This window comes from Oncorhynchus masou, chromosome 12, assembly GCF_036934945.1.
Source record: "Oncorhynchus masou masou isolate Uvic2021 chromosome 12, UVic_Omas_1.1, whole genome shotgun sequence".
Taxonomy (NCBI): domain Eukaryota; kingdom Metazoa; phylum Chordata; class Actinopteri; order Salmoniformes; family Salmonidae; genus Oncorhynchus; species Oncorhynchus masou.
Window position 1 is genome coordinate 47,338,720 of NC_088223.1, and position 144,179 is coordinate 47,482,898.

At 42.4% G+C, this 144,179-nt stretch overlaps 4 protein-coding genes and 1 long non-coding RNA gene across 9 annotated transcripts; 2 read left to right on the plus strand and 3 right to left on the minus strand.

The window, feature by feature from the left end:
* Nucleotides 1-6,396: 6,396 nt before the first annotated feature.
* On the minus strand, nt 6,397-98,408 carry LOC135550206 (forkhead box protein O1-A-like). The gene is made up of 4 exons (XM_064980804.1): nt 97,486-98,408; nt 20,195-20,386; nt 12,035-13,455; nt 6,397-11,877 (listed from the first exon to the last, which is right to left on the minus strand). Exons 1-3 carry the CDS (start codon nt 98,074-98,076, stop codon nt 12,055-12,057), a joined length of 2,184 nt encoding a protein of 727 aa, XP_064836876.1. The 5' UTR covers nt 98,077-98,408; the 3' UTR covers nt 6,397-11,877; nt 12,035-12,054.
* On the plus strand, nt 92,977-103,084 carry LOC135550207 (uncharacterized). 2 transcript variants are annotated; one of them, XR_010457090.1, is made up of 3 exons: nt 92,977-93,153; nt 93,372-93,543; nt 102,816-103,084. It is a non-coding gene; the product is annotated as an uncharacterized LOC135550207 (long non-coding RNA). The 2 variants fall into 2 exon arrangements; XR_010457089.1 differs by having other exon boundaries at nt 93,372-93,533.
* A 4,832-nt stretch (nt 103,085-107,916) lies between these two features.
* Nucleotides 107,917-114,440, minus strand: mrps31 (mitochondrial ribosomal protein S31). The gene is made up of 6 exons (XM_064980805.1): nt 114,258-114,440; nt 111,587-112,525; nt 111,281-111,433; nt 110,861-111,010; nt 110,274-110,488; nt 107,917-109,936 (listed from the first exon to the last, which is right to left on the minus strand). The coding sequence occupies exons 1-6, from the start codon at nt 114,374-114,376 to the stop codon at nt 109,701-109,703; spliced, it is 1,812 nt and encodes a 603-aa protein (XP_064836877.1). The 5' UTR covers nt 114,377-114,440; the 3' UTR covers nt 107,917-109,700.
* A 4,132-nt stretch (nt 114,441-118,572) lies between these two features.
* Nucleotides 118,573-133,673, plus strand: slc25a15b (solute carrier family 25 member 15b). Of its 2 annotated transcripts, XM_064980808.1 has the most exons (9): nt 118,573-118,682; nt 119,506-119,634; nt 121,158-121,269; nt 124,460-124,606; nt 124,720-124,857; nt 129,044-129,219; nt 129,511-129,669; nt 129,836-129,925; nt 130,271-133,673. In XM_064980808.1, exons 2-9 carry the CDS (start codon nt 119,580-119,582, stop codon nt 130,282-130,284), a joined length of 891 nt encoding a protein of 296 aa, XP_064836880.1. In that variant the 5' UTR covers nt 118,573-118,682; nt 119,506-119,579; the 3' UTR covers nt 130,285-133,673. The 2 variants fall into 2 exon arrangements, with proteins under 2 accessions (XP_064836880.1, XP_064836879.1); XM_064980807.1 differs by having other exon boundaries at nt 129,836-133,673.
* A 2,745-nt stretch (nt 133,674-136,418) lies between these two features.
* tm4sf21a (transmembrane 4 L six family member 21a) lies at nt 136,419-139,223 on the minus strand. 3 transcript variants are annotated; one of them, XM_064980810.1, is made up of 6 exons: nt 139,139-139,223; nt 138,769-139,021; nt 138,075-138,140; nt 137,514-137,647; nt 137,183-137,369; nt 136,419-136,923 (listed from the first exon to the last, which is right to left on the minus strand). In XM_064980810.1, exons 2-6 carry the CDS (start codon nt 138,943-138,945, stop codon nt 136,912-136,914), a joined length of 576 nt encoding a protein of 191 aa, XP_064836882.1. In that variant the 5' UTR covers nt 138,946-139,021; nt 139,139-139,223; the 3' UTR covers nt 136,419-136,911. The 3 variants fall into 3 exon arrangements, with proteins under 3 accessions (XP_064836882.1, XP_064836883.1, XP_064836881.1); XM_064980811.1 differs by lacking the exon at nt 139,139-139,223 and having other exon boundaries at nt 136,419-136,920; nt 138,769-139,132; XM_064980809.1 differs by lacking the exon at nt 139,139-139,223 and having other exon boundaries at nt 138,769-139,132.
* Nucleotides 139,224-144,179: the final 4,956 nt, after the last annotated feature.

The window sequence follows — 144,179 nt, forward strand, 5'->3', positions numbered from 1 at the left end:
TGCACCCTCCAATTCTTTCTATTATCAATATTTATTTACAGACACTAGTAAACTACAGTCTAATCATATTTAAGTTAACTTAAATAAGAAATTAACTGCCATGTGTTTATCCGCCCATGTAGGCAGCCTACTCTGTTTCAATGAGACCACACATACTAGGTGCACTTGAACTCTCACGACCAACTAGACGAGGTAGGCTACTGAATTTGAAGCAGCGAATTCTGAGTGTGTGAATAATGCGAAAAGGAATATGTGCTTTTAATACAATAGGTAGACTAACACATACAGAGCAGAAAGAGGACCGTTTCCAAATAATCTGTGGAACAACAAAAATATTTTCATCAATATTTTCAGGTCATCTGTCTCACCACTCGCTCCGCTCCTGCCCGCTGAATGAAAATGCAGCAGGGAATGCAACCCTCTTGTGCAGTCAGTACACAGCACTATGCTCATCATTTCTTAGCAGGATCAGATGGTGACAGGGGTCCCAGCGGGGTCAGACCGCCAGGGAAGGCCGGTCTACGGAGCTCAGGTGAATTTGACAGTATATTAACAATATCAGTGAATGATACAAGGTTCCATCTTGAATTGATGGGTAGACCTACAGTAGCTACAGGACAGCAGCTTAAGCTTAAAATTAGAGTCTAGGATCTGGGAATAATGGTCATTTCAATTATTGAACCATTGATTCTATTCTTGGTTAATATCATGTATACAGTGCCTTGCAAAAGTATTCGGCCCCCTTGAACTTTGCGACGTTTTGACACATTTCAGGCTTCAAACATAAAGATATAAAACTGTATATTTTTGTGAAGAATCAACAACAAGTGGGACACAATCATGAAGTGGAACGACATTTTTCAAACTTTTTTAACAAATCAAAAACTGAAAAAATTGGGCGTGCAAAATTATTCAGCCCACTGAGGTTAATTTATTTTTGTAGCGCCACCTTTTGCTGCGATTACAGCTGTAAGTCGCTTGGGGTATGTCTCTATCAGTTTTGCACATCGAGAGACTGAAATTTCTTCCCATTCCTCCTTGCAAAACAGCTCGAGCTCAGTGAGGTTGGATGGAGAGCATTTGTGAACAGCAGTTTTCAGTTCTTTCCACAGATTCTCGATTGGATTCAGGTCTGGACTTTGACATGGCCATTCTAACACCTGGATATGTTTATTTTTGAACCATTCCATTGTAGATTTTGCTTTATGTTTTGGATCATTGTATTGTTGGAAGACAAATCTCCGTCCCAGTCTCAGGTCTTTTGCAGACTCCATCATTCTTCCAGAATGGTCCTGTATTTGGCTCCATCCATCTTCCCATCAATTTTAACCATCTTCCCTGTCCCTGCTGAAGAAAAGCAGGCCCAAACCATGATGCTGCCACCACCATGTTTGACAGTGGGTATGGTGTGTTCAGCGTGATGAGCTGTGTTGCTTTTACGCTAAACATAACGTTTTGCATTGTTGCCAAAAAGTTCAATTTTGGTTTCATCTGACCAGAGCACCTTCTTCCACATGTTTGGTGTGTCTCCCAGGTGGCTTGTGGCAAACTTTAAACAACACTTTTTATGGATATCTTTAAGAAATGGCTTTCTTCTTGCCACTCTTCCATAAAGGCCAGATTTGTGCAATATACGACTGATTGTTGTCCTATGGACAGAGTCTCCCACCTCAGCTGTAGATCTCTGCAGTTCATCCAGAGTGATCATGGGCCTCTTGGCTGCATCTCTGATCAGTCTTCTCCTTGTATAAGCTGAAAGTTTAGAGGGACGGCCAGGTCTTGGTAGATTTGCAGTGGTCTGATACTCCTTCCATTTCAATATTATCGCTTGCACAGTGCTCCTTGGGATGTTTAAAGCTTGGGAAATCTTTTTGTATCCAAATCCGGCTTTAAACTTCTTCACAACAGTATCTCGGACCTGTCTGGTGTGTTCCTTGTTCTTCATGATGCTCTCTGCGCTTTTAACGGACCTCTGAGACTATCACAGTGCAGGTGCATTTATACGGAGACTTGATTACACACAGGTGGATTGTATTTATCATCATTAGTCATTTAGGTCAACATTGGATCATTCAGAGATCCTCACTGAACTTCTGGAGAGAGTTTGCTGCACTGAAAGTAAAGGGGCTGAATAATTTTGCACGCCCAATTTTTCAGTTTTTGATTTGTTAAAAAAGTTTGAAATATCCAATAAATGTGGTTCCACGTCATGATTGTGTCCCACTTGTTGTTGATTCTTCACATAAAATACAGTTTTATATCTTTATGTTTGAAGCCTGAAATGTGGCAAAAGGTCGCAAAGTTCAAGGGGGCCGAATACTTTCGCAAGGCACTGTACTTTTATCTCAGCATGTCTACAGATTATCCCTTCTCCCTGTTTTTGTTTGCTTGGAAATGTTGATACTGGAGACAGTTATCTGAAGAAACTGTGTAACCAATCATTTCTAGTGGCTAAGAAATGCATTTCCCTTAATTGGAAGGTTGGTTATCCTCCCACAATGTCAAGTTATGTATCACTAGATTTGATTTATTACAAGATTAAGGGTATACTGGGCAACTTTCATAAGGTCTGGATGCCTTATAAAGGAACACAGTACGACTAAAGGTGTCTGTATTGAAAACCTTCCCAAGTCAGGGGAAATAACCTTTTAGGCATTCCCTCGCTGCTGGGTTACTCTGCCCTGGCCCCGGGGGTCTGACGTACTGTGGGTTGTCACTCTGGCCTTGGCCTAACACACCTGAAACTATTAATGAATGTTTCACTAAGATTCTAAAGCTCAGTGTGGTGTGTTGGGTTGGGGCACTGCAGGGTGGTGGACCCCTAAGAACAGGACGACCCAGCTATATTGTGTGCAAGTAAAAATAGCTCTACAGTACTCTTAGGCCAATGTGTCACACCCTGATCTGTTTCACCTGTCTTTGTGCTTGTCTCCACCCCCTCCAGTTGTCACCCATCTTCCTCATTATTCCCAGTGTATTTATACCTGTGTTCTCTGTCTGTTGCCAGTTTGTCTTGTCTTGTCAGGTCTTACCAGTGTGTTCCCATCTCCCTGCTTGCTCAAGTTTTGTTCCCTAGTTTCCCCTGTTCTGACCATTCTGCCTGCCCTGACCCCGAGCCTGCCTGACATTCTGTACCTACCTGACTCTGACACGTTTACGAACCTCCCCACTGGGCAGCGGGTCACCCCCGTAATCTCCCAGCCTACCCCAGTGTACTCATCGACTCTAGGGCAGATGAGAGTTTTTTTGGACGCTACCCTGGCATCCGAGCTGGGTATCGCCACTCAGCCCATTTCCATTCCCTTGGACGTTAGAGTCCTGGACGGGCGCTCTATAGGCCGGGTCACTCACAATACCACTCCCATTGAATACGTGATATAGAGGATGTCTATAATAAAGGATGTCTTAATAAAGATAATCAAAAGACTGTGTATTTTTTCAAGTTGTTCAAGTTGTTAGACTATTGGTTAAAGCTGCAACACATTTATTATTGAATTACCTTTGTTCTAGTTCAGTCTTATTAATCACTTAAACATATTTAATATTGATCTCTCACCTAACTTGATGACCCTGACAGGCATTTTTGCTTACATTGTGTTCTAAATAGAGACGGCATGTTGGATTGTGTGAAAATGCAGGAAATTCTCTTTAGATGCCCAAGAAATTCATGCATTTAGCTGGCAAGAACTGATCAATTCAAATACAGCATTCTATTAGAACAACAGTACCGTTGGTTCTTTATTGTGATAATTCCATAAATTCAACACACAATGCAGGTCTGGAATGTGTAAACTGAAACACTTTCCCCGTAACAGCCCTAACCCAATCCCTCAAAAGGAACTTGAAGAAAGGCAAAGAAAAAAAGGTATAGAGAAAAGGAGGGGTGGTGGGGTTGTTCTCCAGATACACTGCCCCAGCTAGTGAACCCAGCTTGTGCTGTGTCCTCGAGTGCGCTCTGGAGATAGCTCTCTGGCCCTGTCCTCTTCTCTCCCGCTGGGGAGAACATATGGGCGGCATGTGTGCTTGGTAGTGATGCGTGTCTATCCTGCACGAGCAGGTCACATTCCTCTAGAGCCCCTGTCAATTTGTCTGTCTGAGACTGGGGGGGCAGGGGCCTGAGAGCCCTCCATATATAGTGCCGGAGCGGATGTCTGCCGTTTTACAGGCTCATAACCAACTGTGCTATTATGTTTGTTTTTTCGCATTGTTTGTACCTCATTTTGTACATAATGTTGCTGCTACTGTCTCTTATGGCCCAGTACATCACTTCCTGACATCCAGGACCTATATACTAGGCGGTGTCAGAAGGCCGAGTGCCAAGTCTAGGACCAAAAGTCTCCTTAACAACTTCTACCTCCAAGCAATAAGACTGCTGAACAACTAAAATAATCAAATGGCCACCTGGACTATTTACATTGACCCCCCCCCCCCCCCCTTGTATTTACACTGCTGCTACTCTGTTTATTATCTATGCATAGTCACTTTACAAATGACCTGGACTATCCTATACCCCCGCACATTCACTCGGTACCGGTACCCCCTTGTATATAGCCGCGTTATTGTTATGTAAATGTATTGTCACTTTTTGATTCATTAGATTTTTTTACTTTAGTTTATTTAGTAAATATTTTAGTAACTCTTTCTTGAGCTGCATTTTTGGTTAAGTGCTTTTAAGTAAGCATTTCACATTAAGGTCTACTACACCTGTTGTATTCAGCCTATGTGACAAATAAAATTTTATTTGAGAAACAGACGCATCACAAGTCCTCAACTGGCAGCTTCATTAAATAGTACCCGCAAAACACCAGTCTCAACATCAACAGTGAATAGGCGACTCCGAGATGCTGGCCTTCTAGGCAGAGTTTTAAAAAAGAGCCATATCTCAGACTGGCCAATAAAAAGAAAAGATTAAGATGGGCAAAAGAACACAGACACTGGAAAGAGTAACTTCACTGTTGACGTTGAGACTGGTGTTTTACGGGTACTATTTAATGAAGCTGCCAGTTGAGGACTTGTGAGGCTTCTGTTTCTCAAAGTAGACACTCTAATGTACTTGTCCTCTTGCTCAGTTGTGCACCGGGGCCTCCCACTCCCCTTTCTATTCTGGTTCGAGCCCGTTTGCGCTGTTCTGTGATGGAGTACACAGCATTGTACGAGATCTTCAGTTTCTTGGCAATTTCTTGAATGGAATAGCCTTCATTTCTTAGAATAAGAAGAGACTGACGAGTTTCAGAAGAAAGTTCTTTGCTTCTGGCCATTTTGAGCCTGATGCTCCAGATACTCAACAAGTCTAAAGAAGGCCCGTTTTTATTGCTTCTTTAATCAGGACAACAGTTTTCAGCTATGCTAACATAATTGTAAATGGGTTTTCTAATGATCAATTAACCTGATGGTGGCTGATAATGGGCCTCTGTTCGTCTATGTAGATATTCCATTTAAAAAATCTGCCATTTCCAGCTACAATAGTCATTTACAACATTAGCAATGTCTACACTGTATTTCGGATCAATTTGATGTTATTTTACTGGACAAAAAAATGTGCTTTTCTTTCAAAAACAAGTACATTTCTAAGTGACCCCAAACTTTTGAACAGTAGTGTATATGACATATTATAAGACATTATAAAGGCTCATATGTTTACAACAAATGATAGAGCATTATACTTGCAGGCTCTTCCTACTGAGTGAATGGCACTAGGAGGACCCCACACAAGTGTTTCCTGTAATATTAAAGATATATTAAATAGTTTTATAAAGGTTGAAGACGGTCCGAGATTGATATGGGCTGATCAACGTTTCATATAATCCAATTTGGGGTGTTACTTTGGCTTTGGGTTTGAGTTTGGCTGAGGAATTAAATATCTTCTCTCCACATCCTGATCTGATGATTAACCCAAGACTGAAGAGAGTCATGAGAAGGTCACTGCAGTGCAGACCTGGTTTCAAATACTTGGAAATCATTTCAAATACTTTAGCTGTGTTTGATTGAGCTTGCCTGACAAAATGGAATCAATAGAATTATAGTGTCCCAAAAGTGTAAAACAATCTTTAGTCTGCATTCCAGGCAGGCTAAAGCAAACGCTCAAAGTATTTGAAAGATCGAAACATTTCAAATCGTATTTGAACCCAGGTCTGAGAACACATTCTGCATGGATTTCCAACAAGAGCCTGTAGAATCTAAATTAAGCTTGCACCATTATAACTACATTATGTGTGTATAACATTGTGCCAATAACTGGAGAAGAATGTAGTGTACTCTAGATTAGGGATGTGAAGGGGTTGGGTGTCTGGTGAAAAGGTGCAAAGTACAGTGAGTAGGAAAAAGCAGCTTGCTATAGGGGTTACAAAGAGAGAGTGTCCACCAATTAATTATACAATGAATAGACAGCCACAAATATTTTCAGTGAGATCATTTATATATACATACGGCTTCAACCAACATCTGCAAAAAGATTTTTTTCACAAAATCTTACTTGTTGCATTTTTTTTGTAAATATGGCGCAGATAGAATAGTGTCAGGCACTTGCTCCTCGAGGTTCCAAGAAAGCACCATGGTGTAGCTGGCTGGTCTGAGTTGTCACTTCTCCCCTTTAAGATATGACTACTTATTAAAGGGGAGGGTGGTTGGATGTTTTTTTAACACCAAGGCAAAAGAATAGCAGGCAACATTTACATACATGTCAGGATAAACATTAACCAATAACAATTTAAATGTAATGAACACTCACCAGATACAACTACAGTCAACACTAACTCATCAACATTGATTTTAAGATCAGCATCAACATTACACAATAACCATTGACTTTAAGATTTGCCTGTGTCAAAATACAGTGCTTTCAGAAAGTATTCAGACCCCTAAACCTTTTCTACATTTTGTTACGTTACAGCCTTATTCTAAAATGGATTAAATAGTTCTTTCCCCCCTCATCAATCTATACACAATACCCCATAACTACAAAGCAAAAACAGTTTTATATGGAAATATCATATTTACATAAGTATTCAGACCCTTTACTCAGAATTTGGTTGAAGCACATTTGGCAGCAATTACAGTCTTCTTGGGTATGACGCTACAAGCTTTGCTCCGTTCATCTTTCCCTCGATCCTGACTAGTCTCCCAGTCCCTGCCGATGAAAAACATCCCCACAGCATGATGCTGCCACCACCATGCTTCACCTTAGGGATGGTGCTAGGTTTCCTCCAGACATGACACTTGGCATTCAGGCCAAAGAGTTCAATCCAGGTTTCTTCAGACCAGATCATTTTGTTTTAAATGGTCTGAGAGTTCTTTAGGTGCCTTTTAACAAACTCCAAGTGGGCTGTCATGTGCCTTTTACTGAGAAGTGGCTTCCGTCTGGCCATGCTACCATGAAGGCCTGATTGGTGGAGTGCTGCAGAGATGGTTGTCCTTCTGGAAGGCTCTCCCATCTCCACAGAGTAACTCTGGAGCTCTGTCAGAGTGACCATCGGGATCTTGGTCACCTCCCTGACCAAGGCCCTCCTCCCCTGATTGCGGTTTGGGCGGGCGGCCAGCTCTAGGAAGAGTTGGTGGTTCCAAACTTCTTCCATTTAAGAATGATGGAGGCCACTGTGTTCTTGGGGTCCTTCAATGCTGCAGAAATGTTTTGGTACCCTTCCCCAGATCTGTGCCTCGACACAATGCTGTCTTGGAGCCCTACGGACAATTCCTTCGACATCATGGCTTGGTTTTTGCTGTGACATGCACTGTCAACTGTGGGACCTTATATAGACAGGTGTGTGCCTTTCCAAATCATGTCCAATCAATTTAATTTACCACAGGTGGACACCAATTAAGTTGTAGAAACATCTCAAAGATGGCCAATGGAAACAGGATGCACCTGAGCTCAATTTCGAGTTTCATAGCAAAGGGTCTGAATACAGGTGTAAATAAGGTATTTTTGTTTTTTATTTGTAATACAATTTCTAAAAACCGTTTTCGCTTTGTCATTATGGTGTGTAGATTGATGAAGAAAAAAAGTAATTTAATCAATTTTAGAATAAGGCTGTAACGTAACAAAATGTGGAAAAATTCAAGTGAATACTTTCCGAATGCACTGTATAATCATATAAGCAGTTAACAATTATAGATATAGTTTCCAATCAGAACTCAGAGGTCAAGTCTCTATACTTCAAACAAACAAGAGCTATTTTACAATATATATTCTGGGGTCCGGAATTATTGGATCCCTTGATAAAGATGCACAAAAAAGACTGAATAAAATAAATAGTACAAATACTGAGCTATAGTGTATAATAAAAAATGTTATGTAAAAGAAAGGGGTCAAAATGATTGGATCTCATGCTTTCAATACTCCAGCACCCTCCCCTTGCAAGTATAATGAAACTGAGCCTTTAAAAAAAATAGACATATAATGAGATTGGTGAACACATTGGGAAGGACATTCCGCCATACAAAATCTTTCCAGATCCTTGATATCCTTTGTCTGCGCTTATGGACTGCCCTCCTCAATTCAAACTACAGGTTTTCAATTGGGTTCTCAAGTCCAGAGACTGAGATGGCCATTGCAAAAATATAAATTTTGTGTCCAATTAACCATTTCTTTGTGGATTTTGATGTGTGCTTGGTGTCCTGGTACTTTGGTACATTTCTGATGCCGTTGACCTTAACAAGGGCCGCTGGACCAGTGGAAGGAAAATAGTCTGATAACGTCAAAGATCCATCACTATATTTTACAGTAGAGTCAAGGTATTTTCTGCATTTGCACTGTTCTTTCGAAGGCCAAACCCACCATTGGTGTGTGTGGCCAAAGAGCTCTATTCTCATGTCATCTGACCATAGCACCGCCTGGAGTTTGCTAAACGTCATTGGTACTTGGATTGGAATCGGAGCTATGGTCATCAGGCATGAAAATAGAGCTCTTTGGCCACCCACACGAGCATTGTGTTTGGCCTTCGAAAGAACAATGCATATGCAGAAAATACCTCATCCATAAAAACAAAATTGGAGCATACTTTATTGAGCATACTTTATTCAAAGAAACGTATCTTTATTAAGAGATCCAATAATTCCGGACCCCACTGTAGATCATTTGTAATTCATAAACAAATCTCATTGTACTTTTATGGCAAATCTCAGAAAAATGTCAAAATACATTTGACTTTCCGTACATAAATTAAGAAATGTAACAGGCCCAAACACTTGTTTATGTTTGAGGATAAGCAGTTTTCTGTCAAATCTTTACAGTCAAAACTAATTATACAAAACACTTGAGCAACAACAAAACTTTAGAAGTGCAACATTGTAAACGTAAATTGGTCCGACTTTTATTCACGTTATCTTTTGTGTATATGTTGTTTACGAAGTCAATTTAAAAATGTCTACTTTCAGTTATTTGTTATTTTTTATAAAAACAGCAGCTAAGTAACAATGTCAGTTTCCAAAAACAAAAAGAGCACTTAAATCATTGCATAATCTATTAGCTGAATACTTCATTTTTTGTTGAGTATCTAAATCAAATAAAATAGTAACAAAAAGTTAAGATAATAATAATAATAAGAAGAAGATTTTATACGATATAATTTTCTCAAGAATGATGATCTGAAAACTGGAACTAACATAGTGTGTCGGTCCCAAATGGCACCATATTCCCTATGTAGTTGTACTACTTTTGAACAGAACCCCATGTGCACTATAAAGGGAATACAGTACCATTTGGGATGCAGACAGTCTCTCACAATAGGGTCTCTGTAGGTACTGCATACCCTATCTTAAATGTTTCATTAATTTCAAATAATCTACATATTCATTTATTATTATTTACAGTGAGGTCACATGCTGAAAGTAGGTAAGGGATATTGTTTTGAGAGGAAAAAATGGAATCAACAAAAAGTGAAAGAAGAAATATATTATATCACTCAGTACACATATAGCTGGTAAGGTTTGTGAATGGTCCATTGTAACATCAATAACATGTCCATCCATACTGTATATCAAGAAAAAGTTATGGATCATATTTTACAATCCCCATGTACTGTGACAGAACGGTGAGAGGTAAAATAAGTTGAGGTATGAGTGTGTGAGTGTGTGAGTGTGCGTTAACCCGTTAACTCACTTAAATTGCATTAATTAAACATGTTTAGTAAATAGCCAAGTGGGGGAGAGGCTGGTAAAGAGGGGAATCCATTTAGACCTCAAACTCAAATTAGATATTAATCTGGGGAACACAAGAACGCATCTTGTGGGGCTGATATACAGTAGATCCCGTGCCTGGAGTTTGAGACAGCTGATTTAGGTTAAGTCCCAAATGGCAACCTATAGGTACAGACTCAACCAGGTTACTCCAGCACTACACAGATTCTCACAGGTCACTCATGGAATTATTATGAACTACAATGCAAAGTCTAGTAACAAATAAAGCCTTGACTTTCCAAAACGTACTTACATAAGTCTGAGACTATAAAAGGTGCGGTGAATCAGCACACTGACTCTAAAACATCAGGTTATTTAGGTTACACGTTTTGGTGTGTGACAAAGAAAAAGGAGGAAGAGAGGGAGGGTTGCTAAGGAGGAAAAAAGCTCAAATCCTGTGTTCTGCTGTTGAACACTGTTATGTGAGATAAACTAGAGTCCATTATCAGCCTCTCAAATTATCGCTGCCCTCCTAATGCATACAGCGCCCTCACACCCACAGACAGAGAAGGAGAGGAAGAGGGGGCGAGAGCGAGAGAGATGAAGAGAGGAATTGAGAGTAATAAGGCACAAAGAGAGGCGAGTTAGAAAAGAGTAGGAGAGTGGGAGGGAAACAGTGGGAGTGAGAAAAAGGAGTCAGGGATGCGAGCTGAATGAAGGCCAGGGAGAGTGTGATCATCACAATCAGATAGATGATGATTAGAGAAAAGTAGATGGAATTAGGAATCGTAACTCGAAAGAGACGTGAAGGGCAAGAGAAGGGAAGAGTGATGAACAGCTGAGGAAAGAATAGCCTGAGATGTTAGATAAGTAACCACTTGCTGCACTTCTCTGATTTGTCCTGTCACTAAAATACATATATCTATTATCACTGAACTAGTCTGATTTGTCCTATCACTGTGGCTTTGGCTATCCCTATGCTGGCCTGGTTCCTGGGTAGATGGTTCAACATAGCATATTGGTCATTTGAAAGGTAATGAGAGGCAATGAAAAGGGAATTTTAAATGCACACAGAGAAAGGTGTAAGAATAATAAAAATGTAAGAATATTCCTTTTCACAAATATACACACAGTATACATTACATATGTTTGAAGTATTGTAGCATATTTTACATCCCTAATATTTTATTCATACATAATATGCCAAATGCTTTTTGACAACCTTGTTGAAAAGCACCCTGAAGGGTGGGACTGACCCCACTTGAATGTAGAGTAGAACAGACTCCATTCCAGTTGTTTTTGAAGAGCTAAAACCTAGCCCTGATCTTGTGTGATTTTGACACTGAACATAAAAAAGAAATACACTTGCAAAAACATCATGTGAGAGCCCAAAAACGATAATAACACAATAAAAACAAAATATATTTCACAACAAAACATAGCTTTTTGTAAATTAGGCTCCAGCTTCTTCCAGGTTCTGTTGAAGTGAATGACATTGTGCCGAGTCGGGCGCTGCTGTATTTACAAAGCCAACTTCAGACGAGACGTTCCCTCTAAACAAGCACAGTCTCAGCCAGCCCCGATTCACTCTCTAAGCCCTTACCCTTCGATCTTCGCAAAATGCATTATTTCTTCCACCTTACAGATCTGCAATGGATAGTGAGAGAATTGGGACGGGCTGATGATAGTGCTGTGGAGAGGGGCAATGGTTTCCTTAGACCTTTCCATTCTCTTAACGAAGGTCAGTGTCGAAGGGTGAAAAATCTGAAAAACCACGCATGTAAAACCATTAATAACTGCATTATCCATGGGTTTCAGGATTTCAAAACATTTACCACACATGGTTTGAGACACTCACTCACCCACAGAATACTATATTATATTTACACTGTCAAATTATACTGTATCTCTATACACTCACCTGTCTGAGAGGTGTGTGTCCTAGCCAGACACCCAGCTGTGTGTGGTGGTCTTCACCCCAACCCCCTGACTGAACCCCTGAGAGGTTACCATGGGGTCAAAGTTGAAGTCCAGCGAGTCTCCGTCCATCAGCGTGTCATGAAGAACAGACTCCATGTCGCACTCGAACCTCTCTATGGACATGTCGTCTAGATCACTAGGCAGCCTCTCCTGATGATGGTTGTGATATTGGTGGTGATGGTGAGCCTGGGGATGACCAGAGCTGTGGCCGTGGCCTGGACCTGGCCTCACATAACCATTAGCACTGCTGCCGTAGCTGGGTGGAGGAGCTCCGCTGTGGTGGGGACTGTGGTTTTGGTGGCCTGAGGCTGGGTGACCACCACCACGTGGCTGCTGCTGTAGCTGGTGGATGTGTGTCCTGAGGCTAGCAAGACGGGCTGGGCCCCCGGCGTGGTTCAGGCTGGTCAGGGGAATCAGGCCACAGCTGTTCATGGAGGGCCCAGAGGGGGGAGGGCCCTGGCTGTGGAGGGGCCGCGGGTGAGGGTGAGGATGTGACTGAGGGTGCTGTGGGTGTTGCTGAGGTGGGGGACTCATTATCTTCACCCCCCCGTGCCCCCCTACCTGCACCTGGCTGCTGTAGTTGGGAAGCATCCGCCCTCCTCTTCCTCTCCCAGACTGGGACACTACAGTCTCCATGGAGGGCATGGCCTCCCCACCACAACAAGGATCGGCTACGTCAGAGGTCAACAGCTCCTTGAGTAGCCCAGCAGGGCAGTTGTAATGGCTCAGGAAGGGTGCGAAGGACCCTGGCGACTTGCTCTCTTGCAGCGTCTGCATGGGGATGGGAGAGAGATGTGGGCTATTCATCCCTGGCCCGGCCTGGCCGTAGTGGCACTTCCTATAGTCCTGCTGTGGGGGCTGGGGGTGAGGGGTCATGGAGGGGGAGCTATAAGGGCTGTTCTGAAGCTTGGAGGAGGGAGAGGACCGGGAGGAGTCAGGCCCAGACCCAGGACCACTGCCTACCCCCAGCTGGGTTTGATTCTTGGGGGACAGCAGGTTGAGGTTGTCAAGGAGGCTATCCATCACGTTCTCTGTTCCGTGGTGACCGTGATGATGACCACCCATGGAGTCACCCAGGCCCACCTCTGATAGGCTAGGCAGGGTGGCCATGGAGGTCATCTTAGGCCCTACCCCTCCGGGGAAGCCCATGTGGATGTCGGCCTCTGATAGGTCGACCTCCTGTTCCAAGAAGGGAGAACGACGGCCAGAGAGGGTGGAGGCGTCGGAGCTGGTGCGTGTCCGGAAGGTGGTCCAGGCCTCGAAGTCGTCGTTGCTGTGGCTATGGGAGTTGGGGCTGCCGAGCCACTTGGAGTACTGGAAGCCTCCCGGGCTGTCTGCACCCCCATCCACCTGGAGAGCCACCTGGCGAGAGGAGAAGCACAGAGGTGAGCTCAGGTAGACAAAGGTACACGGGTGGACAGGCCCCGGACACAAGGCTAAAAGAAAAACTCAGCACATTAGGTAGAGAATGCTTTAGTTCCAGCACCCTCAGATTCAGCAGCATACCACCCTGAATCCCACTGCTGGCTTGCTTCTGAAGCTAAGCATGGTTGGTCCTGGATGGGAGACCAGATGCTGCTGGAAGTAGTGTTGGAGGGCCAGTAGGAGGCACTCTTTCCTCTCGTCTAAAAAATATTCCAATACCCCAGGGCAGTGATTGGGGACACTGCTCTGTGTAGGGTGCCGTCTTTCGGATGGGACGTTAAATGGGAGTCCTGACTCTCTGAGGTCATTAAAGATCCCACGGCACTTATCGTAAGAGTAGGGGTGTTAACCCCGGTGTCCTGGCTAAATTCTCAATCTGGCCCTCAAACCATCATGGCCACCTTATCATCCCCAGTTTACAATTGGCTCATTCATCCCCCTCCTCTCCCCTGTAACTATTCTCCAGGTCGTTGCTGTAAATGAGAATGTGTTCTCAGTCAACTTACCTGGTAAAATAAAAAAAAATTCAACAGATTAACCTACACTGAGTATACCAAACATTAGGAACACCTTCCTAATATTGAGTTGCAACCTCCCCCTCCATCTATGTCTCAAGGCTTAAAAATCCTTCTTTAACCTGTGTCCTTCCCTTCATCTACACTGATTGAAATTGATTTAACATGTGACATCAATAAGGGATCATAGCTTTCACCTGGATTCACCTGGTCAGTCTGTCATGGAACCCATGTTGTGTTGTTGAGATGACCAAAACATGGGTTCATTTAACCATCAATTGGGTTATATTCACTTTGATGCTGGGTTGATCCAGAAGATGGGTATTTTGTAATGTAATCCATTGGTTATTTTCAGGAGGTGTGTCTTATTAGGGTAGTGGGTTTCAGATAGTTATTTTCGCCACCTAAGTTAATGTAATTTGTGTTCATCATTTTAAGTTGGGACACTGCAAATTTTATTTTCATGAAATATGTTTGCACATGGCATATTCTAATATAATATTAATAGCATAAGTATTTACATATTGTAAATCTAAGGGTGCTGGTGTCGCTATATATATAAAAGACAAGCTTTCGGGGAACATGCTTAAGGCCTACCTCCAGGATTTCAGGTCAAGCCACAACACTGTCATATAAACATTGAAGGTTTTGAATGATGTTCACTGTGTCATGGATAGGAAGCAGCATTGTGTATCTGTATTCATAGACCTGTTAAAGACCTTTGAAACATTTGAAACTGTGGACCATACTGTCCTGGTGCAGAAATGGAAGTGTATTGGGATTACTGTGTCATGCTCTGGAGTGGTTTGTGAACTACCTGTCAAATCGAACCCAAATCTAATTTTAGTAGGCAAGTCAGTTAAGAACAAATTCTTATTTTCAATGACGGCCTAGGAATAGTGGGTTAACTGCCAGGGGCAGAACGACAGATTTGTACCTTGTCAGCTCGGGGATTCGAACTTGCAACCTTTCGATTACTAGTCCAATGCTCTAACCACTAGGCTACCCTGTAAGTCAGACACCATAGAGTTGTGATCGGATGTGCCTCAAGGATCACCTTTAGATACCCTGTTGTTTATAATATAGATCAACAACATCGGGAGACATATTGAGACAGCTGATGACACTGTGCTCTATTCAATTGACAGCAGCTTGACTTTTGAAAAAGCTCAAACAGCTTTTACAGAATACAGAATCTGTACGATTTGAAGCTAGTTCTGAATTCCTCTAAAGTAAAATGCATGTCCCAAGTGGCGCAGGGGTTCAGGCACTGCATTGCTGCGCTTGAGTCGTCACTACAGCCTCGAGAGACCCATGAGGCGGCACACAATTGGCTCAATGTTGCCCGGGTTATTGGTGGGTTTGGCTGGCCGTAATATCCTTGTCCCATCGCGCTCTCGCGACTCGTTGTGGAGGGCTGGGTCCTCGAAAGCTGACTTTGGTTGCCAGCAGGACGGTGTTTCCTCCGCACATTGGTGCTGCCGGATTCCGGGTTATGCGAGCAGTGTATCAAGAAGCAGCGCGGGTTGGCAGCGTCCTGTTTTGGAGGATGCATGGCTCTCGACCTTCGCCTCTCCAGAGTCCGTAGGGGAGTTGCAGCGATGGGACAAGATTATAACTACCAATTGGTGAGTAAAAGCGGTAAGTACAAAAAATATATATAAAACAATAATAGTTGTTATATAAAATATATACAGTACCAGTCAAAAGTTTGGACACTCTTATTTATTCAAGCTTCCCCTGGAATGCTTTTCCAACAGTCTTGAAGGAGTTCCCACATATGCTGAGCACTTGTTGGCTACTTTTCCTTCACTCTGCAGTCCAACTCATCCCAAACCATCTCAACTGGGTTGAGGTCAGGTGATTGTGGAGGCCAGGTCATCTGATGCAGCCCTCATTCACTCTCCTTCTTGGTCAAATTGCCCTTACACAGCCTGGAGGTGTGTTGGGTCATTGTCCTGTAGAAAAACAAATGATAGTCCCACTAAGTGCAAACCAGATGGGATGGCGTATCGCTTCAGAATGCTGTGATGTCCATGCTGGTTAAGTGTGCCTTGAATTCTAAATAAATCACAGACAGTGTCACCGGCAAAGCTCCCCCACACTATCACACCTCTTCCTCCATGCTTCACATGGGAACCACACATGCCGAGATCATCCGTTCACCTACTCTGCGTCTCACAAAGACACAGCGGTTGGAAACAAAAATCTGAAATTTAAGACTAAAAGACAGATTTCCACCAGTCTAATGTCCATTGCTTGTGTTTCTTGGACCAAGCAAGTCTCTTCTTATTATTGGTTTCCTTTAGTTGGGGTTTCTTTGCAGCAATTTGACCATCAAGGCCTGATTCACGGAGTCTCCTCTGAACAGTTCATGTTGAGATGTGTCTGTTAACTTTAACTCAGTGAATCACTTATTTGGGCTGCAATTTCTGATGCTGGTAACTCTAATTAATTTATCCTCTGCAGAAGAAGTAACTCTGGGTCTTCCTTTCCTTTGGCGGTCCTCATGAGACAGTTTTGTCATAGCGCTTGATAGTTTTTACGACTGCACTTGAAGAAAGTTTGAAAGTTCTTGAAATTTTGCAAAATTATTGACCTCCATGTCTTAAAGTAATGACTGTCGTTTCTCTATGCTTATTTTAGCTGTTCTTGCCATAATATGGGACTTGGTCTTTCACCAAATAAGGCCATCTTCTGTATACCACCACTACCTTGTCACAACACAACTGATTGGCTCAAACGCATTAAGACGGAAATAAATTCCACAAATTAACTTTTAACAAGGCACGCCTGTTAATTGAAATGCATTCCAGGTGACTACCTCATGAAGCTGGTTGAGAGAACTCCAAGATTGTGCAAAGTTGTCATCAATGCAAAGGGTGGCTACTTTGAAGAATCTCAAATATAAAATAAATGTTGATTTGTTTAACACTTTTTTGGTTACTACATGATTCCATATGTGTTATTTCATAGTTCCGATGTCTTCACTATTATTCTACAATGTAGAACGTAGTAAAAATAAAGAAAACCCCTTGAATGAGTAGCTGTGTCCAAACTTTTGACTGGTGCTGTGTATATAAAATACATGGTATTTAGTCAGCCACCAATTGTGCAAATTCTCCCACTTGAAAAGATGAGAGAGGCCTGTAATTTTCATCATAGGTACACTTCAACTATGACAACAAAATTAGGGAAAAAATCCAGAAAATCACATTGTAGGATTTTTAATGAATTTATTTGCAAATTATGGTGGAAAATAAGTATTTGGTTAATAACAATAGTATATCTCAATACTTTGTTATATACCCTTTGTTGGCAATGACAGAGGTCAAACATTTTCTGTAAGTCTTCACAAGGTTTTCACACACTGTTGCTGGTATTTCGGCCCATTCCTCCATGCAGATCTCCTCTAGAGCAGTGATGTTTTGGGACTGTTGCTGGGCAACACGGACTTTCAACTCCCTCCAAAGATTTTCTATGGGGTTGAGATCTGGAGACTGGCTAGGCCACTCCAGGACCTTGAAATGCTTCTTACGAAGCCACTCCTTCGTTGCCCGGGCGGTGTGTTTGGGATCATTGTCATGCTGAAAGACCCAGCCATGTTTCATCTTCAATGTCCTTGCTGATGGAAGGAGGTTTTCACTCAAAATCTCACGATACATGGCCCCATTCATTCTTTCCTTTACACAGATCAGTCGTCCTGGTCCATTTGCAGAAAAACAGCCCCAAAGCATGATGTTTTCACCCCCATGCTTCACAGTAGGTATGGTGTTCTTTGGATGCAACTCAGCATTCTTTGTCCTCCAAACACGACGAGTTCAATTTTTACCAAAAAGTTATATTTTGGTTTCATCTGACCATATGACATTCTCCCAATCTTCTTCTGGATCATCCAAATGCTCTCTAGCAAACTTCAGATGGGCCTGGACATGTACTGGCAGGGGGACACGTCTGGCACTGCAGGATTTGAGTCCCTGGCAGTGTAGTGTGTTACTGATGGTAGGCTTTGTTACTTTGGTCCCAGCTCTCTGCAGGTCATTCACGAGGTCACCCGTGTGGTTCTGGGATTTTTGCTCACCGTTCTTGTGATCATTTTGACCCCACGGGGTGAGATCTTGCGTGGAGCCCCAGATCGAGGGAGATTATCAGCAGTCTTGTATGTCTTCCATTCCCTAATAATTGCTCCCACTGTTGTTATCTTCAAACCAAGCTGCTTACCTATTGCAGATTCAGTCTTCCCAGCCTGGTGCAGGTCTACAATTTTGTTTCTGGTGTCCTGTGACAGCTCTTTGATCTTGACCATAGTGGAGTTTGGAGTGTGACTGTTTGAGGTTGTGGACAGGTGTCTTTTATACTGATAACAAGTTCAAACAGGTGCCATTAATACAGGTAACGAGTGGAGGACAGAGGAGCCTCTTAAAGAAGAAGTCACAGGTCTGTGAGAGCCAGAAATCTTGCTTGTTTGTAGGTGACCAAATACTCATTTTCCACCATAATTTGCAAATAAATTTGTTAAAAATCTTACAATGTGATTTTCTGGATTTTTTCTCTCTCATTTTGTCTGTCATAGTTGAATTGTACCTATGATGAAAATTACAGGCCTCTCTCATCTTTTTAAGTGGTAGAACTTGCACAATTGGTGGCTGACTAAATACTTTTTTGCCCCACTGTAATTACTACCTTGGAAGGACATTCTATATTGCAAGTCTAAACTCACAAATATCTGTGAGTTTGGGTGGATGAGAAGTTGAGCTTCACCACCCATGTAGAGAACCTTGTTAGGAAACCCAAGCTGTGTTGGTTTTTATTTTATTTTCCACTAGAAAATGGTTGATTCGTTGCACTTCTCTACCTGTGTGTTGGACTATGGTGATACTATTTATGTGCAAGCCTCACGCTCTACACTGAAGGCTCTTGACTCTGTTTATCATGCAGTACTTTGTTTTGTCATCAGTCAGAGGTGTCTTACTCACCATTGTGATCGCTACAGTGCTGTCAGGTGGACATCACTAGCAACATGCAGGCTCAAACTCTGGTACATTCTTATTTACAAGGCCATTTTAGGAAAACTGCCATTTTATCTACAGATATCCTCTCTTCTAGCTCAAAATGAAAACACATACAACCTCAGCTCTCAACCTTGTTTCATGCTAAGAGTCCCGAAAATTTAGAGCCGAGCATGGAATAAGGTCCTTTCATTACTCAGCCCTCAGTCTTTGAATTCCATCCAAGCCAGCCTAAAACTCCAGGACCTAGTGTCGTGGGAGGACTTCAAAGGATAAATAGATTAACAGGTTGTTGAGAAATTTTGTTTTTCCTAGTTGCCACCTGATGTCAGTTGTTTGCATTGCCTTACGTAAAGAAGCATGTTGTTTTACTTCACACACACCACACACATGCCTGCATGCGTACGCACACACACACGCACGCACACACACACACACACACACTGTTTGTTTACTGCTGTATTTGTGCTGTTGCCAGTGTCTTTTTTCTGTGTTGTCCGTTTTGTCTTATATTGTTTGTTCTTTTTTTTTTTTTTGTCCCAGCCCACATCCCCACAGGAGACCTTTTGTCTCTTGCCAGGCCATCACTGTAAATAACAATTTATTCTTGATTTGCCTGGTTGACTTGACTTGCCTGGTTAAATAAAGTTGAATGAAATCAATAAAAATAAAGGTTCAATTAAATAAAAGTTCTAAATATCTCAACATTTGAATATGCATAGGCTTCAAGGAACTCATACAGTTCGCCTCATACGCCTCATTAAAGCTACAAAACCGTCAGTGTTCAAGCTTAACATGTGATAACAATAAAAGAGTAGAGATGAACCGGAATGACGTTAACTCTCACATGTAGCCAAAATAACTATCTGAAAGCCACACCCTTACTAAGCCACGCCTCCAATCTACTGATCTGACCCGCTGGGTCATATCTCAATAACCCAGCATCAATAACCCAACCTTGCTCTTTTTAAAGAAAACGACCCATCTAAGTGACCCAATGCCTGCAACTCAGCAGTTGGGTTATCCATACAACCCAGCATTTTGTTTTTGGTGTGGTCTATGTTATTCACTCTTCCATATTGACAAACAAACACTGTAGAGGTTCTAAAAATGAAGCTAATAATAGACCATCTCCATTCTACTCCTTCCTACCTTCTTCTTTGCAGCCCGTCCTCTGCTCTTGGTGAACTTGCTGTTGTTGTCCATGGAGGCAGCTCTACGTCGGGGGGACTTCCCGCTCTTCCCTCCCTCGGGGTTCAGCATCCACCAGGAGCTCTTCCCTGTCCCCTCGTTCTGCACACGAACAAAACGACTGTGGAGGGACAGGTTGTGGCGGATGGAGTTCTGGAGGAGAGAGTTTTGATTTAACATCCTAATAGACATCTGCAAATAACACCATTCAGGCTTTCTGTGTCTTTAAACATTTTAGGATATACTGTAAATTGCTTAAAGGAGTTGCTCAAATAATGTATGACCTCTGATTCCCCAATGATGGTGCAAATTTGTTTTCCTCAACAGTGTTCTTCCATTACAGAATCCATATCTACCTGACCTAATCTCCCCCCTAAGACAGTTGACAGTGTGATGTGTCAGTGTGTGTTTGAGGGGGCACTTCAACCAGAAACACCACAGTCCCAGCTGCTCAATAGGAGTTACAAAGAGGAGACATTACATGTATTACCTATTGGGCTTGAAGGGGAAAACTCATCTGTGAGTTTTGTCATACGAGGAGGAGGAGGAGGTGCAGAGTGAAATCAAAATAAACAGACCAGACAGATAGACGAACAGTACCATGCTCTGCGCTGTATGCACACACACACACACACACACACACACACACACACACACACACACACCCTCCCTAATGATATTTTGACTAGCCAGCTTTTTCCACTCACTCCCAGACAAGACCGCTGTTGGCAGGGCCCCCTCTCAGGTGGGGGAGGGAAGGAGAGAGGGGGAGAGAGGGGCATGTGGGCAGAAGGATCAGGATGTGGTGATATCATTCAAACATATCTGTAAATATTTGGCCTCCTGCACACAAACATACTGTTAACACAACAAATTCTCCAGTGTTAAATTTGTTAAAATAATAATTAACACTGAGTGTTAAATCAAAACTGAAAGTGTTGGGTCTGTGAACTAGAGGTCGACCAATTATGATTTTTCAACGCCGATACCGATTATTAGAGGACCAAAAAAAGCAGATACCGATTTTTTTAAACAATTTTATTTGTAATAATGACAATTACTACAATACTGAATGAACACTTATTTTAACTTAATATAATACATCAATAAAATAAAATAAATAATGAAACATGTTCGATTTGGTTTAAATAATGCAAAAACAAAGTGTTTGAGGAGAAAGTAAAAGTGCAATATGTGCCATGTAAGAAAGCTAAAGTTTAAGTTCCTTGCTTAGAACATGAGAACATATGAAAGCTGGTGGTTCCTTTTAACATGAGTCTTCAATATTCCCAGGTAAGAAGTTTTAGGTTGTAGTTATTATAGGAATTATAGGACTATTTCTCTCTATACGATTTGTATTTCATATACCTTTGACTATTGGATGTTCTTATAGGCACTTTAGTATTGCCAGTGTAACAGTATAGCTTCCATCCCTCTCCTCGCCGCTACCTGGGCTCGAACCAGGAACACATCGACAACAGCCACCCTCGAAGCAGCGTTACCCATGCAGAGCAAGGGGAACAACTACTCCAAGTATTAGAGCGAGTGACGTTTGAAACGCTATTAGCGCGCAACCTGCAAACTAGCTAGCCATTTCACATCGGTTACACCAGCCTAATCTCGGGAGTTGATAGGCTTGATGTTATAAACAGCGCAATGCTTAAAGCATTGCGAAGAGCTGCTGGCAACGAAAGTGCTGTTTGAGTGAATGCTTACGAGCCAGCTGGTGCCTTCCACTGCTCAGTCAGACTGATCTATCAAATCATAGACTTAATTATAACATAATAACACACAGAAATACGAGCCTTAGTTTCCGGATTCGACCATATTAATGACCTATCTCGAAAACAAGACGTTTATTCTTTCAGTGAAATACGGAACCGTTCCATATTTTATCTAACGGGTGGCATCCATCAGTCTAAATATTCCTGTTACATTGCACAACCTTCAATGTTATGTCATAATTACGTAAAATTCTGGCAAATTAGTTTGCAATGAGGCAGGCTGCCCAAACTGTTGCAAATACCCTGACTATGCGTGTAATGAACACAAGAGAAGCGACACAATTTCACCTGGTTAATATTGCCTGCTAACCTGGATTTCTTTTAGCTAAATATGCAGGTTTAAAAATATATACTTCTGTGAATTGATTTTAAGAAAGGCATTGATGTTTACGGTTAGGTACACGTTGGAGCAACGACAGTCCTTTTTCACGAAGCGCACCGCATCGATTATTACGCAGGACACGCTAGATAAACTAGTAATATCATCAACCATGTGTAGTTATAACTAGTGATTATGATTGATCATTTGAAAAAATAAATAAATAAAATGTAATCAAAATATATGCAAATTCTACCGAACTGTTTCGGCTGGGAAGCACGTGGACGCATTTAGGATATCCAACAGCTGGAATTTTTATTCATCTGTAATTTAGGGTTAGGAATGTTGTGCGGAGACTACCTAAGACATTTAAACAGGAACAAACATTTCAGTAACAGCTACAAAAAACTGATAGGATTAGTTTAGATTTTTTTTGTGTATTATAAGATTAATCTATCAATCAATGCACAAACATAGATATTGAAACAAACAATTCAAAAAAATCTACCTGCAATAGAGCATGCTGGGAAATATGATAATGATGGGCTGAAGTAATGTGTATGAGTTTCAGGTACCTGTATTAGGGTAAAACTTGGCCCTCAAAATAAGTCCTAATGAAATACGGATAGTATTGTGTTAAATAACATTTTTTTAATGATAATATATTTGCTTAGGATCTTACTTGGTGAATTCCATAGGACCAAAAACGGATGAATGCCACAACCAAAAGGCAAGGCACTCTGGGAAATATTTGAATTAGTCTTTACACTAAGCAGTGTGTTAAATTAACACTGCTCTGGTGTCTATGTGGGTCCACAGACTCAACACTTTCAGTGTTAATTTAACAATCTGTGTTAATTCAGTTGTTGTTTTTTTACCCTGGAGAATTTGCTGTGTATATATTGAGTCTTCCTGTGTTAAAGAGCACTGATTTGTCTTTCTCAGTATAGTTTCTATTCTATAACTACTACATCACCTTCAGATGTGGTAGAAGGTAATATAAGAAGCAGCTCTTTCTGTCTATGAAGGGATGGCTAGTTGAGGTGACTTGAGGACATATGGATAGTATGGAGATTCAGGGTCTAACAAGTCAAATACCATGCCTTAAACATTCCATTACACCCAAACACAAAAAAGCACAGATCATAATTTCCGAGACGTATGTATTTGTCACTAAAGCTCCACTTAGCTTTACTGTACTGTATGAATGCCCAGCACCATTACTCCTAGTATTCAGGATCTACTACAGCGTTTCCCAAACTTGGTCCTCGGGACTCCTGTGGGGGGGGGACGTTTCGTTTTTCCCCTAACACTACACAGCTGATTCAAATAATCAACTAATCATCAATCTTTAATCATTTGAATCAGCTGTTTTAGTGTTAGGGGAAGAAATGAAACGTGCCCCCCCCCACAGGGGTCCCGAGGACCAAGATTGGGAAACAGCTGATTCAAATGATCAAAGATTGATGATTAGTTGATTTATTTGAATCAGCTGTGTAGTGCTAGGGCAAAAACCAAAACATGCACCCCTTGGGGTCCCGATGGCCGAGTTTGGGAAACCCTGGTCTACCATGTCAAATACCAAGCCTTAAACCTTAAAACATATGTCCCTCTAGCTCTGGGGTTACAGGACAGGGCTCTGCGCAGTGGGCCTTTAATACACTTTAAGTATGGTTTGGGACCTGAGATGTTTTGTTACCATAATCAGTAAATGATCCCTGTAGCCCTCCACCCTGACTATAACCTTGTTTACAATCTATAAAGATGTGCAGGTCGTTGAGGTGTGCACTCTGAGCCAGAGATTAAGGTGCTAGTTGCTAGCGTTGCAGTGTGATTTAAAAACAAACAAAATCGAGAGGAGTATTTTCTTCAACATTTCAGTCACAACACACAAACAACCAATGGTTGTAATCCTCTTCACAATAGCTCTTAATAACACGTTTCCTGTAGGGCTCCACCCTGTTTCACCTGTACAATCCTTTACTCCCCCTCACACACACGGGTGCACACACACACACACACACACACACACACACACACACACACAAACACACACACACCTACAAACACACACACCCTAACCACATTCACCATCAAACAGAGAGAAAATATAAGCGAGCGATAAAGTAAAAAGGTAGGGTATTCTTTCGTTTCTAAAGGAGGGCCGGGCTGTGTTACAAGAGACTCCCAGAGAAATAGTTTCAAGAGATCAGTAAATTGAAATAGTTCCCCACCCAAACCATTCCTCTTTCAAGAAAATTTACTGCGGCTCTTTAATGATTTGTTATTCTTATCTCCTACTTTTTCTTTTTTTTCTCATTGGTATTTTCTTAACTGCATTGTTGGTTAATTAAGGTCTTGTAAGAAAGCATTTCGCTGTAAGGTCTACAAATGTTGTATTTGGCGCATGTGACAAACACAATTTGATTTGATTATTTGACAGTCGGATAATTTATAATTCACAACCACATAGCAATATGTACAGTATAATCTCACCACCCAGAACCAAATTTTGCTGTGCATGTTTTCCAGTCACAAGAGACCCAACTTGGCTAGACCAGTGGGTTCTGTGAGGCAAGATCTGATTAGCCTGGATCTACTCGAAGGGGGTTTGAGTAACACTTTCTCTTCATGACTCACTTCCACTCTGTGTGTGTGTGTGGGTGAAATCAAAGTTCATTAGTCGCATACATAGATTTGCAGATGTTATTGCTATAATGCTTATATGTCTAGCTCCAATAGTGCAGTAATATCTAGCAATAGAAAATAAAAACAAGCAATACACACATAATCTGCCCCACAGAAAAATATATATAGGATGAGCCATTACTATAATACAGTATATACATACAGTGTAAGTGGGTGAAACAGTATGTAAACACTATTAAAGTGGCCAGTGTTCAATGACTATGTACATAGGGCAACAGTCTCTAAGTGCAGGGTTGAGTACCCGGTGGTAGCCCGCTAGTAACAGTGGCTAAAGTTCAGGGCAGGGTACTGGGTGGAGGCCAGTTAGCTGTTTAACTGTCTGATGGCCTGGCGGTGATACAGCCTGACAGGATGCTCTAAATGGTGCATCTGTTGCCGTTTGTGAGGGTCTTAGGGGCAAAGCCACATTTCTTCAGCCTCCTGAGGTTGAATAGGTGCTGTTGCGCCTTCTTCACCTTGCTGTTTGTGTGAAGGGAACATTTCACCTTGTCAGTGCTGTGCGCGCCGAAGAGTTTCTGACCATCTCCACTGCGACCCCATCGATGTGGATAGGGCTGTGATCTCTCTGCTTTCTCCTGTAGTCCACAATCATCTGCTTCGTTTTGTTAATGTTGAGGGAGAGGTTATCTTCCTGGCACCACTCCGCCAGGGTTTTCACCTCCTCCCTGTAGGCTGTCTCGTCATTGTCGGTAATCAGGCCTACGACTGTTGTGTCATCAGCAAACTTGATGATTGAGTTGGAGACGTGCATGGCCAAGCAGTCATGGGTGAACAGGGAGTACAGGAGGGGGCTGAGCACGCACACCTGTGGGGCCCCCGTATTGAGGATCAGCATGGCGGAGGTGTTGTTGCCTACCTTCACCACTTGGGGGTCGGCCCGTAAGGACGTCCAGGACCCAGTTGCACAGGGAGGAGTTCATTGGCAGCTCAATGTTGTTTTCCTCGAAGCAGGCAAGGAAGATGTTTAGCTCGTCCAGGAGTGAGACGTCGGTGTCCGCAACGTGGCTGGTTTTTCCTTTGTAATCTGTGATTTTCCCTGCCACATATGTGTCTGGGCCATTGAATTGTGACTCCACTTTGTCCCTGTAGTGTTGTGTGTGTACTTGTTCTTATATCCTTGTAGGTACTTGAAATCCCCAAATGTCCCCACAAGGATAGAAAACAAGTAAAATTCTCCCTATTGAGTACAAAGGCTATTTTAAGCTCAGGGGTTAGGTTTTGTGTGTGTGTGTGTGTGTGTGTGTGTGTGTGTGTGTGTGTGTGTGTGTGTGTGTGTGTGTGTGTGTGTGTGTGTGTGTGTGTGTGTGTGTGTGCGTGTGAATGGATTGAGTTGAAGAAAGTAAGTATTGGAATAAGAGCTTAATTAAAGAGGTTCATCAATACAGTGGTTGTAGAGAATGGGAACCATGGTAACTAAGCCATGAAGACTGAAGAATCTCACCTGTTTAAACCTGTGTGTCTTATGGGGGGAGGTGTTTACCAGGAGGCTTAAATGAACACACACACACACACGTTTGTTTTACTTTCCTTGTGGGGACCAAACAATTGATTCCCATTCAAAATCTTTAAAAAACAACAACCTAACCTTAACCCCAAATCACTGACCCTAACTCCTAACCCTAACTGTAACCTTAATTGTAACCCTAAACCTAACCCCTAAGCCTAAAATAGTATTTTTTTCTTGTGGGGACCGGTAAAATGTCCCCACTTGTTTGAATATTCCTTATTCAAAAAACAAATACACACTATGTGACCACCTTACTTTTTGTTTTGTTTTAGTTAACAGCAGAAAAAAATGCTGGCTTAAAATCAATGCAATTTGCCTTATTTAGTAAACCAGCACTGGCTAAATATTAGACAGAACACATGCTGGGTTATTTTGACCCAGCAGCTGGGTCTTTTTTTATGGAATCAATAGGTTATTTTTTCCCCACCTGTGAGAGTAAATGTCATTCTTGTTCATCATGCTAATTTGGTACACTGCCAATGTCATTAAAAAAATTTTTTTACATGACATTCTAAAATAATATTAATAACATTAATATTTACATATTGTATAAAAGTGGTAACTATCCCAACTTTGGGATTTTCATAGGCTTTAAGAAACTCCTACAGTTGTGTAAGCCTCATTAAAGCTACAAAAACGGTGTAACGGTGTAACGGCGTTCTTCGTTTGTCGCAAGAAAGTCGGACCGAAATGCAGCGTGTTGGTTACTCATGTCTTTAATGAAACAAATGACGATACATGAAATAACTTATAAATACAAAAACAACAAACGGAACGTGAAAAACCTATACAGCCTGTCTGGTGAACACTAACACAGAGACAGGAACAATCACCCACGAAATACAAAGTGAAACCCAGGCTACCTAAATATGGTTCCCAATCAGAGACAACGAGAATCACCTGACTCTGATTGAGAACCGCCTCAGGCAGCCAAACCTATGCAACACCCCTACTCAGCCGCAATCCCAATAACTAAAAAAAACCCACTACGAAATACAACAACATAAACCCATGTCACACCCTGGCCTGACCAACTAATTAACGAAAAAACACAAAATACTAAGACCAAGGCGTGACAGAACCCCCCTCCCTAAGGTGCGGACTCCCGGACGCACCTCAAAACCATAGGGAGGGTCCGGGTGGGCGTCTGTCCATGGTGGCGGTTCCGGCTCGGGACGTGGACCCCACTCCATAAATGTCATAGTTCCTCCCCTTTGCGTCCTGGGATGATCCACCCTCGCCGCCAACCATGGCCTAATAGTCCTCACCCAGAATCCCACTGAACTGAGGAGCAGCTCGTGACTGAGGGGCAGCTCGGGACTGAGGCAGCTCGGGACTGAGGGGAAGCTCGGGACTGAGGGGCAGCTCGGGACTGAGAGGCAGCTCGGGACTGAGGAGCAGCTCGGGACTGAGGGGAAGCTCGGGACTGAGGGGCAGCTCGGGACTGAGGGGCAGCCCAGTACTGAGAGAAAGCCCAGCACTGAGAGGAAGCCCAGTACTGAGAGGAAGCCCAGTACTGAGATGAAGAAGCCAGTACAGTGAAGCCCAGATCCTGGCTGACTGAATCTGGAAGTGTTCTGGCTGACTGGCGGATCTGGAAGAGTCTGGTTGACTAGCAGATCTGGAAGAGTCTGGTTGACTAGCAGATCTGGAAGAGTCTGATTGACTAGCAGATCTGGAAGAGTCTGGCTGACTGGCAGATCTGGAAGAGTCTGGCTGACTGGCAGATCTGGAAGAGTCTGGCTGACTGGCAGATCTGGAAGAGTCTGGCAGACTGGCAGATCTGGAAGAGTCTGGCTGACCTGCAGATCTGGAAGAGTCTGGCTGACTGGCGGATCTGGAAGAGTCTGGTTGACTGGCAGATCTGGAAGAGTCTGGCTGACTGGCGGATCCTGGCAGACTGATGGCTCTGGCTGCTTCATGCTGACTGACAGCTCTGGCTGCTCCATGCTGACTGGCGGCTCTGGCTGCTCCATGCAGATTGACAGCTCTGGCGGCGTCTTGCAGACTGACAGCTCTGACTGTTCCATGCAGACTAACAGCTTTGGCAGCTCCTTGCCGACTGGCAGCTCCTTGCCGACTTGCAGCTTCTTGCAGACTGGCAGCTCCTTGCAGACTGGCAGCTCCATGCAGACTGGCAGCTCCATGCAGACTGGCAGCTCCTTGCAGACTGGCAGCTCCTTGCAGACTGGCAGCTCTGGCTGCTCCAAGCAGACTGACAGCTCTGGCTGCTCCATGCAGACTGGCGGCTCTAGCTGCTCCATGCAGACTGGCAGCTCTGGCTGCTCCATGCAGACTGGCAGCTCCTTGCAGGCTGGCAGCTCCTTGCAGACTGGCAGCCCCATGCAGACTGGCAGCTCCTTGCAGACTGGCAGCTCCTTGCAGACTGGCAGCTCTAGCTGCTCCATGTAGACTAGCAGCTCTAGCTGCTCCATGCAGATTGGCAGCTCAGGCTGCTCCGAACAGGCAGGAGGCTCCGGCAGCGCTGGAGAGGCGAGGCGCACTGTAGGCCTGATGCTTGGTGCTGGCACTGGTGGTATTGGGCCGAAGACACGCACAGGAAGCCTGGTGCGGGGAGCTGCTACCGGAGGGCTGGGGTGTGGAGGTGGTACTGGATAGACCGGACCGTGCAGGCGCACTGGAGCTCTTGAGCACCGAGCCTGCCCAACCTTACCTGGTTGAATACTCTCGGTTGCCCTGCCAGTGCGGCGAGGTGGAATAGCCCGCACTGGGCTATGTAGGCGAACCGGAGACACCGAGCGCAAGGCTGGTGCCATGTAAGCCGGCCCAAGGAGACGCACTGGGGACCAGATGCGTAGAGCTGGCTTCATGGCATTTGGCTCGACGCTCAATCTAGCCCGGCCGATACGCGGAGCTGAAATATACTGCACCGGGCTATGCACCCGCACAGGGGACACCGTGCGCACCACTGCATAACACGGTGCCTGCCCGGTCTCCTGCCCCCCGGTAAGCACAGGGAGTTTGCGCAGGTCTCCTACCTGGCGTAGCCATACTCCCTGATAGCCCCCCTCCCAAGAAAAGAAATTTTTGGGGCTGATTCCCAGGCTTCCATCCACGTCGCCGTGCTGCCTCCTCATACCAGCGCCTCTCCGCTTTAGCCGCTTCTAGTTCCTCCTTGGGGCGGCGATATTCACCAGGCTGAGCCCAGGGTCCTTTTCCGTCCAGTTCTTCCTCCCATGTCCAATTCTCCAAGTGGTGTAGCCTCTCCCACTGAAGCTGCTTCTGTTGCCTCTCCTGTGGCTCCTGCCTGTTAACACGCTGCTCGGTCCGTGTGTGGTGGGTGATTCTGTAACGGCGTTCTTCGTTTGTCGCAAGAAAGTCGGACCGAAATGCAGCGTGTTGGTTACTCATGTCTTTAATGAAACAAATGACGATACATGAAATAACTTATAAATACAAAAACAACAAACGGAACGTGAAAAACCTATACAGCCTGTCTGGTGAACACTAACACAGAGACAGGAACAATCACCCACGAAATGAAGTGAAACCCAGGCTACCTAAATACGGTTCCCAATCTGACTCTGATTGAGAACCGCCTCAGGCACCGCCTCAGGCAGCCAAACCTATGCAACACCCCTACTCAGCCGCAATCCCAATAACTAAAAAAAACCCACTACGAAATACAACAACATAAACCCATGTCACACCCTGGCCTGACCAACTAATTAACGAAAACACAAAATACAAAGACCAAGGCGTGACAAACGGGCAGTTTTCAACCTTAACTTGTGATAACCATACAACAGAACAGATGAACCGGAATGACTTTACTCTCATGGACGTCCAAAAATAACTATCTCAAAGCCACGCCCCTACTAAGCCACGCCTCCAATATACTGCTCTGTCCTGCTGGGTCATATCTCAATAACCCAGCGTCAATAACCAAGCATCAACAACCGAACCTTGTTCTTTTTAAAGAAAATAACCCAACTCAGTGAAGTAATGCTTACAATCCAGCAGTTCAGTCATCAAACAACATAGTTTTTTGGGGGGTAAGGGGCAACAACAGCACAAATTAGGAAGAAAGACTTGAGGGGGAAGAATAAAAGAAAGCTATAATTCACTACCTATTATCATTTATGTAATGGAGAAAAATAGAAAGTCTTTAGGAAATGAACATGATTCTCCTAGCTACCCACAGGAGAGAGGAGGCTACCATGGGGCAGCAGGTAGCCTAGTGGTTAGAGCGTTGGGCCAGTAACCAAAACAGTTCCTGGATCAAATCCCCGAGCAGACAAGGTCAAAATCTGTTGTTCTACCCCTGAACAAGGCAGTTCCCCGGTAGGCCGTTATTGTGAACTGATGTGCCTATTTAAATAAAGGTTAAAAAAAACAGACAACATAGAGAGACATATGGGTATAAAGACAGAGGAAAGAAGCTTTCATAAGCAAAATGAAAAGAAAGTCCCTGATGAATTAGCTCTATTTTGGCAACCCACTGGACACAAATGTTTAATTTTGATTTGCATTTGATTGAGTTGTCAACTAACGTGTAATCAATAAAAATGAATTGGATTTAGTTTAAAAGTTGGTTGAAAAAAATACAAACATTCCCAAAATTTCTTTACGTTGATTACTTTTTTGTTGTTGAAATGACATGGAAACAACGTTGATTCAAGGAGTTTGTGCCCAGTGGGAAAGACATGGGAAGATTGACACAACCCTTCGCTTTGTAGCCTGGATCCAGTTCTGTTTGTGCTTGTCTTGTCTTGTCGACTCCCATAGGAACCAGGCTACTCTTTCTGTCCCTCTGTAGTCAATCTGTCCCTCTCCTACCTAAACACACAGCCTGTACCATTACAGAAGACAACAAGGTCAAATTACAAGGACTGACAGACCAATTAGACACACACACACACACACACACACACACAGAGACTGTCTAGCCAAAATCTTCCCAGCACGCTATAGTATCAACTTACTGTTGTGATGCAGCAGGACACAGGGAACAGAGAGAAAGACCAAAACAAGACAGGCGACAGAAAACAAAACACCCATCCACCAACCACCCAGGGAATTTCCCAAAACAACCATGTGGACTGAGGCTGAGCTAGGCTGAGACACCCCTCTGTACATCAACCCAGATGTACCAGACCACAGGATTCTGCATGGATACAAACACACACACACCCATGCACGCATGCACACAGATACTGACTCTTGGAATGAACAACAATAGAATGATTATCCAAATGAGGCACAAGAATATCCATTTTGGTTTACGATTGACAACAGTGAAATTCTTCCATGTTTACTCACTCACAACATGATTCATAATACAACAATGAACTTGGTGTCTCCTGAATTGCTCACATTCAGTTCAATCTGTACTACACAACCTTTTTTCTCCATTCTCCCCCTTCTTATTGCAACTTTCCATGGATATATGGAACTACGACTCAAATCCCAGTGCCAGGCACAGATTTTTTTGTTTTAAACCTTAAACAAAACCTTAAAGGGTAAGTTCACCAAAATTAACATTTGGGTAGTTATAATGTATTTATTGAGGTCCTAAAAATGTATTGTCTCATTTTATAATTTCATGTCTGTTGAATGATGAGCAAAACCTGAAATTCCTACCGTGTTTTGTTTTTTCTTTATGGACAGTCATTTTCAGCGACCTACAGTACCTTCGGAAAGTATTCAGAACCCTTGACATTTTCCACATTTTGTTACGTTACAGCCTTATTCGAATATTGATTATACCCCATAATCACAAAGCAAAAACAGGTATTTTGAATTTTTTTATCATTTATTACAAATAAAAAAACTGAAATATCACATTTAAATAGGTATTCAGACCCTTTACTCAGTACTTTGATAAAGCACTAATGGCAGTGATTACAGCATCGAGTCTTCTTGGGTATGATGCTACAAGCTTGCACACCTGTATTTGGGGAGTTTCTACCATTCTTCTCTGCAGATCCTCTCAAGCTCTCAGGTTGGATGGGGAGAGTTGCTGCACAGCTATTTTCAGGTCTCTCCAGAGATGTTTGATCGGGTTCAAGTCCGGGCTCTGGCTGGGCCACTCAAGGACATTCAGAGTCCCGAAGCCTATCCTGCGTTGTCTTGGCTGTGTGCTTAGGGTCGTTGTCCTGTTGGAAGGTGAACCTTCGCCCCGGTCTGAGGTCCTGAGCGCTATGGGGCAGGTTTTCATCAAGGATTTCTCTGTACTTTTCTCCGTTCATCTTTGCCTTGATCCTGACTAGTCTCCCAGTCCCTGCCGATAAAAAAACATCCCCACAGAATGATGCTGCCACCACCATGCTTCACCATAGGGATGGTGCCAGGTGTGATGTGACGCCAAAGACTTCAATCGTGGTTTCATCAGACCAGAGAATCTTGTGGTCTGAGAGTCTTTAGGTGCCTTTTGGCAACATCCAAGTGGGCTGTCATGTGCCTTTTACCGAGGAGTGGCTTCTGTCTGGCCACTCTAGCATGAAGGCCTGATTGGTGGATTGTTGCAGAGATGGTTGTCCTTATAGAAGGTTCTCCCATCTCCACAGAGGAATTCTGGAGTTCTGTCAGAGTGACCATCAGGTTCTTAGTCACCATCTTGACCAAGGCCCTTCTGCCCCGATTGCTCAGTTTGGCCGAGCGGCCAGCTCTAGGAAGAGCCTTGGTGGTTCCAAACATCTTCCATTAAAGAATTATTGAGGCCACTGAGTTCTTGAGGACCTTCAATGCTGCATACATTTTTTGGTACCCTTCCGCAGATCTGTGCCTCAACCCAATCCTGTCTTGGAGCTCTACGGACAATTCCTTCAACCTCATGGCTTGGATTTTGCTCTGACATGCAATGTGAACTGTGGGACCTTATTTTTTATTTATCCTTTATTTAACTAGGCAAGTCAGCTAAGAACAAATTCATATTTACAATGACGGCCTGCCCAGGCCAAACCCTAGCCTGGACAAAGCGGGTCCAATTGTGCACCTCCCTATGGGACTTCCAATCACAGCTGGTTGTGATACAGCCTGGAATCGAATCAGGGTCTGTAGTGACGCCTCTAGCACTTAGATGCAGTTCCTTAGACCACTGCACTACTCGGGAGCCCCCTTATATAGACAGGTGTGTGCCTTTCCAAATCATTCCAATCAATTGGATTTACCACAGGTGGACTCCAATCAAGTTGTAGAAACATCTCAAGGATGATCAATGGAAACAGGATGAACCTGAGTTCAATTTCGAGTCTCATAGCAAAGGGGCTGAATACTTATGTAAATTAGGTATTTCATTTTATTTATTTTTTTACAAAAATGTCTAAAAAACTTTTTTTGCTTTGTCATTATGGGGTATTGTGTGTAGATTGATGAGGGGGTAAATGATTTAATCAATTTTAGAATAAGGCTGTAACGTAACAAAATGTGGAACATGTCAAGGGGTCTGAATACTTTCCGAATTGAATGTATATCCATCGTTTTTTGTCAAGATTGCTCAGACTCTAGATTTGGTTGGGGATCATTGATGGACAATGATATTTAAATCTTGTTTCAGATTTTGTAAGCAGATTTAAGGCAAGACTGGGACTAGACCCCTCAGGAACACTCAACACCTCAACGTGCGTACTGGACAACAACATCTTTCTGGGGAAGGCGACAGTCGAAAAGAAATGGGCTCCAAGGTGCGACAACGAGAAGTCGGCCAAGGATGGGGTGAGGTACATTAAACTGAAAAACCTTGGGGCAGATTGTGAGCATGAACAGTGGTTGGTAGAGCGCAGCCAAGACACAATCACTTTAGGGATGCCAAGGGTAGTAGGAAAGAAAAAGACTGATGAATATTACATCTCCACTCTTCTCAGCGGCTAGTAGCTGCTGTGAAAGGATCTTAAGCACAATAGACACATCGCAGGATAAGTTAAAGGCTTAGAGACTGGGCGTAAGCGATGTGCCTCCCCTAGAAGTGACATATTCGTTTGGGATAAACTGTATTACTGTCGGGGCCTTGGCAGGCCCGAGAAAGAGGCTAGAGGACCTGACAACATTTTCAGGAGCATAGCACCCTGGAAAACAGAGGAACGATCTGTTTAGTCATACCACTTTCTCAAGAAAACGCATCAACTGTAAAACAGAGAGCATGACTCATGGGGCTGGCACTAATATTCCCTCAAAAACATTTGGGCATAGCAAATTTCATGTCAGCTGAGTGCTAATTTGAACATTATGAAACTTCCGGCGCGCGTTTACTATGAAAACTGAGACTACTGTGGCTATGTGATTATAATGTAGGCCTACCAGATTGGCCTAACATCAAAAACAATCTAGAAAAATGCATCCCATGACATTTTAACATGGAAGTAACTGTTCTATCTTCGGCCTACAGTAGCAGCAAATGTGTGGTGTTCAATGTAGGTCTACATTCCAAGCTGTGTTGCTACAGATGCTGGTTCAATACCCGTAGACTGGGACACCCATGAGATGACTGTAGGTTTTTGGTATCGCTCCCTCTAAAAACAGAAATAAATCATTCTAAATAACAAAATGGTTTTATTTAGAAATTAGTAACAATGTCTCACCCCATGTTCAAGAATGGCCTTTTTGTCACTAATTTTACGTTATTTGGAAAAAAAATCAGCTCCAAAATATTGTTATTTTTTAAACAAAGAGATGATTATTATTATTATTAATTTAGAATAAAAGCCCCTTGGATATTCTCACAGATATATTATTAACCCTGTTATTAGCAGGACAATATATATTGGTCATGGCTCCCGAGTGACGCACAATGGGATTGCCTTGCAGTTCTCCAGCTGAATCCACTGAAACAGAGGTGGGCGCGTGAGGTTCAAGGAACGAGGGCAGGGGGCACGGGATGGGCCGCAGAGCCACGCACAGAAGACGGACCTAGCCCATGCGGAACAGATCAACACTTTAAGGGGCATTGCACTAATAATGGAGCTGACTAGGGGAAATGTTCCCTCTGTTCTTAGTGCCAGTCTGCACGTTCAAACTAAAACAATGTAATTAATAATGGCGTGAAAAATGCCCCGTAGATATGATTAAATATTAAACAATTAGATCTCTCACTAAAGGCGTCACTAAAAAGTTATACTTAAATCAGAACTGGATTTAACGAAAAATGACATGAAAAGCACACATTTGTAAATCCCAAACTCTAAAGTAATTGGAAAGGTGAGCAAATTTATTTTTAGCACTAGTTAGTGCTAGTTTGACCACCAGAGGACATCTTTGAGAAGCATTTGATAGCCTTCAATAGTGGCTGTACTAGAGAATTTAATTTTTGTTGTTGAAAAACAAGATGTGTTTTTATTTAAAGTAGTGATGGACAGCTGGTGGCATTCTGAAAACAGGTTTTCAAACACTTGTAGCAGATTAGCATGACAATAGACTCTTTACAGACCGGCTATTATAGGTGTGAACATCCCCCTACCTGCAAAAAAAGACATTTCGACCAAAGAGAACATACCAAATGGAGATTGTTTTCATCAAGCCAGCTTCTTTCTATGATTCTACCCATTCCAAGAGTAGGACCGTAACCATGAGAGGACTTGAAAATGAGCCGGAGCTGAGAGAATCACCAAAACTAAAGGTAGTTATATTTATATATATATAACCTATCAATGTGTAGTAGGCATACTGTGTAATAAAATCGATAATTAAATAAAAGTTAAATAAATAAAATAAATGTAAATGATTGTGTAATAAAAACGTGAATGTTGTTTTGCAGAGCATACAAACATGCCGACAACCCTCCGTGGAGATCAGTGGACAAAGGGCTGGACAATGGGTCGCACCGAAAAAACACATTGTTACCAAGAAAGTGTTTCGTTTTGCTAGATTCTTAAAATGTGTACACAGCATTTGTGTGTTGAAGTCACTTTTAATTCTTAATTGATCTACCGTTTCTATCATAGGCCACTGTAATCGATGGGGGCTCAGGGCGGTACCATTCTGTTCATCTGATGAAGGTGCACATGGATCAGATTCAAACTTTGAAGACCGAGATCGAATCATTGAAGGCAGACCAGCAGAAAAATAAACATTATCGCGGGGCAGAGATACGGGCGACAGCTGATGCATTGGTCCAGGCGGCATTGGCAGAAAGACAGGCGGAGAATGACGCGTTGAAGAGGGTAAGGAACGAGATGGAGTCACAATCCACCTCCGACAGGCAGAGTCAATATACCTGGTGGGTTCATCAGGTCGTCAGTTCACTCTGACATTTCCATTCCTCTTCTGACAACAGAACTTGACCAACTGCTCATCAGGCACAGCAAGGGCCGTCCGGACCGTTATTCTGTTCTGCTGTAGCCTAATAAACAAATGCAGGTGGCTTATACCTTCAAAATGCTTAAAATGCATTATTATCCAAATGTAAAAGCATATAATGTACAGTACTCTATTTCTTCATCAGCATCTTTATGCTTTCGTTAATAAAATAATGATAAAAATACTTTTTCATAATGCCGATGTTTATTTAGTTATGGCTCCAGAACAAATCACTATGGGAATAAATGACAAAAATATTGGAGCAAAACTGTCTAATGAAGGTAAACAAATGGTTGCTTACTGGAAAATGCTCTTTCAAACACACACGGTCACATTGTACAGCACCATTATGGCTATTAAGCAGGGTATATTTTGGCCTTTATGGGCGGCACACAATTGGCCAAGCGTTTCTCTCCCTCTAAAAACAGAAATAAGGCTCAATGGGCAGGCAAGAGGCAGGTCGAGGACAGGCAGAAGTTCATTAACCAGGTCAGAGTCTAAAAGGTACAGGGCGGCAGGCAGGCTCGAGGTCAGGGCAGGCAGAATGGCGAGGCAGGTGGGCTCAGTGTCAGGGCAGGCAAAAAGTCAGAACTGGGAGGACTAGAAAAACAGAGACTAGGAAAAAGCAGCACGGAACAACACGCTGGTTGACTTGACAAGGCAAGATGAACTGGCACAGACAAACAGAGAACACAGGTACAGTATAAATACACGGGGGATAATGGGCTGTCATTAGTAAAGATTTTTAAAAGTAAAAGGCCTAGACAGCTGCCCTGGGTAATTCCTGATTCTACCTGGATTATGTTGGAGAGGCTTCCATTAAAGAACACCCTCTGTGTTCTGTCAGACAAGTAAGTACCTCTTTATCAACAATATAGCAGGGGGTGTAAAGCCATAACACATAAGTCTTTCCAGCAGCAGATCATGATCAATAATGTCAAAATCTGCACAGCAGTGTAACAAATCAGCCCCCACAATCTTTTTATCATCCATTTCTCACAGCCAATCATCAGTCATTTGTGTAAGTGCTGTGCTTGTTGAATTTCCTTCCCTATAAGCGTGCTGAAAGTCTGTTGTCAATTTGTTTACTGTAAAATAGCATTGTATCTGGTCAAACACCATTTTTCCCAAAACTTTACTTAGGATTGGTGACAGGTTGATTGGTTGGGAATTTGAGCCAGTAAAGGGAGCTTTACTATACTTAGGAAGCGGAATGACTTTTGCTTCCCACCAGGGCTGAGGGCACAAATGTTCTAGTAGGTTTAAATTGAAAACATGGCAAATAGGAGTGGCAATATCGTCTACTATTAAGATGTCCGACCCCAGTGGCTTGTCAATGTTGATAGACGACAATAATTTTTCACCTCTTCCACATTCACTTTATGGAATTCAAAATTACAACGCTTGTCTTTCATAATTTGGTCCGATATACTTGGATGTGTAGTGTCAGCGTTTGTTGTTGGCATGTCATGCCTAAGTTTGCTAAACTTGCCAATTAAAAAATAATTAAAGTAGTTGGCAATATCAGTCGGTTTAGTGATGAATGAGACATCTGATTCAATGAATGGAGCTGAATTTACCTTTTTCCCAAAATGTCATTGAAGGTGCTCCAAAGCTTTTTACTATCATTCTTTATGTCATTTACTTTTGTTTCATAGTGTAGTTTATTCTTCTTTTTATTCAGTTTAGTCAAATGATTTCTCAATTTGCAGTACGTTTGCCAATCGGTTGTGCAGCCAGACTTATTTGCCATTCCTTTTGCCTCATCTCCCTGAATCATAAAATATTTCAATTCGTCATCAATCCACAGGGATTTAACATTTTTAACAGTCATTTTCTTGATGGTTGCATGCTTATTAGTAACTGGGATGAGCAATTTCATAAATGTGTCAAGTGCAGTGTCTGTTTGCTCCTCGACCCTGGTAGATTGACTGATTACCTGAACCTGAAGCTGTTTTTTGAGTTGGCAGCTTGATGAAAGCCAGTCAATATTTAAGTCACCCTGAAAATATACCTCTCTGTTGATATCACATACATTATCAAGCATTTCACATGTTATCCAGATACTGACTGTTAGCACTTGGTGGTCTATAGCAGCAGATAGTCAAAATATGAAAGTCATCTGTTACTAGCAAGTTATTCAATTCATGAACCTTGTCTTAAGCTACATGTTAACATGGGGTATTTTGAGCACTTTTCTGTGATGATTTCTTGTTTTCAATGCTTTACTTGGAAGCTTAGCAGAAGTAGACATTCTCATGTTATTTATGTTAGTGCAGGGTGAGCTGCAAGCAGGGGAATTCCTACTAGGACCCACCGCCTCAGTGCGAACAACATAAATCTGGTCAATAGACACATAACTGCTGCATACAATAGTTGTACGATCAGCAGAGGCATTCATGGCAGTTACAGAGGGACATAAATTAGGTTACTTACATTGTGTCTACCAACGCTCCTGGTATAATGTACATTTGTTAAAGCATTATGACAACTCAGCGACACAATGGTAGGATTTTAATGAGCTGGACTTGGGCCATTGAGTCATTGCCTCAATGCAGCCTTATAATGTTGTGTAAGGATCCAGGAACACAAATGATATGGGTGGATCCCATCCTCCTTATAAAATGGGTTTTGTTTCCAAAAGGTATTGAAATTGTCAACAAAAGCTACACCCATTCATTCATAATTCATAATGTCATGAAAACCCACATGTCCTGAGGTAGTACATTCAGGAGCAGCTTAGTAATGTCATTTACTCGAGCTACAGGATAGGACATTGTTTTTGCACCAGGAACAGTCACATTTCTTACCATGGAGCTGCCCAAAATCATGGTTGGCGAGAAGGATGAGGAAATCTGCCCACTCACAGGCTTCACAGGATTCAGAGAACCCTTTAAGGACGGGCGAGAGGCAGGATAACATGAGCCCGCAGCTCCCGGAGTAGGCACAGCGGCCGTAGATACAGGTACCCTCTGCAACGAAGGTGCAGAAATATCAGGCTGCAGGGTGGTGAAACTATTCGTTGTTTGTATCCTCTCCGGGCCTCTCATTGGGAGTGTAGACAGCTTTGCTGGAGGCTGCTGTCTTCGGCTTCCACGGCTCATGACATGTGACCATCGTTGATTGCCATGCTACTCTTGTTGTACTCCTTCAACTCTTCCATCAGATGGGGGAGGAGAGGTAGGAGATGGCTCCCCTGGCAAACAAACTCCGGGCAACACCCAGTTAGATGGATAACAACAAACAACAAGGCGGAGATGCTTCCAACAAGCGTGAACGCCTTCCAGCCACCAGTGTAGAAAAGGTAAATATTCCACACTGTGTTTTCGCCAGTTTCTTACGTCTGTTTCCAGTTCCGGGTTGGAGCGAGCGGTCGCATCTACACTTCGGTCCGCAGGTAGTATAACTTTTCATTACATTTCATTATAGTACAACGGTTTGATTTGTCTAATCTTAGCAATTTCCTTAGCTAGCTACATAGCCATCTTTGTATCAAAGATAATTGCGTAATTATCGTATTTCGACGTCCTAACGTAGTCTACACTGCTTTCTGCCCAGCAGCTAGCTAACGTCCACTAGCACAGCAGCTAGCTAACGTCCACTAGCACTGTAGAAACTATTACACTCAACGACTTAGTGTAGTGTTAGCTAGCTACATAGTTGTCTTTGCTGTCTTCGTATCCAAGGTAATTGTGTAGTTTAGAGTGTGTAGACTTAGAGTGATTATCTTAATTTACCGAGGTTAGCTAGCCAACTATTTGTCGTCCTTAACGTAGCACTGCTAGCTAGCTAGCCAACAGCTAGCCAACGTTTCCGAATTGAACTTCAACAACCCGGTCAACATTCCGCCTCGCTCCACAGGTAGTATCACATTTTCATTTCACTTCATTACAGTCCAACGGTTTGATTTGTTTGATCGTAGCTAGCTAGCTACATAGCCTGTTCTAAGACAATTGTGTAGTCTGGAGCCTAGGTTAGCTAGCCAGCTATTGTCGTTCTTTTAACGTAACACGTAATCAACACTGCTCCAGCTAGCCTCCGAATAGCAGCACTGTAGAAACTATTACACTCGACGGAACGACTTGATTAGTGTAGTGTCAACAACGTAGCCACTGCCAGCTAGCCTACTCCAGCAGTACTGTATCATTTCAATCATTTTAGTCAATAAGATTCTTGCTACGTAAGCAACGTTCTGAACATTCGATAAGTGTAGTCCACTTGTCATTCCAATCTCCTTTGCATTAGCGTAGCCTCTTCTGTAGCCTGTCAACTATGTGTCTATCTATCCCTGTTCTCTCCTCTCTGCACAGTTCCACACCGCGTGGCCGCGGCCACCCTAATCTGGTGGTCCCAGCGCGCACGACCCACGTGGAGTTCCAGGTCTCCGGTAGCCTCTGGAACTGCCGATCTGCGGCCAACAAGGCAGAGTTCATCTCAGCCTATGCCTCCCTCCAGTCCCTCGACTTCTTGGCACTGACTGGATTAACACTGCTACTCCTACTGCTCTCTTCGTCCGCCCACGTGTTCTCGCACACCCCGAATCAGCGGGGTGGTGGCACCGGGATCCCATCTCTCCCAAGTGGTCATTCTCTCTCTCTCCCCTTACCCATCTGTCTATCGCCTCCTTTGAATTCCATGCTGTCACAGTTACCAGCCCTTTCAAGCTTAACATCCTTATCATTTATCGCCCTCCAGGTTCCCTCGGAGAGTTCATCAATGAGCTTGATGCCTTGATAAGCTCCTTTCCTGAGGACGGCTCACCTTCACAGTCCTGGGCGAAACCTCCCCACGTCTACCTTTGACTCATTCCTCTCTGCCTCCTTCTTTCCACTCCTCTCCTCTTTTGACCTCACCCTCTCACCTTCCCCCTACTCACAAGGCAGGCAATACGCTCTGAACTAGATGCTGTTCTTCCACTAACCTCATTGCAACTCCCCTCCAAGTCTCCGACCACTACCTTGTATCCTTTTCCCTCTCGCGCCAACACTTCCCACACTGCCCCTACTCGGATGGTATCGCGCCGTCCCAACCTTCGCTCTCGCTACTCTCTCCTCTTCCATCCTATCATCTCTTCCCTCTGCTCATACCTTCTCCAACCTATCTCCTGATTCTGCCTCCTCAACCCTCCTCTCTTCCCTTTCTGCATCCTTTGACTCTCTATGTCCCCTATCCTCCAGGCCGCATCCCGCTCCGTGGCTCGACTCATTGCGAGCTCACAGAACAGTGTCCGGGCAGCCGAACGGAAATGGAGGAAAACTCTCCCTCCTCTCTACATTTTCCTCCTCTGTCTCTGCTGCTAAAGCCACTTTCTTCCACTCTAAATTCCAAGCATCTGCCTCTAACCCTAGGAAGCTCTTTGCCACCTTCTCCTCCCTTCTGAATCCTCCTCCCCCCTCCCCCCTCCTCCCTCTCTGCAGATGACCCGTCAACCATTTTGAAAAGAAGGTCGACGACATCCGATCCTCGATTGCTAAGTCAAACGACACCGCTGGTTCTGCTCACACTGCCCTACCCTGTGCTCTGACCTCTTTCTCCCCTCTCTCTCCAGATGAAATCTCGCTTCTTGTGACGGCCGGCCGCCCAACAACCTGCCCGCTTGACCCTATCCCCTCCTCTCTTCTCCAGACCATTTCCGGAGACCTTCTCCCTTACCTCACCTCGCTCATCAACTCATCCCTGACCGCTGGCTACGTCCCTTCCGTCTTCAAGAGAGCGAGAGTTGCACCCCTTCTGAAAAACCTACACTCGATCCCTCCGATGTCAACAACTACAGACCAGTATCCCTTCTTTCTTTTCTCTCCAAAACTCTTGAACGTGCTCCTTGGCCAGCTCTCCCGGAATGACCTTCTTGATCCAAATCAGTCAGGTTTCAAGACTAGTCATTCAACTGAGACTGCTCTTCTCTGTATCACGGAGGCGCTCCGCACTGCTAAAGCTGAATCTCCTCTGCTCTCATCCTTCTAGACCTATCGGCTGCCTTCGACACTGTGAACCATCAGATCCTCCTCTCCACCCTCTCCGAGTTGGGCATCTCCGGTGCGGCCCACGCTTGGATTGCGTCCTACCTGACAGGTCGCTCCTACCAGGTGGCGTGGCGAGAATCTGTCTCCTCGCCACGCGCTCTCACCACTGGTGTCCCCCAGGGCTCTGTTCTAGGCCCTCTCCTATTCTCGCTATACACCAAGTCACTTGGCTCTGTCATAACCTCACATGGTCTCTCCTATCATTGCTATGCAGACGACACACAATTAATATTCTCCTTTCCCCCTTCTGATGACCAGGTGGCGAATCGCATCTCTGCATGTCTGGCAGACATATCAGTGTGGATGAATCACCACCTCAAGCTGAACCTCGGCAAGACGGAGCTGCTCTTCCTCCCGGGGAAGGACTGCCCGTTCCATGATCTCGCCATCACGGTTGACAACTCCATTGTTTCCTCCTCCCAGAGCGCTAAGAACCTTGGCGTGATCCTGGACAACACCCTGTCGTTCTCAACTAACATCAAGGCGGTGGCCCGTTCCTGTAGGTTCATGCTCTACAACATCCGCAGAGTACGCCCCTGCCTCACACAGGAAGCGGCGCAGGTCCTAATCCAGGCACTTGTCATCTCCCGTCTGGATTACTGCAACTCGCTGTTGGCTGGGCTCCCTTCCTGTGCCATTAAACCCCTACAACTCATCCAGAACGCCACAGCCCGTCTGGTGTTCAACCTTCCCAAGTTCTCTCACGTCACCCCGCTCCTCCGCTCTCTCCACTGGCTTCCAGTTGAAGCTCGCATCCGCTACAAGACCATGGTGCTTGCCTACGGAGCTGTGAGGGGAACGGCACCGCAGTACCTCCAGGCTCTGATCAGGCCCTACACCCAAACAAGGGCACTGCGTTCATCCACCTCTGGCCTGCTCGCCTCCCTACCACTGAGGAAGTACAGTTCCCGCTCAGCCCAGTCAAAACTGTTTGCTGCTCTGGCCCCCCAATGGTGGAACAAACTCCCTCACGACGCCAGGACTGCGGAGTCAATCACCACCTTCCGGAGACACCTGAAACCCCACCTCTTCAAGGAATACCTAGGATAGGATAAAGCAATCCTTCTCACCCCCCCTTAAATGATTTAGATGCACTATTGTAAAGTGGCTGTTCCACTGATGTCAGAAGGTGAATTCACCAATTTGTAAGTTGCTCTGGATAAGAGCGTCTGCTAAATTGTAAATGTAAATGTAGGCTGGCGGTCAAGATAATCCTCGGCAAGCAAACAATTGCCGCATTGGAACTCGGAGTGATTCAGTTTGTCCCGAAATCAAAGCGGAGTAGATACAGCTCTTACAGCGCTTGAGCTGTTCATTTACTTCTCCAGACAAAGAGGGCTCCATTGTAAAACCTATCTTGGACAAACTTTGTTAGCTTGATGGTTAGCAGCTTAGCTAGGTTAGCGGCCCTGTCAAGCAGACTTCAACCTGTCAGTTCAGCGGGATTCCGGGAAAAGAAATAGCGTTCCTAGCTGTTAAAAGCTAACCGCGTCACGGAATCCATGCAAAAACAGGTTCAGTAGTTATATTTAACGAAGATGTTTCAGTCAACAATAACAAACCAAGTGAGAAGCACTGAATTGAAGAGGGCAGTCTGTAAGCGCAGACAAAGGATATCAAGGACACAGATCTCCTCCCAAGCATCTGGATCTAGGGTGTCCGAGTCTAAAAGCTTCCCCACCACCTCCATTAGCTCAGCCCGATAAGCCATCAATAAAGAGGTCACATTGAGAGCTCCGATTGCTTGGGGCGAGGATTTGTAAGTCTTCTGAAAAATTGAGGCAGTAAAGTCTTTCTAGGGGGTTAGGTGCTGGTGTTGTTAGTAACACGGTGCGAGGGGCTGAGGTGGTAGGCCAATGAAAGGATTCCTCCATATACTGAAGGTCATGTCTAAGCTCGGGGTGCCCCTAGCAAGAATCTTGATAGTGAGAGGTTTGTCTCACATGCTCTTAGCATCCCTGAGGCAAGCATGTACTGCAGGGAGCAGTTGTTTTACCGGGGCAGTATGAGACGGGAGTCTTCCCTTCGTACTGGTCCCTTAACCTAGGGGTTCTTAAACTCGGTCTTGGGCCCCCTTGGCTGAACTTTTTTTTGTTGCCCTAGAACTACACTACACAGCTGATTTAAAATAATCTAAGCTTGATGATGAGTTGGATATTTTAATCAACTGTGTAGTACTATGGCAAAAAACAAAATGTGCACCCAAGGGGTCCCCAGGATCGAATTTGGGAAACCCTGCCTTAAAGGGCCTTTAGCACTGACAAGAGATGGCCAGTCGCCTGCCGACATGGAGGAGCCTAAAACTGCTCTCGGGGCCATCAGATCTGCAAGCCTGAGAGGGCGGGAGAATGGGTTCATCAGCCCCCATCGCCTGAGCTATCTCGAGGATATCGGTGAGATTTACCCCATCATCGTCCTCATCATCCCCTAGCTCGCCTTCTCCTGACACTACATCATCAGAAAGTGAGGGGAGGGAGTCGAGGCTCAGGGTAGCGGAGCCTCGTTTTCGCTGTTGGCTCGGAGGTGAGAGGGACTATCGAGATGATTGCTCATTTAATCTTCCTCTTAAGACCCGATCCAGTCAGCGATTTGCAGTGCTCATAGGACTAAGGCTTGTTGAGCGCCTCTTGAGCATGTTCCTTTCACAAGTAATTGATGCATTGAGGGTGGAAATCCTTACCCGCAATCATGGATCCGCAAGCGCAAGAATGTGGTGGTTCGAGTGCTGGGCTCATCCTGGGATGCAATAGCAGTGGTCACTGTGAGGAACAAGGCTTGCTAGGAGGACAAAACAACGCCTGTTATAAGAACAATGTGTAGATGGCATAGGCTAGCTCGATAGAAGCCTTGCGGCTGATGGCTAGCGAAATGAAATGTAGCTCATGTAAACAGCGTTATAAGCTAGCTGGTTAGGAGCCTTGCGGCTGGTGGCTAGCCTAAAGTAGCTTGTGTAAACAGTGTTATAAGCTAGCTAGTTAGTAGCCTTGAGTCTAATAGCTACCAACAATGATCTCAGTAGAACGCTATAGCCACGAGGCTAGTGGGGTGTTGGCTAGCTAGCAACTACCTCATGGTGAAGGTGTGCTGTGGCTAGCTTAGTGCTGGCTGAAGGAAACCGTGTGGTGGCAGAGTTAGCCTTCAGGTAGTGAAGGAGCTGTGAGGCTGAGACGGTCGGTTCAAACGAAAGGGTGAATGTTTTTTTATATTTTTTATTTCACCTTTATTTAACCAGGTAGGCTAGTTGAGAATAAGTTCTCATTTACAACTGCGATCTGGCCAAGATAAAGCATAGCCGTGTGAACAGATAACAACACAGAGTTACACATGGAGTAAACGATAAACAAGTCAATAATACAGTAGAAAAAAAGAGAGTCTATATACATTGTGTGCAAAAGGCATGAGGAGGTAGGCAAATTATTACAATTTAGCAGATTAACACTGGAGTGATAAATGATCAGATGGTCATGTGCAGGTAGAGATACTGGTGTGCAGAAGAGCAGAAAAGTGAATAAATAAAAACAGTATGGGGATGAGGTAGGTGAATTGGGTGGGCTATTACCGATGGACTATGTACAGCTGCAGCGATCGGTTAGCTGCTCAGAAAGCAGATGTTTAAAGTTGGTGAGGGAGATAAAAGTCTTCAACTTCAGCAATTTTTGCAATTCGTTCCAGTCATAGGCAGCAGAGAACTGGACAGAAAGGCGGCCAAATGAGGTGTTGGCTTTAGGGATAATCAGTGAGATACACCTGCTGGAGCGCGTGCTACGGGTGGGTGTTGCCATCGTGACCAGTGAACTGAGATAAGGCGGAGCTTTACCTAGCATGGACTTGTAGATGACCTGGAGCCAGTGGGTCTGGCGACGAATATGTAGCGAGGGCCAGCCAACTAGAGCATACAGGTCACAGTAGTGGGTGGTATGAGGTGCTTTAGTGACAAAACGGATGGCACTGTAATAAACTGCATCCAGTTTGCTGAGTAGAGTATTGGAAGCTATTTTGTAGATGATATCGCCGAAGTTGAGGATCGGTAGGATAGTCAGTTTTACTAGGGTAAGTTTGGCGGTGTGAGTGAAGGAGGCTTTGTTGCGAAATAGAAAGCCGATTCTAGATTTGATTTTAGATTGGAGATGTTTGATATGAGTCTGGAAGGAGAGTTTACAGTCTAGCCAGACACCTAGGTACTTATAGATGTCCACGTATTCTAGGTCGGAACCATCCAGGGTGGTGATGCTAGTCGGGCATGCGGGTGCAGGCAGCGAACGGTTGAAAAGCATGCATTTGGTTTTACTAGCGTTTAAGAGCAGTTGGAGGCCACGGAAGGAGTGTTGTATGGCATTGAAGCTCGTTTGGAGGTTAGATAGCACAGTGTCCAAGGAAGGGCCAGAAGTATACAGAATGGTGTCGTCTACGTAGAGGTGGATCAGGGAATCGCCTGCAGCAAGAGCAACATCATTGATATATACAGAGAAAAGAGTCGGCCCGAGAATTGAACCCTGTGGCACCCCCATAGAAACTGCCAGAGGACCGGACAACATGCCCTCCGATTTGACACACGGAACTCTGTCTGCAAAGTAGTTGGTGAACCAGGCAAGGCAGCCATTAGAAAAACCGAGGCTACTGAGTCTGCCGATAAGAATATGATGATTGACAGAGTCGAAAGGCTTGGCCAGGTCGATGAAGACGGCTGCACAGAACTGTCTTTTATCGATGGCGGTTATGATATCGTTTAGTACCTTGAGCGTGGCTGAGGTGCACCCGTGACCGGCTCGGAAACCAGATTGCACAGCGGAGAAGGTACGGTGGGATTCAAGATGGTCAGTGATCTGTTTGTTGACTTGGCTTTCGAAGACCTTAGAGAGGCAGGGCAAGATGGATATAGGTTTGTAACAGTTTGGGTCCAGGGTGTCTCACCTTTGAAGAGGGGAATGACCGCGACAGCTTTCCAATCCTTGGGGATCTCAGACGATATGAAAGGGAGGTTGGACAGGCTGGTAATAGGGATTGCGACAGTGGCGGCGAATAGTTTCAGAAATAGAGGGTCCAGATTGTCAAGCCCAGCTGATTTGTATGGGTCCACGTTTTGCAGCTCTTTCAGAACAATGTAGATTAAGCTAGACGAGAGGTGAGCTAGCAATGCAGTGTTGTAGGTAGAGTCTAAAATAGCTACCAACTGAGACTGAGAAGTAGAAAAGCAATTTCTACACTAAGCAAAAACCTTGCGGTATTTACTCACTTCTAACAGGGTCTGAAGACCTACGCTCTGCATTGATGTCCTTCACAGTTCACTTGTGAGCAGTTAAGCAGGAAATCAGGGATCCTGTCGCTCTTCAAGAAGAAGAAAGGTGAGAATAACAATAGGGAGGGAGAGTGGCTCCTTCGTAGGAGCATCGATAAATCTCAGAGCTATTTCCCAAAACCATTGTTAGTAAAGCTGCACCTGAAAATGCTCATGATTTACCGACTGACTCAGACTACTCGTAGAAAATTAATGACGTATGTCGCACAGCAAAAGTTGAGTGGGGATGAACGGATTGGTTTCAGTCCGTTCAGTCAGTCATCCTAATGAGCCGTCAGCCCTCCCCATCTAGCTTATGCTTATGGCTAGAAATATCAGCGACAATTTGAAACTTGTTTGCCAAAGTTGGGACTTGGGAGTTTTCAGAATCATTCGGTTTTAATCAGACTACAAAACAATAAATGTGCTTTAGCTGTCACCCTGGCCTGATATTAGCTACACTATTCTAGCTACGTCCCTTTAAGTTACTGCAGGACAGCAGTGCTGGGAAATCAGGACTCGGGAGCGAAGAATTCACCCCGTGTTGTTGTGTTGCCGGGTTGCAGCGCAAACTCTCCCCATTGAGCAGTAAACTGTATCACGTGACATCCAGATGGTTACTACCAATATTACAAGTTATTTCTCGTGTAGGCTGCTATTCTACTCTAAATATAATCAAGTGGGATGGAATAAATGCACGTTAGCTACCACCAGCAACATATGATCCAGCTGCCCGGTGAAGCAAGTGCAACTGCTACCCAGTGGGAAGCAACTTCATATATACAGTCATTGGAAGCAACAATGGAAGCACATAGAATTAGGAATCAAAATACTAGAATGGACATGAACCTTCCTATGATGGGATGAAGGTCAGCCATTTTGGTCAGGGAGTTGGTCAACCATGGTTTGCCAGTGCTGTGATAAGATATTGTTGCCAGTGCTGTGAAAATACAAATAATGAATATGAAGAATTGACCTGCACTGTATGTTTGTTAGATAGCTAGCCAGACAGTTTTAGAGGAATGATTCCATTAATTTTCAAATTAACTGGCAATATGCCAACACGATGATGATAGGACTCAGACAAGTTATAAATGCAACAAGTACTGATCTTGTATCATATAATAGTACTCACAGCTTTCCAAAAAAGCAGAAATGCAGACATTTATGGTCTGTTTACATCAGTTTAGGCTATTTATACAGAACATTTGTATAAAACCCATATAATTAAATGACAATATTTTAGGTTGACAATAATTCTATTACCTAATTTATAAAATATCCCATGCTTTTTTATTTTCCTGCATAAGTAATAATCTGGATTATGGCTCTAATACCATTCATTCCAACTAGACAATATGGCTGCCATTTTCACCCCATTCTGGAACGTTGCTGGTTTATGACATAGACCCTCTAGTAATTTAAAAGTGTCTCAATGGGGAAGCACTTTGATCCAACACCATTGCACTGGTCATTTACACCGGCTTGTCATTACGTTAGCTAATTGGTATGTCAAGGTGAAATCCAGATTCCAGTAGGTGACCAATACTACAAGTAATTTTTCCCTTCGCCTCTAGAAATAAACATCACTTCTATTACAAATTGTATCTAGCGCCATGCTGCTGATGTTGCTAGCTGGGAACTAAATATCATTGAAACATATCCATTCGTCCCCACTCAATTCTCAGCTGCGTGACATACGTCATCAATCTGGAGAAGGGTGCAATTTGGCGCATTCCTGCATGTGGGCATTCCTGCATCTTCATGAACCCCTCTTTATACTTATATTCGTACATTTTTAAGCTAGGACAGGTAGGAGGTGGGGAACTCCAGTACATTAGGTGCCATTAATGGAAAATAAATTTGGATGCCAGCCGCTAATAACCCCCACAGAAGAAGGGGCGGGGGTAACAACGGTAGCTAGCTAGCTAGCTAGCCATGCACCGGTACACAGTGTCCTTCACCCCCGCCTGTCGGGCACTGTTTTCTCGCAGTTCTATTAAAGGTGTTCAGGACACTGTCTACCAGCGAAAAAACTAAGATAATACTTTTGTTTGCCTTTTGACCCATGTTCAATAGTGCCACACGCATGAATATGTGCTCAAGAGTGGGGGAGTTGACTACAAATACGAATGATCTAGAATGCCATTGAATGCTTTAGCGTTAAGATTTCCCTCCACTGGAACTAAGGGGCCTAGCCCAAACCATGAAAAACAGCCCCTGACCATTATTCCTCCTCCACAAAACTTTACAGTACACTATGCACTGGGGTAGGAAGCGTTCTCCTGGCATCTGCCAAACCCAAATTCGTCCGTCGGACTGCCAGATGGTGAAGCGTGATCACTCCAAAGAACGCATTTCCACTGCTCCAGAGTCCAATGGCGGTACACCACTCCAGCTGACTCTTGGCATCATGCATGGTGATCTTAGGCTTGTGTGCGGCTGCTTGGCCATGGAAACCGATTTCATGAAGCTCCCGAAGAACACTTCTTGTGCTGATGTTGCTTCCAGATGCAGTTTGGAACTTGGTAGTGAGTGTTGCAACCAAAGACAGACATTTGTTAAGCACTGCACTTCAGAACTCGGCAGTCCCGTTTTGTGCGCTTGTGTGGCCTACCACTTTGCGGCTGAGCCGTTGTTGCTCCTAGACATTTCCACTTATGGCCCTTATATAGTTGATCGGGGCAGACATTTTACGAACTGACTTGTTGGAAAGGTGTAATCCTATGACGGTGCCACGTTGAAAGTCACTGAGCACTTCAGTAAGGCCATTCCACTGCCAATATTTGTCTATGGAGATTACATGTCTGTGTGCTCGATTCAGCAACAGGTGTGGCTGAAATATCCAAATCCACTAATTTGAAGGGGTGTCCACTGTCCACATACGTTTGCATATAGAGTGTATGTTTATATTTGGAGCTACATCCATGGTAACAAGTATTAAATGACAATGGCGGTCATGTCAACTAGTTAAAAAACATGTGGCAAGCTACAGACAAGCATATGAGATCTAATCTTAAATGGCATTCATACTCTCCAATATGGCGTAATAAAGAATTCTCAGCGTGTAAGAAAAAGCGTTTATATCAGATTCTTAGTCTAAGAAGTGTATCTATACTTTCAAAGACATGTTCTATGTGAATGGACTCCTCAGTTTCCAGGAAATCTGCCACTATTTAAATGTCCCAGGTTCATCATTTTGTGTTTACCTTCAACTCCGCCTATCCATGCGAGTGTTTGGAGTCCCCTGGGGAGCAGAATTAGCAATACACCCATTGGTCAAACTTCGAACGGACAGACACCCCTCAAAAGGAGTTGTACTGTACCTATAGATAAAAATAATGTCATTAGATCCAATAGTGAGGTGGCTTTGTGATGACTCTGATTTGCACTTGTCAGAGCGCCAACAGAGAGTGTGGTTGGCATGAACCACAGCTGCTAAGAAAAAGATTGTGTAAAGGTGGATTCCACCTCATCAGTTACCATTGCAATAATGCCAATAATGGCTGCTCACATTTAACTCTCCACAGCCAGGATACACAGGGCCAAGGTGTCCACTCTGGACACATGGAAAAAAGCAGCAGCGCACATTTCTGAACTCTTAACCAACGGGCCTTTACATCCATGAATGTGTATTAACTAATTCTGAGGCTATATGATGTATTGTTCAGTAGATTTACTATGTAATATTAATTTATTTGCTTTTATTATATTTTCTTATATCTATAAATCTATTGTATAAAAAATATATATATAACAATAAAAAATGAATGCATAAACTTAACATAACTTGTTTGCAAGCTTTATATTCTCAAAACATCTTTGCAACAACATCATTGCCCGCCGTGCTTGAAAATGAAGTCACAGCATCTGAACTACATCTAATATTAGCAACAATCAAGTTGAACAAAGAAGAGATATTACTCCCTCACCAAGCAAAGAAGCTCCTCTGTGATTGTCCCTGTAACATCCCATCCAGTCAGACAGGAAGTTAGCCCCTAACTTTCATGTGTGCTACTTCAGGCAGAAAGACTTGTCAAAGGGTTGAGGGTGGAAGAGGGGAAAGCAAAGGGATAAGGGAGGAGAAAGGGAAAGAAGAGGAACAAGCTAGCAGGGTCAGCATCCGACCACTTAATCCAGCAGGGTCATGACTGTCAGTCCTCCTGTAAAGACTGCTGCCCCCTAAGACACATTCACACAGCAAAGGAGGTATTCACACAGCTAAATCAATAGTGTATATTTAACTCTGAAAGTAATATGTACACTATTGTCTGTGAACATGTGAGTCCCACTGTACTGGTGTTAAAATAACACTTTCGAAATTGTTCAATATTTAATTCTGTTGCAGTGTCCCCCATTGTAATCTGATGCGGTAGCACAAAAAGGGGCTCTGAGGACACCTCCTTCGCTGGATCAGCACACACTGTCACCACCGGCTCCGCCTCTTGAGTGGGGGCCGGATAGCTGGCCCAAGGATATGCCTTGCATTCGGGCACCGCCCCCAGAAGGGGGAGAGAGCGGGCCATCGACGGAATGAGGAAGAGCTAGACTAGCAGTAGAATTTGAATGGGTTAAACTGATGCAAGAGTTGGGGATAGAGGATGCATCTGTCATTAGTAATGGTTCACAGTAACATGTCAAACTAACCCTTTACAGAAATAGCTCGCCACAAGGTTAGAATGTGATTCAGCGCTAAAGCTGACCTGGTCCCGAAAAGAGTATATAAGGAGAGTGCCTTCATTAAGAGGGCATGATAGTGCTACTTGACTTATCACCGACAGACAGCTCGTAATACTTCAACTATCATCAACCTAAAAGGTAATATCTGACTTTCATACTCTAGAACAATTGTATCTCTTGACTTCTGATTTCTGAACGAGACATACTGAGACAAATACCCTCCACACTCCTCGTGCTGAATAAATCAACCTCCTAACCGAGGTGGATGAATAGCAACAGTGGTGTTATAAGTTTTTTTGGTCTCGAACCGTTCTCTTCACTAATCAGTAAATCATAGTACAAACTTCTAGTAGGAGACACAGATACTAAGTGATTAGATAAGCCTCTGGAGAAATTGTGAGTGGAAGAACATACTCTTTGGGGACCAACCAGGTCAACCTGCGCTAAGGTAATTAACCGCTTGTTGTAATACATATATAAGGCATTAATAGTAGTAAGTGTTTTGATGATTGTTGATGTTATAAATTAAGGACAAAGAAGAAACTGTAATAACATGTACAACTGTGTGACTTGCAAACATTAAATAAAAAGTAGAAACTAGACCCACAACCCTAGGGGAGAGAACGCCTCTGACACTCCCGTTCTAGGGGAACAAGTCTAGTTTCTACACTAAAGACAATATGATGGTTTGGACAGAATAATCATTTTATTGTAACAGGTATCCTCTATATTAATACTCAAGTAGTATTAGTTGACGGGCATAGACTATAAATCGTAACTAAGGTACAGCTTGCGTGAGTCTAGATATAAGAGCATACCAAATGGAAAGCGAAAGCAAAGCAAGAGGTACTCTAAGTCTGATTGATATTATCTAAGATCCCGAAACCAACGTAACTGCACCACATAAGGCTAATCTCTGAATAAAAGGGCAGGATACATGACCAGGCCAGTCCGGCGGGCCTGTGAGTCACCTGTTAGCCGGGTGACATAAGAACTTGAGTGAGACGACTTGTATCACTCTCGACGGGGGTACCTTTAACGGTCCTATAGCAAAATCCCCTACCGCAACCAATCTTAAAGTGTTCAAAGAAACTCGATTGTGGTGTTTGCAAAGCTCTACTGTAAAGTAATATGCAACACCTACAGTGTAAAACATAACACTTGATTTAGAGTAAACTTGACTCAATTTGCTTAGTACGGACTCTGTTACACTTTTCAGTGTAATAAATTAAAAACTGTAGTTTTAAAGTAAATCATTTTTGGGTGTTGTTTGGTGTAAAGTTTAACTTGCATATTTCTCGGTGATCCTTTTCTTTTTGAGTAAATTGTCGAGTTAACACCCATGATTGTATTCGTTAGTGACAAAAACATGGTTGTTGAATTCTTTCCTGTAAAGCTTTAATATGCAACTTTTCAGACAACCAAACCAAATGCACATAGAAATAAATGTAAGTTACCTATCTGTAATTCTCAATGAAAGCAAGTCTAAAAAACTGGGGATATGTTCTTTTTGAGCTATATCTATGTTTCCCGATCTTAAGTTGTTGCGTCTTTTACTTAAGGTTTTGTACACCAGCTTCAAACAGCTGAAAAAACTATATTTGTGTTTACGAAAAATATATTTCACAGCGGTTTACGTTGGTACAATAATTGTCCACACTATTCACTGAATGGACAAATCATTAGGAACACCTTCCTAATATTGAGTTGCACCCCCCCAGGAGCATCTAAATTATTTTGATAAACCTTGAGATGCCACTACATGTTGATTGCAGTCCATCTATGGCCAATTGTTCGGGCATGATTTAGAAAGAAACACACCTGTCTATATACAGTGCCTTGCGAAAGTATTCGGCCCCCTTGAACTTTGCGACCTTTTGCCACATTTCAGGCTTCAAACATAAAGATATAAAACTGTATTTTTTTGTGAAGAATCAACAAGTGGGACACAATCATGAAGTGGAACGACATTTATTGGATATTTCAAACTTTTTTAACAAATCAAAAACTGAAAAATTGGGCGTGCAAAATTATTCAGCCCCCTTAAGTTAATACTTTGTAGCGCCACCTTTTGCTGCGATTACAGCTGTAAGTCGCTTGGGGTATGTCTATCAGTTTTGCACATCGAGAGACTGAAATTTTTTCCCATTCCTCCTTGCAAAACAGCTCGAGCTCAGTGAGGTTGGATGGAGAGCATTTGTGAACAGCAGTTTTCAGTTCTTTCCACAGATTCTCGATTGGATTCAGGTCTGGACTTTGACTTGGCCATTCTAACACCTGGATATGTTTATTTTTGAACCATTCCATTGTAGATTTTGCTTTATGTTTTGGATCATTGTCTTGTTGGAAGACAAATCTCTGTCCCAGTCTCAGGTCTTTTGCAGACTCCATCAGGTTTTCTTCCAGAATGGTCCTGTATTTGGCTCCATCCATCTTCCCATCAATTTTAACCATCTTCACTGTCCGTGCTGAAGAAAAGCAGGCCCAAACCATGATGCTGCCACCACCATGTTTGACAGTGGGTATGGTATGTTCAGGGTGATGAGCTGTTGCTTTTACGCCAAACATAACGTTTTGCATTGTTGCCAAAAAGTTCAATTTTGGTTTCATCTGACCAGAGCACCTTCTTCCACATGTTTGGTGTGTCTCCCAGGTGGCTTGTGGCAAACTTTAAACGACACTTTTTATGGATATCTTTAAGAAATGGCTTTGCCACTCTTCCAAAAAGGCCAGATTTGTGCAATATACGACTGATTGTTGTCGTATGGACAGAGTCTCCCACCTTAGCTGTAGATCTCTGCAGTTCATCCAGAGTGATCATGGGCCTCTTGGCTGCATCTCTGATCAGTCTTCTCCTTGTATGAGCTGAAAGTTTAGAGGGACGGCCAGGTCTTGGTAGATTTACAGTGGTCTGATACTCCTTCCATTTCAATATTATCGCTTGCACAGTGCTCCTTGGGATATTTAAAGCTTGGGAAATCTTTTTGTATCCAAATCCGGCTTTAAACTTCTTCACAACAGTATCTCGGACCTGCCTGGTGTGTTCCTTGTTCTTCATGATGCTCTTCATGATGAGACTATCACAGTGCAGGTGCATTTATACGGAGACTTGATTACACACAGGTGGATTGTATTTATCATCATTTAGGTCAACATTGGATCATTCAGAGATCCTCACTGAACTTCTGGAGAGAGTTTGCTGCACTGAAAGTAAAGGGGCTGAATAATTTTGCACGCCCAATTTTTCAGTTTTTGATTTGTTAAAAAAGTTTGAAATATCCAATAAATGTCGTTCCACTTCATGATTGTGTCCCACTTGTTGTTGATTCTTCACAAAAAAATACAGTTTTATATCTTTATGTTTGAAGCCTGAAATGTGGCAAAAGGTCGCAAAGTTCAAGGGGGCCGAATACTTTCGCAAGGCACTGTATATAGTTGAAGTCAGAAGTTTACATACACCTTAGCCAAATACATTTCAACTCAGTTTCACACTTCCTGACATTTAATCCAAGTAAAAATTCCCTTAGGTCAGTTAGGATCACCATTTTATTTTAAGAATATGAAATGTCAGAATAATAGTAGAAAGAATGATTCATTTCAGCTTTTATATCTTTCATCACATTCCCAGTCGGTCAGAAGTTTACATACACTCAATTAGTATTTGGTAGCATTGCCTTTAAATTGTTTAACTTGGGTCAAACGTTCCGGGTAGTCTTCCACAAGCAGTTGGGTGAATTTTGGCCCATTCCTCCTGACAGAGTTGGTGTAACTGAGTCAGGTTTGTAGGCCTCCTTGCTCGCACATGCTTTTTCAGTTTTGCCCACAAATTTGATAGGATTGAGGTCAGGGCTTTGTGATGGCCACTCCAATACCTTGACTTTGTTGTCCTTAAACCATTTTGCCACAGCTTTGGAAGTATACTTGGGGTCATTGTCCATTTGGAAGACCCATTTGCGACCAAGCTTTAACTTCCTGACTGATGTCTGGAGATGTTGCTTCAATACATCCACATAATTTTCCTACCACGTGAAGCCATCTATTTTGTGAAGTGCACCACCCCCAAAACATGATGCTGCTAAACCCGTGCTTCACGGTTGGGATGGTGTTCTTCGGCTTGCAAGCCTCCCCCTTTTTCCTCCAAAGGTGACGATGGTCATTATGCTAAACAGTTCAATTTTTGTTTCATCAGACAAGAGAACATTTCTACAAAAAGTACGATCTTTGTCCCCATGTGCAGTTGCAAACCATAGTCTGGCTTTTTTATGGCGGTTTTGGAGCAGTGGCTTCTACCTGCTGAGCGGCCTATCAGGTTACTGTGGATATAAATACTTTTGTACCTGTTTCCTCCAGCATCTCCACAAGGTCCTTTGCTGTTGTTCTGGGATTGATTTGCACATTCGCACCAAAGTACGTTCATCTCTAGAGACAGAACTCGCCTCCTTCCTGAGCGGTATGACAGCTGCGTGGTCCCATTGTGTTTATACTTGCATACTATTGTTTGTACAGATGAACATGGTACCTTCAGGCATTTGGAAATTGCTCCCAAGGATGAACCAGACTTGTGGAGGTCTACAAAGAGGCACTGATTTTGAAGGTAGGCCTTGAAATACATCCACAGGTACACCTCCAATTGCCTCAAATGATGTCAATTAGCCTATCAGAAGCGTCTAAATCCATGACATAATTTTCTGGAATTTCCAAGCTGTTTAAAGGCAGTCATTTTAGTGTATGTAAACTTCTGACCCACTGGAATTGACTGGCTGATTTATTTTGATTTCCCCATGATGTCAAGCAAAGAGGAACTGAGTTTGAAGGTAGGCCTTGAAATACATCCACAGGTACACCTTCAATTGACTCAAATGATGTCAACTAGCCTATCAGAAGCTTCTAAAGCCATGACATAATTTTCTGGAATTGTCCAAGCTGTTTAAAGGCACAGTATATGTAAACTTCTGACCCACTGGAATTGTGATACAGTGAATTGTAAGTGAAATAATCTGTCTGTAAACAATTGTTGGAAAAATTCCTTCTGTCATGCACAAAGTAGATGTCCTAACCAACTTGCCAAAACTATAGTTTGTTAACAAGAAATTTGTGGAGTGGTTGAAAAACGAGTTTCAATGACTCCAACCTAAGTGTATGTAAACTTCCGACTTCAACTGTATATATTTTATATTTAACTGGGCAAGTCAGATAAGAACAAATTCTTATTCACAATGAAGGCCTAGGAACAGTGGGTTAAATGCCTTGTTCAGGGACAGGACAACAGATTTTTACCTTGTCTGCTCGGGGATTCAATCTAGAAACTTCTCAGTTACTGGTCCAACGCGCTAACCACTAGGCTACCTGCCGCCCCTACGAGCGGGAGATGAGGTCCAACAGTTGACAGTGCATGTCAGAGCAGAAACTATACCATGACGCCCAAGGAACTGTCAATAGGTCTCTGAGATAGCATTGTGATGAGGCATATACTGTATCTGGGGGAAAGGTATAAAACAATTTCTAGAGTGTTGAAAGTTTCCAAGAGCACAGTGGTCTCCATCATTTGGAAATGGAAAAAACTACCTAGAGCTCTCCGTCCGACCAAACATAGGAACCAGACTAAAAGGACCTTGGTCAGGGAGGTGACCAAGAATTGAATGACCACTTTGACAGAACTACAGTGTTCCTTGGCTGAGATGGGAGAACCTGCCAGAAGGATAACAGTCTTTACAGCATTTCACCAATCTGGGCTTTATGGGAGAGTGGCCAGATGGAAGCCACTCTTGAGAAAAAGACACATGACAGCACCCCTGGGATTTGCAAAAAGGCATGTGAAAGACTTTGAGTGCATAAGACAAATGTTTCTGTGGTCTGATGAGGCAAAAATGTAACTCTTTGGCCTGAATGCAAAGAAAACCAGGTACAGCTCATCACCCATATAACACCATCCCTATCGTGAAGCATGGTGGTGGCAGCATCATGCTATGGGGATGCTTTTCAGCAGCAGGGACTTGGGAGACTGGTAAGGATAGAGGGAACAATGAATGGAGCCAAATACAGACATGAGAACCTGCTTCAGAGTACAAATTACCTTAGACTGGGGCGAAGATTTACAGTCCAACAGGACAATGACCCAAACATAGACAAAGCAACGCTGGAATGGCATCAGAACAAGACTGTGAAAGTCCTTGAGTAGCCCAGCCAAAGCCCAAAATAGAATCCCATTGAAAATCTTCGGAAAGACTTGAATATTGCTGTTCATTGCCGCTCCCCATCTAACTTAACAAAGTTTGAGAAATATGAAAGGAGTAATGGAAGAACATCCCCCCAAATCCAGATGTGAAATAGTTTACAGTGCCTTGCGAAAGTATTCGGCCCCCTTGAACTTTGCAACCTTTTGCCACATTTCAGGCTTCAAACATAAAGATATAAAACTGTATTTTTTGTGAAGAATCAACAACAAGTGGGACACAATCATGAAGTGGAACGACATTTATTGGATATTTCAAACTTTTTTAACAAATCAAAAACTGAAAAATTGGGCGTGCAAAATTATTCAGCCCCTTTACTTTCAGTGCAGCAAACTCTCTCCAGAAGTTCAGTGAGGATCTCTGAATGATCCAATGTTGACCTAAATGATGATAAATACAATCCACCTGTGTGTAATCAAGTCTCCGTATAAATGCACCTGCACTGTGATAGACTCAGAGGTCCGTTAAAAGCGCAGAGAGCATCATGAAGAACAAGGAACACACCAGGCAGGTCCGAGATACTGTTGTGAAGAAGTTTAAAGCCGGATTTGGATACAAAAAGATTTCCCAAGCTTTAAACATCCCAAGGAGCACTGTGCAAGCGATAATATTGAAATGGAAGGAGTATCAGACCACTGCAAATCTACAAAGACCTGGCCGTCCCTCTAAACTTTCAGCTCATACAAGGAGAAGACTGATCAGAGATGCAGCCAAGAGGCCCATGATCACTCTGGATGAACTGCAGAGATCTACAGCTGAGGTGGGAGACTCTGTCCATAGGATAACAATCAGTCGTATATTGCACAAATCTGGCCTTTATGGAAGAGTGGCAAGGAGAAAGCCATTTCTTAAAGATATCCATAAAAGGTGTTGTTTAAAGTTTGCCACAAGCCACCTGGGAGACACACCAAACATGTGGAAGAAGGTGTTCTGGTCAGATGAAACCAAAATTGAACTTTTTGGCAACAATGCAAAACGTTATGTTTGGCGTAAAAGCAACACAGCTCATCACCCTGAACACACCATACCCACTGTCAAACATGGTGGTGGCAGCATCATGGTTTGGGCCTGCTTTTCTTCAGCAGGGACATGGAAGATGGTTAAAATTGATGGGAAGATGGATGGAGCCAAATACAGGACCATTCTGGAAGAAAACCTGATGGAGTCTGCAAAAGACCTGAGACTGGGACGGAGATTTGTCTTCCAACAAGACAATGATCCAAAACATAAAGCAAAATCTACAATGGAATGGTTCAAAAATAAACATATCCAGGTGTTAGAATGGCCAAGTCAAAGTCCAGACCTGAATCCAATCGAGAATATGTGGAAAGAACTGAAAACTGCTGTTCACAAATGCTCTCCATCCAACCTCACTGAGCTCGAGCTGTTTTGCAAGTTGGAATGGGAAAAACTTTCAGTCTCTCGATGTGCAAAACTGATAGAGACATACCCCAAGCGACTTACAGCTGTAATCGCAGCAAAAGGTGGCGCTACAAAGTATTAACTTAAGGGGGCTGAATAATTTTGCACGCCCAATTTTTCAGTTTTTGATTTGTTAAAAAAGTTTGAAATATCCAATAAATGTCGTTCCACTTCATGATTGTGTCCCACTTGTTGATTCTTCACAAAAAAATACAGTTTTATATCTTTATGTTTGAAGCCTGAAATGTGGCAAATGGTCGCAAAGTTCAAGGGGGCCGAATACTTTCGCAAGGCACTGTATGTGTTGGAGGGCTAGGGTCAGTCTGTTATATCTGCTGTATTTCTCCTGTCTTATCCGCTGTCCTGTGTGAATTCAAGTATGCTTCCTCTAATTCTCTCTCTCCCTCCCCTACCCTCCCGGAGGACCTGAGCCCTGGAACCTTGCCTCAGGACTACCTGGCCTGATGACTCCTTGCTGTCCCCAGTCCACCTGGTCGTGCTGCTGCTCCAGTTCCAACTGTTCTGCCTGCGGCTGTTGGAACCCTAACATGTTCACTGTACGCGCTACCTTATCCCGGATCTGCTGTTTTCAACTCTCTCTCTCTCTACCGCACCGCTGTCTCTACCTCTGAATGCTCGGCTATGAAAACTGACATTTACTCCTGAGCTGCTGACCTGTTGCACCCTCTACAACCACTGGGATTATTATTATTATTTGACCCTGCTTGTCATCTATGAACGTTTGAACATCTTGGCCATGTACGGTCTGTCATCTTAATCCGGCACAGCCAGAAGAGGACTGGCCACCCCTCAGAGCCCGGTTCCGATCTGGGTTTCTTCCTAGGTTCCTTCCTTTTGAGTTAGTTTTTCCTAGCCACCGTGCTTGTACATCTGCATTGCTTGCTGTTTGGGGTTTTAGTCTGGGTTTCTATATAGCACTTTGTGACATCAGGTGATATAAAAAAGGGCTTTATAAATACATTTGATTGATTGATTCATACAGACATACCCATACTCAAAGCTGTAATCGCCCCCAAAGGTGCTTATACAAAGTATTTACTCAGGGGTATGAATACCTAAGTAATTTAGATATTTCTGTATTTCATTTTTAATAAATTTGCAAAAATACCTACTAAAATGTTTTCACTTCGTCATTATGAGGTGTTGTGTGTAGATGGGTGAGAAAAACAATTGAATTGATTTTGAATTCAGGTTGTCACAACAACATTTGGAATAATTCAAGGGGTATGAATACTTAAGAGAGGCACTGTAGGTAGAAAAGCCCAGATCTAGTGTGAAGACAGGGGGCTGGGGGCATGTGTGTGTGTTAGAGAGAGAATGTGTAAGGGAGAAGGAGAGGGAGGTTGCAGGGTTCGAGGCACGGACAGGGAGGGAGAGAGGCAGAGGGAGGAACGGAGGGAGGGCGAGGGGAATGGTTTGCCGGTGAGAGGGCCGGGGTCCATGAGTTCAGAGTGAGCTGAGAACAGAGCAGAGCAGAGCTCCTCGGCGGGCGCTGACAGACAACAAACAGGCTTGAACAGGAGAAGGAGGAGAGGGGGGATGGGAGGAGCGGTGAGGGGAGGCCTCAGACGTGACTTGCTAGTTCGACTGGCTCGGGCCGTCTGGCATCTGCGTGACTCACTGAAACACTAAAATTGAACCCCCTTTCTGAGCCTGACTCCTACTTGCGTGTGTGTGTGTTCGTGGGCTGGGGCTCCATTAAGAAAAGACTCCCAGAGCTGAAGCACGTCCGGGCAGGCCTACTGTAGTGCTGGGCAGCCTGCCCGGCCCAGTCAGCACCACAACACGAGAGAAAAAGAGAGAGTGAGTGAGAGAGAGGGGGGGGGGGTAAGATAAGAGAAAGAATGAGAGAGGACCACAGGAGTAGGGTTTGTAGTAAACAAACAGGATGAAACTGCACAACAAGAAACACTATGACTAGTGTAATACTAGTGTATTATTGTTACTACATTATACTGTATAGATGAGGGTCTTGTCACACCGACTGTGTCTGTGTTTACTTGTGCTAGAACTTCCTTCAACACCCTGGCCTGGTGCCTACCAAGTGAGTACTGTATCTTTTCCACTCTCTCTTCCTTCCTCTCTCTCTCTCTTTTTCTCTCTCTCCATCTCTCTCTTTCTCTCCCTTTTTTACTCATACACACAGTAAAACATGAAACACAGGACGTGAGTCATTTGAAAAGGCCTGAGAATTGAGAGAGAGAGTTGGCAGTTTTATCTTCTAATCATCCAAATCACAGAGAAAAACCCAAACACAATGTTATCTGGTCTTTGCCTGCGTGCATGAATGCATGTGTGTTATATTGTGCAGGTGCGTGCGTGCGTGCATGTGTTACTTAATGTGTGTGTGTGTGTGTGTGTGTGTGTGTGTGTGTGTGTGTGTGTGTGTGTGTGTGTGTGTGTGTGTGTGTGTGTGTGTGTGTGTGTGTGTGTGTGTGTGTGTGTGTGTGTGTGTGTGTGTGTGTGTGTGCGTGTGTGTGTATGACTACTGACTACGTATAGGTCCATAGTGAATGTGGCAGCCGTTGGGGATCCAAGGAGTGATCGCCATTCCTCTTAGGGGATAATCCCTAAACTGAGACAGGTCTCGCCTCACTCCACAGGACACAGCAGAGGAGGCCTTCACAACATCATTGACTCTGGGCTGGGGTTGTCCCGTCCTCTTCAGACACAGTGCCCTGAAATGTCAACCTTCTGCCAAAAAATACCCTGTGAGTCATTTGAGGCAACCCATGTTCAAAACAAAACTAGAGCCAACGTCACAGGCTGATAGGTAGATATGGGAGATTAGATCAATGATAGTGTGAACTCCAATCCTTTAGATCTGTTTTCACCTACGGACAGAACCTTCTGGTCTTTCTGAGTGTGAGAGGATCTGTTCTTCTGTATCTACAGTGCCTTCAACAAGTATTCACACTCTTTACTTTATCCACATTTTGTTGTGTTAGAGCATGAATTTAAAATGGATTCAATTTAGATATTTTTGTCACTGGCCTACACACAATACCCCATAATGTCAAAGTGGAATTATGCTTTTCAAAGTGTTTTCTTGAGTTAATAAGTATTCAACCCCTTTGTTATGGCAAGCCTAAATAAGTTCAGGAGTCGAACAGTGAATTTCAAACACAGATTCAACCACAAAGACCAGGGACGTTGTCCAATGCCTCGCTATTGGTAGATGAGTAAAAACAAAAAAGCAGACATTGAATATCCCCTTTGAGCATGGTGAAGCTAATAATAACACTTTTGAAGGTGTATCAATACACCTAGTAACTAGAACGATACAGGCGTAAAAATATTACAGAACATGCATCCTGTTTCCAACAAGGCACTACAGTGATTCTGCAAAAATGTGGCAAAGCAATGTACTTTTTGTCCGGAATACAAAAGTATTATGTTTGGGGCAAATCCAATACAACACATTACTGAGTACCAATATCCATATGTTCAAGCATAGCGGTGGCTGTATCATGTTATGGGTATGCTTGTCATTGGACTGGGGAAGTGGGAAGTAAAGCACAGGCAAAATCAGGCAAAATCCTAGTTCAGTCTGCTTTCCACCAGACAGTGGGGAGATGAATTCACCTTTCAGCAGGAAAATAACCTAAAAGACAAGGCCAAATCTACACTGGAGTTGCTTACCATGAAGACAGTGAATGTTCCTGAGAGGCCGAGTTACCATTGTATTTAAATATGCTTCAAAATCTATGTCAAGACTTGAAAATGGTTGTCTAGCAATGATCAACAACCAATTTGACAGACCTTGAAGAACTTGAAAAGAATAATGGGCAAATGTTGCACAATCCAGATGGGGAAAGCTCTTCAGAAAGACTCACAGCTGTAATCACTGACAAGGGCATATTGATTCAGGGGGTTGAATACTTATCTAATCAAGAGACATTAGCATAGACAAAAAAAGACAATTAAATCCATTTTAGTCGTACTTTGTAACATTTCAACAGGTGTGAACACATTCTGAAGGCACTGTATCTGTATCTATGCACTCTTAGAAAAACGGGTTCCAAAAGGGTTCTTTGTGTTCTTCAAATAACCATGGTCTTAGTGACAACAGACCTAGATATGGGGGGAGGTTTTAGTGGGTGGAATATATAGAACAATTGGAGGTTTACAAAGTTGCAGCTACTGTAAGCGTAACAGTGCAAATTATTATGGTACAGCTGTATGGTCACTTAATCATCATGGTGCTTTTTATGGTAAGTTGACAAACATTGGTTGTGGTAAGTATAATTAAAACCTGGGTATCATTATGGTAAGTGGGGAAATGAGTATAGCAAGTTATAATGGTAATGGCTTAGCAGATCATAAAAACAAAGATACATTTGTACATGACTAAAAGAAAAATAATATCATATCTATTGTTTACAGGAAACTCATTCTACATATATAGATGAGGTTGGGTGGGAAAAGGACTGGGAGGGAGAAATATATTTTTGTCATGGGCAAAGAAACTCAAAAGGGGTGATTCTACTAATTCATAAAAATGTTGATCCGATTGTGCAAACAGATTCGCAACGAAGTTGGATTATTTTAAATATGCTATTGGACCAAAAACATATCTGGATAATTAATCTATATGGGCCAAAGAATGATGAACCACACTTTTTCGAAAATATATATAATAATCTATTGAGCTCACAAGCAACAAATAATATATAATATAATATATTATTATGGTGGGAGATTATAATACCGTTTTAGTACCTCAATGGATCGTAAAGGAAATAATTCTACAAACTATCACCCTCAAGCACTTAGGGAGATCACACAGATCATGGATACATTAGAACTAGTGGATATATGGAGGTTGAAAACCCCTGACCTAGTGAGATATACATGGAGGAGGCTTAATCAAGCTAGCCGTCTTGATTACTTCCTGGTCTCATTCTTGCTGGCATCAAAAGTTTAAAAAGATATTAACAGGACTACCATCTAATTGGCCTCCATATAACTCTTACAGAATTTCCACGTGGACGGGGATATTGGGAATGTAATCAAAGTCTATTGGACGACAATTTGTTCTTAACTAACTAAAAAATTAATAACATACTACTGGTCAAAAGTTTTAAAACAACTACTTATTCAAGGGTTTTTCTTTACTTTTACTATTTTCTACATTGTAGAATGATAGTGAAGACATCAAAACTACGAAAGAACACATATGGAATCATGAAGTCACTGAAAAAGTGTTAAACAGTTTCTTCAAATAGCCACCCTTTGCTTTGATGACAGCTTTGCACACTCTTTGCAATCTCTCAACCAGCTTCATGAGGTAGTCACCTGGAATGCGTTTCAATTAACAGGTATGCATTGTTTAAATTAATTTTGGGAATTTCTTTCCTTCTTAATGCATTTGAGCCAATCAGTTGTGTTGTGACAAGGTAGGGGGTATACAGAAGATAGCCCTATTTGGTAAGAAAGTCAGTCAATACGGAAAATGTCAAGAACTTTGAAAGTTTATTCAAGTGCAGTTGCAAAAACCATCAAGCGCTATGATGAAACTGGCTTTCATGTGGACCACCACAGGAATGGAAGGCCCATTTACCTCTGATGCAGAGCATAAGTTCATTAGAGTTACCAGCCTTAGAAATTGCAGCCCACGTGAATGCTCACAGAGTTCAAGTAAAAGACACATCTCAACATCAACTGTTCAGAGGAGATTGTGTGAATCAGGCCTTCATGGTCAAATTGCTGCAAAGAAACCACTACTAAAAGGACACCAATAAGAAGAAGAGACTTGCTTGGGCCAAGAAACATGGGAAATGGACATTAGACCGGTGGAAATGTATCCTTTGGCAGGAGTCCAAACTGGAGATTTTGGTTCCAACCGCCGTGTCTATGTGAGACAGTGTGGGTGAAGGGATGATCTCCACATGTGTGATTCCCACCGTAAAGCATGAAGGAGGTAGTGTTATGGTGTGGGGGTGCTTTGCTGGTGACACTGTCTGTGATTTATTTAGAATTCAAGGCACTCTTAACCAGCATAGCTACCACAGCATTCTGCAGCGATACGCCATCTCACCTGGTTTGGGCTTAGTGGGAATATCATTTGTTTTTCAACAGGACAATGACCCAACCCACCTTCAGGCTGTGTAAGGGCTATTTTACCAAGAAGGAGAGTGATGAAATACTGCATCAGATGACCTGGCCTCCACAATCCCCATATCCAGGCATTTATATATAAATTCTAGTCGTACTTTATCAAAAGCCTTTTCAAAATCTGCTATAAAGACCATGCCTTGTATCTTTGATTTTTCATAATAATCAATTGTTTCAAGTAATTGTCATATATTATCTCCAATATATCGTCCATGTAAAAGAAAACTGTCTGATCAGGATGAACAATATCTGGTAAAACCTTTTATTCTATGTTCTATGCATTTTGACAGGATTTTCACATCTTAACATTGAAATGTTAGAGGCCTCGAGTTTTTTAAATGGACTGGTTCTTTATACATACAACATGGGTCCTGTTTTAGTAGTAATGAAATCAGACCTTGTTGAGAACCTGAAAGTCTACTATTTGTATAACAGTAATTAAAACATGCTATTAATGGATCTTTGAGTATATAAAACAAAAGGTATGATATACAGTGGGGCAAAAAAGTATTTAGTCAGCCACCATTTGTGCAAGTTCTCCCACTTAAAGAGATGAGAGAGGCCTGTATGTAATTTTCATCATAGGTACACTTCAACTATGACAGACAAAATGAGGAAAAAAATCCAGAAAATCACATTGTAGGATTTTTTATGAATTTATTTGCAAATTATGGTTGAAATTGTAAAGTTGCAGGTTAGCCAACCATTCTCCAGGAGAGGTACTGGGTGTGCAGACCTTTGCTTCAGCCCTGCTCAAACACACCACATTGTAAAAAATCAGCTGTTAAACAGGACCCTGACTCTGATGTGTTTGAGCAGGGTTGGACCAAAAGCCTGCACACCCAGAAGCTCTCCAGATAGATGGTTGACGGACATGTGTTTTATGCAGTAGCCTATCAGTGCAGTATTTTACTTTGTAGGGGGTTAATTGCCTTGCTCAAGGCCACAGCAGGAGGAGATATAATACATGGGATCAGAGACCAGCAGCCTTCCATTGTCAATACCAGTGATAATAAAAAATGTTGTTTTGTGAGGTGGTTCCTTGCATCATACAACATACATTTCAGTCACCTTTTAGGCCCATGGTGTTACAGGTCTTTTTTTTATTTTGGGACAAAAAAAATCATGCTCCAAAGGTGGTCCAACAAATTGAAGTCTTCATGAACTGAACTGTTCTCCAACAAAAACAACAGCAGCATCATATCTATGAGCACAAGATATTGAAAGTACGTCTTCCTGGTTGCAAAGACGTTAAAAAGATGTTGAAAGGTCGGCTTTTGCTCACTGGGGATATCTTACAAAACTGAACAACAAGTTGATGGTCGCAGCTGTTTGGCTGCAGTAAGATTAGTGAGGCGTGAGGAGGATCACAGTAACGGTCACAGGTCAAGTCAACAAACAACAAGACCCAGAGACTGCCAGGTGCACCCTGGGTGAGAGAACAACCAATCCACAGAGACTGAATTGACTGACAGCCAATCCATGGAGAGAATACTAACTGAAAGACGCATCACAACCACACTAACTGCAGCTGCCAAAGCATCCCCAGGAGATTCAATCATTCAAGGAGACAAACCAACACATCAACAAACATCACATTGTATTGTCACATTGACTATAAGATTTAGCATGGCCAAACAACCATAAGAGTGTAGGAAAAACAGAACAAATAAATCTGGGAACATTTCTGCTATTTAACCCTTTCCAGCAGGAGCATTCCAATTTCAAATAATAGTTATGATGGTTTAAAGCCTTAATAACTCTGCCGTCCAATCACCAATTTCATTTCAGGAAATCGCTATTTACAAATGACAACATGAGCTAAAAATACAGTACCAGTCAAAAAGGTTTGGACACACCTACTCATTCAAGGGTTTTTCGTATTTGTACTATTTTCTACATTAAAGAATAAAAGTGAAGACATCAAAACTATGAAATAACACATATGGAATCATGTAGTAAAAAAAGTATTAAACATATCAAACTATATTTCAAATTTGAGATTCTTCAAAGCAGCCACCCTTTGCCTTGATGACAGCTTTGCACACCCTTGGCATTCTCTCAACCAGCTTCACCTGGAATGCTTTTCCAACAGTCTTGAAGGAGTTCCCACATATGCTGAGCACTTGTTGGCTGCTTTTCCTCAACTCTGCGGTTCAACTCATCCCAAACCACCTCAATTGGGCTCCAGAGTGGTGCAGCGGTCTAAGGCACTGCATCTCAGTGAAAGAGGTGTCACTACAATCCCTGGTTTGAATCCAGGCTGCATCACATCTGGCTGTGATTGGGAGTCCATTAGGTTTGGCCAGGGGTAGGCCGTCATTGTAAATAAGAATTTGTTCTTAACTGACTTGCCTACTTAAACAAAGGTTAAATAAATAAATTAAAAATAATTGGGTTGAGGTCGGGTGATTGTGGAGGCCAGGTCATCAGATGTAGCACTCCATCACTCTCCTTCTTGGTCAAATAGCCCTTACACAGTCAGGAGGTCCAGTTAACTCTAATGAATGTATCCTCTTCAGCAGAGAACTCTGGGTCTTCTTTTCCTGTGACGGTTCTCATGAGAGCCAGTTTCATCATAGCGTTTGATGGTTTTTGGGACTGCACTTGAAGAAACTTTTAAAGTTCTTTACATTTTTCAGATTGACTGACCTTCATGTCTTAAAGTAAGATTGGACTGTCATTTCTCTTTGATTATTTGAGCTGTTCTTGCCATAATATGGACTTGGTCTTTTACCAAATAAGGCCATCTTCTGTATACAATCAATCAATCAATCAATCAAATGTATTTATAAACCCCTTTTTACATCAGCTGATGTCACAAAGTGCTATACAGAAACCCAGCCTAAAACCCCAAACAACAAGCATATATACCACCCTACCTTGTCACAACAGATCCCTTAATTCCAGCCAACCTGAACCCCAACGTATAAAGCAAGAACAAACTATAAACGTGGCGTGAGTTACAGCCAACCCACACGTATAAAGCAAGAAATAAGATTGTCTCATACACTAAGGCCGATACTGCAGGTCCGAAAAAAATGTTCACTATTATACAGTATTGCGCAGTGTTTACTATAGACATAGTATGTTTCATTGTTGGCTTAATTTCTTTCCACAAGGAAAAGCTACATACAGCCTTACACATCCCTCCTTCAGATAGTGTATGACACAAAGGCTAATACTGTAGGTCCGTAGTAATCTTTATCATACAGTATTGTGCAGTGTATACTATACACTGTAGGCTTCATTTTCCAGTATTAGGCTGGGTATATGCTAGCCCCACCATAGTGAAATTACACTTTTTCACACAGTGGGTAGCTGGGTTGTGATAGTTTTCTGTTATACTCCTTTACAGTACAGACACTAACTATCCTAGTTTCCCTTAGAAACTCCCATAACAGCTTGATTATACTGCTGGTCTTACACAGTGTGTAGCTGGAGTTTGCTATTTTTTTCTGTTACACTGCAGAATATACACCACCCTTCTCTTCTTTCCACAGAAAGAAACTACCATATCCAGTGTTGTTTCGCCTTGAGAAATGCATGGTGTCCCTGCCCACAGGCAGCGGACTGCGTTTGAAGAAGGGTCGCAGCAGTCATCCTGATTTGCTTGGCGCTGGCATTTGCAGCTTCTCACATGCCCAAAAGGCCAAACTCGGAGAGGCAAGTGTGGTCCCCATGGGTACTAAATACAGTGATGGAAGGTTTCGAACTCCAATTCTGATGCCGGCCATCACTATAGTTCTGGCTCCTCTAATGTCTCAGGGTCTTCTACTGTCCTGGTTGACTGAATGTTTCCTAATGAGTTCAGATGAAAGGAGTGTTGTACTCCATCCAAACCCGTCATTCTGGCCAAGGGTTCGGTCTGACAGAAATGTTAACCAGCCATTACAGTCCAGGCTTCCCCCAGTGTGTTGTGCCTAGCTAGGGCAATGGACACTTACTTTTCACAGACACAGGCAATAAGAAAGCTTTATCCGTTTTTAATTTACTATGGTGAGAGAGTTCTGGACCAGGACCTATCCGAACAGACTCTCACATTGCAAGGTGGACACAAACTGCAGCATTTCGGCTGGACTGCTCTCTCAGGCTCGGGTGGACACTATGTCATCCAGACCCGCACCGCCTCCAGCTTTGGGCTTGGCCTCTGAGAGGTGTTAGTGGACCAGTCTAGGCCTTCAAGACAATGTGGTGAACACGTTGCGGCGTGCCAGGGCTTCCTTCACCAACGCGTAATAGCAAATACGGTAGGGCATATTCTGACAATCATATTTGGAAACAGACGGTTTTCACAGTCACTGCTCGATGCGGGCCGAGCGGCATCCACATTGAGAGTGTATCTAGCTGCTATCTCTGCATGCAATGAGGAAGGCCAGGAAGGACCCATGGGTGGCTACCCATTGCTCTACAAGTTTATGAAGGCAATGGGCCGATCAGTGCCAAGCTGGAACCTTGACGTAGTGCTGTCAGCACTTGAAAAGCCACCCTCGAGACCGTAGAGTTGGCTATTACTGTACCTCCACTAAGAAGGTGAGTGAACTTCACGTTTTTTTCAGTGAGCAGTGAATGTTTCCGAATGGGTCTAGACAAGAGGAGTGTCACCCTCTGTGTTAAACCATCATTCTTGCCGACGGTCCTGTTTGACAGACATGTGAACCGGCACTTACATTTGCCCTCATGCGCCCCTCCCACGGCTGCCGGTGAACTGGTTGTTTTTCTCCAAGTGTGCTGTGACCAGTCAGAGCCTTGGACACATGTTACGCAGACACAGGCAATACATCCGTCTGATTGGATATTCGTTTGCTATGGTGAGAGAGTTCTGGGCCAGAGCCTATCGATACAATGACTCTCACATTGGATTGTGGACACTATTACTACAGCAAATCAGCTGGCCAGACGGCCTCTGCCATCTGCTGTAATAGCGCATTCTACTAGAGGAGTAGCTAAATCGTGGGGGAGTTCCCCTCAATTACATTTGCGCCTCGGCCAATTGAGCATGATCTAGGTACTATCGAGTCAATGTTGACCCCCCAATGAAGTCGGTATAGCTTTGCTAGGTGTTGCCTCCACTTCCCTGAGTGGGGACGGAGGGACACAGCAACTGTGACGGCCCTAAATTGTTTTAGGTTGTGGCAGTCCTGGTAGTGTGAACCATTGCAGACATAGCCACCAGTAAAGGTAACTATGAAATATGTCTACACTGACAACCGTCTAGGGAATAGGGTACTATTTGGAAAGCAGCATTAAAAGATTATAAAATATTGTTCCTCCTGTGAAGGATGAAGGCGTTGGCCTACACTGAGCTGACAGAGGAGCTGGGTTGTGTGAGAGGTCTGGCTGTCAGACAGAGATCCCAAGGAAGTCATCCCACAAGCAGATGGGTCAGTATGTCCAAACATGATGCAAATATTAAAGATTATACTCCACATTAATGTTGAATAGAATAGACTTGTGAAACCAGATTGACCACTGTGCTCAAACTGGTATCACTTCACTTCACTTGCAGTGAAACAGTTTGTGAGCTTGCAAGATCAGGCTGGTTTAGGGAGATTATAGAAACAGCATGCTTGATGCCATGCCAACTGATTCCTCCCCCAATGGGACTTTCCTGATTAAATAAAGGTTCAATAAATACAAGTAAAAAACGCTTAAATGTGATAAATCACTAATTGACTTCTGAAAATGGGGTTTGCAAAGATGGGTGTACGAGAGGTCGACCGATTAATCGGAATGTCCGATTAATTAGGGCCGGTTTCCAGTTTTCATAACAATCGGAAATCAGTATTTTTGGGCGCCGATTTGCCGAATTTAAAAATATATATATATATTTTTTTATACCTTTTATTTAACTAGGCAAGTTGGTTAAGAACACATTCTTATTTTCAATGACGGCCTAGGAACGGTGGATTAACCGCCTTGTTCAGGGGCAGAACGACAGATTTTCACCTTGTCAGCTCGGGGGATCCAATCTTGCAACCGTACAGTCCAACTAGTCCAACGCAATAACGACCTGCCTCTCTCTCGTTGCACTCCACAAGGAGACTGCCTGTTACGCGAATGCAGTAAACCAAGGTAAGTTGCTAGCTAGCATTAAACTTATCAATCATAATCACTAGTTAACTACACATGGTTGATGATATTATCTAGCGTGTCCTGCATTGCATATAATCTGACTGAGCATACAAGTATCTGACTGAGCGGTGGTAGGCAGAAGCAGGCACCTAAACATTAATTCAAACAGCACTTTCGTGCGTTTTGCCAGCAGCTCTTCGTTGTGCGTCAAGCATTGCGCTGTTTATGACTTCAAGCCTATCAACTCCCGAGATTAGGCTGGTGTAACCGAAGTGAAATGGCTAGCTAGTTAGCGAGTACTAATAGCGTTTCAAACGTCACTCGCTCTGAGCCTTCTAGTAGTTGTTCCCCTTGCTCTGCATGGGTAACGCTGCTTCGATGGTGGCTGTTGTCGTTGTGTTGCTGGTTCGAGCCCATGGAGGAGCGAGGAGAGGGACAGAAGCTATACTGTTACACTGGCAATACTGAAGTGCCTATAAGAACATCCAATAGTCAAAGGTTAATGAAATACAAATGGTATAGAGGGAAATAGTCCTATATTTCCTATAATGACTACAACCTAAAACTTCTTACCTGGGAATACTGAAGACTCATGTTAAAAGGAACCACCAGCTTTCATATGTTCTCATGTTCTGAGCAAGGAACTAAAAAGTTAGCTTTCTTACATTACACTTTTACTTTCTTCTCCAACACTTCGTTTTTGCATTATTTAAACCAAATTGAACATGTTTCATTATTTACTTGAGGGTAAATTGATTTTATTGATGTATTATATTAAGTTAAAATAAGTGTTAATTCAGTATTGTTGTAATCGTCATTATTACAAATAAATAAATAAAAATCGTCCGATTAATCGGTATCGGCTTTTTGGTCCTCCAATAATCGGTATCGGCTTTGAAAAATCATAATCGGTCAACCTCTAGTGTGTACTGTAGGCTTTGTGGAAACAACAGGTTCAGATAGGGATGCAGTCTAATGGTGGACTCTAGTTTCATTAGAAAACAAACATAAGGGTTTATTATCTGTCTCCACAATCTTTGCTGAAATTTCTGAGGCCCTGATGATATCCCTCTCTACCCGGGGGAATGGAATGGGGTTCACATGGCTGAGATTTGGTAAAGAGGTTAGAGGACTGGAGTCTTGTGGAGATAAGAGAACAAATAGAGAGAGAGAATGAGAGGACACAGTCACAGCTTACATAGATACGTTCACAATGTCAGGCTGAATGGGCTAACCACATCCTGATGTGCTATTCCTGTACGTAGTACCTCTTTTTTCTCGCTTTGTATTGCTCTCTGTTTTTCCCCCCTCTTTTTTTCTCTCTATGCACACATTAGATAACCCAGGAGCAAACTGAAAATGACTGAAACAGAGAGTTGAGCAGAAAAGCAAAGAGAAACAGAGAAAGAGAGGGCAGGCTTGGTTTGTGTTAAGGGACTGTAAAGAGGCCAGCAGTGAGGCATGTGCACGGTGGGTGCTGATGAAAAGCACTCTTCTTGCACAATCTGGAGAGAGAAAGAGCTGAATGTTACCTCCAATAGTCCCAAATGGCACCCTATTCCCTATATAGTGCACTACTTTTAACCAGAGCCCTGCCGGCCCTGGTCAAAAGTAGTGCACTACAAAGTGAATAGGGTGCCATTTGGGATCCAGATTCAATGGTCCTAGTATAATGCAGCCTGCTCCTCTCCTCTGTGAACACTAAGCAACATGATGCTCCTATCCCAAATGGCACCGTATTCCCTATACAGTGCACAACAAGTGCACTAAGTAGTGAATAGGGTCAGTGCCATTTGGGATGCCTCCTCTCCTCAGTGAACACTAAGCAACATGATGAGTGACCTATTTCTGCAAGGCCTGCAAATTGGCTTGGTGAAAACAGCCAGGGAGGAGAATCATAATCTCACAGAGAAAGCGCATAGTCAGGTTGAAAACAGCAAGGCTTTATCGGGCACCATTAGTATGGTCACTTCCCATAATGAACCAAAAGTCTTGTTTTACTAGCCTAGAGAGTCTAAAGGCTGATATAAGCTTTAGTCCGTTGATCTATTCACGGGCATGAACATGGGGTGGAGTCCGTTTTTTTTTTTTGAGCAGCACACACCTTTAAGTAACATGATACCCTCACCGATCCGTGTTTCATAGACTCCCATTCACAAGGGGGCGATACAAGAGTTAAAAATAAATAAAAATTAGTGGTGAAAGCAAGGAAGAGTCAGCTTCCCTTACTAGTAGTAGCTAGCTGGCTTTAGCCTGGCTAAAAGCATAGCAAGCTAGCTATACTTTTAGCTTCCCACATATCCATGTGAAATAATCCAATTTATAGTTAAATATAATATGCCCTGGCTAATATTCTTATACTTTCCATTGTAACCTACATTATCCCAATTTAATTTGCTGCTTCAACGTAATTCGCTCCCATATCAGCTAAAAATAGAATATCCTAATTTTTGTCACAGATTTTTTTTAAACATGGTTACAGCTGTTTTCACATTGTAAAGTAGCCTAGAATCACATAGTAATCACTTCTAAACAAAATACATTTTGGGGGATTCTAATAAGGCTACAATTAGGGCCCAAATAAAATCTGTTCGATTTTTGGACCAGATTACGTTTAGTTTTTTCCCCTCCAAATTCAGTTTTCTCCATTTAGTTTTTCCAAGTCTGTTTTTCCCCATTCTTTTGTTTTTTTGCTCTCAAAAGCACACTTTTTAAACAGAAAAACTACTAAATTGGATGGTCTAAGTCCACGACAATTCTTAAACCACATCAGGTGACCACTTTTGACGTCTGGGCAAAAATTTAAGGAATCTGGATTTTTGGGTGTAGTTACCTTTTAATGCAAGTCAATTGTTTGGTTAAAGCTGTTTCTGTGGCGCTCATGTGATTTCAGAGTTTGCAAAACAAATGGACACTGAAATTATGCAAATAAGCCTTCATCTCTAACAGAAGAAGGTTATCATTAGCATCATTGTTAACGGCTACACAAAGTGTAGACTAGAGATTAACATGGATAACCAGGATTCCGGGACTTCTTCACATTTCCCGAAAAATTCATTGACAAGACCCGGGAAATGTCAATACATTTCTGAATTTTGTTGAATTCCATTTTAATGTCTGGTTTCCGTGATTCGGTCCCCGTCTCCACAACACAGATTTTATAGGACCCTGTTTGAACAGTTGCTGAAATTATATTTGGTTATCAATGCAAAATAGGCTACTTTGATGCATAGCCTACATAGATCAGATCAAGGAACCAAGCGAGTTGGTAGTGAAATACAGCTTCATTGCCTACACAACACTGCCCCCATGGCTGCGCAAGGGATGATACATGCGAATGCCAATTTTTATGTGGCATAGGAGTACGTCAAATGTTGGAGCGTAGTACAAGATACGACATTGCAACACTGCACTACGCTCCAAATCTCCCAATCTCCAAGTCTCCTTAGGGTATAAATACCCCTTAAGAGTAAATGCTGCTGCTCAAATAGATACTGAACAAAAATATAAAACGCAACACGCAACAATTTCAAATATTTTACTGATTTACAGATCATATAAGGCAATCAGTCCTTTGAAATAAATAAATTTGGCCCAAATCTATGGATTTCACATGGCCGGGCAGGGGCACAGCCATGGGTGGGCCTGGGGGGGCATAGGCCCACCCAGTGGGGAGCCAGGCCCATCCAATCAGAATTAGTTTTCCCCCACAAAAGTTCTTTATTACAGACAGAAATAATCCTCAACAACCCCCCGTAGTGGGTTACATTTCCGGGACCACCCGTACGTGAAATGTATGCACGCATGACTGTAAGTCACGTTGGATAAAAGCGACTGCTAAATGGCATATCTTATTATATTATTATTAGGTCTATTTGCACAATAATAAGGCTTCAGCCTTAGTTCCACAAGCTAAAGCTAATGCCTAGACAGAGATAGTCAGACTTGTAAAAGTTCTAGTCTGAAGCTAAGGCATAAATCCTAGGCAGAGATATTCCGATCTATAATCTCTGACTGGGACTAATTTAGAAAATTAATGACTCACATTTGTGTGTCTACTTCCAGAGTAAAAAGGCCAAATAGTTTTAAAGTTTTAACAGGATTGAGCTTTAATCTCAGTCACTTTTGATTATTTGTTTTTTTCTTCACACCACGTCATACTCTTTGTCACCTTTCCCTGCCTCTCTCATTTTCTTTCTCTCTGTCTCTCTCTTTTTCTGTCTATGTTCTCCCTCCCTTTTTCTCTCTCCCTCTTTCTCTGTGATTTATATAATAGACGTTAAAAGACCAGATTTTGTGTGTGTGTGTGTGTGTGTGTGTTGGACATGGGTACATGACTAAGTGTGTGTGTGCTGTGATAGCCTGCAATACTCTGTGTGCCAGAGCAGTGTTATGCCAGACAAAGAAAGAAAGAAAGAAAGAGAGCCAAAGAGAGAGAGAAAAAGAGAGCAAGAGACTTTAGCTTCCCATTGGGCTTGTTTGTGGGCAGGTCAGTCAGTGCACTCCACTCCCTTCTCCATCATATCCGCTCAGGAAGTGCTGGTAGGTGCTGATATGGCCCTTCTGACTGCCAAACACAGGAGACAGTGGCCTCCTAAAGGGCACAATGGACAGACTGGGCGGCGCACGTGTGTGTGTGTGTGTGTGTGTGTGTGTGTGTGTGTGTGTGTGTGTGTGTGTGTGTGTGTGTGTGTGTGTGTGTGTGTGTGTGTGTGTGTGTGTGTGTGTGTGTGTGTGTGTGTGTGTGTGTGTGTGTGTGTGCGTTGCGTGTACCAGTGAAGTTGGAGGGAAATGTCTAAAAGTCTGAGTCAGGAAGAAGGGACCTCTACTGCCCTTTGAAGATGGCAGCCATATTTAATGGTCTTAGAGAATGCCTGGTTCTACGTCCAACACAGGCTCTTAAAACCAAACCTCTCCAGAGAGAAACGTGCAAGTGGCCATCTCAACATCTGCAGATGTCTATATGATGTCCAACATCTTATTATTATGACACATCTCAGTTGGCAGTGCTGATGCCCACTTCAAGTTTGAAGAGTTGTGGGAATTTGAACTGAGAACAGTGAAGAATGTGTGAGGAGGGTTGGGAGAGGTAGGAAGCAGGAAAACTCAGAACTTCCCTGCATTTTTATTTCCGCTTGCCTTCGTTTCACCTCAAATGCACCCGGGCAGACAGGCACACTGACTGAGTTCAATGTGAGTTTCTATAGTGTGTTTTTGCCTTGTCTAAAACAATGACTAACTTCAACATATTGCTACCAACACATGCAGTACCAGTCAAAAGTTTGGACACACCTACTCATTCAAGGGTTTTTCTTAATTTGAACTATTTTCTACATTGTAGAATAATAGTGAAAACATCAAAACTATGAAATAACACATTTGGAATCATGTAGTCACCAAAAAAGTGTTAAATCCAAATGTATTTTGTATTTGAGTATCTTCAAAGTGGCTACCCTTAGTTTTGACGACAGCTTTGCCTTGTTAATTTGTGGAATTTCTTTCCTTCTTAATGTGTTTGAGCCAATCAGTTGTGCTGTGACAAGGAAGGGGTGGTATACAGAAGATAGCCATATTTGGTAAAAGAACAAGTCAATATTATGGCAAGAACAGATCAACTAAGATAAGAGAAACCACAGTCCATCATTACTTTAAGACATGAAGGTCAGTCAATGAAAGTTTCTTCAAGTTAAGTCGCAAAAACCATTAAGCACTATGATAAAACTGGCTCTCATGAGGATCACCACAGGAAAGGAAGACCCAGGGTTACCTCTTCTGCAGAGGATAAGTTCATTAGAGTTACCAGCCTCAGAAATTACAGCATAAATAAATGCTTCACAGAGTTCAAGTAACAGACACATCTCAACATCAACTGTACAGAGGAGTCTGTGTGAATCAGGCTTTCATGGTCGAATTGCTGCAAAGAAACCACTACTAAAGGGCACCAATAATGAGAAGAGACTTGCTTGGACCAAGAAACATGAGCAATGGACATTAGACCGGTGGAAATCTGTCCTTTGGTCTGATGTGTCCCGATATGATATTTTTGGTTCCAACTGCTGTGTTTTTGTGAGACGCAGAGTAGCTGAACGGACGATCTACGCATGTGTGTTACCCATCGTGAAGCATGGAGGTGTGATGGTGTGGGGGTGCTTTGCTGAATTCAAGCCACACTTAACCAGCATGGATTCCACAGCATTTTGTAACACCATTGCGCTTCGTGAGACTATCATTTGTTTTCAACAGCACAAGCGGAAATAAAAATGCAGGGAAGTTCTCAGTTTTCCTGCTTCCAACCTCTCCCTCCGGGTGAGGAGGATTGGCAATCTTCAATGTTCTCAGTTCAAATTCCCACAACTCTTTAAACTTGTGACTGTTACTGTATGTGCGTGTTATGTGTGTTTTGGAGTGTCCGTGTGTATGTGTACAACTCTGATTGTGCATACAGACAGTGCAAAAATAAAAGTAAATACAAGGGTCAACTCAGATGGTCTGTGTTGCCATTTTGTTAGTTATTTAGCAGTCTTGTTTATTGGGGATATAAGCCGTTCAGGAGCCTGTTGGTGCCAGCATTTTTGTTTTATATATTTTTTTTAACCTCTTTTTCTCCCCAATTTTGTGATATCCAAGTGGTAGTTAGTTTTGTCCCATCTCTGCAACTCCCATACGGACTCGGGAGATGTGACGGTCAAGAGCCTCCCCCGAAACACGACCCCGCCAAACCTGCATGCATGCGCCGGGCCTGCCACAAAAAGAGAGAGCGCAATGGGACAGGGACATCCCGGCCGGCCAAACCCTCCCCTAACCCAAACGACACTGGGCCAATTGTTGCTTCGCCTCATGGGTCTCCCGGTCGCTGCCGGATACGACACAGCCTGGGATCGAACCCGGGTCTGTAGTGACATCTCTAGCAAGCCGATGCAGTGGTTGGTGTCAGACTTGATGCACCGGGACCGCTTACTATGCGGAAGCAGAGAGAATAGTCTATGGCTTGGGTGGCTGGAGTCTTTAAAGATTTTCTGGCCCTTTTTTCCTTTCACATCGCCTGATATAGAGGTCCTGGATCGCAGGTAGCTCGGCCCCAGTGATATACTATGCTGTCCGCGCCACCCTTTGCAGCGCCATGTGATCAAAGGTGTTGCGGTTGCCATACGAAGCAGTGATGCCGCCAGTCAGGAAGCTCTCAATAGTGCAGCTGTAGAACTTTTTGAAGATTTGAGTGCCCATGCCAAAATTTTCAACCTCCTGAGGGGGAAGAGTCACTGTTGCGCCTTCTTTATAAGTGTGTGTGTGTACCATTTTTCGTCCTTAATGATTTGGAACTTGAGGAACTTAAAGCTCTCGACCTGCTCCACTGCAGCCCTGTTTTTCTGGGCATGGTCTAATTGATTCAACAAATGAAAAAAAAAAAATATCAAAGTTTAGCTATTTTTAATGAACCAGAAAATCTCTAGTTTATTTCTGGTTGCTTATTAAAATTAGCTAGCTAAATCATTGATCCTGCTTTGTAGTATAGTCCTCTGTATATTCCACTCACACAACTTCAGACCAAAACACCATTCAACATGCACTTTAAGTATAAAAATATATACACTCGTGAAGTAGTAATTTTTTTATTTGTAATTTATTTTATCTGCACCTGCGCACGATGATATTAATCAAAACTAATGAATACACGGTCACATTTCTATTTGTTTTACACTGTAAACATTTTAATTTAATTGGTTTGTTGAGCACATGAACCCAAACGTGTTTCCTTCTAGACTAGAGCAACAAATAGGGATGTTTTAGTCTCCTGGAAACCCCGAGAATAGGGTCCAGAAAATATAGTACAGAGATAATAATGACCTTGTGTACTAGGGGTTTCTATCTAGGACTGTTGTGGTCAACTGTGTTGACATCTATATATAGCATTGAGCTGTGATAAACTGGGTAAATCAAGATGTAGCCTACATTGATTCACGCGACAGGTGAATGAGGGAGGCGAGGGAGATGAAGTGAAATAAAGTTTTTGGTGACAATCAGCTTTGAAATCAGCATATTATGTTGTTGTATGCTAGGTTAGTGAATTGATGTTGCTTCAGCTGTAAGCGAGACATTGTTTTGCGAACAGTAATGATCAGTTAAAAAATATCTACATGCCGTGTTCCATTATTCAAGTGCGTTAATTTCAGTGCAGCCTGAAAGATCAATGCAGCCCAGAAAGATCTAGCAATGAATGAGGAAGTGCAGCAGCATTTTGCTCTTCGCAGTACAAAGGGGCTGCGCTGATAGACAGACTTGATCCTCTCAATCATGAGACACATTTGACAGAAGTACCGAACATAACGAAAATTCTAGTACTGAAACGTAATATAGTTTGTATCGAAAAAGCACAGACGTTTTGGTATACCGTGCAACACTACTTTCTATATGGACAGCAGTGATGTAGTGGAGGGTAAAGGCATGTAAACACCTTTGAGTGAGTGAGTGAGTGAGTGAGTGAGTGAGTGAGTGAGTGAGTGAGTGAGTGAGTGAGTGAGTGAGTGAGTGAGTGAGTGAGTGAGTGAGTGAGTGAGTGAGTGAGTGAGTGAGTGAGTGAGTGTGTGAGTGTGTGTGTGTGTGTGAGTTAGTCTGCCTGCTTGCATTCCTGCCTGTATCTATGTGTGTCAGGCTGATGTCTGAAAGAGTCTGTACAGCAGTAATACAGTGCAGGGTCTATGGTCTATGAGGCAGGCTGTGTGAGGCTGTGGAATGTGTGGCACGCGGGGCCGTTGCATTGTCCTCCAGTTCCAGCCAGCAAGCGACAGGATAATCACCTCCCTATCAACTCCATATATTCGGGGCCCTGGGGGGCCTCTAGGCCACCACTAACAATACAACACACATTGCAGCACTGCAAGTAATTATGAGGAACAGGGATTCATCGGGCTGGCTGGAGGCCCACAGCTCAGTTCATTAATCTGGCTGGGGTTTCAGTGGGCTGTGAGAGGGCAGACAGACTGGAGCAACATGGGGTGGTTTCTATAGCAGACATTATGATGGTGGTCTTGACTGAGTAGTAGGACGGATGCACTAGTTGGATGCAACTATTGTTTTTGTTGTTTCTCTATAACTACAGTACCAGTCAAAAGCTTGGTCACACCTACCCATTCCAGGGATTTTATTTTTTTTATTTAAAAAAAACTATTTTCTACATTGCAGAATAATAGTGAAGACATCAAAACTATGAAATAACACATATGGAATCATGTAGTAACCAAAAAAGTGTTTAACGAATCAAAATGTATTTTATATTTGAGTATCTTCAAAGTAGCCACCCTCTGCCTTGATGACAGCTTTGCATTCTCTCAACCAGCTTCACCTGAAGCAGTTCCCATATATGCTGAGCACTCGTTGGCTGATTTTCCTTCACTCTGCGGTCCAACTCATACCAAACCATCTCAATTGGGTTGAGGTCAGGTGATTGTGGAGGCCAGGTCATCTGATGCAGCCCTAAATCACTCTCCTTCTTGGTCAAATAGCCCTTACACAGCCTGGAGGTGTGTTGGGTCATTGTCCTTTTGAAAAACAAACGATAGTCCCACTAAGCACAAACCAGATGAGATGGTGTATCGCTGCAGAATGCTGTGGTAGCCATGCTGGTTAAGTGTGCCTTGAATTCTAAATAAATCACTGACAGTGTCACCAGCAAAGCATCATCACACCTCCTCCATGCTTCACGGTGGGAACCACACATGCCGAGATTGTCCGTTTACCTACTCTGACTTTCACAAAAACACGGCGGTTGGAACCAACAATCTCAAATTTGGACTCCACAGACCACAGATTTCCACCGGTCTAATGTCCATTGCTAATGTTTCTTGGCCGAAGCAAGTATCTTCTTATTATTGGCCTTTAGTAGTGGTTTCTAGTAGTGGTTTTCTCCAATTCAACTTAAAGGCCTGATTCACAGTCTCCTCTGAACAGTTGATGTTGAGATGTGTCTGTTACTTGAACTCTCTGAGGTGCAATTTGAGGTGCAGTTAAGTGCCGATTTCTGAGGCTGGTAACTCTAATGAACTTACCCTTTGCAGCAGCGGTAACTCTGGGTCTTCCATTCCTGTGGCGGTCCTCATGAGAGCCAGTTTCATCATAGCGCATGATGGTTTTTGCAACTGCACTTGAAGAAACTTTCAAAGTTCTTGACATTTTCCGTATTGACTGACCTTCATGCCTTAATAAAGTAATGATGGACTGTGGTTTTTCTTTGCTTATTTGATCTGTTCTTGCCATAATATGGACTTGTTTTTTTTACCAAATAGGGCTATCTTCTGTAAACCACCCCTACCTTGTCACAACAACTGATTTGGCTCAAACGCATTAAGAAGGAAAGAAATTCCACAAATTAACTTTTAACAAGGCACACCTGTTAATTCAAATGTATTCCAGTTGAATACCTCATGAAGCTGGTTGAGAATGCCAAGAGTGTGCAAAGCTGTCATCAAGGCAAAGGGTGGCTACTTTGAAGAATCTCAAATATGAAATATAGTTTGATATGTTTAATACTTTTTTTACTACATGATTCCATATGTGTTATTTCATAGTGTTGATGTCTTCACTATTATTCTACAATGTAGAAATAGGGTATGAATATTTATGTAAATGTAATATTTCAGTTATTTCTAAAAACCTGTTTTTGCTTTGTCATCATGTGGTATTGTGTGTATATTGATAAGGGAACATAGCCTAACAAAATGTGGAAAGAGTTAAGGGGTCTGAATAGTTTCCAGAGGCACTGACTCTACGCACATGCACACACACACACTCACATACAGTACAATTTTAATTGATGCTGTTTATCATACATCCTGATAGCTATTCACCTTACCCCTATACCGCAATCCCTCCTATATCCCTGCACATTGTAAATATGGTATTGGAACTGACCCTATATTAGGGTTGGGTGGTATCCAGATTTTCATATCATACCATCCTTCTCTCACCCCATGATTTATGTTAATACTGGTTTAGTACACAAGTGGGTGCCAAAAAAAAAAAAAGCCCATTGGGCATTTATTACCAGAATGATAACAAAATGTGCACAAGTAATAGCGAATTTGCATGTAGGCTGCTAGCTAAATATGCTAACGAGCACAAATGAAAATAAACAAATTGCAAAGACAGGCAATCCAGCTCATAAAGTTATACATACCTAGGTAGGAGCTACCGAATGTCATTTTTGATTAGTTTGGACATTTACAAGCAAATGTGAATGAGATACGTGCAAATGAACAAAGTTTTGACGCATGCAGTACTGTCTCTCCAGCAGCATGTCTACATCCTGTGTCTGTGTGGAGTCTGTAGTCGCTAGGGCAAAAGGCCTGCCTGCTCTGCTCAGAGAAGAGGGGGGGGGAGCCCTAACCCTAACGGAGAGGAGAACAAACGCAAGGAAATCAAGATAACAGTGGCAGCTGTACAAATAACTCATCCAAAGGGCTTTGCCTTCTCAAACACGGCAGTAAGCTAACACAACATGATGCCCTGTCACCTTATTAATTCAGCCACTTACTTAGATAACATGACCCCTAGAATAACTTGCTAACACAATATGCATGTTTTTTACACAAGAAAAAAAGATGAACGCTTTGTGTTTTGTAAACAGAGACCTAAAATGCTTCTTATTGTAATTTCTGCTCGGCATCAGACACATGTTGTGCTTCAGTTGCACTTCTAAACTCTGATGAGAATTCCCGGATGGGCATTCTATCAGCAGACAGCGCTCCGACTGATATGTAGCTTCTTTTCTCAGATACTTTCTTGGTTTACCGATTTTTCTCAGGTAAAATGCAAGATTAACTTTAAGCAAAACATTAGGAAATATAGCTGGCTACATTATTTCTATGGCAGGCCTAACCATTATACATATGATGGCCATGCATCGTGTTTGCACAAAATACCTTGCTTTTTTTATTGTAATCTCATTCACTTCTGTGGCTACCCCTGTCAATACACAGCTGGGACCACCTTACAAACAAACACATGACTGGCCACATTGTTCTGGGGAACTAAGTAAGCTTCATAATGTAAAATAATGTGACAGGTGAAATAAGAACGCGATCTGCTTTATCTCCTAATGCACTGGTTCTCAATCCTGGTCCTGGGGACCCAAAGGGGTGCACATTTTTGTTTGCCCTAGCACTACACACCTGATCAAAATGGCTTTGATGATTTGAGTCAGGTGTGTAGTGCTAGGGCAAAAACAAAAACGTGCACCCCTTTGGGTCCACAGGACCAGGATTGAGAACCACTGTCCTAACGCATTGCACCAGTTGACTGCAGGTGTTTACTTAAAAAATAGCCACAAATATAAAAATGTATTGGAAAACTTCAAAGAAATAGTTAACAGTATTGAATACCGTATATACGGTATACCACCCAAGCCAACCCTGTATATAGCTTCTTACTTTCTCATGCTCTTATTTTATTGTTTTTATTCTACCTTACATTATTTTTAGTACTACATTGGTATTGTTTACTACATTGTTGGGTTTAGAGCTTGCAATTATGGAATTTCCCTGTACGTGTGCATGTGACATTACAACTTGAAGTTAGCTGGCTAACTCATTGATCCTGTTTTGTAGTATACCCCTGTGGTGTTGTAATGATTACATTTTAGTAATTTAGCAGACAATCTTATCCAGAGCGTCTTACAGGAGTGAGTGCATACATTTTCGTACATGTATTAAAAACAAATTTCAGACATGGTCTTCAGGGATCTCTAAGGAACCCAAACCCCACCCCCAAAAATACAAAATAAACATTAACAGGAAGTTAGTCTCACACACACACAGTTACAGAGCTGCTACACGTGTGGCTGGCGATGGCTCAGATCACAGCTCATTGAGAAAAACACTGAGTTCCAGGAAGATGCCGTTCATGGCGTGGTGCACTCACTCTTTCTCTCTTTCCCCCTCCCTCCCTTCCTCCCTTTGGCGCCTAGCCCCAGCCTCCAGGGCCTCCAGGCTAACCCAGGGGAGAGAGAGAGGCCCCGGTGGGCAGGCTGGCGGGTAGGCAAGCGGCGAGACAGGGCTGGCTGCTCTGGCAGGGCAAACGGCTGGAACGCCCAGCTGGCACACACAGACACACAAACACTGATGGGCAATAAATAAGCATAGCGTGGGGAACACAGGATGCTCCACCCACCTCTAGTAACTTCCGCCCTCCCCCAACCACACACACACACACACACAGAGTGGAGAGCAGCATCCACCCCTAACACCTTCCACCTCCGATAGGGTGGAGTTCAGAATCCACCCTCTACCCACTAGAGTGGTGGGGAGTGGTGTTATCACAAAGAGTAAAATAGCACCCTCCTCCCTGGTGATACTATCACCATTATCATCATTATTATTACTATCAGCATCGCTGGGGGTGGCATTTGGGAATCATTTACCCCACCCTATATTGTTTCCGTATTACGGTAGTATGAATACTGTACATACCAAGATATATAGATCTGATCTATGACCTTTTTATAGATATGATCAACTGTTGATAAGGTGACAGACAGTATAGGGAGAGCACAAGGAGGGACAGTTGTGGAGAATAGAGAAAACACCTCACTTTACACACACACACACAATTACCCTGAGCCAGGAACTATCCTGTCTTGTGCTCCCTCCCTCCGGGAGAAGGGGTGAAAGCTGTGGTGGGAGAGGAGGCGAAAAAGAAACATTGGGGGCCGCAGCAAGGCAAATTGGTACTGTGACATCGTTGTGGCAATGGCAAGATGTTATCTAGCAACTTCTAGAACAAATCTAGGAAACAATAGCGATTCTCACTGAAAAATAGCAGCTCGTGCCTTTACACACTGGGCGACAGCCAGCGGTGACCATAGCGCGACATAAGCATACGTTATTGACATGCCAAAAGTGAATTTCTATAACACCATAAGCATGCATAAAAATGTATTTACATGCTACAGAAATTATTAACCCCCCAAAAAGACGATTAGAAAACAATGATTTTTATTGCTAAACATGACTCTGTAAACTGAAAAGTTTTTGCCAGCTAGCTAGAGTTGGCAAGTTTGCTGGTCCTTCTGTTGGATGTACGTGCTGATGATGTATCACCACGCAGGCTACGTTTTCTGTTATTGGTCAACAACGGCAGCACCACTTCGGAAATAGAAAAGATTTCTATTTTCTCCGCCTCGGCTTGTGCATGCCTTCACAGGCATGAGCACCGCCGACAGCGCCGCCTGGATAGAATTTTGCCCCCTCACCTAGGCTTCATTGAAAATGAATGGGCCACCCCACACGCCGAGCACTGTCTGTTAGCGACTTAACTCCTCTCTCCCTCCTTGCCTCCCTCTCTCCCTCCTCCCTCTCTCCTTAACTCTCCCTCCCCTCTGCTTCCTTTCTGCCTCCCTACCTACTCCCTCCCTCCCTCTCTATCTCACCATCTCCCTCCCTCCTCTTGCTACCCCTACCTCTCTACCCTTCCCTCTTCCCCCTCCCACCCTGCCTGGCCCTTATGTTTTTCAGGACGGAGGAGATACGAACACACGGCAGGCCGGTGCTATTTTCCAGCCAGTCAGCAGGATGTGCATCATAGTTCATTGTGGGGGACGAACCAAGGCACCGACCGAGCTGCTGCTGTTTTTACAGGAAGGGGTAAAAATAACCAATCGCCAAAGGTTCCACCATCCGGGACATAGGGCCGGGGCTGGGGCCGGGGGTTGGGCCGGCATAACATGACATGAAAAACTCCTGTTATGTTTGTTTGTTTGTTTGTTTTTAGATTAAAGGAAAACAGCCATTTGCACACAACAAGCAAGGATGCTCTTTGAGGTTGTGTTCCCGGATCTTTTGCCAAAGTGCAGTATTTATTTTGTTATTAACAGGTTATAATCACCTGAAATCAAATTTTCAACCACTAACTGTATGCCATGCCTATGCGGTATTTGTCATAACAGTATTCTTGTGTTTTATTGTTGGTTGACAACATAGTAGTAGTACCAAAGACATGACCTCAGTTCATGCCAGCAGACTGACTTACCCACACAAACGCCCAAGCTGCAGCTCTCCCTGTGTCTCCAATGAGTGGGCCTTTACTGCAGGACAGGGCTCAAACCGGAGACTTTGTGGTCATGAATGGTTAAAGCGCTTGATTCCAATCCTTAGAGTTCATGGTGACTACATGCAATGTCACACAACCGACCCTTCACACTCCCAACTCCGTCACCCCATGGCCAACAACACGCATGCACGCACAAACACTCCCTCACCCCGCCACCCATGAATGTTCCACGGCTAAACTGAGTCACATGATGCAATGGCTTGTACTGACTTTTGGTCACATAGCAGCTTACACACTACAGACAGACAGATGGACGCATTCATAAACATACAGGCATGATGTGCTTATATACAGTGCCTTCAGAAAGTATTCCGACCCTTTTACTTATTGTGTTACAGCCTGAATTCAAAATAGATTAAATGTTTAAAAAAATATTTAAAAAATATTAACCATCTACACACAATATCCCATATCCCATTTAGAAATTATAGCACATTTTTTGAATCCGAAATACAGTATTCACAACCAATAGTCAATATGTTACGAATATTTTCTGGTAAGTCACTAACAGCTTTGCACACCTGGATAGTGCAACTTTTTAGTTTTTATTCTTCAAGCTCTGTCAAATTGGTTGTTGATCATTGCTAGACAACCATTTTCATGTCTTGCCATAGATTTTCAAGTAGATTTAAGTCAAAACTGTAACTCGGCCTCTCAGTCTCCTTGATAAGCAACTTTAGTGTAGATTTGGCCTTGTGTTTTAGGTTATCGTCCTGCTGAAAGGTGAATTTATCTCACAGTGTCTGGTGGAAATCAGACAAATATTGATAGTGGTACTCAGTAATGTGTGTATTGGATTTGCCCCAAACATAACACTTTGTATTCGTGTTAATTGTTTGTTAAAGTTAATTGCTTCACCACATTCTTTGCAGAATCACTGTAGTGCCTTGTTGCAAACAGGATGCATGTTCTGGAATATTTTTTATTCTGTACATGCTTCCTTCTTTTCACTCTATCAATTAGGTTAGTAATTGTGGAGTAACTACAATGTTGTTTATCCATCCTTAGTTTTCCCCTATCAAAGCCATTGAACTCGGTAACTGTTTTAAATTCACCCTTGCCCTCATGGTGAAATCCCTGTGATTTCCTTCCTCTCCTCAACTGAGTTAAGAAGGACGCCCGTATCTTTGGGTGTATTGATACACCATACAATCACTACGAAGTGTAATGAATAACTTCAACATGCTGAAAGGGATATTCAGTGTTCTTTTTTTCTTCCGTTTTCGTCCTTCATCCCTTCTACCAATAGAAGCCCTTCTTTGCGAGTCATTTGGAAAACCTCCCTGGTCTTTGTGGTTGAATCTCTGTTTGAAATTCACTGCTTGACTGAGAGACCATACAGATAATTGTATGTGTGGGGTACAGAGATGAGGTAGTCATTAAAAAATCACGTTAAACACTATTATTGCACACAGAGTCAGTCCATGCTACTCATGTGACTTGTTAAGCACATTTTTACTCCTGAATATATTTAGACTTGCCATAACAAAAGGGGTTGAATACTTACTAATTTCAGCTTTTAATTTGAATTCATTTGTAAACATTCCACTTTCACATTAGTCAAGGGGTGTGAATACTTTCTGAAGGCACAGTATATTACATTTGTTTTAGGCCTATTTGATGACTTTATTATTTAATTCCAAGTCAACATATCTGTATAGAGCTGCTGCCTATCCTGTCTGACAAAAATCACTATTTTAGTAATTCTTCAAAGTAAATAAGGCATACTTTTATGACTGCTGAAAACCAACTATCAATCTTTGAGCAAGTATAGATACCTCACAAAGCAACTGCTCTCTATACCTCTCGATCGCACTGTCTTCTGTCTCTTCTCTCCGTCTCAGACCGGACAAGGAGGCTCGCAATGGATTATGGCCATTATAGTTAATTAACACGTTTTCTGTGCTAAACTATGTAGAATATTGGCCTGTTGGAAAATACAACTCCCTACTACAAATCACACAGTTCAGGCTTGATCTGATTTATCTTTAGAGAAACTGCACATTGCCCTCACAGAAAACCCCCTGAACAAAATGGAATTCAAATAATTGAACCAATGTCAGTTAAATCGCTCAGCACTAGCCATTTGGGACACCGACCTGAAAGGCCAAGCTGTTGAGTCCGCACAGGAAACTAGAGGACATGGACGACGCAGGGATATGAGCACACAACTCTGGAATTCAAGGATGTTTGATGCCCCCTCCCCCCTACATTGATTGAGGTGTTTGTGTTGCCTCCTGTTATTGTTAAGACTGAGGACTCAGAAAAAGAAGAACATTTAATTGAGTAAAAATAAGCTCTGTCGCTACTAGCAGCGCCAAGCGCCCCTAACCCACGACTCACCCCAATGTTCAAAAAGAAGAGAGGCTATAGATGAATAATTTCAGACAGGTTTAGAATAAAAAGGAGGAAAAGGCTGTCTTGTAGCTAGGGCAGTAATTCATAAAGCGGCCATGCAGTGACCAAGTTGTTTTGTTTCACACAATGGAAACTGATTTGTTCAGCCCCGTCAGTCACGCATAGCTCTGCAGGCATTTCCTGACTCACTATTGGTGTTTCATCTCACAGAAGTGACATTAAACTCCTAAACACTTAGGCTGCTAGGCATATACTGCAAAAAGTAGATTGAACACAGCACAAGTAAAGCACAAAATGCTGTGGGAGATGAGTTCGCCTTAATTTCTGAGTCCATGTTTCATGTCTGTCTGTCGAGCTGTGTGTGTCTGTCTGGAGCAACCTGTCATTTCTGTCTGTCTAAATGTGTCTGCATCTCCTCTTCTGTTTGTAATTCCATCTGTATCTGGTCTAAGTAGACGGCTCTCCCTATCCTATCATCACCACTGAGCTGACTAACTACCTACGCACGGCAGCAGACTTTGGCCCAGGGCATTCCAATTCCAGTAAATGTTTTTGTTTGCGTAATGTCTCTTATAAGACGAGTCACCCCATTTGAACTCACACATCCATACTCACACTTAGCCTACCCACGGCGGTCCCTCGGTCGGTGCTGCAGAAGATAGCATCGGAAAAAGGGGGAAAAAAAGGTGTTTTGACTGATAAAGAATATTACCGTCCGTACGAAAATATGTATATATTTTGTTACATTCCTTTCGCACTGAGGAATGTTTTGGATGACAAAATACAGTATGTGGGCCTAAAGCACAAACAAGCTGTTAAGGATTATAGATCAGAACTCCTAGTCCTACTCTGAAATACTTGATACACCCCAGCCTGCTCTAAGCTCACAGTGCTGTAGTAAACGAGAGAACGTTCTGTGCCAGCATTACGATAGCTCTTATTGAACTGGCCTAGTGCCAGACCACCTCCACAGAGGCTTATGTTACTTAAGGTATTTCTACAACCGTCTAGTCTAGTGTCTGCTGCTCACCAAATCAGCCGGTGGAGGAATAGAGCTGAGTAAAGCTTTCTCTGATTGACTGGATGTCTGTCTGTAAAGGCACCACAACAAACTCAAAGCCTGGTAGAATTGACAACAGTGCGTTTAGGTGCCAACAACCTGTATGCCAAATCTTTCCATGACCAACTCTGAACACACTCACTGTTTGTTGTGCTCCTCTTGTCCTAGAATATCATAAGGCGCACCGACTGATAGTGTGTTTTTGTTTTGTTTTAGATAAGCCTGCAGCGGGGCTCGCTCTCTCTAGTATTCCAACAGATGTCCTATAACTTGTTTGTTTCGAGAGAAGAAGTCAGTAAAATTAGTGACAGAAGGGAGGACAAAGCACGTGGTGCATCACTGGAGAGGGAGGGAGAATCTCTCCCCTCACTCATCTGGACTTCAAAGGTTACTGGGGTACCTAGGTTCATCCAGTGACCAGCCATATCAAGGCTGACTGATAAACATTTGCACAGCCACCAGCAGCAGTGTCCTTTGCTACATACACAGTGCTGTTGAAGAATATGGACAAGGACACAGAGTACACCACTACTTATATAAACAAGGGTGTGCGTGTGTGTGTATGTGTGTGTTAAGAGTTTCAAAGGAACAAAATGTTCAAGATTGACACACAAACAAACCATAGCATCATGGACACTGCCTATAGGCCTAGTTAAACTGGGTCAAAAAGGAATCTGTAAGAAAACATTGCATTTAACCAGGTTTAGAAGGACAGTCAATACAATGTGCTGAAATGATCATTATAGGCCGTGTAAATTATTTTGGGACATTTCTTTAGCAAGTCTATATGACAAAGACAAACCATTCTTCAGTCCTTTAATACTGGTATTGTGGAGCTACAGGTACTCTGATTAAACAGATATATTGCTCCCTCACTGTTCTCCTTACAGGCCTGTCTGCCCACTCCTCCTAGCTTTCGTTTTTGCCAACACGTCTTGAACAGAAACTAAACACGACCAGCATTAATTCTAATGGGGTGGGGTAAAACTCGGAATACACATACAGCCAATAGGAGTGCAGTGCCACCCCAAATGGGCACGGTGCCTATAAAGTCACCGAGCGGGTTTGCCAGTCGCATTCCTTTCACTCCAGTGACAGACTCTCTCTCTCTCTCTCTCTCCCCCGCCAACCTCACACTTTAGAGCCGTCACTCACCCTAGTCAGGGGCTGTATTGTAGACTATCAAGCGTCTCAGAGTGCTGGTTTAGGATGGGTTTACCTTTAAGATCACGGATAAGATGGATAAGATGATATGGACAGGGGGTTTGCCAGTCACATTCCTTACACTACAGTGACCGACACACAGACAGACATATACACACAATTCAGGTGGAACGGAAGTTGTTACACATTCAGTTATTTGTCAATATATAAATCTAAAACCAATGAACCAGCACAACATGGGGCTCCCGAGAGGTGCAGTGGTCTAAAGCACTGCATCTCAGTCATAGAGGCGTCACTACAGACCCTGGTTCAATCCCGGGCTGTATCACAACCGGCCATGATCAAAAGTCCCATAGGACAGCACACAATTGGCCCAGCGTCGTCCAGGTTAGGGGAGGGTTTGGCCGGGGTAGCCCGTCATTGTAAAATAAGAATTTGTTCTTAACTGACTTGCCTAGTTAAATAAAGGTTCAATTAAATAAATGATGACATGACTTTGATACAGAGATTTAAATCACACTTCCCCTAGGTGGTTTTTTTGTACCTGATCTCTGGAACCTGCTGCTCTCCTCTCTCCTTTTTCCCTTTCTCTCCTCCTTTCTTTCTTTCCCAGGGGCCTGCTGAGAGACACTTAACTGTTTCACAGTCAATGATTTACACTCGGGAGTGGAGACAGACCGCCAAAGCTTTGCTGGGCTGAGCCCATCATAACTGTACGCTGGACTGAAAAGAAGACTATAATACGATAGTCTTCCTATATAAAAGAGGGGAACTTCAAAGTGAACCACAACAGCAGTAGCAAGAAATGTGTGAGCAGCAGGTTAGCTTTCCTGAATCAATAACAATTCTACTCTCTCTCTCTATTCCTTCTCTTTCTTTCTCTCTGTCTGTCTGTCTTGCTTTTTATTCCTTCTCTCTCGCTTTCTCTCTTTGTCTCGCTGCTTCATTAAGAAGGGCTAGTGAGCAAGCATTTTGCAGTAAAGTGTATTCTAGCGCATTTGACAAATCAAATTTGATCTCTGATACATATGCCCACAGCTACAGCTTAAAAGTGGATCCACAGAAACATCCCATGACTTCATGGAATGTTGACACGGCGCTGTCGCAAGGGGAACGTGGGCAGACGTTTTGTGGCAGCACGCATAGGCAGACCATGACTGTTACGTCTTGGAACACACCTCTGGAGTACCTCTCTCACAGGTAAATACAGGTAACTCTCCACCTATTTTTATCCTGAAGAATGGAGGGGCCCCTGATGTCCATAGAGTAACTTAACAACTGCAAGACTGCTATGCTAAAATTTCAGCTATGTAGTGGGTTGAATGAGCGACACTAGTGATGCACCGATATTACATTTTTGGCCGATACCCAAGATTTTCCCTGCCAAAAAAAAACGGTACCGATAACCGATATTTAACATTTTAGCGGCCTTTTAAGCATTCTAGTACAGTTAAATAGTTAACACACACACAGACGCAGCAGTCTAAGGAACTGCATCTCAGTGCAAGAGGCGTCACTCCAGTCCCTGGTTCTAATACAGACTGTATCACATCCGGCCGTGATTGGGAGTCCCATAGGGCGGCGCACGATTGGCCCAGTGTCATCCGGGTTTGGCCGGGGTAGGCCGTCATTGTAAATAGGAATTTGTTCTTGACTGACTTGCCTAGTTAAATAAAGGTTACACACACACACACAAACACTGACCAAAAAGTTATTTTGTTGGCATTTACGTATGTCCCCATTACCAGTAAAACATAATCAAAACCTATTTCTTTCACTAACTTGCTGTGCTGTTTCGTTGTTAATTTGTTCAGTAATTTCATTCTCAACCAGGATGTCTATGGAACGCCGTTTGGGTCTTTGCGTGTCAAATAAGCTTGTTGACCAATCAGGACCTGAATATGACTGCATGTCACAATTTAACGCGTTCATACATTTTTTACGTAGTTATTACACATTGATTACACTATCACTCATATTTCATATGTCACAACGATTCATCGATACGTATGCTATGATGCTGGTAAGGTTGTCTCGCACACCTACAGTTCTGGTCATAAAAAAAGCTAGCTAGCTTATGGATGCAAACAATGTTCCCCAAAAACATAGAAAAACGACATTGTTTCAGTAGCTATAGTTAGCTAGCTAACTATATAGCTAGGTGTCATCTAAAATAACCCTAATTTATAAGATAGTTCTTATTTGATTAATGGTGGTCGGACCCATCTATGTGAAGCTAGCCACAATAGTGGACTTTGTGGTTAGCCTTCAAAATAAAGTATGGCATAATTCTACTATTTGTATTCATTTGCATCACTGTCAATAACATACTTTTGCAAATTCCACTATTGGGCCTAATCTTTATTGTGGCTAGCCAGATGAAGCTAGCTGGCTGATTATAACGTTAGCTTTGGGCAACAGGGTTAAGTAGCTGGCTAGTTATTTATTTTCATGAACTGAAGTTCAATTTCAATAGGCGAACAACAAGTGGCAACCTAGCTAATACTTAATCACAAGGATTCCTAAATCATTGCTAAGAATAATGAAAATGACTGCAGTTTCTACTGGTCAATGTTTTCAGGTTGGTTGTATTGGTGCTAGCTAGGTTCCAAGCTAAAGCTAGCTACCCCAGAAGTTGTGGTCAAACAAATTGCTTTATTATCAACGTGGCCGGTGTTTGCAGACTTTTTTGTACAGCTTTGATAGTGCTACTGTATCTTTTTTGACACGCAAAGACCCAAATGGTATTCCATAGTATGTATGTCGTGAAGCTAATAGCAGTGACGCTATCACTATGCAACTTCGGTAGGGCAACATCTGAAAAATAGCGCACTTGGTAGTGTGTACCGGTGCTCGACCAGTCGGCGAAAGCGAACATCACCCAAGACAGAACAGTTGATTGTCAAGGGCAATGAATTCCATTCTCTTGGCTTTAATGGCTTTCGCCTTTGAGTTGTCTCGCTGAAATGTTCTTACTCTTTCAAATGACTGCTCAATCCACAGGCTAGGTTAGGAATGCTGTGTTGCACGTGTAGGGCAGAATTTTACGTGCCGTCATTACGTTATATAGGTATGCACGTCAGCTTTGACATTGGTTTTGCACATCAGCGTTAAACTAGACATCATCCGATACCGATGTTGGCATTTTTAGCTAATATTGGCCGATTCCAATATGTTCACTGATATATCGTGCATCCCTAAGCGACACGGTTATAAAGGCACAGTTACAATTACACAGTTATCTGTGCCTGTGAGAAGGCACCTATTCGTATCCTTAGATGCAACATTAAACAAACCATTTATAAATGCCTTATTTTAAATTGTATTACCATAGCTAAGTCTTTTTAGAAGGTTTGTGAAGCATCTGTTAAGTACTTATGAATAGTTTATGAATGCTCTATAAAGCATTTATGATAAGCATGATGGTCCACCTTTAATTGAGAGATGTGCTATTCACTGGAAGAGATCATCACTCTGTGTAGACAGAATTAACACTCCAGCTTTGAGAAACAAGTCAACTTCTCTGAATTTGTCAGAGGGATTTAATGCTCTCCGTCACTGCAACGGATTTCCATCATATGGATTCTGGAGATGTCGTTTTTGAGGTCAGTGTAGATCTGCATTTAAAATCTACCAGGTAGGCCAGTTGAGAACAAGTTTGCATGATTGTTGCTAACAATCTGATGTTCAGACAAAGGGAATGAAATAGTCTATAATGCGCACCACAGCAGCGCTCAACTCAGACAGAGGTGTGTAGTCTACTGTAGCTGCTGGCAAAGTAATTCAAAGCCTATATCACTCAGGTGCAACTTTCCAGTGCTGATATTTTTGCCATGTAAGGTTGTTATTGAAACAAAATCAGACAAACCCATAGTAGAGTAGTTTACCTATTTACCTAGTCGGCTTGTTGTGTGTTCAGTGTGACAGAAGCATTCCTCGAGGTGCTTTCAAGTTGCGAGAGCCAGGGAAACATGTGTTATGACAAGCAGTCAATGCGCAATTCTTAATGCAATCACCGGGAAAACACTTAAAATCAGTTTTGGCTAATGTATTTTGAAAACAGTTTTAGCTTTTTAGTAAAAAATAAAAGAGGGTGATCCAAGTTCTCCATTGCTTCCACTTTATTTAAACCAGAGTTTCAAGCATAGTGTACTTTTTGGTGAACGTCGGGAACCAAATTGCATAATTTGGCTCCCTGATTTGCGTCAATCAAATCAGGGACCCCCTTTTCCCCTCAGAACAGCCTCACTTCATTAGGGTATGGACTTCACATGGTGTCGATAGCATTCTACAGGGATGTTGACTCCAATGCGTCACACAGTTGTGTCAAGTTGGGTGGATGTCCTTTGGGTGGTGGACCATTCTTGATACACACGGGAAACTGTTGAGAGTGAATAACCCAGCAGTGTTGCAGTTCTTGACACAAACTGGTGCCCCTGGCACCTACTACCAAACCCGTTCAAAGGCACTTAAAAATACTTAACCTGCCTTCTCCCTTTCATCTACACTGATTTAAGTGGTTTCAACAAGTGACATCAATAAGGGATCATAGCTTTCACCTGGGCAGTGTATGTCCTGGAAAAAGGTTTTCTTTATATTTTGTGTACTCAGTGTACTTTGCAATAGAAACCCAAAATATATATTTGAGTGAATAATAATTAATAATGATGCATTTACATTTATAATAAAAAATAATATAATAAGGATGTAATAACAAATCAGGATGTTCTGTCCAATAGAGTAAATGCATCAGTTGGGTTACAGATGATAATGCTTATTACTAATAGCAAATCTGATAACATAGGGAGGACCACGGACCCACGAAGAAAGTGGACTGGAATTGGTCAAGTAGGCCAACAAAATGATCATCTTTGTTACATGAGGGAAAGTAAACTTGGCCCCAGACAATCGATCTAAGATACACGTTTTTAAGTCACTGCCCCGTGATCTCCAAATACCCCCATCTATCAGTGATTCTGCACTGCGGGACATTGTGGCACGTAGTGAATTAATGACCTGGGACACAATTTAATTGACTTGACACAGGGTAGCCTATAATTCAGGGACAATTCATAACGTGATGGCTGTAAAATAGGCCTACATAATGTCATATTAGATATTAAGCGCGAATGGATGCTTATTGCGTGCTTACCTTCCAACCTGCAGAGCTATTACTGTCTCCTTTATCCTTAAAATATGGCACGCTCTTCACCATCCAGTCATAGATCTGAGACAAGGTGAGTCGCTTCTCGGGTGAGCTCTCTATCGCCTTGGTGATGAGGTCCGCGTAGGACATATTCCCCCACGCGTTCCGACGCGACGAGCTGCTTTTCCTCTGCGCAGCAGCGGCAGCAGCGGCCACCGAATTTGACCCGACGGGGGACGAGAGCGGGGGCACCTGTTGCTGGTGTGGCAGCAGAGTACCCGGGTGTTTCTGTAACTGCTGTGGATGATGTTGCTGCTGTTGCTGGTGTATGCATTTCTCCTGGCATTGAAAATCATTGCACAAAACCAGCCGTTTCTCATCCTCCTGGTAGTCCTCTGACTCCTCTAACAAACTGAGGTTACTAATGTATTCGACAGGCTCCTGCTTGACTGCAGGCGCCGGTGAAGATGTGTTCGAGCTGGCGGGTTCGATGAACTCCGGTCGAGGCAGAGGCCAGGTGCATGACCGGGGGCGGGAGAGCGGCTCGAAATCCGGGTCAATATCAACCAACTGTTGCGGCGGTGGTAATTCTGCCATCTCGAAAAGCAAACGGGCAAATAGCGCAACTGTCACATAAAGACACTCAATGAATCGACCAGTCCAGGCACCAAATGTAAAAGTGTAGAAACCGTCGTCACTTCTTCACGAACTCCCAGATAGAAGGTACTGGTTGATAACGGCCGGTGGTTTACGATGAAGTAATACAATTTTGTTTAGCTCCTTTATCTAAAACTGCGCGGTTACAGTTAAAGTGTATCCGTGTTCTGTTCGTAGCATGTATATCACGCTTGTCGATGTCTACTGTCAGTGTCAATCACGGTTATACTAAATTACCTTTTGTAAATCCTACGAAGTAAACTGGTAACAGACATTGGGTAACACCCACTAGGTCCTTGAGTGACAGTGAGTGGCCACCAATGATAACCCTTAGGCCTGTGTCTATAAAGTAAACAGGACATGGCTTTTACATTGCCTAATGCATGCTTCTGATCTTATTCTATCGAGAACAATATTTCCCACCCTGAAAACAGGGGCCAGGGCAGTGAGTTTAAACGTTTAAACATGGAAAATATTGAAGGAAGTGCAAGCGGTTAGAACAATGTGTTTTTGAGTTATATCTATTTTTTTGCCCATGTCTTAGGGGAAAGTTGTCTGGGGTTTCAATGTTATTAAGTATTGGACTACTTTATAAAATGTTGGACAAGTCTTGGATTTATAAAAGTATATACAACGTCTAAGGGAACGTGTAGTATTTTCTGACAGAAAAAAAACTACATTTAGTAAGATTTAGATATATCCATACTGGTTATCCTTAAGCAAACACATTTTTGAAGGGAAATAAGTGGGCAGAATTCATATTTTTTGGTTGTTATTCAATAAAAACAGAAACTTTTATAAAGGGTTCCCCTGAAGAATAGTATGTTAAACCATTTCATACATTTCTACTTTGGCATTTTGGTACTTGACTCTTAAAACCTAAAAAATAGGTATCTTATTTTAATTAAATAAATAAAGTATCGAAACAAAATGGTATTGCACATCTCACTATTAATATCCTCTTTTTAGTTTCGCACACTCCCTACCCAAATCACCCTAAAGTATCTCAAAATTGATTGTGTAATTCAATTAAGTTACTTAATAGATTATTTGGATATGATTCTGGAAAATGCTAATATAGGTACCATTGTCTTGCTTTGGATTGCCCTGGGGGTATTTTGCCCCACCGAAGGCCGGACATTTTTCCCCAAACATACTCACTTTAAAATGTTACTATTTCATTAAACTGATTCAAATGTCTCTCTCTAACCAAGTGGATTATTTCTCTTTAGGCTCCCCTAATGTTATGTAAAAAAGTTTATAGATCTAACTTCATTAGATTATATATAAAACGTTTTTCTAAATGACAAAATATTAGATCAATGTACCTCAAATGGTTTGTTGGAGTAACTTATAAAGTTCAGACCGATGACATTTTTAGTTGAGCAAGACTATTGGTATCCAGGGAAAGTTTGAAGAAAGTGACAGAAATAACTTTGTCACTTTGTGAGAATTACAGGATGGCATTTAATCACTCTTCTTTTACGGTGCTGCTATAGGCCAGCAAGTACAAAATGTCAGTATCTGGAGAATGTGTGTGTGATGTTAGATAAGGTCTCTAATGCAAACAGAGACATTTTCTTGGTGACCTGAACAATGACTGGTTATCATCTAGTTGTCCTCTCAAGAGGAAGCTTCTTACTGTGACTAATGCCTGTAACATGACCCAGGTTATCACTCAACCAACTAGTGTATACCAATAGTGTTGGACTGGTGACATCCACTTGTATTGACCATATATTCACCAATACTGCAGAACTTGCACCATAGCAATATCAGTTCCCATTGGCTGTAGTGACCATAACATTGTGGCAATGACAAGGAACCCCAAAGGCAGGGCCTAAAGTTATTTATAAGAGATCGTACAAAATGTTCTCTCATGACTCTTTTGTTGAAGATGTAAAAAAATGTATGTTGGTCTGATTTGTATGAGGAGAATACAGATGCAACACTTGGGAGTATTTGTAAAATTATTCTTGCCCATTGTTGTCAAACATGCACCTCACTAACTGTGCAAACTGTTAGAGCCCCCTGTATCGATGATGAATAAAGAAATGATGCAACACAAAAGTGTCAAACAAGTCAGGCTGCTCAGCTGATTGGTTGACATACTTTCAGTAGAGAAATGTTGTGACTGAACCTAACAAAAAAAGATTTTAGTACAAAAACAAGATAAATTACATAACAAACAATGGGAAAAGACTTAAGTATATATTAAGGGCAAAAAAAACAATTAACCTCCATTTGTTGAAGTTTATGGGTCATTTATAACAAAACATTTTGATGTAGCCAATCATTTCAATGACCATTTCACTGGTAAAGTGGCCAAACTGACAAGTGAAATTACACATTGAACCATCATATTTGTGTATTGAAGATCTCATAATGAAAGAGGAAGGATCGCCATTTTGAATTTGGTCAAGTTTGTGCGAAATGGGTGGAAAAAGTTATCCATTAATAATGGTAAGCCACCAGGTATAGACAATCTATATGGGAAACTATTGAGAATGGTAGCAGACTGTATTGCCACCCCTATTTGCAATGTTTTTAACCCAAACCTAAAGGAGTGTGTCCACAGGCGTTGAAGGAAGGTAAACCAATTCCACTACCTAAAAATAGTAAAGCACTCTTTGCTGGCTCTAACAGCCACCCAATCAGTTTGTTGCCTGTTCTTAGTAAACTGAAGGAGTTAGTGTTTGATCAAATACAATGCTGTTTTTTAACGAACAAGTTAACTACAGACTTTCAGCATGCATATAGGGAAGGGCACTTAACTTGTACTAAACAGATGCAGATAACTGATGATTGACTCAAATAAATGGATAATAAGATAGTTGGATCTGTATTGTTAAATTTCAGTGCAACCTTTTATTGATCATTTGTTATTTGAAAAAAAACTCACTTGTTATGGCTTTACTGTGACTGTTAGCCATCACATGGTTGGATAATTACTTATCAAATAGAATAGACTATTCTTCAATGGAAGCTTATAACAGATATGTACAGTGGGTATCCCTCAGGGAAGTTGTCTTGGGACATTACTCTTTATTTTTACAAATAATTTGCCACTTGTCTTACAAGAAGCTCAAATAACGATGTATGCTGATTGCACACTCTATACATCAGCACCTAAAGCCAGTGAGCTCACCAAGACTTAAAAATGATTAAGTCCGTGTCAGAATGGGTAATTAAAAATAAACTGGTCTTAAATACATTTAAAACCAAAAGCACTGTATTTGGTTCAAAGCATTTTCTTTGACCTAAACCTCAACTGGAGTTGTGCATATAAGGTGTAACCATTGAACAAGTTGAGGAAGCTAAACACAATGGTCAATTATCATAGTCAAATCATATTGAAAAAGTTGTGAAGATCGGGAGAGGTATGTCTGTTATAAAAATATGTCGTGCATTTAAAGCAAAGATCAACTGTACTTGTTGTTTAGGCTTTCTCTCGTCCCATTTTGATTACTGTCCGGTAATATGGTCAGGTGCAGCAAATAATTACCTAGTAAAGCTGCAGCTGGCTCAAAACAAAGCAGCACACCTTGCCCTTATCTGCACACAAAGAACTAACATCAACAGCATGCATGATAGTCTTTCGTGGTTTAGAAGAGAAGTAGTACATTTTTCTCATCTTTTTAAATGTCTAACCACTTGTATAATATATCGCATACACTTCAGACACACAGTACCAGTCAAAAGTTTGGACACCTACTCATTCAATGGTTTCTTTATTTTTACTATTTTGTACATTGTAGAATAATAGTGAAGACTTCAAAACTATGAAATAACACATATGGAATCATATAGTAACCAAAAGTGTAAAACAAATCAATATATCTTATATTTGAGATTCTTCAAGGTAGCCACCCTTTGCACACTCTTGGCATTCTCTCAACCAGCTTCATGAGGTAGTCACCTGGAATACATTTAAGTTAACGGGTGTGCCTTGTTAAAGTACATTTGTGGAATGTCTTTCCTTCTTAAAGCATTTGAGCCAAGCGTTGTAACAAGATAGTGGTGGTATACAGAAGTCCATATTTTGGCAAGAAGAGCTCAAACAAGTTAAGAGAAACAGCAGTACATCATTACTTTAAGTCATGAAGGTCAGTCAATCCAGAAAATTAAGAACTTTGAAAGTTTCTTCAAGTGCTATCGCAAAAATCATTAAGCGATATTATGAAACTGGCTCTCATGAGGACCACCACAGAAAAAGAAAACCCTGAGTTACCTCTGCTGCAGAAGATAAGTTCATTAGAGCTACCAGCCTCAGAAATTGCAGTCCAAATAAAAGTAACAGACATCAACGTCAACTGCTCAGAGGAGACTGCATGAAATCAGGCTTTCATGGTCAAATTGCTGCAAAGACACCACTACTAAAGGACACCAATAATAAGAGACTTCCTTGGGCAAAGAAACACATTAGATCGGTGGAAATCTGTCTTTTGGTCTGATGAGTCCGAATTTGAGATTTTTGGTTCCAACCGCCGTGTCTTTGTGAGATGCAGAGTAGGTGAACGGAGGAGGTGTGATAATGTGGGGGTTCATTACTGATGACACTGTCGTGATTTAATTAGAATTCAAGGCACACTTAACCAGCATAGCTACCACAGCATTCTGCAGCGATACGCCATCCCATCTGGTATGCGCTTTAGTGGAACTCTTTTTTTTTACAACAGGACATCTCCAGGCTGTGTAAGAGCTATTTGACCAAGGAGGAGAGTGATGGAGGGCTGCATCAGATGACCTGATCACAACATATGCCTAGTTTCCTGAAATTAGTCACATATGAATTGTGTGTAAATATTATTTTTGTTGTCTCTTGGTGTCTTTCCTTTGAATTTAATGTATATCATATGTTGTTCTTGTCTATTACTGTTCTGTACATTTTATGTGGACCCCAGGAAAAGTAGCTGCTGCATGTGCAGTAAGTAATGGGGATCCTCAAGCCACCCTAAATACTATTCATTATTGTTACTTTATTTTATTTGTGTATCCTTTAAAAATGTTAAAATTTTTAGATGTAATAAACAGTTAAAACATTGGTTGAAATTGTTACATACAAAGTTTTTGTTACAAAATATTGCACTTCGATAAGATTGCACTAGACACTGATATTATTCCAATGACAGGTCACTAATGACCGAAACCACCTTTTTAGTTGCTCTGCATGCAAATCTCTAAAAATAATTGTGTTTAGGTTAATGGTACGGTTTTGCATATTCACATTGTATCACATGCATGAACCCCCACATACTGTAAGTCACACCTGTCGCCAAAGAACAGTCAGTGATTATTCCTTTCATAGTACAAGGTGTCTTCTGCAAGACAGTGAGAGGGAGGACAGGTGAATAAAAACACAAAAGGATAGGAATACAGGGAGCCTGGTCCCAGAACGGTTGTTAAGCAAGGGAGTTGGCAAGAGCACAATGGTTTGGCATGGCAATGAGTTTGCATGATAGCATAAACAGACTGCCACAGGCTAGAACGCAGGTGACTGACTCAGAGAACTCAGAAGTATAAAATCTTTCATTAGGGCCTAACATTACCACTGCTGAGCAATTACCTGAGCACACTGTCTGACCACATAACCCTGCCTAGACTCAGTTGTCGTCCCAAATCGCACCCTATTCCCTAATTACTGCACTACTTTTGACCAGGGCCCACAGAGCTCTCGTCAAAAGTAGGGCACTATGTAGGGAATAGGTATCAGTCATTTGGGACTCAATACCTTCAAGTGGTACCTGTCTATCCCTGTCACCTCTAATGCCCGCACACAGGCAATTACACCATTGGCTAAAATAGTAACCCTGTGCTTGACATCTGTACCTGTATTTGTGTCTGGTCTTTAAACTTCTGCACACAGTATTTGTCTGTCATCGTAAATTAAGCACAAGAATAAGCTGGAACAAGCTGCTCTTAGTGATTGAGCAGCAGGTGACAGAAAGCAGAGCAGTCACTTCAGGTTACAATAGTGCCACCTTGTGGGAAATTCCCAGATTACATTGTTGAACCTACTATGTAGTGACGGTTTACTCATAACCTGCAGTTATGAGTCTCTTATGCCCTAGGAATAAGCGACACAAGTGGTCGCTTAAGGTGGGGAGGAACTCAGTCGAGGTCTCAACTTACTGTTGAGAGTTAGAATAGTACATTTGGTTGTGCGTCAGCAAGTTTTTCAATTGTTATGTCAGTCACTAAGAGTCACTCAATTAGCCCATATCAGCGAACATGTTTTAAATAGGTAATTAGTCTAGCCAGCTATTTAAACTTGTCGTAATCATGGCCGAATTACCGACGGGGAAGGAAGGGCACTTGCCCAGGTGCCCTGACCTCGAGGGGGCCCCCATTGATTTTGTTAGTCACTAACATGGCATAAATCATGGCACAATGTGGAGAATTTAAGGAAATGAACTCTAAAATTGCAACATTTTCTCTCCTCCCCATGGAAAAATGTGTAGAATTCCAGATTTTTTTTTTTAAAACAGCATACAAAAATCCTGCGCTCGTGGCAGTATGTGTAGAATTACAGGAAATTAACTTCACAACTTGAAATGTTTCTCTGCAGAGCCAAGATAAAAGTAACACGGGGCGAAAGAAACAATCCCATTTTCTCAGATAACACAAGGTGCAATGATATAGTGAAGTTAACACGTTCCTACTGTGGAGGACGACCTCACTGCAAAAAACCTGCCAAGTCTGACCATGTTTTGCCGAGTAAACAAAAAGTGGTTTTGATCAATGTAAGTTAAAAAAAACACACCTAGAAGTGTTTTTCAGTTGTAGAGTTGTGTTTAGTTTAAGGTTCCAAACATGTTATTTTCTTAACCCATCTAGTGGCTAAATGACAGCACAGGTTTCAAGTACCATGCTAACTAGTATTGGGTGGGAGAAGTTACAGGAGAGACGAGTGGTACGAAAGTAACAATGTAAACTTGGAATAAAATTCAATAAACGTTTAAGCAGAGGCCATTGTGTCTCTAGTTCATGTGGCTTTTATAATTCTACTTAGCAAAATATCAACAATGACATGACATTAGAATTATACCTTAATCAATTGACTTGATGGATCAGCTTCCAACATATTTTTATTTTTTTAATCGACAGGTTAGTGGTTAAAAAATATATCTTCATGATTCTGAGGGCCAGTTAACTTATGTCAAGCCATGGAAATGTGATAAGCATGATGAGTTTGCCATTTGTGAAGAGAATAAAGACATGTACTCAATCAAGACACAAGGAGCGCACATGACAAGGACCGCTGGAGCGCACCTGATTGGTAGGGCTAAGCATGAATAGTAATTAAAAATGGTGAAATACATCTACTACATTCCCATTAAAGGGAGGAGAAAAATGTGATACATTTTAGTCCGGTTAATATTGTAGGCAAAATATTGTGGTTTCGCAACATTGTGATGTTGACACAGCTCATTTTATTAAAATGTTTAACCTATAGCGTGAATTATTCAAATAGACACAGACATGAAATTATGGCTAATGGTGCAGCATTTGTTTAAAGTAACAAGCAATACAAACCGGAAACACTGAGATAAGAGACATTGTGCACTTCTCACCAGCTGTTACTCCTGTTCCAAGGCTGTGTTATTCCCACCCTGCCGGCAGGTACAAAAGTAATGTTGCGGTAGTTCTGTTGTCGGTCTATTTAATTTCAACTCATTTCCCTTAACCCTGAAATTACAGTTGGTAATGGTAGAGGACATATATAAGCTGTTGGATCATAAAATATGGTGTCTCCACCTCTATCGATCTCTGAGTAATTTTTAAACCCTTTTTCTCCGAACTCCCCAACAGGCTTGGGAGAGGCGAAGGTCAAAATAAGCGTCCTCCAAAACATGACCCGCCAAGTCACGCTTCTTCACACCTTCCCGCTTACACCGGAAGCCAACTGCACAGGTGTGTGGGTGGAAACATTGTTCAACCGAGGACTGAGGTCAGCCTGCAGGCACCCGGCACGCCACAAGGAGTCACTAGAGAGCGGTGAACCAAGTCAATTCATATATATATATTTTTTTTTAAAGATATTCTCACATAGATTGTAGCTTAGACCTTAGACACTATTTCACATCTAAGATTGTGTTGAGACAACACGCTCTTGAATATAGGATGGGTGTTATGTTTTGGCTGATAAAATGTACTAAAATGAGAATACAATTTAAATGTAAACTTTCAAATGGTATCACAGAGCTGGTTGTAGGTTCACACAGAATGTTGACTTGAATGGGAATATCTGTTTAAAATTATACTGACAATCCTCCCTAGGAAACCTATTGAAATATAGATAACAGAACAAACATGACCATTGAAGTTGACATTCAACAGTGCGTGTTAATCTTTGTGATAGTAATTAGAAGTTACTAATCACTACTACAAAGAATTTAGCTGGTGTACCTGGTCTGAAAGGATAGCTCCAGTCGATGAATTATATTTCTATGAGTTTAATGACACCCTGTATTCATGAACAAGTTGACTCAACCAATGGCGGGCACAACGCAAAAACTTCAGATGTGAAATAGGGTCTAAGCTACAACATATGCGAATATGAGAAGAAAAATCTGAGTATGCATTTTTAGTTAATTGACATTAAAAAAAGTTTACATTTTAGACATTTTGTAAAAAATAAAAGTCTTCAATAAATAAAATAATTTGACAACACTTGATAATCTTGTAAATTATATTAAACTCAACCTTTTATATTTTCCAGTAATGAAGACAAGCACTTATGTCCTGAATGTTTTAGCATTCAGGTTCAAAAAGCCACATTCTGACCACTTCTTCCATAGATTTTTCCTATGTGAAGTTTTATTTAAATCAAAAGTGATGCTGTCAAAAAAGTGATTCAATTGTAATGAATTTACCCAATTTGAAGTAAGTTTACGTTCTGAATTGAAATGGAATTGACCCCAACCCTGGTAAATAACATTACACCCTAAGAAGAGCAATGCAGCATTTGTTTGCAGTCTTTTAGAAGTCAAATAGACATCTTACAAATTATTCAGCCTTCTAAGGTAATATAATATTATTTGTATACTTTGTATTTATAATTATAACATTTGGGGATGAATTTACTTTAGGACGCAAAGCAACTCCCTTTCATTGAATCATGTGCCAAGTGCTATCATTCTTCCAATCCTGTCACACAATGGAACTGCTAAGTGTTTTCAGAACAAGACCGTAATTAGTAGGTATTTGCTTTCATTGTTTTTTTCACCTTCCTAACCCCCCTTTCCTGTAAAAACTTAAAAGGTGAACATAATGTCGCAATGACTGAGTAAATATATACGACTAAAAGCAATTTGGCATCGGGAAACTTAGTACATCCTAAATTTACACAGGATTTCTATGTTTTTTTACCATAGCCCATAGAGGCCTTGGTCAAATGTAGTGTACTTGATATAGGGAAAAGGTTGCCATTTGGGACACAATAACACTGCTTTCACTGCTGACCTGAGACCTGTGGAAAAACAACATCCATCGTGATTCCAGGATAGGAAACTAACACTGTGAAATTGTTTATAGGAACATTTCACACAACAATTGTAAAGGAGAATGTTTTTATTCTCTTAACCTTAAGGCCTTTCTATTAAAACACTCTCCCTCTATCCTGTTTGGCTTACAGTGAGGTTACTAAGGCCAAAACCGATCAAGCCCTTTTTAAAATCATTTCTTATTGACCGGGCAATAATGTTGTCTGAGAATTTCACAGGAACAAAAACACTTAAGAGTCTCACCTGTCTTAAAAGAAATCCTAGCAGCAAACAAGACTTTGAAAACAGTGTTTATTTCAATAACATCTCAAAAACAATAGCTATTTTGAAGCTAAATCTTGCAGTGCAGAGTTCGATGTGTCATTGAAATGTATGTTATAGTTATTCTTTAAATTGCACACAGAGTGCACAGCACGAGGACGGTTCCATCTGAAGCACACAACGCGTTTGCTATATACACTGCTCAAAAAAATAAAGGGAACACTTAAACAACACAATGTAACTCCAAGTCAATCACACTTCTGGAAATCAAACTGTCCACTTCGGAAGCAGGAGGCGCTACCAGGAGACAGGCCAGTAGATCAGGAGACGTGGAGGCCGCCGTAGGAGGGCAACAACCCAGCAGCAGGACCGCTACCTCCGCCTTTGTGCAAGGAGGAGCAGGAGGAACACTGCCAGAGCCCTGCAAAATTACCTCCAGCAGGCCACAAATGTGCATGTGTCTGCTCAAACGGTCAGAAATAGACTCCATGAGGGTGGTATGAGGGCCCGACGTCCACAGGTGGGGGTTGTGCTTACAGCCCAACACGGTGCAGGACGTTTGGCATTTACCAAAGAACACCAAGATTGGCAAATTCACCACTGGCACCCTGTGCTCTTCACAGATGAAAGCAGGTTCACACTGAGCACATGTGACAGACGTGACAGGGTGTGGAGACGCCATGGAGAACGTTCTGCTGCCTGCAACATCCTCCAGCATGACCGGTTTGGCAGTGGGTCAGTCATGGTGTGGGGTGGCATTTCTTTGGGGGGGCCGCACAGCCCTCCATGTGCTCGCCAGAGGTAGCCTGACTGCCATTAGGTACCGAGATGAGATCCTCAGACCCCTTGTGAGACCATATGCTGGTGCGGTTGGCCCTGGGTTCCTCCTAATGCAAGACAATGCTAGACCTCATGTGGCTGGAGTGTGTCAGCAGTTCCTGCAAGAGGAAGGCATTGATGCTATGAACTGGGCCGCCCGTTCCCCTGACCTGAATCCAATTGAGCACATCTGGGACATAATGTCTCGCTTCATCCACCAACGTTGCACCAGAGACTGTCCAGGAGTTGGTGGATGATTTAGTCCAGGTCTGGGAGGAGATCCCTCAGGAGACCATCCGCCACATCAGGAGCATGCCCAGGCGTTGTAGGGAGGTCATACAGGCTCGTCGAGGCCACACACACTACTGAGCCTCATTTTGACTTGTTTTAAGGACATTACATCAAAGTTGGATCAGCCTGTAGTGTGGTTTTCCACTTAAATTTTGAGCGTGACTCCAAACCCAGACCTCCATGGGTTGATAAATTTGATTTCCATTGATAAGTTGTGTGATTTTGTTGTCAGCACATTCAACTACGTAAAGAAAAAAGTATTTAATAAGAATATTTCATTCATTCAGATCTAGGATGTGTTATTTTAGTGTTCCCTTTATTTTTTTGAGCAGTGTACTTCTCCTTGATCAGACACCAACAGTGGAATTGTCAAGGTAGAGAAACGGCACGGTGTGTATAGTTAAAAAGAGTCTCTGAACAACCAAAGCAATACATGGTGTATCCGATTAAGGGCTATACCAGGTTATGTTAACCATCTCCATTGGTTCTCTCATGGGAAAATAGCCTCCAATCTCTTGAGTGACAGTTTTCAGGGGGGGTGTCATTATTGTTTTAGTATACTGATCACCCTAGCCCCGAGACAAGGCTGCATTCCATAGGAGTCTACAACCCTTAAATCCCACGTTAGCATTTGTGTGATCATAAATTACTTAAAAGATTGGGTTTCTCTTAAATTTTGCCAACAGTTCAGTTGAGGTAAACCTCTGCCTCCTTGAGGACCTCCTCTTTCTGCTGAAAGTAGTCCCTGAACCAGGCTATATGTTCTCTCTTCTGCTGTATTGTGTAGTAGGGATTTTTAGCCAGGCCCGAGACCACCAGCTCCATGAAGTGTCTGACAGGTCCCTGGCGTGGGAAGCCTTCCTCCAGGTGTTTCTCCAGGAACACGTGCTCATGGAAGGGCACCTGGGCCTCCGCCTCAAGACCTGAGACACAGGTGGGAGAAAAGGGGTTTGGGGTCAGAGAAGAAAAAAAAACACTTGTCGAATCATGCCCCAACTGTCTTTTTCTGTCTCTACTTCAGTCAAATCGATCACATTCATAAAGCCTTTCTTTATATCAACAAGTTGTCTGTGCTTTAAAGTATATATTTATTTACACATTTAAAAAAAATATAATAATAATAATATTTATTTAATTAGGCAAGTCAGTTAAGAACAAATTCTTATTTACAATGACGACCTACACCGGCCAGTAAGCCGGCCTAGACTCCAGAGTGTGCAAAAGTGCAGTCGCGAGGAAAAACTCCCATCAGGAACTCACCAGCCTCATTGTTAATTGGATACTGCCACAGCCTGCCCTCTTTGGTCCACTGGATCATCTCCTCAAAGCCATTACGAGGCATTTGATTGGTTGACAGGGCCACTTGATTGGCTAACTCCATGTCCCATAGGGTCGGAACAGCTATATCTGTGTCTGCCTCCGGTTCAGTGCTCGGGGTGAAGATGTTCAGCCTTTTCCCTGAAAATAGACTTCTCCTGACAACCACAGGGTCAAAGGACAAGGGTCAAGTTCAATCAAGCACTATCAAATAATGTCTAGACAAAGACTACACACACTAAAATACTTCCTGGATGTGCCAGAATATTATTGGAATAGTTTGACTGATTTATTTAGGGTTATTGTACAATTTAAAAAATGCAGAAGACAGAGGATAACACATGAAAGCATTACACAAGGCTCTGATGAAGGCGATTACGACGAAACGTAAGCCTGCCTCATCAATAAATAATAATCTATATGCAGAAACAGAGCGCTACTTGTTCTTTGAGACATTTAATTATGAATGAAGACAGGACATTTTTACTTCAGCACTATAGTCCTAGCTATGTCCAGGGCATTATCCTTACCTCCTCCGTAATCCACCATCCAACTCTGCAGTGATGCCTCTATCATGGGTGTAGCCCCTCCCATCTTCATCAAAGCGGATCTGATTGGCCGGCCGGGCCTTCTGCCTGCCGTCGAGCTTCTTCCCCACCTTCATGTCAGCAATGATAACCCTGAAACAATGATATCTTCTTTAGATTGCATATCTGCTTGTTTCACAGCTGTTAGATTACACTATGGACCTCTACAGCAGGGAATAAGACTCAAATTATAGTTAAAACTTTACTAATATAGTAAACATATCTAGAGCAACCTGCAATCAGTGCATTCAACTAAAGCAAGTAAAACATCCACATAATCACAATCCTTGCAAGTTAAAACCTTCAGAAATAGCTGCCAGGTGCTAAATCAGTGCTAGTAAGAGTAAATGAGAAGACACTTGCCCAATGTTGTTGACGTCCCTGTTCTTCTGTGCCTCTCCGATAGCTTCATGTTGCCTCAGCTTCTTCAGCAGCTCTGACTCGGCCTGGCTTTGGTTAGGTAAAGTAGCTGCAGCAGCAGAGACAGCAGCAACCAGCTCAGGGCTCAGTGTCGCACTGCACATACACAAAAGGGTGAATTTGGTAGAAGGGCGAGACTAGATATATGGCCACCTATTGTGAAAACAGGTGTATCAATAGAAGCAGTTGGATCAGCAGAAGATAGAAAAAAACAGAATTACGAGTCGACCACGGCACAAGTCTCCTCACCTTGGGGCAGGTGCTGGTACGTCAGCCATGCCAGTGGCCTCCTGGAACATACTGGTGGTGCTCTCCATAGCTGCTGGCATGGGCCTGGCAGCAGTCTCAGAGGTCCTCTGCACCTTTAAGGCCTTAAACTTCCTTTTGTTGGTCACCTCGACCTTCATGGCCCCAAGAAGGTCCAGCAGACTCTCCTTCCCACACTTCACAGGCTGAATTTCATCCTTGGGGGGGGCTTCTGTCTGTTGTTCCTCCTTATTGACCTCTAATATCTGCTCCTCTACAACTTTGTCTCCCTCTTTCTTTACATCTACAACCTCTTCTGTTTTAACCTGGATCTCAACAATTGTGTCACCCTCCTTTACTACCGCCATTGTTACTTCTAGCTTTTGTTTAACCTCCTCTGTTTTACTGGCTAACATGATTTCTTTCATCTCCTCACTCTCCTTTACATCCTCCAGCTTTACTTCTGGAATGGACAAAAGTGCTGTTTTAGTCTGGATTTCTTCCATTTTCTCAATATCCATCTTAACTGGAATTTCCTCCATTTTGCTCTCCTTTACAGCCTCCATTCTTACCCCGAGAATTGGCTCAACCACTGTTTTAATCTGGATTATTTCTTTGATTTTCTCACTCGCCTTTGCTGCCTCCACCTTTGATTCTATTTTTTTCTCAATCTCTTCTGTTTGTATAAGAATTTCTTCAATTTTTACGCTCTCTGTTACTCCCTCCATTTTCACCCCTACTCTCTGCTCGCTCTGTTCTGCTACCATTTTTACATAATCTTGTAGCTCGATGACCTTCTCTCCAACCATCTTTACTGCTACCTTCAGCTCATCATCCTTCAATGCACTATTTTCTTCCTTGGGAGGGAGTGGCCCTTCTTTCTTTTCACAGTGGATGACAGAGCTTGTGCCAAATGCATTGAAGACCCCTCCATTCGTAGCTCTGGGTGAGGGAGAGAGACCTTGTAAGCACAAGAAACATTAAAGCTAAATACTCTAACTTGCAAAACAGTGGCCCTCAAAGACATTGTGCTGTATTAGTACTGAAACAATGTAGACCTGCGATAGTTTGCTACATGGCTGCAAAGTGAGAATAGATTAGATCTTTATTGTAGATAAAGATGAGATGTTCCAGGGCCGGCCCACTCATTAGGCAGGATTATGCGGCAGATTTGCGAAGGTGGCATTTTCAGAGGTAAACTGGCCAAGAACAACAACACAAAATCTAACATAATTCTTCCCAAAAACAATTACAGTTCTCTCAACAATAGCAGTACCCAAATAGTCAAAGGCAGGGAGGAAAAATATTGATCTTGTCCATTCCCAGCGGGCCTCTCCGGGGTGCTGTTGGCGAGACGCATCGCTGCTGTGCTCCAACATTCCGTCAAAACATTTTACATACAGTTCCATCCCGTGGGCTAAATTGTCATGATCATTGGTTTCAAGTTGCCGCTGATGCCTTTTCTGTTTCAATCCAGACCGGCCTTGATTTCCACATCCACGGACGTTGGTTTTTGGTTCAGACTTTGTCCGGTCTGAACCAACCTTAATTTGGCCCAAACATAGACTTCTATAAATTACATCTTTTAAATTTCATTCAGAACCTAAATTGAACTTAACTTCAACATGTTGAAAATATATGTTTTTTGGTATCATTTTGCTTACTGGGCCTATTCTTGTAAGGCGGCAATTTTTTGTCTAGGGTGGCAGAACAACCAGGACCAGCCCGGTGTTGGTCATTGCCATAGTAGGCATAGTTTGTTATAGTGATGTTACCTTTGATACCAGAGCCCATTCATCACTAAGCAGCTAACTTCAAAGCAGTGTGCCAAAAGCATGTTTCACTTTATCAGAAATGTCATCAATGAGGTCAGAAGCTTTGTTTGATCACATGCTTTTTTCTCTTCTTTTTTACCTTTATTTAACTAGGCAAGTCAGTTAAGAACAAATTCTTATTTTCAAAACATATGTTTCAAAATGCGAGATTGCAAGGGTGCTTTCTTCGATTCCAAGCTGCTTTCAAACACCACCCATACAGTTCGGGTTTTGTACATCAAGTTCCACCTGACCTGTCACTTAACAGGTAGTCTAGGGAACATTGAGGGACGTGAGGGTATGAAGTCAAATCCCATTTAAGACACACCATCTTGATAATTATTTTGTGAAACCACACTTTCTGCACTGTTGTTCAAATAATTTGTTTTATTTAGTATAGTATAAGCTCCTGTCTTAAGCATAAATAATGCAATAGATTCCGTTTTAGAAAAATAGTCCAATTGAATTTAAAAAAAGGGAAGCATGATGTAAAACGCAAACCTGGTATTGCAACGGATTATAGTTAACGTTAGGTTAACAAAATCAACGTTTGACGAAATAAGTGGAGGGGGAAGAAAAAAAACACCATCTCATCACGCTTTACTATTTGTTGACCAGCAGATCACTAATGTCCATTGTGAACAGTTAATAAAAAGCCGAGTAATGAACAGTTTCTAGGCGCAATTTGCAGAAAAAAAAAGCGCCGAAGCCTTCAGAAAGCCTCAGTTTCCCATCACTAGTGTGTAGCCTAGTTAGCTTTATGGCTCTCTAAGGTTGTTTAGCTAGCTAACGTTAGCTCCTGTAGCTTGATTGTGCAGTAGTCATCAGACAACCTTGTGGAGGGTGATATGAGAACTTACCTGCAAATGGGGAGTGAAACCATATCACATTTCGACGACCTTAAGCATGCCTCGCGGATGTACACATGTAATGCACGATTTCTAACCGGGCAGACGGACAACAGTAGTATTCTATACATGATTGCTCTTCACAAACGCCTACAATGTCGTCTATACACGTTTCCTCCTTGTGCGACGATCAAACTGTCCGTAGTGAAACAAATGTTTAAATAATGTTTCCGCTCGACATTAACCACATGGGAGGGGAATGGGGGTGTGCAAGGACTGTGTTAGCTTCTTTGGTGAGTGGTTCCAGTGATGAAGAAGTCGAGAATGCAAAGATGTGCGGTCTTTCTTACCGAATTCTGATGTGCACTTCGAACATATTAGAATAACTGTCCACATGTACTTTTCCTCAGTCAACAAGACGTGTAACAATCAGCAAAATCACTAGTCTATGTCAATCTACTGTAGTATAACAGTTTAGGCTACCTATTATATTGGTCAACTTGTAAAGAAATAGCCTGGCTCCGTTTTGAACGGTCATCCAACTCGGGAACTCGAGCCTCTTTCTGGAGCTCCGACTTTCTGACCTGAAGATCACTGACGTCATGATTTGACCTGTATATTTTCGTGTTCCCAGTTGTCTTGAAAGCACCACAAGAAGCTGCAGTAGCAGCAGCACTTGCTCTGTCTGACAGATTTTCCCCTAAGGGAAAGCTTATGATAAATAAGATACATAATGAATATACTGTACACATAAAGCAATTTAACCGATAAGCATGACCAGTCAATTGTATTTCCATAAATTAATAGGATAAAAAGCATAAATTCGCAATCGGATTTTTCTTTTTCTCCTGGACAATTTTATTTATCTGCTTTTCAACAACAACAAAAAATATTGTTTATAAATACTGAAATTAAATATCAGTTTGGGTGTCAGGCGTGTCCTTATAGACTTTTGCAGTTGAGTAGCGTGTAAATGTGTTAGTAGTCATCTTCAATATCCTCCCTTTCGCGAGGAAACTCAAGCATATCCTACCTGAAGGGTTTTGATATCTGCCACACCCCATGTCCGAGGAGAAAAGCATGCACACATTTACTTATCATTGTATCTATAAAATGTATTACGCAACGAACTTAATTTGTTTTGATCACTTTACACATTTATTTTGGGATCTACCCCCTGTAAAAGTAATTTGCTTGATGCGCGTGAGTGGAAGACGCCTGAGGAGCTTCTAATTTAATGCAAGCGCATTTTCGTCCACGTTAACTCTCCTCCGTTACCATTTTAAAAAGTAGGCAAGAGAGGTTGGAGGAGGGATGATGCAGGAGTTGAGAAAATCTCATTTAGAAAATCCCAATGATCTTTGCAGTTTTTGGACGGAGGAGGTGCGATGACGCTTAGCGTAAGAATGGCGCTGTTAAGATCTGGGATTTGTCTCCTGTGTATACACATTCGTTCGACGTGTACAAACATACTTCTCCTGAATACAAACCAAGTATTATGACTTATAGGTCTTTATGCTCTCTTGAGAACCTTGATGATCTTGAAATGGCGTCATACCGCAGTGGTGAGCGCTCTGAGGTTGAGCCAGTCCAGGATGAAGTGGGCCTACCTGCAGCGACAAGTGTAATGAAGACTTCTAACGTTTGCCCTGAGAATCCTACCAGAGATGGAAAGAGTGGATTCCTGCATTGTGGCCGACCCATATATTGTGTCGGGCTGGGTAAAGGACAAACTGGGAATGATTACATCTGAAAGTTTCTAGGAGTGGAATTGTTTTGATTTTTTGTGTATCCGCCTCCCAGAGGAAGCGGCCAATTCGAATCATGCAGCTTGAGGTGTGGTGTGCTTTGTTTTCTGTAGCAGGGCTTGTAGCAGGGTGCCTCAAATGGGTGATGGGGGGGGGACAATGGCAAGACAGAATACCCTGTCTGCTTGTTGAGCTTTGACACAGAGTTTCTTCCTAATAAGGTAAGTTTAGGTTATAATTGCTATTCTGTGAGGGCCTATGTTCTGAACCCGCTTCAGTGCTTTAGGTGCCAAGGATTCGGACATGTTGCAGCAGTGTGTAGAAGGGAGATCCTACCATGTGAGAAATGTGTAGGGGGGAATAGTCAGAGGGAATTTACAGTTGGGATAGAGAAAGCACTGTGTGTAAACGATTGGGGTGCCCATACAAGCTGGGTATCCAAAGTGCCCTGTGTGAGAGATTGCCAGAGTTCGAGAGGGGCAGAAAGTTTCCTATTTTGAGGCAGTGAAGAAAGTAGAGGATAGCCACGGGTGAGTGAGTCGACTGGGAGCCCCCAAGTGAGTAGGCCTGAAGAGAGAGAGCTAGAGAGGATGCATTTTAGTAAGGTTGGATTTATTGCATTTACAGCCATGGTAATCAACTGCACTGCACTGATAGAGTGGAAATCACAGAGAAAGATGTGGTAGTTGCTGCAGCAAAATGTGTGTGTGATAGATTTTAGTCTAGAAGATCTACAGGAAGTTTTGAGAGAAGGGGTTCCATCCTCCCAGGTCGAAGGTCTGGTGTAGGATAATTTAGGGCCAAGTAGTGGGATGGGGTGGTGGATTTTTGGGGATAGTGCAGGGGTAGTGCAATTTCAGTTTTTCCCATTCCCCTTTCCCTTTATTTTTTGGTTTTGTCATAATGTGGAATGCACATCCCGAACTGAGAAAGGCAGTAATACAGCAAAAAGTGTCTAGTCTGGCGGAAATTCACAATAAGAAGAAGAAGAAATTCCATTGGACAATGAATGGAGGAACGTATAACGCCCCACCCAGCATGCTGCATCACGCAATCTCTTCTCAAGGTCAGGGTATGAGTCGAAACCTATTTATTTTTCAGTGGAGTGTATTCATGAATGCCAAGGGAAGCCAGGCCCCAAATAGTTGAGGAATAAAAAAATATATATTTCATCTCTGTGTTTTCGTAATTTTCCTTCAATTCTCAAGAGGCTGAATGTATCTCACCGGAGGAAGTTTCAGAGCGAGCGAAACAGCACCCCTCTGTCTCTGTAAGTGTAGTCTATCTATCTTATGCTGTCTGTTTAAAAAGAGTATGACATTGTTGCTGCCCATAGCTTTGAATGCAGGGGATGTCAGCGAGCATTTGGCCTCCCTTGATTAAAAAAAGTCTAAAATAATAGCCAATCAGTGTTGCGCTAAACTGAATGAGCTCAACTGTGAATGGTCCTGGTGCACCAAAAATAAGTGTCAAGGGAAGCCAGTTTGGATTTGGCTTCACTCCTATCACATTACATTGAGAGCATAGAAACAACTTGAATTGTTACATCTCGTTGTGGTGTTGTCCTCTGGCTAACTAGCTAGCCAAAATTGTCCCTTTCCTAAATTCGCCATGGATAGAGATGGGGTTTGGACTAAAGGTTTTACTTAGTTCTCTGTACTGGCTAATGGTTATAACGGCGATTCTGATCCAAACATAAATTCATACAATGTGTCCCTGGACTGAAAGGATGAAAGTTCAATATGTAGTTAGATGTAGAAGGCTAATGTTAACTAGCTAATGTTGCCCATGACAGGAAGTTAGGCTAGCGAGCAAGCATTTTAGCAAGGTAGCCTAGAACAACAAAAAAAATAAAAGCGTGCACTGTATGTCAGTCATAGACTGCTTGGTCAACATAAAAAAGAAGAGGATTAAATTGATGTTTCTCCCCAATAGGGTGAATCAATGTTTTTTTCTACTTGCACACACATACACACACACAGAAATCAGAACCATGGACAGCCACATCAAATTTAGCTTACATTGTTTGGACTAAATTGTTTTTGATATCTTTTTTCATTGTATTAGATTGGTGAAATAGTGCTGGAATAGAGGATGCAGCTCCTGTTTTCTGTGACTTGCGGTAACTCTCCTGGTTCTAAATCAATAGTTATTTAGTAGTCAGAAAATGTCAGAAATATTAACTTGATTGACCATGCTGTATGTCATGTAACTGTTTGTTACATTCAATATGTTTTGTGGACTTTACCTGACAGAGGTTGCTTTCCGGTGGCTGCAATGTCAAACAAGCCCAATGTCCATGCTAAAACGGGTTATAGCCATGAGTCCTCTATGTATATCTATCTAAAAAAAAAAGAAAGGCACAGCTCCCATAAATAGTTTTTTTCAAAGTTGCCGAAATGCGAAATCCACGCATATCAGTGTATTCGTAAAAAACATTCCGAAACTTCTATTCGATCAAATAAACCTCACGTAGCAAATGATCAATTACAATTTTTGTTGACCAAATTCGACACATTGACCTCCATACAAAAAAATGACTCACACCGTGGCGTTATTTTCGTGGACAGATTTTGGGCGGAGTAAAACTATATCTCGCTTCGCCTCTTCCTCTCTGTCGAAACGCACGTTTGAATGAGATGGCCTTGGATACTGTGTCTCTAGCAACCTGTTCTACGTAGCATCAAAGGTACGTCGAAATGAGAGAGTAGTGTTCTATATGAAGCTAAATAAATGTAGAGAACTCGAATGAACCCTGCCGTTAGTAGTATAGGTAGCTAGCTAGCTTACATCCACACATCATCGCCGTAATATGTAGCTACTGCTAAGCTAGCTACCGTTTGTCCTTACATTCGATGCATTGCCAGCTGTTAATGTTGTAGCTCGCTTAGCCGGACACCCGGGTCATTTTCAGCATTCTTGTTCAGACCGCAAACAAACTTTTGATATACCAACACGATTGCCGCAATGCACTGTACAATATGAGTGAATATATGGCTTATGGTGACAGACTCGGCGCACTCGAGAGCGGTTTTCACAGTTAATACCATATTAATTTATATACACAATCTATGTGCTGAGCGTGACAGTCGCCTTCTCTGGCTCCTTGAACTTTCATACCAGTTTCTGCTTCGAATGAAGAGTGATCACAGACTAGCAAATTGAGACTTGCATTGGAATTGTGAATGGACAGTTAATTATAAGTGATTCACCCTATTAGAGTTACATGTGAACAATAGAGGAACTGTGATTTACTGCCTCACTTGTCGTGGGAAAAACAACTACCATGGTGAAATGGAGTGAAATTTTTGTCAATGTTTATTAAGGTGCGATCTATACTGTAGTTTAAATACGAATTTGTTGTTAACTGACGAGCCTAGTTATTTGTCGTTTTTCTACTGTACCCACTAATCTTATGATTTATGGTGAGTGATAACTGGTTTAACATGTAATAGTCGCTTCATCGTTTTTTTTTATACAGTGAGTATTTACTGTATATGGTTGTTTCACAGATTGGCATTGCAGTAGGAGCTGTACCATAATAAAGGAGGAACCCTTCAACAGGTAGTTCCAGATCTCCATCTCAATGGCCCCACACCCAGTGGTGCAGGCCATCATTGACCTCTCAGCTGGAGCTATAGGTAAAGTAACAGTTGCAAAGCACAGTTTCAGGGGGCCCAAATTATTATTTTGTGTTTTTGCCCCTAATGGGGCAGAGACAAAAATGTGCAGTTTCATAGCTAATCTCATGCTATTTAAAAAAAAAGTTGCTATGAGGCTGAGAGAAAATGTAGCTGTTTTAGAGCTCTGCGATTCTTGTAACTAGCTGGAACTCCATAAGACACGATAAAAGGCATTTCATTTGTACAATTATTGTCCAACAAGTGTTTAATGGCCTTGATTGTTTAATTCTAAAATTATTTAAATTATTCAAACTTAATATCCATTATTGCCTGTTTTCTTGACTTAAACACTTTTTTGCAGCACAGCATTGTCTAGTTCGGGGTGCTGGTTTGGCACAAACAACTAGTATTCAAACATTATTTGATATAAAAAAAACGAGTTTTCATAGGAAAACTAGCCTAGTTTAAAAAAGGAAGTAAGAGAACCACACACTAGAAAAGACAGATGACGTGACCTTTGTTCTATTTATTTACATTTTTATTTTGCAGTGCAGCAGTGATAAACGCATGCAAAATAAGAAATAAACTAAAGTCAATGTTTGTCGCCTGTCTTTTTAAAAGGGAAAATCTGCAGTTACTATTCATTTTTACTTAAATTTATATTTACCCATTTGATTCTTGAAGAATATAACTTATAAATGCCCCATGAGCATAGTTCAACTGTTGTACCCCATCAGAACCCCAGAAATAAACATGTTTTACTCCACTATTTGTAAACAGATTTTAAATGTAAACACACACTGTATATAGCCTCAACAGGATTTAAAAAAAATATAATTTTGATATCATGGATGGTCAGTCCTTGCATCCATAGCCCTGTTTATGAATTTGATAGTGTTACATACAGCTTCATCCCTCAGCTTTGTCGGGAAGTATGCTTTGTTATTGTTTCTACTGCGGCTTGCCCCTTTTTAAGTGTTTGGTTTGTGAATACTTATCACAATAATAAGGTTGCAAATCCTTATTACTTACTCTTATTGCACACCAGTGGTCTGGATGGCCAAGATGGAGAAGAAATATCTCAACATTTGACTATTTGTGTAACTACATCTGAGTAAATGTTCTTGAGAGCTTGACCTACTAACTATTGTAATGTATTAGCAGTAGCAATGCAAAAAGGTGTCCATTGTTCCTAGTCCTCACCTGATCTAGCAGGACACTGACTGCTGACTATTGCCTTCCCCCAGCCGGGCCCTTTGTTTCCAATGGCTGTGATCCTGTCATACACACTATCACAAAGCCCACTCTACAGATCCTTATCAGTGTAAAATGTGGGGGAGGGTAAGCGCTGAATCAGCGCTGAACTTTAGATACACTAAAGAAGTAGGATTCCTTGTAACTTTGCATGATGAAAGATGACCCACACTTCTCTTTGTAATCATAAGGTTCAGGTTTTGTGTCCCAGATCTAATTGTTGTCAACTCCTATCGTCATAAAGTGAAATGGCTCCTTTTAACTGTCCACACCCATCCCCTACCCAGGAGGTACAGCATGTGTGCTGAGCGGTCAGCCCCTGGACACAGCCAAGGTGAAGATGCAGACCTTTCCCTCCTTGTACCGAGGCTTTGTCCACTGCTTCTCCTCCACATACAAGTATGTAGCTTTTTATTTTTTTTGACCCCCTTTTCTCCCCAATTTCATGGTATCCAATTGTTAGTAGTTACTATCTTGTCTCATCGCTACAACTCCCGTACGGGTTCGGGAGAGACGAAGGACGAAAGCCATGCGTCCTCCGAAACACAACTCAACCAAGCCGCACTGCTTCTTAACACAGCGCGCATCCAACCCGGAAGCCAGCCGCACCAATGAGTCGGAGGAAACACTGTGCACCTGGCGACCTGGTTAGCCTGCACTGAGCCCGGCCCGCCACAGGAGTCGCTGGTGCACGATGAGACAAGGATATCCCAAGGATATGTTTACATGTTTACTGGGCTCTCATTTTTGATTACTTATCTAGAGCCTTTGATAGAGTTCTAGCCCCAGACCCATTGACCGCTCTGTTTGGTACAGTTGATGGGAATAACCAGAAGGGAAAGCTGTCTCTCTTTGTACTCTATTAGCCAAAAGGCTCATATTGCAATTTTGGAAACTGGAGACTGTACCTACCTTTGAAATGTGGTTACGGGATTTAGGGAATGTAATACATATGGAAAAGATTCGATACAATACCTCCAATAGAAGTACAATGTTTTACAAAATATGGCAGCCGATACTGGATAAATGGTCTAGTCCCGCTTCATAACTGGGTTGACGATCTGCTGCTACTCTGTGCTCTACTCCACTCAATATTTATTTTTGGCTTAACCACACTGCTTGTAATGACTATATGTTGTCTTCTTATACATGTACCACCTAATAGGATTTTGTTTTACTTTGTGTATGTGTGAGTTAAGTTTTGTTTTGTCCTCTAAATTGGCCATCCCATTCAACAGTACAATGAATGTCATTGTTAGTATTGCTGTCTTTTTTATTAGATTTTTTTTATTGTAAAATAATAAAGCTACATTCTTTTTTAAATTTGATATAATATGTTTGTCTGAGGCTCCTGCCCTATGGGACATTCTGGCTGTCTCCTGTTTCTGTAGCAGTTTTAATATAAAAGTACAACCCCTGGACTGGACAGAACGCTTGTCTATCACAGGTCCATGTTAAAGTACAGTGCATTTGGAAAGTATTCAGACCCCTTGAAAAAGTCAACATTTTGTTATGTTACAGCCTTATTCTAAAATGGATAACATTTTTTTAAGTCCTCATCAATCTATACGCAATAACACAATGGCAGCAAAAACAGTTAAATTATTTTTTTATAATCTTAAACAGATAACTTATTTACATAATTATTCATACCCTATGCTATGAGACTCCAAATTGAGCTCAGCTGTATCCTGTTCCCATTGATCATCCTTGATGATTCTTCAATTTGATTGATTGGACGTGATTTGGAAAGGTCTATGTAAGGTCGCACAATTGACGGTGCATGTCAGAGCAAAAACCAAGCCATGAGGTTCAAGGAATTGTCCATAGAGTTCTGAGACAGGATTGTGTCGAGGCACAGATCTGGAATAAGGTACCAAAAAGTTTCTGCAGCATTGAAGGTTCCCAAGAACACATTGGTCTCCATCATTCTTAAATGGAAGAAGTTTGGAACACCCAAGACACTTCTTCGAGCTGGCTGCTGGAGAAGGGCCTTGGTCAGGGAGGTGACCAAGAACCCAATGGTCACTCTGACAGAGCTCCCGAGTTCCTCTGTGGAGATGGTTGTCCATCTGGAAGGTTCTCTCATCTCTGCAGCACTCCACCAATCAGGCCTTTATGGTAGATTGGCCAGACAGTACTCAGTACTTTGTTGAAGCACCTTTGGCAGCAATTACAGCCGAGAGTCTTCTTAGGTGTGACGCTAAACGTTTTGCACATCTGTATTTGGGGAGCTTCTCCATTCTCTGCAGATCCTCTCAAGCCCTGTCAGGTGGGATGGGAAGCGTCCTTGCACAGCTATTTTAAGGGCTCTCCAAAGATGTTTGATCGTGTTCAAGAGTGGCCCGGACAAGGACATTCAGAGACTTCTCCCCAAGCCACTCCTGTGTTGTCTTGGCTGTGTGCTTAGGGTTGATGTCCTGTTGGGAGGTGAGAACCTGCTCCAGAGCGCTCAGGACTTCATCAAGGATCGCGCTGTACTTTGCTTCATTAATCTTTCCTTCGATCCTGAATAGTCTCCCAGTCCCTGCCGCTGAAAAGCATTCTCACAGCATAATGCTGTCACCACCATGCTTCACCATAAGGATGGCACCAGGTTTCTTCCAGATGTGACTCTTGGCATTCAGGCCAAAGAGTTCAATCTTGGTTTCATCAGACCAGAGAATCTCGTTTCTCATGGACAGTCCTTTAGGTGCCTTTTGGCAAACTCCAATTGGGCTGTCGTGCCTTTTGCTGAGAAGTGGCTTCTGTCTGGCCTCTCTAACATAAAGGTGAGATTGGTGTCCTTCAGTAAGGTTTTCCTATCTCCACAGAGGAACTCTGGAGCTCTGTCAGAATGACCATCGGGTTCTTGGTCACCTCCTTGACCAAGGCCCTTCTCCAGCAGCCAGCTCGAAGAAGTGTCTTGGGTGTTCCAAAGTTCTTCCATTTAAGAATGATGGAGGCCACTGTGTTCTTGGGACCTTCAATGCTGCATACTTTTTTTTGGTACCCTTCCCCAGATCTGTGCCTCGACACAATCCTGTCTCGGAGCTCTACGGACAATTCCTTCGACCTCATGGCTTGGTTTTTGCTCTGACATGCACTGTCAACTGTGGGACCTAGATCGACAGGTGTCCCTTTCTAAATTCTGTCCTATCAATTGAGTTTACCACAGGTGGACTCCAATCAAGCTGTAGAAATATCTCAAGGATGACCAATGGAAACAGGATGCACACAAACTCACTTTCGAGTCTCATATCAAAGAGTCTGAATACTTATGTAAATAAGGTAGATCTATTATTTTGAATAAGTTTGCAAAAAAGGTATAACCTGTTTTTTGCTTTCTTATTATAGGGTATTGTGTGTAGATTGATGGGGGGGGGGTACCCTTATCCATTTTAGGGTAAGGCTGTAATGTAACAACGTGGAAAAAGTCAAGGGGTCTGAATACCTTCTGAATGCACTGATGTAATGTATTTTGACTAATATGGATGACATCAAGTATTTTGTCTGCCTGTGGTTGTTTTTATAGTGTTGTAAACAATATCTTGTGAATTGTTCTAATCTGGTGGAGTGGCACTTTAATAAACTACTCTATACTGTACAGACAGGTGGGTCTCCGAGGGCTCTACCAGGGTACCAGCCCAGCCCTGATGGCTAACATCGCTGAGAATTCTGTCCTCTTCATGAGCTACGGATTCTGCCAGGAGGTGGTTCGCACAATGGCGGGACTGGGAACGGAGGCTCCACTCAGGTAAGGAAAGATACTGGGATGTGTAGGCCTAATTGAATGCTCGCTCTCTTTCAGTAGTAGGCATACCATCTCCTACTGTATGTTCTCTCTTTCTCTATTTGTCTGTCTTTCAGTGACATGCAAAAAGCATGTGCTGGGTCGGTTGCATCCATCTTCTCCTCTCTGGTCCTGTGCCCCACTGAGCTGGTCAAGTGTCGTCTTCAAGCCATGTACGAGATGGAAGCGTCTGGCAAGATCGCAAAGGGCCAAAAGTGAGTGTTTAAAGGCCCAGTGCAGTCAACATTTGTCCTGTGTTTTGTATCATATTGTATAACAGCTGATGAAACTAACTGTAAAAGTGTTATTTCCTGATTAGTTGCTGGTTGAAAATACAATCTACACGGGACCTTCTAATCAGCAGATTTTGCATGAGTGGAGCTTCGACAGGCGGTAAATGAGTTAATGTTAGAGGTCGACCAATTGAATCCGCTTTTTTAATTTTTTTTAATTAGGGCCGATTTCAAGTTTTCATAACAATCGGTAATCGTCATTTTTGGATGGCGATTATAGCCGTTTACATTGCATTCCTCGAGGAGACTGCGTGGCAGGCTGACCACCTGTTACGCGAATACCTTGGCTCCTTGCTGCAATCTTAACATAATCACAACATAATCACAACTACACATGGTTGATGATATTACTAGGTTAACTAGCTTGTCCTGCATTGCATACACAAATTAACAGGCACTGCATTGATTATCATTGAATCACAGCCTACTTCGCCAAACGGGGGATGTTTTAACAAAAGTGCATTCACGAAAAAGCACAATCGTTGCACGAATGTACCTAACCATCAACACCAATGCCTTTCTAAAATCAATACACAGAAGTATTTTTTTAAACCTGCATATTTAGTTAAAAGAAATGTATGTCAGCAGACAATATTAACTAGGGAAATTGTGTCACTTCTCTTGCGTTCATTGCACGCAGAGTCAGGGTATGTGCAACAGTTTGGGCCGCCTTGCTCGTTGCGAACTAATTTGCCGGAATTGTACATAATTATGACAACATTGAAGGTTGTGCAATGTAACAGCAATATTTAGACTTAGGGTTGCCAACCGTTCGATAAAATACGTAACGGTTCCGTATTTCACTGAAAGAATAAAGGTTTTTGTTTTCGAAATGATAGTTTCCGGATTGACCATATCAATGACCTAAGGCTCGTATTTCTGTGTTTATTATATTACAATTAAGTCTATGATTTGATAGAGCAGTCTGAGTGGTGGTAGGCAGCAGCACGCTCGTAAGCATTCATTCAAACTTTACTGCATTTGCCAGCAGCTCTTAGCAACGCTTTAATCACAGCGCTGTTTATGGCTTCAAGCCTATCAACTCCTGAGATTAGGCTGGCAATACTAAAGTGCCTATAAGAACATCAAATAGTCAAAGGTATATGAAATACAAATAGTATAGAGAGAAATAGTCAATGTGTCATAACTACAACCTAAAACTTCCTAACTAGGAATATTGAACCACCAGCTTTCATATGTTCTGAGCAAAGAACTTGAATGTTAGCTTTTTTACATGGCACATATTGCACTTTACTTTCTTCTCCAACACTGTTTTTGCATTATTTAAACCAAATTGAGCATGTTTCATTATTTATTTGAGACTAAATATATTTTATTTATGTATTATGGTTAAAATAAGTGTTCATTGTTCATTCAGTATTGTTGTAATTGTCATCATTACACACACATATATATATATATGTGTGTGTGTGTAATGATGACAATTACAACAATACTGAATGAACAATGAACACTTATTTTAACCATAATATATATATACATATACATACATACATACATACATACATACATACATACATACATACATACATACATACATACACAGTGCCTTGCGAAAGTATTCGGCCCCCTTGAACTTTGCGACCTTTTGCCACATTTCAGGCTTCAAACATAAAGATATAAAACTGTATTTTTTTTGTGAAGAATCAACAACAAGTGGGACACAATCATGAAGTGGAACGACATTTATTGGATATTTCAAACTTTTTTAACAAATCAAAAACTGAAAAAATGGGCGTGCAAAATGATTCAGCCCCCTTAAGTTAATACCTTGTAGCGCCACCTTTTGCTGCGATTACAGCTGTAAGTCGCTTGGGGTATGTCTCTATCAGTTTTGCACATCGAGAGACTGAAATGTTTTCCCATTCCTCCTTGCAAAACAGCTCGAGCTCAGTGAGGTTGGATGGAGAGCATTTGTGAACAGCAGTTTTCAGTTCTTTCCACAGATTCTCGATTGGATTCAGGTCTGGACTTTGACTTGGCCATTCTAACACCTGAATATGTTTATTTTTGAACCATTCCATTGTAGATTTTGCTTTATGTTTTGGATCATTGTCTTGTTGGAAGACAAATCTCCGTCCCAGTCTCAGGTCTTTTGCAGACTCCATCAGGTTTTCTTCCAGAATGGTCCTGTATTTTGCTCCATCCATCTTCCCATCAATTTTAACCATCTTCCCTGTCCCTGCTGAAGAAAAGCAGGCCCAAACCATGATGCTGCCACCACCATGTTTGACAGTGGGGATGGTGTGTTCAGGGTGATGAGCTGTGTTGCTTTTACGCCAAACATAACGTTTTGCATTGTTGCCAAAAAGTTCAATTTTGGTTTCATCTGACCAGAGCACCTTCTTCCACATGTTTGGTGTGTCTCCCAGGTGGCTTGTGGCAAACTTTAAACAACACTTTTTATGGATATCTTTAAGAAATGGCTTTCTTCTTGCCACTCTTCCATAAAGGCCAGATTTGTGCAATATACGACTGATTGTTGTCCTATGGACAGAGTCTCCCACCTCAGCTGTAGATCTCTGCAGTTCATCCAGAGTGATCATGGGCCTCTTGGCTGCATCTCTGATCAGTCTTCTCCTTGTATGAGATGAAAGTTTAGAGGGACGGCCAGGTCTTGGTAGATTTGCAGTGGTCTGATACTCCTTCCATTTCAATATTATCGCTTGCACAGTGCCCCTTGGGATGTTTAAAGCTTGGGAAATCTTTTTGTATCCAAATCAGGCTTTAAACTTCTTCACAACAGTATCTCGGACCTGCCTGGTGTGTTCCTGGTTCTTCATGATGCTCTCTGCGCTTTTAACGGACCTCTGAGACTATCACATTGCAGGTGCATTTATCCGGAGACTTGATTGCACACAGGTGGATTGTATTTGACATCATTAGTCATTTAGGTCAACATTGGATCATTCAGAGATCCTCACTGAACTTCTGGAGAGAGTTTGCTGCACTGAAAGTAAAGGGGCTGAATAATTTTGCACGCCCAATTTTTCAGTTTTTGATTTGTTAAAAAAGTTTGAAAAATCCAATAAATGCCGTTCCACTTCATGATTGTGTCCCACTTGTTGTTGATTCTTCACAAAAAATACAGTTTTATATCTTTATGTTTGAAGACTGAAATGTGGCAAAAGGTCGCGAAGTTCAAGGGGGCCGAATACTTTCGCAAGGCACTATATTTATTTATTTATATATTTATTTATATATATATATTTTATTTATTTATTTATTATAATATATATATATATATATATATTATTTATTTATTATAATATATATATTATTTATTTAATCGGTATCTGCTTTTTTTGGTCTTCCAATAATCGATATTGAAACATCATAATCGGTCGACCTCTAGTTAATAGACCAATAACAGAGTTCCAAACCTCTCTGCCAATGGGCGAGATCGTTTTGCATCGCCTAGTGCTCTGGGAGGGCAGGGTTTGCACATTTTAGACCTTTCCATTGGTCCTAAAGTGAGATCTCCACACACCCGGGGCAGCGAGCAATGCAGAGCAAAGTCGCTCAGTAACAGCAAGTTTTGCCCTCCCCACTCAGACCACTCCAAGGCAGTCCTAACAAAAATCTTGCTTTACTTTTTTTCTTTTTGACCATATTAATGGAAAACTATTACAGTAAGTTACTTAATTGTTACCCAGAAATTAATATAAAAATGGCTGCATTGGGTCTTTTTTAAAGGATATTCACATAATTACTTACATTTTTCACTTAAGTTTTGCTACTTTAAAACTTTTATTTTTTTCCTGTTTTGTTTAGAGGGCTTCCAAGGTTGTGTAAACTATTCTTTCAAAATGACCATGTTTTGATTTTCATATTACCTCTTATAAAAGTGCTTTTCTGCCTCTGAACTGGAGGAGTGGTCCGGTGTGGCTGAGTTTGTAAAAGTGTTGCACTAATAGTGCCAAGGTTGTTGGTTCAATTCTCGCAGGGATCCCATACAAATGTTAAGTATGTACTCACTGTTCTGTAAGTCGCTTTCCATAAATGTGACTGTTAAATGGCATAAACAAAGTGTATAAACTTTGCATTTTCTCTCTCTCTGCCTCTTTCTCACTTTCTCTGCCTGCAGCACGGTGTGGTCAGTGGTGAAGTCAGTGATGAAGCAAAATGGTCCTACAGGGTTTTTCACAGGCCTGACCACAACCATCGCCAGAGAGGTGCCCGGGTACTTCTGCTTCTTCGGGGCCTACGAGCTCTGTCGAACCACCTTTGCTGACAACATGAAGTGCAGCAAGGATGACATAGGTACTGTAGTGTTACTATTAAGGGATGGCAAGTAGCCTAGATGTTAGAGTCCTGGACCTTCCGAGGGAATGGGATAAAGGAGAAGGCTTTTAAAGATCAATTGTGTAGCAATATACTTGATTGGGATTCCTTTTGGGATTATGTCGGAATTGGCCAATGTAAAGCAATCAATCACCTTTTGTGCCAAACTCTCCTTCCAAAACATTCAACCTAATTTGGTTAGCTTGTTAGAAAAAAACACTATGCTTATGGCAGTGTTCCTGATGACTTGTGGCTATGTGTATGTTACAGGAGTGGCCCCTATTGTGTTCAGTGGGGGTTTCGGGGGTGCATGCCTGTGGCTGGTGGTCTACCCCTTTGACTGTGTCAAGTCTCGCATCCAGGTCATGTCAATGATAGGGCGCCAGGAAGGTTTCTTCAAGACCATGATGACTATCATGAGGACGGAAGGTAGGCACTGTGTGGGATGTTGTATGGTTTTGGGCAACATTTTTAAACAGGAATGTCTTGGTAAAAATCTGCTCTGTGCTTCAAGCAAGATGCATCACTCCTTTTACACACTTTGTTGAGGACAGTAGGAAATATTATCCTTTCATGTCTTTCCCTTTTTGTTTAGGTGTAAGGGCGCTCTATTCTGGTTTGACTCCCACCATGATCCGCACGTTCCCCGCCAACGGAGCACTGTTCCTGGGGTACGAGGCCAGCCGTAAGTTCATGATGAAACAGTTTGACAGCTGACCTGGTCCTCCTCCGACAACGATGTCCCCCATCTCTTTTTTTGCCTTGTCATTTGTACTGGTTAACCCTACTACGTTGTGTCGTTAACCTCCTACAACACTCCGAACTGGTTGAAATGACCTGATTTCAGTGAGTTCTGATTGTAAGTGGGTTGAGCTTTGCCCGCTGGGTTGGGCTTGGAACCCACACTCCTCAGAGAAGCATTGTGGCTAATATTATGTTTTTAGATACTTGACTTAAATGTGAATATAAACTGAGTGTACAAAATATTAGGAACCTAATATTGAGTTGCATCCCCTTTTGCCCTTAACAGCCTCAATTCGTTAGGGAATGGACTCTACAAGGTGTCAAAAGCAGGGATGCTGGCCCATGTTGACTCCAATGCTTCACAAAGATGTGTCAATTGGCTGGATGTTCTTTGGGTGGTGGACCATTCTTGATAAACACAGGAAATTGTTGCGCATGAAAAACCCAGCAGCATTGCAGTTCCTGGCACACTTCCACCAGTGCGCCTGGCACCTACTATAGTACCATTCCCCGTTCAAAGGCACTTAAATCTTCTCTGAATGGCATACATACACAATCCATGTCTCTATTGTCTCAAGGCTTAAAAATCCTTCTTTAACTTATCTCCTCCCCTTTGTCTACACTGATTGAAGTAGATTTAACAGGTGACATCGATAAGGGATCATAGACTGACCGGGTGAATCCAGTTGAAAACGATGTCATGGACCTAATTCTTTGTACACTCGGTGTAAGGTTGATATGCAGGATGCATTCCCAGACCTGATTTGAAACGGGATCAAGGTCTGGAAGTGGAGTATTCCGTCTTTTAATTTTTTACAGTATTAATAAAATACATGTTATATTATAAAGCCCATTTTACATTAGCATTTGTCTGTGGTACGTCAGAACAGAATCTCAGAATAGTCATAATCTATTTCTTAATCTGCGAGAGGGGTATACTACAAAGCAGAATAAAGGAGTTCGACAGTTAGCTTGGTTATATATTCAGAATTTAAAATATATCTGTAGGGCTGTAATTTGTATCATAGATACACTTTAACTGTGAGAGACAGAATCTAAAACAAAAATCCAGAAAATAACATTGTATGATTTTTAAATAAATAATTTGCATTTTATTGCATGACATAAGTATTTGATCACCTACCAACCAGTAAGAATTCCAGCTCTCACAGACATGTTAGTTTTTCTTTAAGAAGCCCTCCTGTTCTCCACTCATTACCTGTATTATCTGCACCTGTTTAAACTCATTACCTGTATAAAAGACACCTGTCCACACACTCAATCAGACAGACTCCAATCTATCCACAATGGTCAAGACCAGACAGCTGTGTAAGGACATCAGGTATAAAATTGTAGACCTGCACCAGACTGGGATGGGCTACAGGACAATAGGCAAGCAGATTGGTGTGAAGGCATCAACTGTTGGCGCAATTACTAGAAAGTGGAAGAAGTTCAAGATGACGGTCAATCGCCCTCGATCTGGGGCTCCATGCAAGATCTCACCTCGTGGGGCATCAATGATCATGAGGAAGGTGAGGGATCAGCCCAGAACTACACGGCAGGACCTGGCAATGACCTGAAGAGAGCTGGGACCACCGTCTCAAAGAAAACCATTAGTAACACACTACGCCGTCATGGATTAAAATCCTACAGGGCACGCAAGGTCCCCCTGCTCAAGCCAGCGCATGTCCAGGCCCGTCTGAAGTTTGCCAATGACCATCTGGATGATCCAGAGGAGGAATGGGAGAAGGTCATGTGGTCTGATGAGACAAATAGAGCTTTTTGGTCTAAACTCCACTCGCCATGTTTGGTGGAAGAAGAAGGATGAGTACAACACCAAGAACACCATCCCAACCATGAAGCATGGAGGTGGAAACATCATTCTTTGGGGATGCTTTTCTGCAAAGGGGACAGGACGACTGCACCGTATTGAGGGGAGGATGGATGGGGCCATGTATCGCGAGATCTTGGCCAACAACCTCCTTCCCTCAGTAAGAGCATTGAAGATGGGTCGTGGCTGGGTCTTCCAGCATGACAACGACCCGAAACACACAGCCAGGGCAACTAAGGAGTGGCTCCGTAAGAAGCATCTCAAGGTCCTGGAGTGGCCTAGCCAGTCTCCAGACCTGAACCCAATAGAAAATCTTTGGAGGGAGCTGAAAGTCCGTATTGCCCAGCGACAGCCCCGAAACCTGAAGGATCTGGAGAAGGTCTGTATGGAGGAGTGGGCCAAAATCCCTGCTGCAGTGTGTGTAAACCTGGTCAAGAACTACAGGAAACGTATGATCTCTAATTGCAAACAAAGGTTTCTGTACCAAATATTAAGTTCTGCTTTTCTGATGTATCAAATACTTGTGTCATGCAATAAAATGCAAATTAATTACTTAAAAATCATACAATGTGATTTTCTGGATTTTTGTTTTAGATTCCGTCTCTCACAGTTGAAGTGTACCTATGATAAAAAATTACAGATTTTCTTAAAGAACCAGAAAATGATCCGTTATTTCTCTGTTTATCAAAGTTAGCTGGCTAATGCATTGATCCTGCTTTGTAGTATACCCCTGAGTTGTTACTGTTCTTTTGTGGTCTTGTCTGTCTACTGCAGAAGAGCAATCTATCTACGCAGCCAACCATTATTTTCCTCCTATTCTCAACACTCCTCCGGAGTGGACCTGACCCGAGGGGTATACTACAAAGCGGGCTCAATGAATTAGCCAGCTAACTTTGATAAACAACCAGAAATAACTATTGATGTTCTGATTCATTAAGAAAGATGTGTTTTTTGGTTGTTGAGTCAATTAGACCATGCCATTTCAAGCTTATCCTTCAAAAAAAAAGTTTTCAGAATATTTAGGCAGGGTAACTCATTGATCCTTTGTTGTATACCCCTCTGGCTTACTTGTCATAGTGCTGGTACACGATTGAGAAAGGCACTGTAATAGTACTTTATTTTCCAGCCATTTCAAGAAAACATCACTCATTTTTCAAATGCATTTCAATACTGCAATAATACATTGCCTTTATGCCAAGTTCCCTGAAATGTAACTCCGTTATTCAAATGTTCAGTGTTTTTCTGTCCTTTTTTTAGTCATTAATATTGGTAACGCTTAACATTCAGTTGCTCTTATACCTGTGTAATAATGCTGAAATGTATTAATAATAACATTGTGCTAACATGTTATACGTCAGTAACTGCGTGATAATTGATTTGAGCAGTTTTGTAATTACATAGGGGAGGAATTGGGGGTGAAGTGTTACCTTGTTATTGTTGTTTGTCTATTAACCACTATTCTTCACCTTGTTTGTCATGTACTGTAATGTTATATTGTGATGTGCCAAATCATGAAATTCTCAGCTTCAAGCAACACCGACTAAGTATCATATCCAAACTGCCAATTGCAATGATCTGCCGGAGGTATCATTCCATTGTCAAATATTCCTTAAACAAGCCTTTACAATTTAGACATTTTAAATATGCAAAATTTATTTCAAATAAAGATGCATATTCTTTTATTCATGTTCAGGAAATTATCAAGACCGAGTAGCCTATTATACTCTCCTACTGTAAAGAGTACAATAATACTGTATAGAGTAAAGAATACTAACTGTATATGTTGGGGGAAAATAGTTTTTGTATTGTAATTACATGACTTGCATTAAAAGTGTCACTGCAGGACAAAGATGTGGGACATCTCATGTGCTGCGTTCAGTACTTCCCCTTGACTTTTTCCACATTTTGTTGTTACAGCCTAAATTTAAAATGTAGATTTTTTTGATGTCACTGGCCTATACTCAAATGTCATAGTGGAATGTCATAGTGGAATTGTGTTTTTCAACATATTTTAATGGACAACATTTTTTACTTTTCATTCAAAAACAAGGACATTTCTAAGTGATCTCAAACTTTTGAAAGTTTGTGTGTGTGTGTGTGTGTGTGTGTGTGTGTGTGTGTATGTGTATATATATATATATATACACACACACACAAACTTTCAAAAGTTTGAGATCACTTAGAAATGTCCTTGTTTGTACATACATACAGTGCCTTGCGAAAGTATTCGGCCCCCTTGAACTTTGCGACCTTTTGCCACATTTCAGGCTTCAAACATAAAGATATAAAACTGTATTTTTTTGTGAAGAATCAACAAGTGGGACAAAATCATGAAGTGGAACGACATTTATTGGATATTTCAAACTTTTTTAACAAATCAAAAACTGAAAAATTGGGCGTGCAAAATTATTCAGCCCCCTTAAGTTAATACTTTGTAGCGCCACCTTTTGCTGCGATTACAGCTGTAAGTCGCTTGGGGTATGTCTCTATCAGTTTTGCACATCGAGAGACTGAATTTTTTTCCCATTCCTCCTTGCAAAACAGCTCGAGCTCAGTGAGGTTGGATGGAGAGCATTTGTGAACAGCAGTTTTCAGTTCTTTCCACAGATGCTCGATTGGATTCAGGTCTGGACTTTGACTTGGCCATTCTAACACCTGGATATGTTTATTTTTGAACCATTCCATTGTAGATTTTGCTTTATGTTTTGGATCATTGTCTTGTTGGAAGATAAATCTCCGTCCCAGTCTCAGGTCTTTTGCAGACTCCATCAGGTTGTCTTCCAGAATGGTCCTGTATTTGGCTCCATCCATCTTCCCATCAATTTTAACCATCTTCCCTGTCCCTGCTGAAGAAAAGCAGGCCCAAACCATAATGCTGCCACCACCATGTTTGACAGTGGGGATGGTGTGTTCAGGGTGATGAGCTGTGTTGCTTTTACACCAAACATAACGTTTTGCATTGTTGCCAAAAAGTTCAATTTTGGTTTCATCTGACCAGAGCACCTTCTTCCACATGTTTGGTGTGTCTCCCAGGTGGCTTGTGGCAAACTTTAAACAACACTTTTTATGGATATCTTTAAGAAATGGCTTTCTTCTTGCCACTCTTCCATAAAGGCCAGATTTGTGCAATATATGACTGATTGTTGTCCTATGGACAGAGTCTCCCACCTCAGCTGTAGATCTCTGCAGTTCATCCAGAGTGATCATGGGCCTCTTGGCTGCATCTCTGATCAGTCTTCTCCTTGTATGAGCTGAAAGTTTAGAGGGACGGCCAGGTCTTGGTAGATTTGCAGTGGTCTGATACTCCTTCCATTTCAATATTATTGCTTGCACAGTGCTCCTTGGGATGTTTAAAGCTTGGGAAATATTTTTGTATCCAAATCCGGCTTGAAACTTCTTCACAACAGTATCTCGGACCTGCCTGGTGTGTTCCTTGTTCTTCATGATGCTCTCTGCGCTTTTAACGGACCTCTGAGACTATCACAGTGCAGGTGCATTTATACGGAGACTTGATTACACACAGGTGGATTGTATTTATCATCATTAGTCATTTAGGTCAACATTGGATCATTCAGAGATCCTCACTGAACTTCTGGAGAGAGTTTGCTGCACTGAAAGTAAAGGGGCTGAATAATTTTGCACGCCCAATTTTTCAGTTTTTGATTTGTTAAAAAAGTTTGAAATATCCAATAAATGTCGTTCCACTTCATGATTGTGTCCCACTTGTTGTTGATTCTCCACAAAAAAAATACAGTTTTATATCTTTATGTTTGAAGCCTGAAATGTGGCAAAAGGTCGCAAAGTTCAAGGGAACCGAATACTTTCGCAAGGCACTATGTGTATATATATATATATATATATATATATATATATTATTGTTTTCAGCAATAGTAGCAGTACTTATTCAATTTATGAGAAGGTGTTACAGCAGGTCGCACGCACGGGTCCACATTTCGACATGCCCGAACTTCCTCCACTGAAGATCTCCACCTAGCATAGCGGCTTGCCGCTCAAGAAACGCCAGTGGACCGATGAGCGATTGCCGACTTTCGGCATGCCAATGATCTGCCACCGGAGGCCCGACCGCGGCAAGCCACCCAAAAAATACTGGCAGATCGACAGGTTAGCTGGGGATCAACAACGAACTTAACAGATCTAGAATAATTTTGAAATAATAATGTGTATATATTGTACAATTCAGGTGTGCAAAGCTCTTAGAGACTTTCCCAGATGTAATTGCTGCAAAAGGTGATTTTAACATGTTTTTAACTCAGTGGGTTAAATACTTATCTAATCAACATATATTAGTGTTTTATTTTTCATTCATGTTTTACAAATGTTAGTATTTGTATTCCACTTGGACTAAAAATTATAATTAAATCAATTTTAATCCCACTTTGTAACACAACATTTGGACAAAGGTGTGTGAATAATTTCTGAACGCACCGTATAATGCATTAATTCATGCCTCTTGTAATGGGGGATAGACCATCATTAACCATTACTTAGTAATGGACTCAATTAGTAGGTATTTGTCTCTCTTATTTTCAACAGAAAGTGCCCTATGTATCAATACAATGGAGAAGAGAGCACAAATAGAATGTAAGAATAAAAAAGATTTCATTTTATTTCAAAAAATGTGTACAATGCATGTATATAATGAACACAGAGAATTGATATTGTATATTATATGCTGCACCACTGAATATCAATTGCATGTCACTGAAGAGTTTACTGGGAAAATTCTGAATGACACCAATCCATGTATCGGACAAGGCGTTATTTTTTGTTAACACATTTAAACACATTATACATTTGCATCTAACTATACTGACAAATGGTATTTTGGTATACGGTTGATATGCGGTTGTCTTACCTGCCTTAGTTGAATTCACTAACTGTAGTCACTGAAGAAGAGTGTCTGCTAAATGGCTAAAATGCTAATTTAGAAGGGATATCACATTGCAAACATTAAAATAAGGGAGAATGTTGTACATCACATTGCAAACATATTGAAGCCAATGTCTCTCTTGGTCCACTTAGAGGCGCCAGTCAATCCATCATGGATGGAGAGTAGAGTAAGAGTCTTCCTTCCATTAAATAACCTGCTTGGGACAAGATTAACAATTTAATAAGGAAACTTTCCCCACAGGGAGACAAATTTAATAAGGAAACTTTCTCCACAGTGAAGGACTATTCAGCTCTCTGGAAGACAATACTATAACAGTTAATTGGACTCCTTTTCCTATAGCGTATAACTTTTCAGCAGTGTAGGCTAAAAATGTACTTAATTGAAGAAAATATTTCTATTAAATCCAATGATAACTGTCTCACAAACAGGTGTAAGGGACCCATCCCCTTCCATACCCCTTTGTTGGTGCAGGTTCCACAGAGGCATCCGAAGAGCCCGTTGATCATCTGGGTGCAACAGAGCACCAGCTGCAGAGAGCTTGTCACCAGCAGGATGGCAAACAGCCCAATGTTAAACTCCACCACGTTTTTAGGCGCTGTGCACAATCCCCACAGATCACGGTTGTTCAGGTAACTGTCCTCTCTGATGGGGAAAGCCGGAGAGGGTTGTAATTAATTATAAGCATAGTGGTCGTGGTGTGTGTGTGTGTGTGTGCGTGCTCGCGTGCGTGCATGTGCGCTTGTGTAAGTTAATGAGTGTGTGTTTGTGATCTAGGAAGACACTAACCTGTCTTTGAAGGGAGTTGTCCAGAGCAGCAGCACTCTACAGTAGGGCCCATTAATCAGGCCAAGCATTGCCACTATGAAACTGTAGAGGGCGCCAGCAACCCCGACCGCAGCAAAGGCAATAGAGAGGAACATCTGTGGAAACAAGATTAGTTTTAATATATTGGTCTTTCAGCATTATTACAGGTTCTTAAATAAAGTTATAATTAAAAAACAGAATTACAATAACAAATAATACATGTTAATTTCAAAGTGCTAAAAATTATGATGACTATCTTATTTAGTATTTCCTGTTTTCTTTGAATCCTATCACATATGATTCCTTCCTTTCTTTCTTTCTCTCTTGCTCTGTCTCTCTATCTACCTTACTCTCTCTGTATCTGTCTATCTGTCTCTGTCTATCTGTATCTCTGCATCTGTAGCTCTGATCCTTTTGTAATCTTTCGAAAGTAATCTTTCAATTCCCTGCTCTTCTTTTTAGAGTTTTCTAGTCTTTTAGAGTTCAACAGTTATCATTCTTATAGATTTCTCCAGTGTTTTCTTGTCTGGAAAGAGGACTTACCCCGCAGCGGTTGGCACAGCATCCTTGCTGTCCAGTAACATGGATGTACAATGCTGGGACCAACACCTGGAAAGGGAATGGGCAAGGAAATCAGTACCATGCATGTAACCTCAAGGACTTTTATCCTGGTTAAGTAAAGGCTTAAAAAAATTAAATCGACATTTGACAATAACAACTATTTGCATTTGAACAAGGCAATACAAGTGGTTAAATGTGAGAATGGTTGAATGTTTTTATTTTTGTGTGTGAATTATTTTGTTGCTCTTGTTGTTGAATGAATGAAGCAGTAGTAGGAAGGTCCAGCAAATGTGCACTTTGATAAGGGCTGTGGTGAGCTTCTTGGCAAATATAGCAGCATGATTCACCAGATTACTTACATATCACACTGTAGTTTGTCCCTAACCATGTAAAAATCTAAAAACTAGTAGAAAACACTCAAACATGCAAACCATATTTGAAACCCTTGGATAACTTAACTGTGTCAACTCATGGGTGACTCCCCATTATATATATATACTTGTGAATCATGTGGAACCTAACAAGGGTTTCATCAATACACAAAACAAAGTCCATATGAAATTTCTCTGACATTCTCATATGAATGGTTATGGGTTATTTCCCAATGGCTTGCACTTTAAAAAATATTGCCTAATTAAATTAAACACCATTCATTATTTAAGAAGAAAGAACTTACCATTAGTCCCCCTCCAACCAGTCCTCCCATGTACTTCACCTCTTCTGTGATGTATCCGTCTTTGGCGTAACTGGTCTCACAACCCGGGAAGAACAGTATGATGTTACAGATGATTGAGATGACTGCCAGTGGGTATAGCGTCACCCCAATACACCGGGAGCATTTACCTGTACACATCCTATCTGCCACGTACTGTTTGACTTGTCTAAGAACTGTGCAGCCAATAGGTTTGAGACCCTTGGACGATGAGAGCCTTGAACATTCCAAAAGAAAAACAGGGTTCTTTCAGTTAGGTATAAAGTTGTAAAACAAACTCTTAGAATTCCACAAAGGGTCTTTTCTGATGAAAACAATCGTCTTGTCCACTCACCTTTTTTTCTCTCTACCTGGTGATGTACGGGGGGAATAGAATACACACTAGGTGGGGGGAGTGGTTTTGTGTGGGTGTAATAGTGTACTGTGAGTCATAGTAAAGCAAAGGCTACAATTGGACACCTATTCTTCACCCAATGCGGCTGGGGGACTTTGAATGTCGTCATTTATGTCAAATCGATTATGGTGTTATGATTAACACTAGAGGTTGGCATGGTTTCCTTTGGTGATAAACACCAAACCATAGTCAGAAGAGGGTACCTGAGAAATAACCTATTAAGCCCCCAGACTACAGTTATTTGTCTGTTTAGTATGCCCCCATTGTCACAATATTGCCTAATGAATAAGAGGGTAATTGTTTTTGTGTTGTTCTGCTTCTTTCAAATCTTCCAAGCTACACTGAATGTGTTCCGCCAGTGTGTGTTTGTATTGTCTATCAGAGTTTCTGTTAAAAAAAACACTCCTTGTGAACTTTGGACCGGTAGTGCATGATGCTGTAGATGGGAGGGAAACAATAAGTATTTGACATCAGCAGTAAAACATTAACAAGTGACTGGTTAAACATTAATAAGAGACTGCACACTGGCCATGGTGAGCTAGGATAAAGGAATGTCATTCACCACTTACAAACATTAGCCGTTTTGAATTGAGTAACTTCCAAATTGAGATGTTAATTGGAAACATTTGTGTGCACCGCTAACCAAAGATTTCTTAGTTACATACTCAGTAATATGATTTAGTCTGTCATTATAGGATGATGAGCAATGAGCATCCTTTTGATTACAAAAAAAATGATCTGACAAAAACCAAGAGGCCGACATGTAAGCTTGAATAAAAATAAGTGATACTAGCAAAAGCAGTGTGTAGGTTTCTCTTTTCTTTGAAGATTACCATGAGTTAAAACCTGTGAGTAGTAATTAAGGGAGCTCTTTGGTGTTAGCGCAGGTGACAATTCTAGGGAGAGAAAGTTTTTGTAATGTTACCCGCAATGTTCCCCAGATGTTTCTGTTAGTTAGGGGAACCATCTAAGTACGTTAGCAAAAACCTCCTGAGAACCTATTTAGAATGTTTTGGCATTAGAGTTAGGAGAACATTCCCTAAATGTCAAACAGAACTTACCCAGAACGTGGTTGCCATGTTCTCAGAATATCCAATATTAATGTTCTAGACACGTTTCATTGGAATATTGCAAAAACATTCATGTGTCCAGTTTTCTGAGGGTTAGGACAATATTCAATCAATGTCCAACCAAATATTTACAGAACATGGTTGCCATGTTCTCAGAATATAAGATATTAATGTTCTAGACATGTTTCATGGGAATGTTGTAAGAACAATTCCTGTCTCCAATTACCTTTAAAGTAGCTGTCCAGTGGTTTCAGATTTCTATGATATATGACCTATAATTACTTCGAAAATGAGTGAGAGAGTTTTCCGTCCAACATTTTAAAATGAAGTATGTTAAAAAGCAACTGTTCTGTGTTGGAATGGTGTGGGTGTACCCCAACAACAGATGGTGTGTCATTACAAATATTCAAGCAAGTAGACCTCTGATTGGCCAGCTCATCCTGCTCTCGACCGCTGATTGGCCATGACATCATATTCTATGAGGAAATAGCAAGCATTTTTTAAATGGTCTCTTTGCGATGTTTGACATTGGGTTTTTGAAGTGTTTTTTTCCCCTACAATTTATACTTTGGCCACAAATACGAGTATAGGATGAGTCAACAACATTATTTGGCTATGAGTTCACGGAAAATGAACTTTTAAAGTGAGATTTTCACTGGACAGTTACTTAAAACATACGCCGTTCCGGAGATTTTGTCTAGTTCCCAGCTTGTTTAGGGGACACCCCCTTTAAAAAGGAATATAGAACATCGCCTAATGGTCTCCTAGAAACATTCTACAGAAGAAGAAAAAAACAGTTTCTTTACATACCACCCTTTGTTACCTTGCCAAGTGCATCAAGTTGTCATGCCTCCCGCCATGACCTTAACTATGGAGTCAGCAGGAGAAGGTACCCTGGCCATTGAGGTGGAGGAGCGCGTCTAGGGGCATGCAGGTATGCTTCACCATCTTGGCGCTGCCATAGATCGTGTTGTCCAGACAATGGACCGCTGGGTGAGACAGGGAGTTTTTCCAGCGCCTCCACTAGCACAACCTGGGGTCTCTCCTGAGCGCCCCTTTCCCGCATGAACCCAGTGGGATCCGTCTTTCCTTGCCCCAGGAGTACGACGGGAGGGCTGCGAACTGCCAGGGGTTCTTGTTGCAATTAGACCTGGCCACCGTCCACCCAGCTGTATCGGACCGTGAGAGGGTGTATGCCCTCATCTCGTGCCTCACAGGGAGAGCCCTGGAGTGGGCCAACGCCGTGTGGAGAGAGGGAGATGCGGCGTTGGACCAGTTTGAGGAGTTCACCCGCCGTTTCCGGGCAGTCTTCGACCACACGCCCGAGGGTAGAGCGGCGGGTGAGCGCCTCTACCATCTGAGGCAGGAGACGAGGAGCGCCCAGGAGTTCGCCCTGGAGTTTAGGACCTTGGCTGCCGGCGCGGGATGGAACATCTGGGCCCTGATCGACCATTACCACTGCAGTCTGCAGAAGGACGTCTGCCAGGAGCTGGCCTGCAGAGACACCACCCTCACCATCTGGTGGACCTGTCCATCCGGCTGGACAACTTGCTGGCTACTCGCCGATGTTCAGATCGAGGTCTGGTGGTTCCATCCTCCCGCACCCCCTCTCCGATACCCATGGAGCTTGGAGGGGCAGGGGGCAGGGAGACTGGAATGGGTTCCCGCTAATTCACCATCTGTGGCCGCAGAGGTCACACTGCCAGTCGGTGCCGGGTTGGTTCCTCTGGAAGTCAAGGCAGCAGGCAGGGCGCTCTGGCGTCACCCCAGGTGAGCCGGCACCATTCTCACCCAGAGCCCTCTGTTGCACATATATTTGTCTGTTACGTTCCCTGAGTTTTCCCCGCATTCCCAACAGAAGGAGCTCGTCGATTCAGGCGCAGCTGGGAATTTTATTGATAGCCTATAGTTTGAGGATCCCCATCGTTCCCGTGGATGTGCCCTTCCCCGTTCAAGCCTTAGATAGTCGACCATTAGGATCAGGGTTGATTAGGGAGGTCACCGTGCCTTTGGGCATGGTGATGCAGGGGGGTCATACGGAGATAATTTGTCTCTTCCTTATTGACTCTCCTGCATTTCCCATGCTGCTGGGCCTACCCTGGTTAGCTTGTCATAACTCCACCGTTTCTTGGCCACAGAGGGCTCTCACGGGGTTGTTGCGAGAGTGCTCAGGTAGGTGTTTAGGGGTTTCTGTTGGTGCTACTATGGTGGAAAGTCCAGACCAGGTCTCCACCGTGCGCATTCCCCATGAATATGCCGAGTTGGCTCTCGCCTTCTCCAAAAAGAAGGCGACTCAATTACCACCTCATCGACGGGGCGATTGTGTGATAGATCTCCTGGTAGACGCTGCACTTCCCAGGAGTCACGTGCATCTCCTCTCACAGGCGGAGACGGAGGCTATGGAAACAGGGGTACATTCAGTCCTCCACTTCACCCTCCTCCTCGAGGTTCTTTTTGCGAAGAAGAAGGTGGGAGGTCTACAGCCTTGCATAGACTATCGGGTCTGAATCAGATCACTGTGAGGTATAGTTACCCGCTACCGCTCATAGCCACAGCGATAGAGTCAATGCACGGGACGTGCTTCTTCACCAAACTAGATCTTAGGAACGCTTACAACCTGGTGCATATCCGAGAGGGAGACGAGTGGAAGACGGCTTTCAGTACCACCTCTGGGCACTATGAGTACCTCGTCATGCCGCATGGGTTGATGAATGTGCCATTAGTCTTCCAAGCCTTTGTAGACAACATTTTCAGGGACCTGCACGGGCAGGGTGTAGTGGTGTACATTGATGACATTTTGATATACTCCGCTACACGCGCTGAGCATGCACAGAGTGCTTGGTCGCCTGTTGTAGCATGACCTGTACTTCAAGGCTGAGAAATGCCTGTTCTTCCAACAGTCCGTCTCCTTCCTAGGGTATCACATATCCACTTCAGGGGTGGAGATGGAGAGTGACCGCATTGCAGCCGTGCGTAATTGGCAGACTCCCACCACGGTAAAGGAGGTGCAGCGGTTCTTAGGGTTTGCCAACTACTACCGGAGGTTTATCCGGGGTTTTGGTCAGGTGGCGGCTCCCATTACCTCACTGCTGAAGGGTGGCCCGGTGCACATGCAGTGGTCAGCTGAGGCGGACAGGGCTTTTAGTCACCTGAGGGCTCTCTTTACCTCGGCTCCCGTGCTGGCCCATCCGGATCCCTCTTTGACGTTCATAGTGGAGGTGGACCGTCCAAGGCTGGGATAGGAGCGGTGCTCTCTCAGCGCTCAGGTACGTCACCGAAGCTCCGCCCCTGTGCCTTCTTCTCGAAGAAGCTCAGCCCGGTGGAGTGAAACTATGATGTGGGGGACCGGAAGCTGTTGGCTGTCGTCAAAGCCTTGAAGGCGTGGAGACATTGGCTTGAGGGGGCTAAACACCCTTTTCTCTTCTGGACTGACCACCGCAATCTGGAGTACATCCGGGCGGCGAGGAGACTGAACACTCGCCAAGCAAGGTGGGCCATGTTTTTCACTCGTTTTGTGATTACCCTCTCTTACAGACCAGGCTCTCAGAACGTTAAGGCAGACGCATTGTCCCGGCTGTATGACACGAGGGAGCGGCCCATGGATCCCACTCCCATACTCCCCGCCTCTTGCCTGGTGGCGCTGGTAGTGTGGGAGCTGGACGCGGACATTCAGCAGGCATTACGTGCAGAGCCCGCTCCCCTCCAGTGTCCAGCTGGGCATCTGTATGTTCCGTACCGTGATCTACGGAACGTACAGTTCCGTGATCTATTGAGCCCACATGTCACCCTCCTCTGGTCATCCTGGGATCGGTCGGACGGTGCGCTCTCTTAGTGGGAAGTACTGGTGGCCCACTTTGGCTAAGGATGTGAGGGTTTATGTTTCCTCCTGCTCGCTGTGCGCTCAGTGTAAG

What these genes read in the sequence shown, in the direction of transcription:
- mrps31 (XM_064980805.1), bottom strand. Translation starts at nt 114,376, where the DNA reads ATGTATAGAATACTACTGTTGTCCGTCTGCCCGGTTAGAAATCGTGCA. An exon ending in GTACCAGCACCTGCCCCAAG is followed by an intron (nt 111,434 to 111,586) that starts GTGAGGAGACTT and finishes GTGTATGTGCAG; the next exon opens with TGCGACACTGAGCCCTGAGC. An exon ending in GATGGTGGATTACGGAGGAG is followed by an intron (nt 110,489 to 110,860) that starts GTAAGGATAATG and finishes TGTGGTTGTCAG; the next exon opens with GAGAAGTCTATTTTCAGGGA.
- tm4sf21a (XM_064980810.1), bottom strand. Translation starts at nt 138,945, where the DNA reads ATGTGTACAGGTAAATGCTCCCGGTGTATTGGGGTGACGCTATACCCA. An exon ending in TGGTTGGAGGGGGACTAATG is followed by an intron (nt 138,141 to 138,768) that starts GTAAGTTCTTTC and finishes TTCCCTTTCCAG; the next exon opens with GTGTTGGTCCCAGCATTGTA. An exon ending in GCTGTGCCAACCGCTGCGGG is followed by an intron (nt 137,648 to 138,074) that starts GTAAGTCCTCTT and finishes TTGTTTCCACAG; the next exon opens with ATGTTCCTCTCTATTGCCTT.
- slc25a15b (XM_064980807.1), top strand. Translation starts at nt 119,580, where the DNA reads ATGGCCCCACACCCAGTGGTGCAGGCCATCATTGACCTCTCAGCTGGA. An exon ending in CCTCTCAGCTGGAGCTATAG is followed by an intron (nt 119,635 to 121,157) that starts GTAAAGTAACAG and finishes TCCCCTACCCAG; the next exon opens with GAGGTACAGCATGTGTGCTG. An exon ending in GTGCAGCAAGGATGACATAG is followed by an intron (nt 129,220 to 129,510) that starts GTACTGTAGTGT and finishes TGTATGTTACAG; the next exon opens with GAGTGGCCCCTATTGTGTTC.
- LOC135550206 (XM_064980804.1), bottom strand. Translation starts at nt 98,076, where the DNA reads ATGGCAGAATTACCACCGCCGCAACAGTTGGTTGATATTGACCCGGAT. An exon ending in ATAGCTCTGCAGGTTGGAAG is followed by an intron (nt 20,387 to 97,485) that starts GTAAGCACGCAA and finishes TCTCTCCTCCAG; the next exon opens with AACTCCATCCGCCACAACCT. An exon ending in GACGGGCTGCAAAGAAGAAG is followed by an intron (nt 13,456 to 20,194) that starts GTAGGAAGGAGT and finishes TCCTCTCGCCAG; the next exon opens with GTGGCTCTCCAGGTGGATGG.